Source organism: Homo sapiens, chromosome 12 (assembly GCF_000001405.40).
Source record: "Homo sapiens chromosome 12, GRCh38.p14 Primary Assembly".
Lineage (NCBI taxonomy): Eukaryota > Metazoa > Chordata > Mammalia > Primates > Hominidae > Homo > Homo sapiens.
In genome coordinates this window covers 30,907,334-31,020,105 of record NC_000012.12, presented here as the reverse complement: position 1 = coordinate 31,020,105, position 112,772 = coordinate 30,907,334, and the positions used below count along the sequence as shown (strand labels likewise).

The following is a 112,772-nucleotide window of genomic DNA, read 5'->3' as shown; positions in this document are numbered from 1 at the left end:
CTAGACGAGCTCCTCTGTGAGTGCTCCCAGGCACCTGGCTGCCCTCCGCGGTGCCTATCGAAACACGCATCGCACTCGCATCATCTGGTTATGTGTCTGTTTCCCTGGCTTGTTGAAGGCACGGGGCAAGCACTCAATAACTGTGGTGACAGGGACGTTGCTGTGTCTCCTCATCCTGGACCTGAGGAAAGGAAAGGTTTCCCTGGAGCACACAGAAAATCCCAGTGGCATCCCCGCCCCATCTCCTCTATCAGTGGAGCATCAGCTCTGCGATCACTGAAGTCTTTCAGGCTCTCACTTCCTCTGATTCCACCTCATAGCCAGTAAATGTCCACACCAAGGAGGATATGAAAGTACGAAACATAGCCCTGGTCCTTCCATCGAGGAAGTCAAGGAATGCATGCAGGACGACAACTAGCACTTGCACTGCACTTCTTATGCCCCAGGTGAAATGCACATAAAATTGACCATTTTAAAGTGAACAATCAGTGGCATTTAGTACATTCACAATGTTGTCCCACCACTCCCTCTCTGTAGTTCCAAAACATTTTCATCATCCCAAAATGAAAACTTGTACCCATGAAGTAGCCACTTCCCATTCTCCCCTCCACTCGGCCCCTGGAAAACACCAATCTGCTTTCTGTTTCCATAGATTTACCTAGTCTGGATATTTCATATAAATTGAATTACATAATATGTGACCTGTGTCTGGCTTCTTTCACTTCACATAATGCTTTTGAGGTTTAACCACATGGTGCCATGCATCAGTTCTGCATTCCTTTTCCTGGCTTAGTAATATTCCATTGTTTGTACATACCACAGTTTGTTTATCCATTCATCCATCTATGGACACAGGCATCATTTTAAGCACTTGAAATATATTAACTCACTGAATCCTCACCACAGAGACAGATGCAGTTATTGTCCCTAAATTATTATAGAGTAGAAACTGAGGCACAAATAACGTGCCTAGGATCACACAGCTATTAAGCAGAATAAGGACTCCAGTCCAGGCAGTCTAGTACCAAAGGCCTTCCTTGTAATCGCTGTGCTTTACCACCTCTCAGAGAACAACCACAGGGACTAAGCAGTCTAGTGAAGCTTCAAATGCTGTACGTTTCAGAGAATGGGGAGGTCCCTGGCTGTCACAGAAGCTTCCTGGAGAAGTAGGATCATGTAAGTTCTAACTCAGGGCAGGTCAGGGTGATGTGAGTGACCAACTCACTCGGAACACAGACATTCATGGGTGTTCAGTAAAACCGGTTCTAGAACCAGTGATGACTTCAGCCCAAGGATCCCACAAGGGAAAGTGCTTGTCTTTGCCTGCACAGCACAGAGCATTCTGGGCAGAGTTCTGGACCCAAGCTTCTTTCAAATACCTTATAAACAGCAACAGAAGCTGGCTGTATCTTCTGTCTGGCTGCATCTGTCTAACAGTTTAGAGAGTGAGACATTTCCTTCCTCTTTAATCCAACTATCCTTGGAAGACTTCCCAAAAAGCAATGCACCTTGGAGAAGTTTAATGCCGTTGAGGAAAGTGGTTTCCAGGAGAGAGGGGAGTCTGTTCCATGAACTGTGATACAAGGGAACATCTTAAACTCTTAAACTAAGTCCTCAGTCTCCTAGGAAATCATTACGATTTTCTTCCTATAGATCAGGGCTCAGGACACCCTACTGCATGCTCTTCACCCCTCCACCAGAGTTCCTAAAGTCCATGCTCACGGATCCTGGGAATCAAGGAGGTTGGAGGATGCAGGCAAGCCTCATCAAGACTGCCTGGGACCAACCCTGCAGTCCTCCTTCCCTAGGCCCACTCAGCCCAGCTGGCCAGCAAAGGCAGGCAGGGCCTCCTTGTCCACACATGAGAATGACCTGCAGCTTTTCTTTGTCTAGGCTGAGGTCAAGGATTCCCATTGCAGCTCTAGGGTGAGGGTAAAAGTTTTTGCAATTCAGTTCCTAGGAAATCTTTAAAATTAGGTCTGAGATGAGTCTGTCAGTAGTAGATTAGGTAGAGAACTTTTATACAGTTGAGGGTGAACCGTCTGGAGGGTGAACTGTCTGGTCCGGTTCTAGAACTGGGAGTAGTACCTTGGTGCCTAGCAACACATCTTTGAGAACACGCAACCAGGCTTGGTATGTGATAGAGTGTGTGTGTGTGTGTGTGTGTGTGTGTGTGAGAAAGAGAGTGTGTGAATGTGTGTGTGTATGAGTGTGTGCAAGTTGTGAGTGTGTGTGAGTATAGTGTGTGAGCATGTGTGGGTGTGTGTGAGTGTGTGTGTGGGAGCATGTGTGCGTGTCAGTGTGTGTGTGAGTGTGAGTGTGTGAGAGTGTGTGTGTGAGTGTGTGTCTTTGGATACACAGACATCCTGGAGCATATGCATATTTCCTTTCTCATTCAAATAAACCCTACAGATAACAAAGTGCTTTAACATCCGGTCTCTGCAGCCTTCCACAGGAGGCAAGGCAAGCACTATTAAGCCCGCTATAAACAGGTCAGCTGAAGCACCCCCTCAGTGACTTGCCCAGGGTCACAGGAAGAATGAGTGGCAGAGCCCCGAGCCTGTGTGCTCCCTTCTGTGCCGGGCTGCTTCTCCTGGGCATGGCTGTGCCTTGTGCATGGGACATTTCTCCTCTGATGTGCCCTGGGTGCCTTAAGCAACTTAGATATTGCTCAGGTAGGGTGAGGGGAAAATGTATTTTCAGGTTGTATTAGTCAAACCAAAATAGTGTAGACTAGATGACTTTAAAAACATACATTTATTTTTCACAGTACTGGAGGTTTGGAAGTCCAAGTTCAAGGTGTCAGTTAGATTGGTTCCTGGTGAGGGCTCTCCTCCTGGTTTGCACGCAGCCACATTCTCTTTGTGTCCTCACTTGGTGGGTAGAGAGAGACACTGTTCTCTTTTCTTACCAGATCCATCATGAGGGCCCCACCCCATGGCCTCATATAACCCTAATTACCTACCAAAGGCCCATCTCCAAATACCATTACATTGGTGGTTAGGGCTTCAACATAGGAATTTGGGGAGGACACAAACATTCCGTGTACAGCATGGGTGGAAACCCATCTCTTCCTCACCACCTGTGGGGACCACACACTGCAGCCATCAAGACAGTGGGCATGTTCTCCTTACAACTCGATCCGACTCCCCTAGAAGAGCGGACAGGGAAGGAGGGCAAAGCTGGGAGAGTTGAAGAATATTACGAAGAGAATAGGGTAGCCAGATTTAGCAAATAAAAATATAAAATGCCTAGTTAATTCTGAATTTCAGATAAGAAGAAATAATTTTTTAGCATAAGTATGCCCTTAACTAAACATGGCACAGGACATGCTTATGCTAAAGAAATTATGTATTATCTAATAATAAATTAATATTTTCTCCAATGCATATTAACTGTGCATCCTGCATTTATCTGGTAACCCTAAAAGAGAAGGCTCAGACACTCTTGAGGCAAGCCAATGGATTCCAGGAGGGACTATTGCTGGGCTTCTGGGCCCATGCTCCCTTTATAACACTTAACGGTTTTTAGCCTCTTTCCACCCTCCTTCCCTCTCTTCCTCCCTGGCTCCCTTCCTTCCTTCATTCCTTTCTTCTCTTCTCTCCTCTCCTCTCCTTTCCTCTCCTCTCCTTTCCTTTCCTTTTCTTTTCTTTCTACCAGCTTTTCCTAGCTCTTTATTGTGGTAAAATAAACCTAAGCTAAAATTTACCGTGGAAACCATTTTGAAGCACACAGTTCAGTGGTGTTAGCACATCACACTGCTGTGCAGCTGTCGCCACCAGCCATTTCCAGGACTTTTCCATCATCCCAACCTCAAACTCCACCCATGAAACACAAGCTGCCCAACTCCCGCCTTGCGTCCCCATCCCTGGCGGCCACTGCTTCTGCTGCTATGAATCTGACTGTTCCAGGCACCTCACATAAGTGGACTCATACAATATCTGTCCTTTTGCGTCTGACTTCTCTATTTAATTTTTTTAAATAAAACTTTTTTAGAGACGTGGTCTCGTTATGTTGCCCAGGCTGGTCACGAACTCCTGGCCTCTGGTTATCCTCCTGCCTCACCATGCCTGGCTTTTTAATTTAATTTTTAAAGGCAGGTAGGAACTAAGTGGGCCACAGAGGAGCTGCCTGCAGAGGTGAAGACAGTGTTGGTTGTGCTGAGAGAAGCAGGAAAGCAGGTCAGGGTGTAGGGCTGGAAGGCAGGGGCAGTTCTGGAAGGCAGGGGCCCCGGTTCTGGGAAGCCTCGCCCAGCTCTTCCGCAGCTGCCAACCCTCCCGGAGTAACGAGTGCCTGTCAAACAAATAATGGGGGTTGATATTGGGACATGGCTGCTGGCTTTATATTAATAATTGTAGTAATAAAGTTGATCGCAGGTAGGATGGAGGAGGCACCTGCCTGGTGAGGTGAGACTATGGTCAGATTCACGGAGGCATCTGCCTGGTGAGATGAGACAATGGTCGGATTCACTGAGGCTCCTGCGTGTCCCGGATTTCCTGCTGGGGGAGGATGTGCTGCTCAGCGGTTCCCACACCTGCTTCTATGGGAGAAGCAAGAAGAAGTCAGAAGGGTGGGCGAAGAAGTCAGAAGCTTCTGTTATTGGTTCGGGGAGATGCTGTGTCGGGGGCACCAATTATACGGGGAACAAACCGGTTGCCAACTCCTGACCCTTGGAGTTGACCCCACACCGCTTAAACCTCTGCGCTGGTTCCCCAGGGGCCCACAGTGAGGTCTGTAACTCAGGGAGAGGCGCTGGAGCGGGGTGTGGGAGAGCGGTGTGCAGGACGGGCTCCATGCACTTGGAAATTATAAACTGCCTTATGAGACAGGGGTACGGTGTGTGTGCATTTTCCTGGGAGACTCCATAGTTTTTACCACATTGTGTAAAGCAACGCTGTGCAGTAGAAATATTACGCCATACACAATACATATGTACAGTTTTAGTTGTCAAAGAAACTGAAAGAAGATCTTGATGAACATGGATGGCACAGATGTGAGGAAAGCACCATTATTAAAGAATATGCGTTTATGTAATGCATTAAAAGGTAACAAAATGGATAAGCAGGTAACACAATAGCAAAGACCGAGAGTGAATTGCAGTCATCCACTGGGGAACTGAGGAGTCAGGGTTTCTCATTACAAAACTCCCTGATGGAAGACTATTATTTATCAACTATTTATTGTCTTTCCACTAAACAAGAAGTGATTGTCATCTTTTCAGATGAGCGCCACAGGCTTTGCAAAAGATAATTGCCAATTAACCTTTGTGCCTGGATTTTCTAATTTCTAAAAATATTACTACATGACTCCAAAGTTTGTTATAAAGACAAACAATTGACATGATGTATACTAAAGTAACAAAAATGTTGACCACACAGGAGGGGCTGGTTACTGTCAGACTCCCTTGTTCTGTCAGTATCAAGAAAACATCTGTCCTTTAAGGTTTACATAAAGACAAAGTATCATGATGAGGTATCTTAAAATTGGTAGTACTAACAAAAATTTTGAACTCCCAGTTGTGCAATTTTAATGTGTGAAAACAATAAAACATACTGATAAATAACAAAAGCCCTATAGTCAGACAACATAGGTTCAAGTTTCGGCTTGATCTCAACTAGGGTTTCAATGTTGAAAAAAAATGCCATGTGGTCTTTCCAACTTCATTTCCTTATGTAACATTGGAGATATTAATAAATTCACTGTGATTAAGAGTTAAATGGAAGAGTTATTGAGAAGGTGTTAGAATGGTTCTAACATACATGGGTATTATGAGCCAATATTTGTAGTACCATTGTAGCATAAGGAAATACCATCTGCTGAGAGAGGCACAATAATGATTATCTTCATGATAATAGTTTAAGAGCTACCAGATACAGAATGAAGGGGCTGTAAAATGATAATGTTACGATTGATTTTGATGCTTATGCCAGAATCCATTCTAGGATAGCTCCTGCCTGAAAAGAACTGGGACTCATTTCTTTGGAATCACAGGACACTGAGTGTGGCAAAAAGAAAAGAAAAATATGGAAATCACGTAAGTGATTTTAAAAGTAAAAAGTAACAGAAGAAATTAGTGATATATTTTATTTAATCCAATATATCCAAAATATGGTCATTTTAGCATGTAATCAATATAGATTTTAATGAGATAGTCTATGTTCTTTTTTCCTAAGTCTGAAATTCGGTGTGTATTTACACTGACAGCACATCTCAATTTAGACTAGCCACATTTCCAATGCTGAGTGGCTGCATGTACCTGGCGGCTACCATACTGGACAGCACAGGTCTAAGGATTTCATTCCTGGTTCAAGACCAGACTCCTAGCCTTGGTTTTGGGTGTTTTTCACAAACTGGCCTCTCTTTATCATTCTTTTTCCTGGTACTTCCTCAAGGATGACTGTGTTCCCACCACTCAAGACCACCTGCCGTTTCACTACATACCTTTGTTCAAGCTGTTTCTTTTACCTGGGATGCTCCCTCGTTTTGTTTTGTTTTGTTTTGTTTTGTTTTGTTTTTTGAGACAGGATCTTACTCTGTTGCCCAGGCTGGAGTACACTGGCATGATCATGGCTCACTGCAGCCTGGATCGACCTCCTGGGGCTCAGATGATCCTCTCACCTCATCCCTCCTGAGTAGCTGAGACTACAGACCTGTGCCACCATGCCCAGCTAATTAAAAAAAATTTTTTTTTTTTTGGTAGAGATAGGAGTCTGTGTTGACCAGGCTGGTCTTGATTCTTCCACCATGGCCTCCCAAACTTCTGGGATTATAGGTGTGAGCCACTGCTCCCTACCTGGACTGCTGTCTCTGCACCTTCTCCCTGGGCCTGGTAGAGAGGCACACATTCTGCTAAGAGGCTTTTCCTGACTTCCCTAACCCTAGAAGGGATTTGTCCCTCCTTATCATTGTACTCATGGCTGGATTAAAGTTTAATTGTTTTTGTGGCTATTTCCCTGGCTGTAGTGTAGTGTCTTATTCATCTTTGTTGTGATCATGGTCTGCACAGAAGAGAGGATCAGTAGATGTTTGCAGACAGAATGAATAAACCACCCATCAGTCTCTTAATGCTTGAATGGGCTTGCTACTCCCTTGCTTAGATTTGTGTCTGTACAATCCTCTCACGTGGATAGTACAGTAAACACACACAGACACCCTCAGATGTGGTAACTAACAAGAAATTCATGTTAAGATGTGCACAGAAAATATCTTGTATCTTTATCCTCCGCCTCATCTTACAGATGGGAAAACTGAGGCACAGAACTAAGTTAGAATGACCAGCAAATTTCCATCAGTATAAATACAAAGAAGGGGAAAGGAGAATATTCTGAAAACGGGTGTGGTGGTCTCACACGATCGGGTTCCTCGGATGGTGGAGGATCAGTTGGCCGTGCCTTGGTTATCTGACAGGATAGAAGAGAAGTGGGAGGTGAGGAGTAGCTCCTGGGTCCTCATGAGTATTCGAGGCAGGTTCAGGTCTGAGAAGCCAAGGATATCCTTCCTGGAAGCCTGAGTTAGGAGGAGGAACTCACTGCTGGAGAAAAAGTTGAAGAGGAAGGAGGACGGACATCTCAGATCATGGGAAGTGCTGGCCTGAGCAGGCAAGGAGAGAACCATCGGGGTAGAAGAAGGGGCTGAGGAAGCCGGCAGGGGGAGCAGAGGAGTAGGTGCCAGCATGGTGAAGAGGTGCAGTGCATTATGTATGATACACATGCATCATGCACCATGTGTGTTGACTGTTGTGTGAAATGTATTTATTGGTTTCCAAGGGGCAGGGGAGAGGCTGGAGGGAGGGCAGCAGCTGTCCCACCACCAGGAGAGCTGCTCTGGCGCCAGCCTCCCCATCCTGGGGGTTCCCTGCTACAAGTCTTCAGCTCTGCTTTGTCCCCCAGAGGCCAAAATAGCGGTGCACAGCCAGGAGAGACAATGAGGAGCAAGGCACGTGGCTGGGCTGGAGGGCTGATGGTGCAGGGACAGTCAGCCTTGGGCCATCAGGCCTGGCTCTGTCTGTCCCGCCAGCTTCGGGCTTTTTATAAAGAGGCTGTGTTAGGTGAGCCTGGAGTGAGCTGTGCATGGACCTCATCTGACTGTGGCATGCCAACCCTTTGCAGAGGTGGTCTAAGGAGACGGGGACCCCGGACTGACCTGGGCTTGAATCTCCCCAGCAGCTGACTGGCCCTACCCACAGCCCACATCAAGTAATGGGAGAAGCTGACCAGGGCAACTGAAAAAGGAGCCCAACCCAGCTCTGTTAAACTTTTCTCTAGCACTTTCTTCCTTCTCAAGCCTTTGCCGCCATACACCTGAGATTGTCCCTGTGCCACCCCAAAGGTTTGTGGCCTTTGTAAGCTGGTATAGGGAGGACAGCATGGGGGCCTGTGTTAGTTTCATGGAATCACCAATGGGTTTTCCTTTTTTTTTTGGTGGCACAGGGGTCCTGTGCCCATACTGTGGGCAGTGTGACAGAGTCCCTGAGGGCAAGGCCATAGGCCTGGTGGCTGGCATGCGCTGTGATGGGAGGTGTCTGGTTCCCCGCAGGAGGCGAGTGGGTTGTAAGTAGCTGATGCCGGGCTGCAGTGAGAGTTGCCTCTAGTGTAATTTTTGATTTTGGGAGTGCCTTGGCTGGGGCTGGGAGGGATGGAAGTGGTTAAATGTGGCCTCATTGGCTGATTGGCATTTCTTGAGTTGGATACTAATTCCTTCAGGAGGTCAGAGAAGCTCCCCAGCGGCACCCCTGATCTTGACTTTGGAGGCCAGGTTAAATCTTTCAGGGGGACTACATAAGTCATGAGTATTCTGCATTGCCTAAAAGACAGCCTCCTGAGTAGCTGGGATGACAGGCATGCATCACCACACCTGGCTAATTTTTGTATTTTCAGTAGAGATGGGGTTTCACCATGTTGGCCAGGTTGGTCTCAAACTCCTGACCTCAGGTGATCTGCCCTCCTCGTCCTCCCAAAGTGCTGGCATTACAGGCATGAGCCACAATGCACCTGGCCTGGTTGTTTCTGTTGAATAAGCAAGAGCAAGAACAAATTTATTCCTCAGATCTTATATGAAAATGTACAGTAAGTGTTTCTTTTTGCTGTTGTCAATCTGTTTCTGTTCTGTTCATTGAACTTTGTTCTTAGCTCCTCTTGCCAGCTCACAATTTAACATAGGTGCTCTCCTAACCCCTCTGTTCGATCTTTATAATACAACATCATTTCCCACCTCCAGGTCTTGGTGGTGGGAGTGCTTATCTTTCTCATGAAGGGTTGGAGGAGTGGAGGGAGGGCCTGTTGGGATCTACTTTGATTTTATTTATTTTTTTGAGACAGGGTCTCACTCTGCCACCCAGGCTGGAGTGCATTGGCATAATCATGGCTCATTGCAGCCTTGACCTCCCAGGCTTAAGGGATCCTTCCACCTCAGCCTCTCATGTAGCTGGGACTGCAGGCACGTGTCACCACACCCAGTAAATTAAAAATTTTTTTCTTTTTAGAGATGGGGTCTCACTATGTTGCCCAGGCTGGTTTCAAACACCTGAACTCAAGTGATCCTCCTGCCTCAGCCTCCCTAAGTTGAGCTTACAGGTGTGAGTCACCATGCCCAGCCTGAGATCTGCTTTAAAGTTGCCCACCCTGAGCCTACCCCAGCCTACACTTGACCAAGGGCCTCACATGACTCTGTTCACTCCACATATGGGAAGTGCCTGAACTCAGAAGTAATGATTCTGATTTATATCCAGGTTGGAGTATAATTAGTAGTTGTGATTTAATGTCAATGTGGCCTGAAACTTTGCCATCTTCTCCGTCTCTGTTTATGTGTATTTAAATGGTCAGCTCCCAAGGTAGGGTGGTGACATGGCATCAGAATTTGACCCCGGGGTCCCTGAGCAAGTCACACCTCTGAGCCTTGGGTTCCTGCACCAGGGGATCATGATGTCATCTCACAAGGGTGTGAGGGGCAAATAACAGCACTTCTCAGGCCCAGCTCACATAGCACTTGGTAGACATCATTTCTTTCCTGCACTCTTCCCTGAGAGAAGTGGGGCCACTCTTACGGAGGCAGAAGTGCCTGGTTCCAGCTCCTAGCTCTGCGGGCAAGTCACTTAGCCTCAGAGGCCTCAGCCTGCTCATCTGTAAAATAAACTAATAACAGTTGTCTTACCTATCTCATACAGCTAGAAGGAGGACTAAATAGAAGAGCAGTCATAGGCTCTTAGGGCTGGAAAGGGCTTTGGATATTATTAGTTTCAACTTTTTGTTTTATAGATGGAAAAACCAAGGCTTAGAGGAGTGAATGATGCCCAGGATGACGCGGCCCGTTAGCAGCATGTGGTCAGGGTGCCGTGATGTTTGGCCTTATGACACTGCTTCGTCTAAAGGCCTACTTGTTTGTTAACTCATAAGCATATGCAGAGAGGCTCACCTTTCTCTGTGTGGCGGTGGACGGACAGATGGCCCCTCTCCTGCCATCTGCTCTGGCTTGTACAAGCCGGGCTGAAGGAGGTCATGTATCATCGCACCAAGGTGGGGTGGCACTTCTGTTGCCGGGCTGAAAACGTGTCTTGCTTGCTGCTTCCCTCCTTCATGGCTCACACAGCCCATATCTGGCTGTTTATGAACGAGATTCCCTCTGTGCCCAGCATCATGCTTGATGCTAGGACACTGCACAGAGAAGTCTGAACAGAGGCTCCTGCCCTCATGCAGCCATTTGTAGCCAGAACAGGCACCCGGCAAAAGGTCAGTGCTCACAGGGTGGGAGAATGCTCTAAGGCTGATGAGGGGTACAGACAGTTGCAGCCACTGCAGAGCAATAGGGGGTCGGCAGGCCTGGAGGAGGAGGTGGGGCTTCAGCTGGCCTTGAAGGCCCTGGATTGGATTGAGAACAGGGCAGAGAAGACAAGGAAGGCTTTTTGGGTAGGAAGATGTGCTGTGAGCAGGGTCTGGAGGCAGAGGTGTGGAAGGCGCATTTGCGAGAACCAAGGTTCATGCTGAAGAGCGGGGAGGCTCCAGGGGAAGAGCATTTTGATTTGCAGGGAGGTTTTATAGTGTTAGTCATTGGGCAGGCAGTGTCTGAGTGATTTAGCTCGTCTAACACAGCGATTGGGGTCATTATTTTGGCTCAGAGCATTGCTGAAAGCCTGGCTTACCTGTCACTGTGACCCTTGGCTTACCCACCTCAAGGATGTAATGGGGCCAGAGGGAGGCAGGTGACCTTCCGAGTCTCTCCTTCTCTTAGAAGCCTGGGTCGAATGGCGCACAGGGAACTCAGGGAAATGGGTGGGAACCCAGTCTTGCTTTAGATTCGCATTGGCCCCTTCTGTGTTGCAGAATGACTTCTCATCTCAGTCACTATCTTAATTTATTGACGAAAACTTGTTTTATGGTCCAGAGCACAGATGGCAGCAGCTCCCTGCCAAAAGAAAGCGTGCCTGCAAATCGGAAAAGCGGGCTGCCTCCCAGGAGGATGGTGGAGGGAGTAGAGCCTGTCTAGCCAGATGCTGCTGCTGGTCCTGGGTGGATGGGCTCCGGGAGGCCAGCAGAGTGGCCCCCTGATGTGCAGGCTGGGGCTGGAGCAGCTGGGGCAGTGGCAGGACCTCCTCACCTCTCTCCACTACCAGCTCCTGACTCATGGCTGCCCTGCTTCAGCCTGGTCTCTTTAGCCTAGCGCATTTAGCCTGGGGCTGCAGGCACCATCCACAGCAGCACAGCACCAATGAGGAAGGACAGGGAAGAGGGCTCTGGGTTCTGGGAGCAGGCATGGCTGTACCACAAGGAGCTCTGTGACTGTGGACATGTTTCTCTGGGGAAACTGTGGACAGGAAGCTTTCAGCAGAGGAACCTGAATTGTTCCATGCATACCTTCAAATATTTAAAGGCCTGTTTTACTTGTTCTTGGTAGATTTCTTGAGCAAAACTAGGACTGATGTGTGTTAGCCACAGGGAAGTAGATTCTTCAGGTAATAAGAAAGAATTCTTGAGTAAAGTTATGCAAAAAAAAAAAAAAAAAGAAAAAAGAAATGGAATAAGTTGTTGGAGGGTGAACACTCAGACCCTGGGAGACCCTGTGTGGCCACCTGCCTCTCTGTGGTTCCAGGGAGCTGCGGCCCTTCTGCCTACTGGGTAGCTTTGACCAAGATGCCTCTGCCCCTTCATGTCTCTCCATGTGGAAGTGGAAGCACCATCCAGTTCTCCCTCCTCCCTGGCCCCCGCCTCTATGGCTGTGAGAATGAAGGAGCTGTGGGGTCCCTGGGGGCAAGGGGCACTGAAAGTCAAAGCAGGGGCACTCCTGGAACTGACATGTTGTCCCTGCTCCCCGAGACGAAGTTCTTGGCAGGTTCATTACTAGCAGGCATGTCAGGCTGTGAAATTAAAGCCTTAAACAAAAAAGTCTTCCCATTCACTAATTTATTAAATGTTATTAAATGTTGGGCCTGGCCCTGGCCCACAGAAAGCATCGGGGAGTGCTGAGCCCTAGCATTTGAAAATCTCCTGGAAGCAAAGAGGGGATGAGGGTGGCAGAGGGGCCAAGGGGTCGGGGTGGGGGCCACCAGTGACACCCAACCCCAGGAGACTGGTTGTCTCCACAGAGAGGCATGAGGCAGTGGTGACCAAAATAGCCAGGGGATATGATGGGCTGTGATGGGGGCTGGGGCAGGTAGGGCAGACGACCTATCCCAGGTCAGTGAGGAGCCAAGGGTGACTGAAAGGGGAGTAATTTGGGGGCCCTGGGGTTTCTGGGAGTGGGGAAAATAGGGTGCACAGAGGGCTTTCTCTGTGGGTTTGTGGGTCTGGGTGTGGCCCTGTACCCGGGCTGTGGTCTGCTCAGGAACCCCCACCTGTCCCCATCACTCATTTATTCATTCCTCAAGCAAATATTTATCTGGTATTCCAGGCATATTCTAGACCTTACAGTGGGGAAAAAAAATGGGTAAGATATGAACCCAGGTCTTGGAAATGCTCGTGTTTTTAGAGAGGGTGGACAGCGAGTCTACACAGAAGCCTAGGAGGGTTCCTAATGTTCTGCTGTGGTCCCAGCCCCAGCACAAGAGGTCACCCCTGGGGAGGGGCCCCCCCTACACCGATGGGAGACTGGTGGCAGCTATGAACGGCTATGGGCAGTGGCTGTCCATGGGTCCTAAGCAGCGTGCAAGTGCGGGTAGAAGCTCAGGAGGGAGGGTAGCTTCAAGGGGAAATCGTGGGCCCCACCCCCAGAGAAATGGGATGTCTGCATGAAATATACCTATGGCAGAAACATATATTAAAACTACAACTCAATATGGTTCAAACAAAACAAGAAAAAAATGCCATAGGGATACTGGGCTAATTACAAGAATTAATAAATGAGGAGTCTGAAGTGCGGGCTCACTATACAGCCATAGCCTGACTGGCCTCAGTTTACCTGCTGTGCATGTGTTGAATGGGCCAGTGGTGATGAGGGAGACCTGAGATGCCCATTGGCTCAGGGCTCCTCCCTATGCCAGGGGCCTGCACCTTCTCCCTCCTGCAAAATCAGGGCAGGGCCCAGACAGGATCATCCTAGGAGGACAACCCAAAGGAATTGCCAAGGGTGAGGCCCCAGTCTGGGGATTTAACCACAAGTACAACAGACCCAAATCCTGGCCCTTGAGGAGGCCATAAGCAAATGCGAGGATGGGAGTTCATCTTCTCAAATTTCGATGTGGGTTTATTTGGAGCCCTGAATTAAAGTTAGTTTGAAATGCCCTCAACTGGGAAAGCAGGCAGGGGAGGCTTGATACTCAGGCTGGCCCCTAGGCCTGCCCCTGCTTGGAGAAGGGCACTGATCAGGCCTGGACCACACTGGGGTGGTTGGCGACTTCTGGTTGGTTGGTGCTGACATTGGCTGGGGCCTGATCCCCTGAGTCACCCTGCCTCGCCCTAGATTCTCCTGCCATAGACTAGATGATAGCTTGGCCATGGCCACTGAGACAACTCTGTGGTTTTGAAAGGGAATTTTCCTGAATGCCACCAGCTAAGCTCTCTGGCTCTGAGCTTTGGCTGTGCTACCACAGGCCTTGCCTCCTTCCTGTACTGGGCGTCCTCCTGCCCTGTTCCTCCCTCTCCCTTCCTGCCACACCCGGCTGACCTCTGCTCACCATTTTCTCCATTCCATGGACATTTTCCCACCACACCAGTGGCTACTCCCACTTGCACTAGGAGCGCTGTGACACCCCAACTTGTGGGGCAGAGGTCAGGCCCAGAGTGCTGAAGTGCTGAAGCTCCTGTAGAAGGTCCTTCCATGTGTCTTTCAGATCCTGGGCTTGGCCTTCTCCATAACCATCACCCAGCACATCCACTGGACTGGTAAGAAGTAGGACGTGTGTGTGGGCTGGCCGGAGTGTCCCCACAAGCCCCTCCCCACTCCCCGCTCCTCTACTGGATGCTCTGTGGAGGCAGAGGATTTGAGCTTTGTGTTGCCAGCCTGCATTCTCCAGATATGACCCCTGCGCCCACCCACCCCTGCCTCAGCCTCAGCCTTCTCAGTGGTGGAGGGGCGGGGAGGAGTTGTCGGCACAGGGAGACCTGGGGCACGGGGCACCTGGATGCCTGCGTCTGTGTCTGCATATTTGCCAGAGATGATGGGGTGGGCTGGGGTGTGCTCTGGAGGAACCCCCACCACCGATGGGTGTCTGTCTCCTGCCCTTCCTCACACTGACATTTTGTTCCCCCCATGGGGTAGGCAGCACAGTGCTTCCGCCTGTGGAGAGACTACCCTTGCGGAGGCTGCTGCTGTCCGTGGCCACTGTGGGGGAGTTGGCAGGGTGGGGTCTGCCTGCTATTGGGCGAGATCCCTTGAGCACCTCGCCAGGCTTTTTATACCTTACAGTGTAACTTCTTAACTTTATTTTACTGTGATTAATTGTTCAGGAATACTACCTCTGAGGTAAGTTAAGCGTTGGCTGTCTGATTGATAACTTTTTACTGTGTTGATTTCTTTAATGGCTTAATTTCTTTTTTCCCTAAGTGTGGGGGACCTGTGGGAATACAGGACCCCCATTCAGTCTCAGTCAGGACAAATCACTATGCAACCCCCACAAGGCTCTCAGATGAGACTCACCAGCCTTCGCTCAGAATGCGTGGAGAGGACACAGGGGTCCTGCCAGTCCTGGCATCTGCAGACAGGAGCCTGGGAGAGGCAGGTGGAGAGAGGAGTGGGAAGGAGGCTAGAGGCAACTCATCACAGGGTGATGGTGTTTGCTAACAGAGCTCAGATGCCAGAGCAGTGGGGGTCCCCTGGGGGCTGGTGAAGTGCTTTGCCAGAAATGCAGCAGAGCTGGCAGGTCCCTGTGCTTTTCACTGAGGAGCAGTTGTTGGGTTTTTCCTTCTTCCTTCCTCCTGCCCTCCACTGCATGGGAGGCCGCCCCTTCCACCACATGCGGGCCTTCTCGAGACAGGCTCTGCACACCCCAGTTCCTTTCACAGACATTCCTGCTAGAAACTCTCAAATTTCTCTCTAGTGTGGATGCTACTCACTTTCTCCCCTTGCTTCTGGGTTGGGAAGCCATCCTTAAGTTTTGCTACTCAGACAGCGACAGAGGACCCCATTGGGCAAGTGGAAGTGGCGCCCCTGATTGTTCCTGCCAGCTTCACCCAGCCACAGGTTGCCTTGCTGAGAGGGAGGGAAAGATGTCCAGTTTGGTCCTATGATCTCTATCTCCTTCCCAGGGTTCATCGACATCAGCAGTGGGTGGGTGGCAATCACATCCTCTGTGATCTCAAAGAGAAGAAATACAGAAAGCCCAAGAGAGATCAGACTGGCCCTAGACTACCATAGCCCCAGGAAGAAAGAGCTGGAGTCATGGCATGCACACAACCGGACGTGTGAGATGAACAGGCAGGGTCAGGTATTCAATGGCAGGATGCACCCCTCAGAACTGAGGCTGGTCTAGTGTAATGTTTTGCAGTTATGAAAAAGTCAAGAATCTATGGGACTCAGCATGCAAAGGTTATCCACTAGCCAGGATCCAGTGCATGTCGCTGGCTGGGGCATTGGTGGGTGGCAGCCCTTCTTCCTACAGTTGGCTCCATACCCTGGTTTCCCAGCCAGACGAGGTCTCTTCTCCAGCCTCCACCTGCCTGTCTGCTCCCAGGGCTGAGTCATGGCCACCCAGCTCCTAGTCACTCCTCTCTTCATCTTTAAGTAACATATAAATTGGGACCAGGAGGATATAACTTTTGATGTGTTCAGGATTCATATTTTTGGCAGGTGGGAGTGGGGAGTAGGCTGGTCTTAGGGTGCTGGATGGGGTAAAGACAGCTTCTCTGAGACAGGAGCCATGGTGCTGATGGAATATGAGAGAGGCACACATTTGAGCAAAACCGCCCTTCCCTAGTCCTCTGGCCGGTCTTGCTGGTAAGGAGTCCTCCCCGGGAACCCCAAAGTGCAGATTCCAGAGCAAACACACTCCTGTAGACAGATGCTCACCAAACAAGTGCTCAAGTCACCCAGTGGGACCTGGAGCATCATGTGTTTCTGATGTGGGTGGAGTGGGTAGGTTTGTTTATGTAATTTTTAGTTTTTGTTAATATCAACAGCAACAGTCCAGTGCATTGGGAGATGTGTGGCCTCCCTGAAAGTCTTGTTTCTGGAGTGCTTTAGGGGCATCCTCTGGCCCTGGAGCCTTTGCTGCAGTGTCTGCTCCCCCAGCCACCCCCCAGCTCATCTGTCCGTTTGCAGAGCCTTGTTCACAGGTCCTCAAACTGCCTTCTTGGCTCACCCAGTGCTTGGCAGTTTCATCATTTGGCCAAGTCTACATTAGGTGGAAGTCTCCATGCATAGAGTAGATGTTCCTCCAAGCCCCTTGCCTGTCCTGCAGAACGGTCCCCACACCTCCCAGAGGGCCACATCCTGTGATGCCAGTGAAGGTGGCTAAGTGTCTCTCCTCTGTGTCTCCTGACTATGATCTCATTGGGGCAGAATTCCCCTGAGTGAATTCCCTCACTGTCTGCTTCCCTTGCCAACATCAGAGTTAGTTCAATCAGGTCTGATGCAAACAATTTACAAACTTGTCTCAGAAAGTCCCTTTGAGTTTGTAGATGATTACAGTAGGATGTCTGATGTGGACTCAGCCTTTCTTTGCAGCCATCTCACAGAAGGGGTGAGCAGGCAGGGGGTGAGAACTGCCTCCGGGCGGCTGGCAGTGGGTGTCAGGGTGCAAATCTCCTCCCCACAGCCCGCAGCTGGAGCGGTGTCACCCTCTCTCCTTCCAACATGGGCCTGCATCTTGGGCTCTCTGGGGAGGTTGCTGCCCTGCCCTAGAACCTCTTGTAGATGTTCTATTTTGACTTGAAACTAGATGGCCATCCCTCCAGGTTTTGGTGGCCAAAGAGCAGTTCAGGTGGATGGAAGTGACTGTCCCTTCCTCTCTGGCCCCTATATAGGTGGAGGTGCTAACTAGCAGGGACATGGCACAGGATGGGAGCTGGGTGCCAGGTGCCTGGGGTCCATTCTTTGTCCCGCAGACCCTCAGAGTCTGGCCTGCCCCTCTGCTGCAGTGAGGCAGTAGTCCAGGATGGGTCCCTGCTCCAAACGGGCACTCTGAGGAGGCGGGGTCTGAGAGGCATCCCACTGCCCTACTGCAGTAGAAGTCTCGCAGTGGCCTTGGTTGGGTCCTGGTGTATGGGGTTTCCTTGGCTGTCACAGTCACAGTGACACATGGTAGATGAGAGCAGCTGAGAATTCCCCTTGTCCTGGGTCATTGCTAAACCCTATGTCCCCGGAGAGGAGGCAGGCATAAAGAACGAGTGTGCATGTGGGTCTGACAGCAGTTGGAAGTGGGCATCTTGAAACCCCTCTGTGTGTGGAGCTCTACCTCCTGTCCTCAAGGGGGTGGCCAGGTCCACGTGAAATTGTCCCAAGGCATCAGCCTCCAGGGCCCCATCCTGCAGCCGCCATGTCCCAAAGCCTGCAGAGACCACTCTGTGTCTGAAGGGACCCTCTGACACAGGTCCCACTGGAGCAAGGTCCCTGAGAGCCTCCCCAGGAGATTTACCGAGACAGACTCAGTGGCTGCAGGATGTGGACTGGTTAGAGGGGCAGGTGACCCCCATCATCTGTGGAAGACCAGCCAAGTCATGGGAATTTTGGTGGAAGCCACCCTGTCTCTGCTTGTTCTTGCTTTGGCTCCTGCCACCAGGTCTGTGGACCCACCTGTGTGCTTGTGGCTCACAGGGCAGTGGAAAACATCGGCCTCTCTCTTAGCACTGGGCCCCAGTCACACAAGCGGAGCCGTGGAAGACAGGCTGCCCTGGCTGTATATGAGAGGGTCATCTTCCTTCCCTGGGGACATCTGGTGACTGTGCTAGAGCCTTCTGGGATGGATCTGGGCTCTTCAGTCCATGGGAGTGGCTGGGATGACTCTGGGAGCCCCCTCACTGTTGTGTGATGTGGTGGGGGAACTGCCTCCCCACTGGTGCTCAGCAAAGCACAATTGAGAAAGGGTGGCTTACGAGCTGTGGCAGAACCCTGCCAGCCCTTCAAGTGGCTAACACTGGTGCCGGCACACACAAATGTCTATTGGCTCAGACTTACTGAATACTCAAGTAACTCATGCCAAGCACCTAGACAACAGTCAAGGAAGATGCAGACACAGTACCTGTGCTTGCAGGGCCAATCATCCAGTAGGGGCCCCAGAAGAGTGAACATGATTGCAGGTCAATGCTGATGATTATATTCACAGGATGCTGGCTGGCTGTGTGGGAGAGGCAGTGACCCAACCTGGGGAGAAGGAGGCCCTCCAGGGGAGGTGATGTTGATGCTAAGAGCTGAAGACAGGATGTGTTAGTTAACCTGGCAAGGAGTGGAAGGAGATGTGTCCTGTGGATGGACATGGTCCACAGAGTTGAAGCACAGAGGGTGAAGCGGGACTATCTGGAGACACTGCCAGATCACAACCTTGAAAACCTGGTCAAGGAGCTTCATTGAAGTTTAGGCTGAGAGCAATGGGAGCCATGGAGAGGTTTTCAGCCCAAATGTGATGGGCTCAGATCTGGCCTTTAGAAAGCTGGCCGCAGCTACAGTGTGAAGAGTGGTCAGAGGGACAGGGGAGGCTGCAGGAAGATCAGGCACAGGCGCTGCAGTGATTTAGGTGAGAGATGATAGAGCCACAGGGAAGGGCAGTGGGGTGGAGACAAAGCCAGCAGATCTGAGAGATGCACAGCCTTTGTGGTTAACTAGATTTATTGGTGGGAGAGGCAGCATTTTTGCTATTCATCCAGCATAAACAGGAAGATGACTTATTGTTTGTACCAAATGGATGGATGAATGGATTTTCTGGGCTCAGTGCTCCTGTGCAGGAGAGGGCAGAGACCAGCATGGTGTAATTAAACGTCTTCTTTTGTGTGTATTGAGCTTCATAGCTTGCAAAACATTATCGAGGTTCCTCCAGACAAAAACTATCTTATCAGCCGTCACCACCCTTGAACTTTCACCGTTAGACATGAACTGTGGTGCGGATGGAAAGGGCACTGGTTTGGGAGTTGGAGAACCTGGGTTAAATTCCCACTCTGCCTTTGGTGTCCATGTGAACCTTGGGCAGTCATTGAACTTGTCTTGGTTTTGTCATCTGCAAAATGAGAATAATGCCTATTTTACAGAGTGGCTGTGGGGATTAAATAAAAGCATGCGTATAGAGGCGTCCAGCTTGTTCCTAGACCAGGATAGGAGCTTGGCAAGAAATCGGTCAGACATGAGTCCCTAAAAAATTAAAATCAGGTCCCCAAGGAAGAGCATCCTCCAGGCTGAAAGCCGGGGATACAGGAGAGTGGTGTGGGAAGGGGGTGGTCAGGGAAGGGGAGTTGGTGTATCGAGGTGGATGAGCTGCTGCCTGCAGGAGCTCAGAGAACAAGCTTCCCCATGCCTCAGTTTGCTCTGGGTTAGCTCAGCAGCAGCACTCAATATTCCACAGAAGCAAGGGGGAAGCCAGATTAAATAAATGTCATTTTGGACTCAAAGATATTGGCACTGGGATGGTCTCTTCTTAAAGCATTCATCAATTGAGAGGCTATGGATTTAGCCATCTTGCTTTTGCTGAGTTTAATGACAGCCATGAGACAGCCTATTGTCTCCTCAAGCTAACAGAAAGAGTAACAACACTCCACAGGGCACATTTGAGCCAAGCTCTGCTGATTGATGCTGCTATTCGGGACTTCCCCTTTGTGGCTCCAGAGACTATCAGATAGCCGAGAGCCAGCGGGGACAGACCTGGACACTGCCTAGTTTCCCTTGGCCCTGTGAGAGGAGAGAGGTGAACTGGTAGAGGAAGGCTGCACAGTGGCCTGTGGTTAGTACCTGTTGCTTAGAAATTTTTCTTCTGGTTACCGAGTTCTGGAACTTACCCATGTCCAACATCCAGAGCAGGGCCAGTCCAACCAGTGGGCAAATTTCTGGAATCCCAAGACAGATGGTACCCTATTTATGGTGGTTCAAATTATGATTTTTCAACTTTATGATGGTGTGAAAGCCATATACATTCAGTAGAAACCGTACTTTCAGTACCCATACAAAAACCATTTCTGTTTTTCACTTTCAAACTAGTATTAAATAAATTACATGAGACATTCAACACTTTGTTATAAAATAGGCTTTGTGTTAGATGACTTTGCTGAAACGTAGGCTAATGTAATTGTTCTGAGCACGTTTAAGGTAGGCCAGGCTAAGCTATGATGTTTGGTAGGTTAGGTGTATTTAACATGAATTTTTGACTTTTCTTTCTTGATATTTTCTTTTATTTCTTTTCTTTCCTCTTTTTCTTTCTTTCTTTCTTTTTCTTTTTTTTATTTTCTTTTGGTTGACAGGGTCTTGCTCTGTCATCCAGACTGGAGTACAGTGGTGCAACCACGGCTCACTGCAGCCTTGAACTCCTGGGCTCAAGCAATCCTCCTACCTCAGCCTCCATAGCAGTCGGGACCACAGGTATGTGCCACCATGCCCGGCCAATTTTGTTTATTTTTTTGTAGAGGCGGGGTCTCCCTATGTTGCCCAGGCTAGAACTCCTGGACTCAAGCAATCCTCCCACCTCAGCTTCCCAAAGTGTTGGGATTACAGACGTGAGCCAACACGCCTAACTTAGTTACAATATTTTAAACTTACGATGTATTTATCAAGATGTAGCCCCATCATATGTTGAGGAGCATCTGTATATTCTCAATATATTTCTTTTCTCTGGCGAGACCCCAGTTCCTAAAATGACCCAACCTTCTTATTTACCAACGGGCAACTTGGGGAGAGGATGTTGAATTTGACCTCTGGCCCCTAACTCAGGGTTCTCTAAAGTAGAATTTGGGCTTCGTGAACTACAGTGTGTTTTAAAAGTCCAGCGGAAGTTGCTCCTCATCCCCATCACGGGAACATTAATGTTCTTGCCTCTGGCTGGCTTTATTATGTCCTTACTGCAGTGACGTTGTTATGTCCTTACTGCAGTGACGTTCCTTGCTGATGGAAAGGGCTGGATTCCCACTTCACTCTTTCCCTCTTGTCCTCTGGCCTGATGCAAAGGCCCCCACCAGGTGCCCGGCAGGATCCTCCCCTTTCTGCTCAAGCCACTGCCAGACAGGGTTTCAGCTAGAGACTGAAGCCAGAGGGAAAAGGAAATAGGGGCTTGTCATGCATTTGCTTTTAAGAAGAAAATGGCTCTTTGCCCCATGTCCTCTCCTTCCCATGGGTGGCCTCTCTCTCTTCAGCCATGGAGAGGCAGTGGGAACCAGCGTCCCCACCCAGAGGCAGCAATGACAACTTGGTCTTTGGGGCTGACATGAGGCATCAGCACTTGCTGGGAAGTAGTGGCAGCTGGCAGGCCAGCCAGCAGCCACCAAAGGCACAGCTTCAGCAATGGCATCATGCTGCCTGCCTGGCTGACAAGGCTCTTGTTGGCTGTTGGGGCTGTGTAGGCAGCAGTTGTAAGCCAGTAACAGCACTGCCTATTTGCAGCAGGAAAGGGCCTGGAGGGCACCTGTCCCTTCTTGGTACATTCGTGTTGGATGATTTGCACACACACACACGCACACACTCATAGTGATGGTGGAGGGGAGCAGGCAACTCACTCCAGTGGGACAGATGACTGTGAGCATGCCCTAGGCTGGCTCCATTCCCTTGCCCAACATCTAAACAGTCAGAAGGCCGCTGCTATGACCTTTCAGTGGACAACTGGACCTTGACCAAAGAGGCCCTGCAGACACAGGAGAGCGACTGGAGCTCCCCTGCAAAGTGGGTCCCTGCCTGGGGACCTCCCCGGGTGGATCAATGTGCTTACACCGCAAGTGGCAGGGCCCTATTGGGTTCACAGCAGCTGTGTGGGTCAGCTCTCAGCCACCCCCCTGACCACCCCCAGCCCTCTGTCTGGGGATCCCCCTGAGCCCAGACTACCTGAGTACTCTTCAGGCTCCTCACTGCCTGATATGGTTTGGTTCTGTGTCCCCCAAATCTCATGTCAAATTGTAATTCTCAATGTTGGGGGAGGGGCCTGGTGGGAGGTGATTGGATCATGGGGGCGGACTTCCCCCTTGTTGTTCTCGTGAAGGTGAGTTCTCATGAGATCTGGTTATTTAAAAGTGTGTGGCACCTATCCCCTCACTCTCTCTCTCCTGCCGCCATGTGAAGAAGTTGCCTGCTTCCCCTTCGCCTTTGCCTTCTGCCATGATTATAAGTTTCCTGAGGCCTCCCAGCCATGCTTCCTGTTAAGCCTGTGAAACTGTGAGTCAATTAAACCTCTTCTCTTTATAAATTACCCACTCTCAGGTAGTTCTTTTTAGCAGTGTGAATACAAATGAATACACCACCTCTCAAGCAAGTTTTCTAGACAGAACAGTGAATGAAATAATATGACCGTTTTATATTATAGAAGACAAAAACATGTACTTCCTTTTAGCTCTGGACTGGGCAACTACTGGTCCCCTCAGCAAAGATTTATCTTTCTGCATTTGCAATGAAAACATGTCCAACTCCAGGTTTGGGGATGAGGACAAATCAGCTGGTCCACGGTGGAGAAACCCTGTCACAGTAGAGTGAGTTGGTCTGGGGGTGAGGCTTGCAGTAGGAGTGTGTGTCTCAACAGACAGAGCCCCCTTGCTCCTGACTTTTCGCCACACTCTGCATCTGCTGCAGCCAAGCAGAGGGTGGCGCCTGCAGTGGTAAGAGCTCACTGCAGGTTCATGAACAGATGCTGGTTGTGTGTCATGGTAAATGGTAGGAAAACATGGACTGACTGAAGGGAGGAAGCCTGAAGAGGAATACAATTTAAGTACATGTGTTTGAGCCTGGCTGTCCTTTGCAGCCAGGAGCTAATGACACTTGTGAGCAGGAGAAGTCAGTTCAAACACATCAGTGATGAGGGCTGACAAAAAAAGGGTAAGCAGGACCCTATCCAATGTGGCCAATGGTTTACTCATAGGGGAGCCGTGGCTAACACAGCAGCTTCACGATGTAGCCGTGGGTCATGGTACATTTAATGAACTGATGGCCTGGGGGTTCCTTGCAGAGGAGAAAAAAATTCAACAGAAGGTAGTCCTAGATACAATTCCTTTATTATCATTATCATGCCCCCTAGCACATGAAGCTGGGCTTCCACCTAGATCAGCTAAGGACAGGGGTATGTTTACAATGAGAACAATTTCTCTATGCGCATTAGGTTAAGACCTCTTCTCTGTTTCTAGAATACTGTGATGACTCACATCCATGGGCCAGCTGCTTCCAGGAATCCATCTGGCCTCAACAACATTGGGCTGCCTGGAATAACGGCTGGCACTTGCACAGGGCAGGGTATGGGGAGCAGGCCTCAGGTTTATAAGCAGGACTGGGCACTGCTGAAATAGGGGAAGGGGGCAGCCAACATGTAGCAGGTTCTCCCAAGGCATGTAGAAGTTGGTGGGAAAATGGGGCTGGGGTGTGTAACTTGTCCCCTTCCAGGAAGGGACCCAGGCACCTGGTCTCCTGGCCAAGATCACAGGCGATCCAAGAGTCCTCCAGGGAAGAACAAGAACTGCACAGACGCACAGCAGAGAGGCTTTCCTGGCTGGCCATGAGCTGACCATGGTGACACGCTTCACTCCTAGCCCCCAATGGTGGAGCGAGTCGGGAATCTCGGCTGCTGCAGGTGGAGCTCAGCTGGACAGCCTGAGGTACTCATGGACCCTGAGCGTTGTGACATGTAAAGGAGGGTGGCTGCATCTTCCTTTGGTGTTTGGTCTAAAGCAGTGGTTCTCAAAGTGTGGTTCCAGGGCCAGCAGCTGCAGCTCCTGGGAACTTGTCAGAAATGCAAATGATTGGTCTTGCCCACTCCTGATGAGAAATTCTGGGGGGTGGGGCCAGCAATCTGTTTGTAAAAGCCCTTCCAGGTGATTCTGATACTCACCGAAGTTTGAGAACGACTGGTTTAGACGCTTGGTCACTATACCCTCAGTGGATGTGAGCCCGGCCCAGCATGGCCAGTATATCAAGAATGTTTTCCAGGTGGGTGACAGGGTGGGTGGTGATGACAGTGACTGTCCCAACTCACTTCTCCAGCCTCAAAACCCTGAAGAGGGCCCAAGTAGCAGATTCTGAAACAAAGCTGGCTCCAAGGCAAGAGGGCCCCGAGGCACATCACAATGATCTACCATATTCCCCCCACACCCCACAGGGCCGTGCTGGGCCCTTCTGGATGTAAACACCTCTGGCCATGCACAGCACAAGCTCCCTGACAGAAATCACACAGGGTCCACCCCAGAGCCCCAGCAATAGCAGGTGCCCCATGCAGGGGGCTAGAAAGAAGGCAGAAAAGGGCCTCACCTGAAGGGGAGGTGGTCAACACAACCCCAGGGTGCCCCTCCCTGCCCAGGGTTGCTCTGGGAGTGGGTGTGACCTGAGGGGTGACCTCCATGTGGACATGAGATTCTGCACCCTGCATGAAGGCCCTGAGGGCTGAGGGACAGTCCCTGCTCTTGCTTTGGGGTCAGTGTTTGTACCTGGGGTGACGGGCTGGGTGGTCGTCACGGGCCTTAGCCCTTTGGGCTCTTGGCCACTGCCTGAGCCCCTGCACCCAGAGGGTCCAGCTGTCAGCCTGAAATAAGCCAGGCTTCTGCACCCCCGGCCCATGTGCCATGGGTGCTGCTTTGTGACAGTGCCCCCTGAGTGACACTCTGTTCCTTAATGACAGCCTGATGGCTCCTTATGGAGATGGAGAACTGGGGGACACTGAGGGGAGGGGTTCCCGGCCCAGTTTTCTTCCTTCTCCCCAGCTGGGGGTGGCAAGACAACAGCCATGACCACTGACAAGCAAGTCTTAACTTTGCCCAGCCTTAATTTCCTTTTATAAAATGGGGGAAATAACACCCTCTTGCTGGGGTAACTGCGAGATAAGTATTTATGGTGACAGATTCTAAGTGCACAGCAGGACCTTGGTAAACACAAAAAAATCCCTGGACACACTCCCCACTTACTCTGCCTGAGGGGCTCCTGGAGATGGGGCTAGGGTGCCGGGGAAGCAGGAGGGAGAAAGACAAGAACGGTCACAAATATTCCAACCCGTCAGCCAAGGCCACGTTTCATTCTTGCCTGCTGTCCTGACACAGGTCACCCAGGGGACTCGGGGACGCGCCCTTCTCTTGGTGTCTGCCCCTGCGAGCTCAGGGAAGGGCAGCATGGAGTGTGCAGGGCAAGAACGTGCCCGTGCCAGCTGGGTGGGATCCCAGCACCTGATGCTGCTTTCCTAGGGCCCTGGTGTGCAGGGGCCTTTTGCCTGCACGGGACTGAAGGTGACATTCCACAGGCGTGTCCTCTCTCTCCAAGGAACTCAAGGCTGTAGCAGCCTCCAAACAGGGGCCCGGGAGGAATTGACCTGGGTATGGATCTGTACCCTCGTCAGCAGGAGGGGCACACCCCGCTGGGGACCACATCGTTGGCTCTGGACTCCAACCATTGTACACTCCCAGGCAGAACCTGCCGTATCCTGGGCCTCTGTTTCCTCTAACCCTGTCTCATCTCCCAGGCTGTTGGCATGGACAAGGAGGTCAGATTTCCAAGCCCTGGGTTGTTCTACCACTGTCTGCCGCTTGGACAAGCCATCTTTCAAGAGGCAGTCTGGCTGGACGACACACAGGGCAGGAATTGCAGCTAATCCTGCCCCAGTCAGGCTGGACCAACCATCCCATGGGGCTGGGGCAGATGGGGCAGGCTGTCCTGGGCCTGCCTTCAATGATAAGGCTGTGCACAGGGCACCTGCCTGTCACCTGTCTTTCATCCCCACCAGGGCAGACAGGTAAGGCCCCAGCACCCCCTGCCCACTGCCGCCTCCCCCTGGCACCTCGGCAGGAAGAACATGGCTCTAGCCCAGTACCCTCTTTCTCTCTCTCACCACTCTCCCTCTGTCGTAAGAGTTGTCAGTTGTGATCTCATCCTTCAGAGAACTTGGGAGTCATAGTCAGTTTTTGATTATCTGCATGAATCCCAGGAGGTTGGAGGGCAGCAATGCTAATCACGCACTATACCATTTCTCTCGGCCTCTGTGCAGTCTGGGATATCTGGTCTTCGTTTTAATGAATTTGCATTGGCAACCCCAGGGCCTTTTAGGCAGGGGAGATAAACCAGCCTAGGCTCCAAGAAGCCACTGGAGAACACCCAGAGAAGAGGAGGCAACCGGCCCCGAGGCTGGGCTTCCCTCTGTCCATGTGGGTACTTCCTGTGCTGAGGATGCAGTTTCTGGACAGTTCAGGGCTCTGTTGGGGTCAGCACTGGGTGGCCTTGAGGCCACTCCTATGTATGGGAGAGAGAGCACGCCTGCCCCAGGACTGGCCTAGGTCAGCAATGTGCTCATCACAGTGCAATCTGGATCAAGCAGGGAGGTGAGCTGGGACCTCGCTCAGCCTTGGCCTTAGCACAAGGTGCCCCCCTTCATGGGGGGAAGTAAGAGGGTCCCGCTCTGGGGAGAAGTGCAGGAGCTGGGGAGGGTGGAAGCCAGGTGTGGGGTTCTTGTGTAGTGAATGGGCTGCCCCTTTGTAATAGCCATTTGGGGGGGTCCCTATGGGTGTTGTACAAAAAGCTGCCAGCATGGATACTCTGTATTTTCTAGGATTTTCTTTCTGTTCTCCCTTATTACTGGGGAAAGTTCTTCCTGAAAATTCCGCAAATTCCCTGCTGAACTTAGTGATGCAAGAGAGAACCCAAGGAAAAAGCTCTGTCCACTCTAGGACAGGTGGGAAGGGAAGCAGAGCTGGACCCCCTGGAAGCAGTGTGGTGGTGGCTACGGGGTCAAGGAGAGGGCCCCAGGAAAAGTGAGGTTCAGGCAGATGCCCCTCTATTCAGAGCTGCCCCTTCTCAGCAGCTCCGACTTTGCAGGGTTGCGAGTTGGTCCACTCCAGGAGATGTTTGACACCCATCAACATTAGGTGCTGAAGATGGTCTGAAACCTGGTGTTCCTGAGAATCAGGCCCCGGAACAGGAGATTCCCGAGGGGCGTATCACTAGAGGCCAGGGCTTGGGGCCATGGTCTCCCAGGGAGGTTTCTCCCAGGAAGGCAGCTAGGCAGGTGCAGGGCTCTGCTCCTAGTGCAGCATGTGCTGGTATGGCCACCTTACCCCCTGCTTCCTGCCAGGGCGGCTCTACCCAGCCTGTGGCTGCCCTACCCAGGCCTCCCCACTCCTAGGCCCTTCAGGAAGGAATGAGGCCAGCAGGACATGGCTTTCCAGGTGAGGCAGTGTGGAGAGTGGGCAGGTCAAAGGGCAAGGTCTTCTGGGGGAAATGCCAGCCCTCCCTGCCCCACCCCATGCTTTTTCCAGAAACAGCAAGGTCAGGGCTTCTGGGCATGGGTGGGGGAATCCCGTGCTGAATGCAGGAGTGCCGGGGTTCCTGGGTTTTCTGCCGATTGTTCCAGGTTCAGGAGCTGGGAGGGAGCAGAGAACCCAACCGCCACCCTCCCGTAGTCCACGGGTGCCCCCGTTCCTGGTGAGGGGCTCTGGTTGTCTCCTGAAAGGATCATTTCCCTGCCCAGGATCTGGCCATGGGGGCTCAGAAATGGAGGAGAGGGGGCCGAGGGTCTCTGCCTGGGTGGGCACAGAAGCTATGGTCTCAGGCACTCGGTGGATTCGCAGGAGCTAGGCACAAAGGAGGGGGCATCTATGGCCCTAGTGGAGCTGGTGCTAACTCTGCAGGCCTTGCAGATGGCATGTGGCCACATGTTGTCTTGAGGGGCAGTTGGAAGAGGAGGTGGTTGGCCATTAGTAAAAATGCCGCTGGAGCCTCTGGTGCAAGCAGCAGGTGAGAACCATCCCGCAGATCTGCCAGGTGGAGAGAGCAGAGGAGCAAAGAGAAATCAGAACTCCTGGAAGCTGCCGGCCCTCAGGGCCCTGGAGCAGTGCTGCTCACTCGAATACCCTGGGGCCTGGGCAAAGGGCAGATTCCTGCTCAAAACTGCTCAAAATGTCAGGGTGGGACCTGAGGTTCTGCATTTCTGACAAGCTCCCAGGTGATGGTGGTGTGCCTGGGGGAACCACATTCTGCCATCTACTATCCAAGAGCAGGGCTTTGCACACTTTAATGGGCATGAATCATCTGGGGACCTCCTTATTACAATTCTTCAGGCCTAGTGGCGGCCTGAGAGTCTGCATTCCTAGCAAGCTCCCAGTTGATGCTGCTGGTCTGTGGTCCTAGATCTTCTCCAGAGATGGCCTGATTTAATTAGGCCCTAAGAGTAATGTTTCCACTCCCTCATCAGAGCTGTCTGAAGTGGACTGTCTCTCTAGGAAAGAGTCTGCCTGTGTTTTGCTGTCCTTAGACTCTAGAGCAAAACTCAGGTCCATCTTCGATGCTCTGGCTGGTGTACAGGAGCCATGGGGGAAACTGAGACTCTGGGAAGAGCCTCCTGAGCTGTCACCCTGTCAGTCAGCATAGAATAAGAGCTGGTGAGCTCACCCTGTCAATCAGTGTAGAATGCAGCACCAAGCTCAGGCCCCAGGCGTCCTGTCTGCCAGCCCTTCTGTCGGTATCCACAGCTGAACAAGGGGCTGGAGCATCTGGTCCAAAGCAGACACAGGCCTGGGAGGATCACCCTGCACACCGCCTTCTCACTTCTCCCACTTCCAGAATGCAGAGGAGCTTTATTCTCCCTCCTTGCTCTTCATGGGCCCTCCTCTGCCTTCTTCCTCCTCTTCCTCTCCTCCCTCCCACCCAAGGATGCATTGAGGGTAATGTGATTATGATCCTGATAATGATGATGACATGTTGTTGGATCTTGGCTCTCTGCACACAGGAGGGGGCACTGGGCTAAAGCAGCCCCATGACTGTCCCGTGATACCTGGGGTGAAGGTGGCTCTCCTAAGTATTGAAACAGTGTCCTGACTTTCCTAGCAGCTGCTGCTGCCCTGACCTTGCCGGTGCAAACCTGGATGCAGGTGGAGCTCTATCCAGTGGGAGGAGAGCAGGCTGGTGGAGATGCGTGTGTCCTGTACTGTCTCTGACAGCTAGCTGGGGGAGGTAGTGTGGAAGGGGCCCATCCTCTTCCCCTCCTTCCTCCTCTCCATCCCTCCCAACCTGGAGGACAGCGTGGAGTGTGAACACTGCTTTCAGCCTGCAGACTTGGTGTTAATCCACCTGGGGCCTCAGGCTGAAAGGCGGCTTAGGAGGTTATCTCATCTCCCGCTAGCTTTACGCAGGCGGCCGTCATGCCGTTCCACCCATGCAGGTTTCCCTACCTCATGGTTTGATGATTTTCCTGTGGGATTTTCTGGATCTTATCTGTGCTAAGAGGGAGGCCAGAAGGGAGCTGTTTGACCGGCACAGGTTTGTGCTGGAAACCATGTCTGCATCGCCTGCAATGTACGTCTCCTGCTGGGGGAGGACTGGAGGGGCCACACTCCCCAGCAGACAGGCTCCTGCGTGAGCTGGGTGTTCCCAGCGAGCCTCCCAGGACAGGCACAGTAAGGGGCAGAGGTGTGTGGGCCAGACCCTCATCACTGCGTCCACATGCACACACACACACTTGCACACACACACACACGTGAACACCACGCTGAAGCATGTGGAGGGTACAGGATGCCACCCAGTCTGGTTCCTGAATAGGCATTGCCATCTCCCTCCTGACAGAGGACACTGAGAAACCAGCACGGATGGCTCCAGCAGCCAACAGGGGGCACACAGAGACAACACAAGGCCAGCTAACCGCAGGTGCTGGAGGTGGCAGATGGGGTTGGGCCCGGCTTGGAGGCCCAGCCACATGGTGCCTGGTGCTATCTTCTGGCAGCTGCCTGTGTGTGACACTTGGCCACACATGGGACATTTTTAACAGGGAGGCCGTCCTGCCTTCAGCTTCCTCTGAGGCTTCTGAGTCAGCACCTGGCTGTCAGCAGAGAGCATGAAGGAAGGGCCACAGAGCTTCTGAGAAGTCATTCCAAAATGATTGGTTTCCCTTTTAATGACCTGCAGATCCCAGTCTTGACTGTCTTGTGTTTTCCATGTTCTGAGACATGTTACCATCTTGCAAGCTGAGCATGTTGGAGGTGGGCTAGGTTCTACTTGAGGCTGCACCAGTGGCCTGTGTGATCTTGGGTAAAGTTACCTCCCTCTCTGAGCCTCAAATCCCCCTCTGCCAATAGGAAAACATCCGGTCTGTACACTGGTCTAGGGTCTTCCTTGGCAAGATTCTTTAAAAACTAGAATAACAAGAACCAACAGCACAGCACCCAGTCCTTCCAACACCCCAATCCTTTGAGAGGCCAGGCAGGATAAAGACCCCCGCTCCCCACCTGCAAGCCAGGGCTTTGCACACGCTATTCCCTCACCCTGGCTCTTTCCCCTCTGTCATTGCCTATCGGGCTCCTTCAGGACTTAATGAGATATCACTTCCTCCAGGAAGCCTTCCCTGACCTCCCGTGACTGGTTAGGGCCACTGATGTTTGCTTCTTAAACCCAAGGACTCCTGCTAACACAGCACCTAGCACTGCACTGTGACTGCCATACACTTACCTGTCCCCTTCCTTCAAGTAAAATCTCCCTGGGAGAAGGGACGGCACTCTGCCTGCAATGTGGCCCTGGCACTGGGCACAGCACCTGGCACACAGCAGCTCTGTTCCAAAGTAAACACAGCCTCCTCTGCCGGCCCCCTGGGCGGAGGCTCCCAGGACGCTGATGTGAGGAGGGCTGCAGGAAAAGGGCTGGGCTACTGTGACATTTTTAGTGAAATGTTCCCCAGCCAGAATATTCTAGAAATTAGCTTCTAAAGTTACCTCAAAGTGGAGTGCCTCCAGATTCCACCCACAAGAGGGGAAGCTGGTGCAGAGGAAGCAGGCCTGTGAGCTGGAGGCCTGGCCAGCTCTGCCACAGCGGCTGTGTCACCTTCAGCAGGTGACTTTCTGGTGAGGCTTGATGTCTTCAGATGTGCATGAATAAGATGAGCCCGGGGACTCTGAACCCCGAATGTATGTTTGACCCAGCTGGGAGGCTTAAAAATACCCGTGCACAGACCTCAGCCCACTCCAGACAATCCAAGCCAGTCTGTGGAGGGGGTGCCAGAGCAATGTGTGTGTGGTTTTTTTTTTGTTTTGTTTTTTAGATGGAGTCTTGCTTTGTCGCCCAGGGTTGAAGTGTAGTGGCACAATCTTGGCTCACTGTAACCTCCACCTCCCGGGTTCAAGCAATTCTCCTGCCTCAGCCTCCCGAGTAGCTGGGATTACAGGCGCGTACCACCACGCCCAGCTAATTTTTTGTATTTTTAGTACAGACAGGGTTTCACCTTGTTAGCCAGGCTGGACTCAATCTCCTGACCTTGTGATCCCCCTGCCTCCGCCTCCCAAGTGCTGGGATTACAGGCGTGAGCCACTGCACCTGGCCACAATGGTATTTAAACAACTCTACTCTAGCATGCAGCCAGGGCCGGTGGCTCTGGTCCAGGTAGTCTGTAAGGCCTTTCCAGGTGGAAGAGTCTGATCGGGTGGTACCTCAGCACTGTGATGATCCTGTCCAGGTCTGAAACTGCCTCTGGTGTGCTGTTCCATGACTGAGGTGGGTGAGAAGCCTGGGGGGCCCCTGCTGAGGGGATAGGTGCACTCCCGGAATGCAGAACTTCAGCATGGAGGGGCCTCTGCCGATCAAGTGCAGGGGATTCTCCCTTCAGCATCCCTGCCGGCCCCCAGCCTCTGCCCCAGCCTGCAGCCGCAGGGAGTTTAGTACTCTGCAAGGGCCACTGTTTAGCAATTCAAATTGTTAAAAAGTTCTTGAATGTGTCTCCTGAAAATAATTCCACCTACTGTTCCCCTTCTGTCCTCTGGAACCTCCCAGGAACAGTCCCTCCTTTCCCCACATGACTGCCTTGGGCATTTCAAGACCACGAGGGTGCTGCATCTGCTCCCCATCTCCTGACCTCTCTCACATCTGACTTCTGGGCCCCACACTCCCCTTGCCACTCCCTCTGCATCTGGCCGCATAGTGGCATCACTAGAGAGCTTCACGAATACACTGATGCCCAGGTGCCAGCCCCAGACCATTTTGTTTCATTTTGCTGCGGGGAGCCCAGGCCTGGGGTATTTTTTTTTTCTTTGAGACGGAGTCTCACTCTGTCGCCCTGGAGTGCAGTGGCATGATCTAGGCTCACTGCAACCTCCGCCTCCTGGGTTCAAGCGTTTCTCCCGCCTTAGCCTTCTGAGTAGCTGGGATTACAGGCGCGCGCCTCCATGCCCAGCTAATTTTTGTATTTTTAGTAGAGACGGGGTTTCACCATGTTGGCCAGAATGGTCTTGATCTCTTAAGTTCATGATCCACCTGACTCGGCCTCCCAAAGTGCTGGGATTACAGGCCTGGGGTAGTTTTAAAGCTTGTCAGGTGATCCCACTGTGCAGCCAAGGTTGAGGACCACTGCCCTGGGGCTCTGCGGAGGTCTGGTCCCACCTGGAGGGTGGCCTGAGCTGGCACCTCCCACACCCTGACTCTCTCCATGATTTCTACCAGTGCAGTTCCAGGCCACATCTTTGTGGGCAGCACCCTATCATGTAACTCAGGCAGATGCCCTCTCTCTGTTACAGGCTTAAGTGCAAAACAAAACAAAGCTCAAGTGCAAGGACTTTAACTCTATTAAAGGTTTTACCCTTCGTTTCAGCACATCTTCATATCCAACGAGCTCTTTTTTCAATGCTGGCTTTATCATACAACAGACCAGAAATGCTAGGTAAATAGTTTAGCATGCTTCCTGGGTCTTCGTTGAGATCACCAAGAAAAATGAAGAGACAGGTCTGAGGCTGAAGGCCACGGCCCGCTCCTGGAGACTTTTCGCTAAGCTGATGTGAACTCTCATCTCTCTCTCACAGCGTGGCCATCCAGCCTGCCCTGATTTCTCCTGAGCATACAAGTGCCTGGTCCACACGTCCACAAGGTAACAAGGAATGCATTGCCAAATACCTGGCTGAAATCAAGGTGTGCTCCCTTCATTAAATATTCTGCTTAGTTTTCAGTGTTCACAAACCATCTGCTTTAACACTCCAGGTGTTGCAGGACATCAGTCTCAAGGTCACTGGTTCCTGCGATGGGAACCTTACTGAAAAATCATAGAACACCAGATCCAGAAGGTTCCATAGAAATGGGCTAGACCCACAGCTTTCAAGCTGTATTGGAAACCCTTAGTGTAGCTCAGGGCCACCAAGGGCAGTGAGGGGAGGCCGTCATGCTAGGCTTGTCCCTGCCTGAAACAGCTCCACCTCCTATGGTTTATGTACTGGGCTCCTACGTGATATTTCCATTGAAAAGAGGATGCTGCTACTTAAAAAAGGCTCACAAATATCCAATCTGTCCATTTTACAGGTAAGGACACTAAGGGCTCAGAGACGGAATGAGATTTCCCTGAGGTAACACAGCAAGAGGTGGGGCTATGTTTAGAAATCAGGCCCTGTAACTCCCAAGCAAGATTTCTTGCAGTAGCTGGGGGCTGGGGAACATTATGACACCATGTTGGACTGATATTTCCTGAGCCTTGGGGGTCTTGGAAGTGCCAGGCTGGGTATGTAGGGGAGATAAATGCCTGGTGTCTGCTCTCTAGGAGGTAAACTATGACCCTGGGGAAGAGACTGGTATGAGCCCTTTCTCAAAGCTTAGGACCCACCTGGGACTTGAGCAGTGTAGTGCCCAGCGTCAGCTGGCAGAGGGAGCCCTAACCCGAGGCTTGGCCGCTCCTGGGCTGGCTCAGTGGGCCACAGCAGAGAAAACTGGGCAAGAGGTTGAGAGCCACCAAAAGCCATTCCATAGCAACGGCGAAGGAACAGACTGCATGGTGGGGGTTTTGAGTGGGCAGGAGGAGTGGCAGGCCTGCAGGTGCACTGCTCAACAACCTGACCTCTTCAATATCAGACTTATGCAGCTGTGCGGTTTACCTTGACCGTCGGCTCTGGGCATCCGCAGTCCTGCTCCCTGCCCTCAGCCTCACTGCCCTCGTCTGCAGCTTCTACAGGCTCTCAAGGCCAGAGAGGTGAAGAAGAAATGGACAGAGTGGCCCAGGCCTGGTCTGTGTCCATACAGAGCAGGCCCCCTCAACACCTGGAGTAACAGGTTTCTGGAGAGTTCAACTGCTCTGTGCTGCTGAGCGTACCTTCTCCTGTTCCCACTGACTACTCCTCTGGGGTTCAGCACACAGGACAGAAGGCCTGCCCTGGGGAAGTGCAATAGAGGGGCAATGCTCATGCCACCTGGGCTCCCTGGCCCTGCAGCTGAGTGAGAATGATGGGGAGCAGGCTGGTCTGGCCAAGGAACAGCTAGAGCTTTTTTTTTGAGAGACAACGTACTAATGCAGAAATCATAAAAATGATGGGTATCATTTATTGAACACCTGCTATCTGCTCAGCCATGAGCCAAGTGACTTACATGGATATTGCTAATTCCCACCACCAGGCAAGCAGATAAGGTATAACTAGCCCCATTTTACAAATGAGTAACTGAGACTCAGAGATGAAAGAACTGGCCCTAGGTCCACAGCTGTAGATGGCAGAACCAAGATGGGGGTCCCTCCAGAGGCGACGGACCCTCCTCCCAGTGTGTTAGGCTGCAGCTAGACCTTCCAGGCCCACAGATGATGTGGGTAGGTGGCACCATGGTTTCCAAGGACCCTGCACTGGAAGTATCTCCAAGCCAGCCAAGGCCACTGTCCCCTGCTTCTCTTTCCCACAGATCTGTGTGTCATGGTAGGGAGTTCGGGAAAGCAAAGAACCAAAGCCAGGAGACCTGGGTGCTGGTTCAGGGTGTGAGGCCCTGGGTAAGTCACCTCTCTGGGTCTCAACTTTCTGATCTGTAAAATGTGGAGAACAGCTGGGTGCCATGGCTCATGCCTATAATTCCAGCACTTTGGGAGACTGGGGTGGGCAGATCACCTGAGGTCAAGAGTTCGAGACCAGCCTGGACAACATGGTGAAACCTCAGCCTCTACTAAAAATACAAAACTAGGCGGCGTGGTGGTGGGCACCTGTAATCCCAGCTACTTGGGAGGCTGAGGCAGGAGAATTGCTTGAACCTGGGAGGCGGAGGTTGCAGTGAGCTGAGGTGGCACCACTGCACTCCAGCCTGGGCAACAGAGTGAGACTGTCGCGCAAAAAAAAAAAAAAAAAAAAAAAAGCAAAAAGCGAAGAACACTACTCCTTGTCTGGCCTGGGTCTCAGGTTGTTGTGTGGACCCAATGAGAGGAAGCATCAGAAATCCTCTGAAGTCTACAGAAAACTGGAGAAAGACAGCTTCCAATTCTGGAGGCCTTCCTATGTGCCAGGTACTTCGTAAGTGGGTTGCAGGCATCGCCTCATTCTTAGACCTTAAGAGCTGGGGAAATGGTCCACATTTTGCAGATGAAGAAGTCAATGGACAGGGAAGTTAGGTAGCTCAAGGTTACCTAGGAGCAAAGCCAGGACTGGAACTGGGCCTTCTGAGGCCAAAGCCTCTGCTCCTCCCCTTCTCTAGATGGTGCTTAGCCCTGGAGTGGGAAGGGCTGTGCAGGACAGCAAGACTCCTAGAAGGACAGCCCACACTCAGCTCCTGCTGAGCGGAAGCAGGCGTGTTCGTGAGCTGGGGACTGCAGGGGCCCTTGCCGCTGAGGAGGCCTTCCTGGCTCCCCTCCTTCGGACCCTTGACTAGAGTAACCCAAGAGTGTCACCCTGACTTCCTGGGTGGCAGCTAGGGGAGAGGGTACAGGGAGAAATGGGAGCTAAAGGCATTGCTCATCCTCAGGGAGACAGCTGGATGAGGGCACACACACACACAGTCACTGCCCTGGACACCAAAATCCATGGATGCTCAATTCCTGATATAAAATGGTGCAATATTTGCATATAACCTATGCACATTCTCCCCTATATAATACCTTAACTCATCTCTAGACTACTTATACTACCTCATACAGTGTAAATGCTACGTAAACAGTCGATATATCGCATTACCCAGGGAATGATGACAAGGTTGTTCAGTACAGATGCAATCATCCATTTTTTGGAATATTTTTCATCTACAGTTGGTTGAATTCACGGATGCAGAACCCACGGACATGGAGGACTGACTATACACACACACAAACACACATGCACACACAAAGGAATGAATGCAGATACGTGCACACTCACACACACATGCACAAGCACCCCTAAACACATATACGTGCATACAACCCCAACCACATGGACCCAGAAGCATGCAGACACACGTACCACAGATGGCTTGCACGCTCACCCCCACGTGCACACACATGGGGTGCATGCACATACCTGAGCCCACACTCACACTCCGCCCAGGTCCCTGTTCCTGACAAGTTCATGTTGTCCCCAGCTATTTTCCTTCATGTTCTCTGGGGGAGAGACTGACCGTGGGATTCAGCCTTGGTTGCAGAGGGAAGGGGAGAGAAGAAGAGAGCAGGGTAGGGTGCGGGTGTGCAAAGGGTCAGTTATTTCAGCCCAGGTGGTTACTGAAGACCTGTGTCAATGGGAGAGGGGTTCAGAGCCCTTCCACCCCCACCAGTCCCCGCACTGCAACTCACCTGCAGGCAGGCCACCCCGATGCCCACTGCCCCCATAAGCAGCAGGTGGTCGGCCAGGAACTGCTCCAGCTTGGTGAGGCAGCCTCCCTGTAAGAGAAGGGCAGGTGATGCGGCCATGGCCCAGGAGCAGGCATGGGTGGGGACGGAGGGCGGGCTGTCACTGCAGCAGAGGCTGAGGACTGGCCAGAGGACTCACAGGCTGGACCCAACCTTGAATTGCTCACAGGCTACTTGAGTGGCCCCAGGGGCATGCCATGGTGTCCTATACTCTCCGGTATGAGCTGCTTGTCCCAGGGCTTTGTAGAGACTCTGGAAAGCCCCAGACACTGTGGGCTCGTGGCCAAGGAGCACATGTGTCCTGCTTTTCCCACACCCACCTGCCTGACCCAGCCTTTCTGGGGCTCCTGAACGGCCAGGCCAGGGCCCTCTCCTCACCCCCAACTTGAGCTTGGGTGCTCACCTCCACCTTATAGATGTTGGAGGGGTGGGCCCGCTGGCCGCAGCGCACCACCACTGTCTTGCAGCAGCTGTCGGGCACCTGGCGGCCCTCGGCCTCCCGCAACAGGATGTACGTGCTGTGCTGCCAGTCGGCTGAGCTGTTGCTTCCACAGCACTTGAACTGGAGGCAGAGGCAGAGGCAGAGGCTGGAGGTGAGAGGCCTGCGTAGGGTCCCAGGCTGCAGGACACATTATTCAAATACTAACCCAACCCCTATTTGTCTACCCGAACCATGGTTAGTTAGTATTTGTATAATGTGTTTTCCCTTCCCATGCTTTGAGCAGAGAGCTGGTCACGCCAGGGCCCTTCTCAGACTCATTGCTGAATGGCCTGCAGGATACCTGCTTGCCAGCTTTTTAGCCACCCAAGTCCTTTAAGGAGATTATGCTGGGTGTCTTGGGGGCAGGACGGGTCTGCGAGGTGGGTCCCCAGAGAGTGAGGCTGTGTACCACTGGGTGGCAGAGCCCAGGGTGGACAAAACCACAAGGCAGGGGAGTTTCCTGGTCACCCAGGGGTCAGGACGTGGGGACAGAGATCTAGCCTGGTCAGAGGCTCCCAGGCCCCCATTCAGGCTTTGAAGTCTCAGAGCCCCAGACCCGCCCATGGCACTGGGAGACCAGTGTCAACCAGAGGGGCTGTCATGAGTGCTAAGACCTGGGGTCATCTGTACCACCCCAGGGCAGGGAAGCACCAGCCCAGATATAAAATGATTCCAAGACAGTGGACATGGGTTGCTTCTTGCCTTTCCCAGTTGCGGCACTGAGATTCAAAGTTCCTACACAGGAGAGAGAACAGGGCTGCTGTGAGGCTGTCGCTGGTGTATGTCTGGAGGTGGGTGGGGTGGAGGTATGTTTAGTTCAGCTAACAAGAGTTTGCTAGGCAGCTACTATGTGCCTGGAGCGAAGAAACTTGAGTAAGGCATGGGGCCTACCCTTGGGTAGCTTAGCATCCACTGTCGCGTGGTAGAAGATGACAGAAGCTTGTGTGTGGCACAGAGGAGGAAGGGGTTAATGCTCTGTCCAGGGCCAGGAACAATCCACAGGGATGAACAGGGGCCCCCGGAGTCGAGGAGAGCATGACAGCACACAGAGCAGGGACTGGCACAGCGCGCAGAAGGAGTCACGCGGGAACTGCACATTCCACGTGACTCTGCTGGTCTGTGCTGGTGCCACCTGATGGCTGTGTCATTTGTAAAATGCAGACAACAAAAGTACCTCCATGCCATGCTGTTGTAAGGACTGAAAGAGGTGATTCATATAAAGCACTTAGAAGAGAGCCCGGCGCCATCAGTGGTGAAGGAGAGACACCTGCTTCCACCATCACGCTTGTGTGAATACAGCTTTGTGTGTCTCTGTCATTTACATCCACGTGCTGCTGCTGGAGGGCCGGGTGCTGGCCCTGGCTCTGCAGCCACTGCTTTCTCAGGGCTGTCTCCTGCCTGAGATGTGGCCTGGGGTTCTAAGTGTTTCTGGCCTGTGTGAGGGCCGTGTCCACATGCACAGACACCCTGCAGGTCTTCGTCAGTGACACAGCCTTCGCTGTCAGTTGTGCCTTTCCTCATCTGCCCCTGGCCCTGACCTGCCACTCCCACCCTCTTCACTTAAGCAAACCCCGCCTCTGCCCCATGGAACCCTCCCAACCTGCGCTGCTCTCTCTTCTGAGGGTGGCCCAGCCTTGCACTGCATGCACATCGCCTGCTGTGTGTCCAGCTTCCCCGAGGGCAGGGATCCTGTCCTGTTCCTCTTTGTCTAGCACATTTCCTCACAGGTGAGGCCCAGTGAGTGGAGTGCACACTTAGTTTTGCACAGGGCTGGCCAGCAGTGTGTGCTGCCTCCTCCTGGTCCTGAGCTAAGCCCATGGGGTGCGAGTGTGTCTGTGGGTGTGCACTTGTGTGTACATGCGTGTCCCGGGCCACTATTTCAGAGAAGAGACGACTCCCTGAAGCACCCACTGGGAGCTGGGCCTGAGTCTTGGAGAGATGGGGAGGGGCCTTCCAGTTGATCCATGACGCCGCTGGGGCTCACAGCTCCCCACATCTACTACCTCTACTTGCCTGACGTTCCGGAGCCAAGACCAAGCCAGGTCCAGGGGGTGGGGGTGGGGAGTGGGGTGGCAGAGAGAAAGGGGACCAGAGTGGGCAGGTGGCACTGCCTTGAATTTTCTGACACGGACACATCCGGATCCTAGAGCAGTGCTGTCCAGGAGAACGTTCTGCAATGAAGGCAGCATCCTACATCTGTGCTGTCTGATCAGAGCTCACTAGACACACGGGCTAATGAGCACTAGAAATGTGGTTGGTGTAACTGAGGAACTGAATGTTGTATTTAATTGAGCTGAAAATAGCCACATGTGGGTGGTGACTACCGTATTGAACAGGACAGCTCTGAGGTCCATTTGCCCATCCCTTATGTCTGGTCAGGCCAGTGGGTGTCCCTGGAGGGATTTGCTGCATGTCTTCTTAGGAGAAAACCTTTCTGTCCCCCAGCATTCTGTCTGATGGCTCACACTGGAGGGTTCTTGCGGCAGCTTAACTGAAATACCTCCGCTGGTTACAGCTCACTCTTACGGAGTCACAGCAGCCAGCTCCCCGGGGAAGGAGGAAGGCAGCCCCACGGATATAAGCAGCCTGGAGAGGAGCTTCCTGGCCCAGATCCTGGCAGGAGATGGAGTTCTCCTGGCACAGCCGGCTTCCTGGCCACAGAGGCCCCAGAACGGGAAGGCAGCAGGGGTGGGGCCTGGAGGAGGTGGTCGGGGAAGGAGAGGAACCAGGCTTCAACAGGTAGTTTTCATGGCAGTGGGGACATCTAGAGATGTGGCCAGGTTTAATGCTCATGTGCCCTAAAGAGGCTTCATTTTAAGGATGTGACATTTGAAGCTCAGAGAGGGTAAGTAACTTGCCTAGGGTCACCCAGAAAGGAAAGAACAGTCGGGATTTGAATCCTTGTGGGCTTGGCCTTCAAGGCCATATGGGGCATGGCTTACATCCTGCTGGAGTCGGTCCACTGAGGCGGTGATCTGCGTGGCTCCGGGCTGCCCGTAGTTCTCAGCCAGAGTCCGGTTCAAGTGCTGCTTCAGTTCATCACTCAGCTGAGGAGGGTAGGAGCGAAGTCCCCATCAGCGGGACCAGCCCCACCCCTGCCCTGGCACCGGGCCCACTTCCAACTCCCCCCAGCTAATTCTAGAACACTGCGGACTGTGGATGGTGTGATGCGGAGGTTTCTCAACAGCGTAAGGGACCATCAGCCAGAGACAGTGTAGAAGATGGCTATGGAGAGGAAGACACAAAAACTGAGCCCCAACTTAGGGCAGAGGTGTGATGGGCAGAGCTGAGAGAGGCTGGGGAGATGGCTCAGGTAAAGGGTCACATCCAGAAGCTGGTGGGAGGCGGTGGTGAGGCCAGACACAGGGTGCTTTGAAATGTCTGTTGATCTTAACTGTGATCATGAGGTGATATTGAAAATACTTATAATTGTTACCCTGTGGGCATCATAGCAGCACTGGCTTGAAACAACCAGCAGGGTCGCACTGTCTCTACCAGCCAAACATCACCATGGTCATGACCTCGAATCCCCGATTCAGAGGGCTCAAGGGTGGGAGTGGATAGGACTGACTCTAGGACTCACTCCATCCTTGCTTAATCCAGGCAGGCAAGGCCCGATCCTGTTTCGGGGTCTGGCATGTGACCCTGGCCCAGGCCTTTCTTCTTGGATGTCTCTGACAGATGGATTCATCCTCTAGACCATTCTTGGAAGGGGAGAGGGATGACGCAATGTCCCTTGGGAAGCCCCCGTCCCCAGCTCCCATGTGGAAGACATCAGCATCCACAGATGCAGCACAGAATTGCTGGAGCCAGGACCAGCAGCTGGGATGCAGATATGTAGGGGGATTGCCGGGGCCTGGGAAACAGGACCGCCCTTGTGCCTTCCTCAGCTTCCCTCATCACAATGCAAACCTCCCTACCCACATTGCTTCTTCAGGACACTGACAGAGGATGCAGGAGGAGGAAACGTCACTTACCCTCTGGTAATACACATGGGCCAGGACTCCCGCCACCAGCTCAACCAGGAAGATGACGAGCAACAGGCAGAAATACTAGCAGCAAAGAGAGAGGACGGTCACCACTGGGATCGGGTTGCTGCTATGACAAATGTTTCCCCACAGTGGTGGGGGTGGTAGAGATACCTGCTGGGACCCCTATCATCCATGCCATCTTCCTCCTGGATGTACCAGCCTCACTGGCTGCTGGCACCAAGTTCCCCACTTACTCCTTCCCTCTTTGGTCTGCTGACAATTCAGTACGGCATGTACCCATCCAATATGTATTAAATACATGCCATATGCCAGATGCCAGGTAGCGTAAGTAAGACAACTATTGCTCTCAAAGTTATTGATGGTGGGAAGACAGATGAGTGACTGCAATGCTGTGTTACAAATGCAACTACAGGGTAAGCTCTAGAAATGGTGGGAGGCTCCTGGTAGGGTGGGCAGTCAGAGAAGGCTTCCTGGAGGTGGTGACGCCTAAGTAACATCTTTAAGGACTGAATAGGCATTTGCTAAGTGAAGGAGGGAGGCACATTCCAGGAAGAGGGGAGAACAAGTGAAAAGCCTGGAGCCTGCAGGAAGCATGGGGCATTTGTGTTCAGGGAGTGGAGAGTGCCCTTGTAGTTGGAATGCAGGGACCAGCGTGGACTGTGACAACCAAGGCTCAGGAAAAAGCAAATCAGAGGTCCAGGGGAAGGTGATTCCTGTGTTGTCTTTCAGCCCTGATGCCCATTTCCTGTTCTACATGGCCCTGCAGGGGTTCTCATTACTGCTTCTCCCACCTCACAGCCCTGTTGCTGCTGCTGGCTTCCCAGCCGTGCATTCAGTGTGACCTGTAGAAGGACATGGGCCCTGCTTCCTTCTCACTCCCACCTGGCTTGCACAGTCAGGAGGGCTCCTGAGACCCTGCTCGACCAACTCTGCTTGCAGGAGCCAACAGGCCTAGAAGGCATGTTGGGACTCCCTCTCTCCCCACCCTGGAGGAGCACGGAGAGGGGGATGAAGCTGGCTACAGGCAGCCACGGAGCTCACAGACAGGGACAAGGAGAGAGAATAGAGAAGAGAGGAGAGAGGGGGAGCACTACTGATGGAAATTGGCCCCACTGTGGGGAAGCTCAGCCAGACTCATGAGCACCTGCCACCCAGGCTGCCCCCGGGCACTGCCCGCCCACCTGGCCACAGCAGGGCAGCTACCCGTGGTCACTGGGATGGCTGGATTCTAGGGAAGGCCCAGCCTGTGGGTGAGACTGAGACTCTAGGGCTCACCCAGCAGGGAAAGGAGTGTGGGCAGGGGGGATACGGTGGCGGGTGGCGGCGGAGCGGGGGCGGTGCCCAGGATAGACAGAGCATTTCAGAGGCAATGCTAATCCATGGGCCCATGGGCCTTGCCCAACCATCTCCTGCACGACTCAGCAGGGAGCCTGGCATGGGCAGGGATTAAGGAATACGGGAGAGGGGCCATTTCTTTTCACAGGAAAAGAACTGTGGTCCAAGAGCAAGGTTTCCTTTCAAATGAAGTGCATTACCCACCTCCTCATTGCAATTTTACTGTGTCCTATAGGCTCCCAGCATCAGGGACACAGAGTTTCCAGTCTCAGAATAACAGTGTCAGGCCTAGCCCCATCATTTGTGGGGCCTGAGGCCAAGAGCACAAATGCAAGGTCCCTGCCCCTTCCTTTCCTACCCCAGGCTCTTCGCTGCATCAGGAAAAACCTCCAGCTCTGTGTGCCCCTCCCCCAGGGTCAGATGCCCCTTGCGGGATGGGAGGTGTGTGGAGAGGGCTGGGTGTGGTGCAGGCTAGGGGCACATATGCCAGGGGTCTAGTCAGCCTCAGGACATGCTTGCAGATGCTGCCTGCAGGCACAGGTTGTCTGGACAGAGGATTCACTCTCCTGGGTCCCTGGGAGGAGGTCAGGAAGTGGCGGGAGGGAGTTGCAGATTCCACAAGGGGATGTTCCCTCTGCCCTACGGACTTTCCACTCCCTGGGGAGGAGTGTGGTTGAAGGGGGCCTCAGGACAGGGGCCTGGGTCTGCGTGTGGTACTGAGTGGTATGCAGGGTAAGCTGAGGCAGGAGGCTGAAGAGAGCGTCTGTGGATGGTCCTCCTGCTTGAGGAGCCTCTGAGAAGCAGGGCCCAAACACTGAGGAAAGCTGGGGGAAATGTCAGTGGACTTGGGTTGGGTCCAGGCTCCACCACATGCTGGCTCTAGCTGGATGGCTGCTAGTGCTTAGGTGCAAATTAGAAAAACGTGGCTCAGCAAGAGTTGCATGGGCTGGATTTCAGCCTTCTTTGGTCCCCTCGTGTAGGACGCAAAGTTTAGGGACAAGGAGGACCCAACGAGGGGGAAATGTACTTTCCAGTGATCTAACCCGCCTCCTGCCCTCCCAGAGCTCCAGGTCCCACAGCATGAGGGGTACGGTCCCTGTCAGCCAGAGGCAGGCGTAGCCAGCCCATGCCAGAGTGTGATCCCCCTGGGAGAAGCCCGGCCCATCAGACAGAGCATGGCTACACATTCACCCTCACCCCACCCAGGGTGAGGCATCCTTGTTTCTGAGTCTCCTTGACTCAGGGGCTCTCCCCTGCCATGCGCTGCTGGGCCCTGCGGCTCCTTTCTGACATGCGTGCCCTTCCTGCCTGCTCCAAACTTCCCTCCACCATCCTCAGCTACGGTGCTGAGGCCGGATCCCTCCTGCTGCACAGGACCTGAAGGCATTGATGCCAGTGGCTCCCAGAGACCTCTGGGGCATGGGAGGAAGAGGTGATGGAGTGCCCCTGACAGGAGCACCCAGGCTGCTGGCAGCTAGGAGAGCCACATCCTGGCATCTCTCCACCTTCCTTCTCTCCACCACCACTGTGAGCTGTGAGTCAGGCCCGTAGGATACTCCTGGATAGCTGGCAGTGTCACGCCACTTCTCGGGGGAAGCCACTGCCCCAGTTACTATTGAAGACGGGGTGGGGAACAGGGAGGATGGGGAGGTAGAGATACTGAACCTCACCCATTGGTTTAGTGGCTGGCTAAATTAGTACATGCTACCCCTGCACAGGCTGGTTCAGAGGCATCAAACAGGCTATCTGACCTGCGGAGTGGTCAGGAGGAGGGGAGAGAGCTTGGCAGTGGCGGTGGTGTGTGGGGATAGCCTTCTCGAGCTCCAGTGTGTTAAGATGCCTGGAAGGGGAGTGAGGGCCTGGCCTGGGGCTTCAAGGGGACTGAGGCCGGGTGCTGGTGGGCACAGGTGCTGGCTCCAGGCAGCAGCTTCCACAGCAGGGAGGCTGCGGGTGTGTGACTCACCTGGACAGGTGTGTGACAGGCCCAGGAGGCAGGCAAAGGGTCCCTCATCAAGATGCTGGGACTTCAGCCGGGTGAGGTCATGGGCTCTGACAGACCTGTCACCTCTGCCCCTCCACCCTGCACCTTACCCAGCCTTTCCTGACTCCCTGGGTCCGGCGCGATCATCTCAGGGCCCCTGCGGCACACGCTGGCTCTGTGTGCAAAGCTGAAAAGTGTTCCTGGTGTTGCTGCACACAGTTCTCTTCACACAGGCCAAGCGTCCAGCCTTTGGGCCTTTGCCCTGCCTGTCCCCCTGCCTGGAATGCTGGTGCCTACCTGTCCTTCCACACCCAGCTCGGCTCAGTCTTGGCTCCACCAGGCTATCCTTGGGCAGGAGCAACTGCCACTCCCCACCGTCTGAATGCCTGCAGCGCGTCATCTGCTGTCTCCTGACACCTGCACTCTCTGCTTTGCCCTTCTCTCCTCAGCTGGACTGGGCTTCACCTCTGTGTCCCTCCCCTTCGCCTGCCGTGCGGTTCCTCAGTGTAGGTCATCACCGGATGAGTGACACAACTTTACCCATTGCTCCGTAGCACTGCTCTTGCTTCAGGTGTTACCACTCTGTCCCCTAGCATGACTGTGAGCTTCGGAGAAACAGGGACCACATCTGAGGTTGCTTCTGGCTCCTCCACAGTGCCTGGTATGGTGCTGGGTCTAGACATAACGCTTAGCAGACATCCCCTGATAAAGACGCAGGAGTGCACTTTCTAATAAAGTACACCTATGAGACAGCAGAAACTGGCTGGAGCATAACCAGCCCCATGCTGCGGGCAGTAGCTTAATCTTTTTCTGATCTGAGAGTAGCATAGCACAGTTACCTTAGTTAAATTTACACCAGTGGTTCTCAACCTGGCACAATTTTGCAACCAGTGGGTATTTGGCAAAAGGAGTATCTAGAGGGTCGAGGCCCGGATGCTAAGCATCCCACTGGGTGCAGGGCAGTCTCCCGCAGTGAAGAATTATCTGGCACAAAATGCCAGCAGTGCCGAGGTTGCAAAACCCTGGGTCACACATTTACCTTCAGGTTCTCAGGCTGATGCTGGGACTTGATTTGCGTATGTGTCCCTATGCACTGTGGGAGCCACAAAAATAAGATCCAAGGAATGTTACCTAGCTCCCGAAGAGCTGGAAACAGAACATGGACAGAAGCATGTGCAGCACTGTACCTGCCTGGGAGGGCACCTCTGCGGCAGAAGGCTACTTGCCTTGACAAAAGGAAGGATCAGGGAAGCCTATATTGCTTCAGCTCACATCCCCATGGGACCCCGGGGCTGGAATTCCATGAGGGAATTCCATGAGGCCAGGTACAACCCAAGAGCTCTCAGTGTTTCCTTGGGGATCACCTGTTTTCTGAAGCAGCTGTGGTTTCCTCCAGTTGCCTCAGTGAGCTGGGGAGGGGTGTGACGCCATAAGGTTTGTGTTAGGGTTGACTCTAGGAAGCATCAAGAAGGTTCTGGAAACACCTTTTGCCTTAAGTTGGGTTTGGTATTGCTTTTTGAATTATTATACAAAAGTCAGTAATAAGAAATTCTCAGCCCATATTTCCATGTAGTTAGAATTCACAGGACCTCATGGTGTCCTGCTTTTCCTAGCTCACTGTGCCAGAGAGGGCCCCCGCTCCACCAATAGAGCCCAGAATTCTCTGCAGGGAGCCTCCAGAATCACTGGCCCATGGCTTAGGAGGCAGTACCCCAATTCAGGGCAGGCTGGCCTTGCTTCTCAAAACTTAGTAGAGGAGGAGAGGGCAGGCAGGTTTTCTGTAGTGGGAGCAATAGACAGGCATCCCTTCCAGCAAAAGAAAAAAAAATAACCCTTTCTTGGCAGAGGCAGTGCCTTACTCATCTGCACAGCCCTGGAGCACCAAGCCTAGCCTAGCACATGGTACCCACATGTAACAGTAACAGCCCACGTGTACAAGCTTTCCCAGGTGCCAGCCCCCCTTGCAAGCACATTGCATGGTCTCTCCTGTCCACGCTTGGAGATGAGTACTAGCATTGCTCATCACATTGCCACATGGGCACGAGCATCAGCCTCGCTTTATAGATGAGGACAGGAGCTTGGAGACGCTAAGTAGCTTGCTGAAGGTCACATAGCAAGTACGTGGTGAGCGAGGAACAGAACCCAGGAGTTCCAGCTGCAGAACCTGTGCTCTGACCTGCTGCATGGTACTGTCCCCACTAAATGGGGGAGGGATGGACGGATGAGCTCACTGGGCTCACTTAGGGTGGATTCAGCATTTTAGGGCAGGTATGGTTCAGGTGAACACAGGGGTGTCAGTGCTCCTCCGCAAAGGACAGAGTGTCAGGAGAGGTGAGGAATGAGTAGGTGAAGATGGAGAGAATAGAAGGAAGCCCAGGGAAGCCCTCCCTGGGCGCATAAGCATCCGTCACTGCCCTGTGTTCAGTCCCCTGCCAGCTGTCCTGGGCACCAGTGGGGCAGGCAAGAGATAATCTAGGTGGCCCTCCCCCCACCTCCCCCCTGCGCAGCCGGCTTTCCTCTTTGCCAAGAATGGCACGAGAGCAACTTTCACCTGCTCCTCCCTGCTACTCCACCCCTTGGCTCATCCTGGGTTCATGGCCATGGATTCTAATGCCTGTTTCTGCCCCCTCTGCCCTTCACTTTATTCAACCCAGCCTGCTCTTACCTCAGAAGCTAGGTAAGGCACTGTTGTACAAGCCTGAGAAACACTCCTGTGTGTGCACACAGAACCGTGCACAACGAAGCCTCCAGCCTCTGTGCCTTTTGCTCTCGCTGTTCCTCCTGCCTGGAATTCCCTACCCCAACCCCATTTGTGTTCTACTTATTGGCTGCTCAGCCACCAACACTCTCAGCTCAGGCACAGCCTCCATGAAGCCCTCCCTGAGCCAGAAGTTTCTGAGCCATGGTCTCACTGTTAGCATCCTTGTTTCTGAGCTTCCCTGACTCTGGGGCCTCCCTGCTTGTCTCGCTCCCTGGGACTGTGTACACGCTGATCCCTGCTTGCCCTCCTGGCTCTGATCTTTACCTGGTTCTGCCTTCATGGTCCCTGTGCCCTTGGTGTGACCTGAACCTATCCCACTGACCTCCAGCTCCACTCTGGTTTCTGTGACTGGTCTGCCCCTGCAGGTCCAGGGCTGCCGGTCCTTCCAAAATCGATCCCCTGTGGTCTGACGGAAACAGGTAACGAGAATTCCAAAGAAAGCTCCTGTAGCATCTGCCCCAGAGTCCTCCATAAAAACTATCCCATTTCAAAATATGCCAAGCTGGAGCAGTGTGTTAAGCATAGAATGGGATCCAAATATTCATCTTTCCCCATGTAGCAAAGCGATTTTATTTCCTATTAATTCTTTAATGGAACAGTTTAAACTAGAAGCAAAACTGGATATTTTCTAAAACTATAGATCCAAAGTGAAGCTAGAACAGCATAGTACTCTCTGAACCAAACCAATTTTTTTTTTTTTACACGAGGCCTTGCAGGAAATATGCAGAAATATTTCACTGTGACATTAAGGTGAGTAATTAGATATTGAGTCCTTTTTATTTCTTTTTTTTTTTGAGATAGGGTCTTGCTTTGCCACCCTGGCTGGAGTACAGTGGTACAATCATGGCTCACTGCAGCCTCGAACTCCTGGGCTCAAGCGATCCTCCCACCTCAGCCTCCTAAGTAGCTGGGACTACAGGTGCATACCACCATGCCTGGCTAATTAAATTTATTTATTTATTTATTTGTAGAGATAGGGTCTCACCATATCGCTCAGGCTGGTCACAAACTCCTGGTCTCAAGCAATCCTCCCAGCCTGGCCTCCCAAAGTGCTGGGATTATAGGCATGAGCCACCATGTCCTGCCAGAAATTGAGGGTTGGACTTAACATCGCTTGCGGGCAAGCTGAGCCCCAGATAGAGATTTTGGGGCACATTCACTGGTGCATAAGAGACAGGGCAGCTCAGCATCAGCTGGTGCCATCTTTGAGGTAAGTTTGAAGAACTTTATAAAACTGGAATTTCAAAATTTCTCCATTGGATTGATTCTGCCACAAAGAAGGGAGCTTCACTGAAGCATTCCTCTTCTGTATCTCCAGCCATTCTGAATAATTAGAGATAGGGTTTGTGAAGCTTCCTGCCAAGCCATATCTAGTCAAGGCAGTCCAGGCAGGTTGGGATGAGAGGCAGGTACTAGCCTATTCTCAGAACAGGGCATCAACAGCCAAAGAAAACCCAAGACCCTGCCAAGGTTAAGTTGCAGGGAGGAGAGCCCAGCCCGAGGCTCCCAGCTGGCTCTGTGTGTGAGAGGATTACAGAGGAAGCCGGAGGGAGGGTCAGGGAGCTCAGAACCACCCGCCAAACAGGAAAAGTGAAGCCAGCTGTTTCAGTGGCAACAGCCTAGGGGGAATTATTTTCTGGCAATTAACCATTAACTGCAGTGGGCTCAGAGGTGCAGCTGCCCGGCCCATTTGTGCAGAAAAGAGAGGATGTGGATTTGGGAGCCTTCAGCCATTCCTGTAACCAAGTGTCACTGTTAGAAGGATGGAGGTAACCTCTACCCCTCCTGGCCCCAGCCCAGGGCTCAGCGCCTGGGTTGTCCAGCTGCAACCACGCCAAAGGTTGGGATTCAGCCATTTCACCTGGAAGTGGCTTTACAGTGAGGGCTCAAGAATGTGCTCTGGCCAATGTCTGATACTGACTTGTGGTTCTGGGAGCAGAAAAGGGGGCCAGGGCTAGGGTGCAGAGAGCCGGTGGACAGAGAGAGGGCATGCTGGAAGAGGCAGGGAGGGAAAAAAACTGGGTCTTGGGGAGGCAGCAAGTCTTCTAGAGGCACATCAAGAAAATGTGGCTGAGGCCCTTCAATGTCCCAGCCCAAATGTTGGGGGTCTAAGGAGATCACACTGTGTGTGTTCCAGTGGGCGGTGAGGGTCATGGAAGGAGAACACAGTTTCAGAACTCCAAGCCAAAGACAGGCATTTACTAGGATTCAAGCTGGGACTACTGAGAGCCCAGTCTGAACAGGCTGAGTGAGAGCAGCCCCCAGACTGGGCATTAGGGCCTGGCCAGCTGGCTGGGGCAATGAGGGCCAGACCCCCAACAGGGAGACACGGCACAGGGAACTCAGAGGATGATGGTGTTCAGCGGATTCTGGCATGAGGAAAGTGACCAATTGCTACTTCCTCCCAGTGCCCTGGAATTACCCAGACTTTCCCATTGGCTGTCTTCTTGCAGGCTGTGGGAGAGATAGTACAGCCTGAAGGCACCTGTGCAAGGGGCAAGGGTAGGACAAAGAACAGAGGGGAGGACAAAGAACAAGAAGGAGACACCAGGCTCCAGGGAACAGGGCAGCCTGGAAGTTAGGGAAAGCCCAGAGAGGTCAGAGCCTCTGACCAAATCCAATACAAATTTAAACTGCCCGCATGGTCCTTTGCCTTTTAATACAGGCGCCTCATGTTCCTCACTAGACTCTAAGCCTAGAACTGGGTCAGAGTCCCTTTTTCCCTCCTCCCCTTCTCACCCTGCCTTGTGCCCAGCAGAGCAGGACATGCCAGGAATGTGCTGGAAATGCTTGTTGATGTTGATGAATTAGGCAGTCCCATCAATGCAATATGGAACATCCACTGCAGAAAATCGGAGGGAGGTGGTGGTGGAAGCTAATTGGCCATAGAACCACCCCATCAAGACAATGCTGCTGGATTGTGGTGATCAGGTACACCCGCTGCATCCCGAGAAGGATGGATGTCAACACAAACCCTATGAGTCTCTTGAGCGGTCAGCTCTTCAGGATGTTTGCATCCTGCTTCCCAAGGAGCCTTCAGGGTTCTGAGGTCCCCTGGTCCATTCCCCTGCCTGCACTGCATAAGCCACGCTGGATGAGGAAAGGACTCATGCTGGAGAGGGGTCGGGGTTCCCCAAGTCCTGGCTATAGAATGGTGGGGGCAGCTGACTCAAAGGTTAAAGAGCCACCAAACAGATGAGGCAAGGCCCACCTTGGAGCTGGGTGGCTGATGGAGCAACATAACAGAATGTGTAGGTAAGAAACGAGCCAGGGAGGACACAGTCCAGTTTCCAGGCATGGGGACTCAGGCTCTCCTCACCCTGAACTTCCCACCAGCGCCAGCTACTTCAGAGGATGTGGCCCAGCTCAGGCTGCAGGGCCCTGGGAGCCATGGCCCTCAGAATAACTCTTATTTATTTAGGTTCCTTCTTAAGGGAGCTTGGTCATGGTGACGGCAATAGTGATGTGAATGTTCATTAGAGCCACATTTTTACCATCTTTTTATAATGTGGTGACTTGCTTCCCAGGACCTGAAAATACTTCTTCGTTATCCTCACACATCATCCTGTATAAAATGGCAACACAAGGAGGCAGGCAGAAGCTGAGTGACTTACCCGAGGTCCCAGAGCAAGCTAGGCAAGGTACTCGAAAACCAGCTTTTGAACCCGAGCCCATATATTTTCACCTTTGATTGTGGACTTTAGTGCCCTGGTTGACCACGTCTTGGCCTGTTGGATGGAGGTGTGGCAATTCTGGATCCCCTTGTTTTAGAAATTGGTTTTTAGAACTTCTTACTTTTTTATCCATCCCCTAAATAGAAAAGAACTCCCAATAAAGACCCAGTTTAGTCTGAATCATCCACCATGATCTTCATTTGGCTTAAAATATAGAAGTTTTCAGAGCCCCCATTCACAACTCTAAAAATATCCCTTTCTTTTGATCTAGGTGGCCTCTGTTCTGGTCATTGACCATAGGCTCAGATGGCCTGAATTATCTCTCTCATGCAGGCTTTGCTAAAAAAGATCTGGTGTGAATAATTTAAGCCCCATTCCTGTTCCTGCCTGGCAGATTTCCAATGCCAAGCTGATCATCATTTCAGCACCAGCAGAGATGTGCTATTTCTGTCCCCGACGGCCACGTCCTTCTTGGGAAAGTGACTTTGAGGAGCTGCAGATGAGCTAGGAGGAAGGGCTGTGCCAGGACAGACATCGTGCCTGTGTGGAAGCTGGATGGTCCCCCTCTGGGTCATTCTTTGGGAACTCCTCCCCTGCTACTCCCGATCCAAGGTAGTTGCACATCATTCAGATGCCTGGTCTTTCATCTTTCCCTCTCCTCCTCAGGGACCACTTGGTCTAGTGATAGACTCACTGCCCTTCTCCTTTGGAGCTTCCCTCACCTGTCAGCTGATTCAAGATTTCAAATGGAAGTTAAACATGGAGGGGACAAAATGAAATGAAACAAGGAAGGAACTGCTAAGAGCCATACAGCACTTTTACACTGCCTTAACCACACCACTTGACTCTAAATGGGAGCCTGGGTTTTAAAATTCCTACCTGTGTTAGCCCAAGAAAGGTTGTACAGGCACCTTCTTGGTTTAAACAATCAAGTGCTCGATGCTTCACGGGCTGTTGGGCCAGGATGTGGATTACTCAGGATCCCCAGCTTTACCTCCTGCTCTGTCCTTGGGCCAGTTGTCATTGGTTCTTTCACAGAGGGGCAGATAAAGCAAAGAAAGCAGATTCTAGGCCATGGAGTTTGCTGTTTGCTAGCGCCCTGGCAGAGATGCCTGTCTCCACAGTCCTGCGTTGGTGGCTGAGTGCATGTGTGCGTGCATATGCATGTGTGTGCATGCATATGCATGTGTGTGCACGAATGTGTGTGCGTGCATGCACACTTTTTTCTGACCTCAGTTTCAAGCTGTTGCCTCCTTGATGTGTCTGTTTAGTGACTTGGACCAGAGAGATCACCAGTTCTGTGTGGGATGGGAGTGAACGCAGGCAAGTCTCTACAGAAGAGGGTAAAGTGGAGCTGAGAAGAAGCAGGGAATCTTGCACCAGCCTGTGCAACAGCTGCTGTGCCCCTCTCTGCCTCAAGCCCCAGAGGGATAAGGCTCACTGCCTGTTGACTCCCCGAAGTGCAGAAGGGTAGGGCAAGAGGTGCCCAGCAAGGCTTTGGGCAAGCACAAGGCCCTGACCTTCACTGACTCTCCACATCTCTCCCACATGCTCTGGGCACAGGGCTTGGTTCCCTCTGGGCAGGCCATCCAGACTAAGTGACAGCCAGGTTGAGACACAGAGGCTGAAGACATTCATTCTTCATGGATCAGCCTGGATGTCTGGACAGATCTCATGAACAGATGGTGTAAGAGGAAGTGTGGAATGGGAGGCTGTGATCAGTGGCTTGGAGAGCACAGCGTGGTCAGGTGCTAAAGCTTAGGCTTCCCTTCTGGCCTTTGAGATGGCCAAGGGGAAGCGCTCCTATGATTACACTATTCTCCAAAAAATCCAATAATTCTGAGTGTCTCCCACTAATGCCTGGGTGACCCACACACTCACCCACCCAGTGTCTTTCAGCCTGTAACCTTTGGATGGAGCACTGGACTCTGTGACCCTCAAGGTCCCTTCTAAGCTGAATATACTCTGACCCAGGTGTGCTGTTCTTTCCTTACTATAATGGGAGCAACGAGGCACTGAGATGCCTGAGGCTTCTAGGGTCCCCTCACTACACCCCTGTCTCTTGCCCTAGGGTTCCGGGCTAGGTGCTGGAGGGGACCCTCCCTTGTTACCAGCCAGATCTCCAAAAGCCACTGCTCCATGAAGACCTCTCCAGAGATGGAGGGCAGGGTGTGCCCTGCACACATCCTCCCCCTTGGCCTCTGGTCCCTCTGCCTCCCATCAGGCTTGTCCTCCTCCCCAGGGAAGCAGACTCTTAGAGGTGATTCCAACAGACAGCAACGCACAGTCCAGCTCCAGCCATTACTTGCTCCACATCTCAGCCCAGTTTCTTCATCTGGAAAATGGGGGTGAATATGACCTCTTGGGTTGCAGAAGAGTGTGGTGGGTCAGAGCGTGGGCTTGGAGGCAGACTGCATGCCACTCACCAGCAGTGTGTATCATGCATTTTAAAACTTCGCATTTTTCTTCTGCCTCCACATCCCTACATGCAGACTGTGCGCACCTGCTGGGGTGACCAGGTGCACCAGTGTGATAGGGCTGGCTCTGCTACAAGTTCCCCTTGCTACCCTCCCCTGACTGTGACCTAGTGACATTCAAATGCACCAACGGAATCCCCTCCTGCCTTTTCTTATGGCTCTACCCTGACCCCCAAGGAAAGGGTCTCACCCACTCTCTGTTCCCTGCCTGCTTGGGGGAGCCCTAGTCTTTGGCTCTCCGCCCGTGTGACCCCCACCTCCTGTTGTTGTGTGCAGTGAATCTGTCTAGGACAGGGTGTCTGATCTTTTGGCTTCCCTGGGCCACACATAAAACACAGTAACGACAGCTGATCAGCTAAAAAAAAAAAAAATCACAAAAAAAATCTCATAATGTTTTGAGAAAGTTTACGGATTTGTGTTGGGCCGCATTCAAAGCTGTCCTGGGCTGCATGCGGCCCGTGGGCTACGGGCTGGTCAAGCTTGGTCTAGGACCTGTGAGTCTGGTAAACTCTCTTGTCCTGTGCCTCTCCTGTGCCCCCTCTTGTGGCCACACCTGACTGACCATCACCTAAAAGAACACAACTGCAAGGTGACTCTGGGCAAATTGCTTCACCTGCCTCTGCTCTCCGTTTCTTCCCCGTCCATACACAGAGTAAGAGTTGCTGCTCTTTGGGGCAGGGCGAGGACTGAGTGAGTTGATGTGCATGAATGTCAAGTGCAGCGCTTGCTCGGCACAGAGTTCAGACTACCGGGACTTTGCAGGTTGCTGTAGTGAGGATAGAGGGAGGTGGCTCTAGTGAATAGTGGCCATTTGTGTTCTAATTGGGCTCTGGGAGGAATGCAGGGCCTGTTTCCCAGTGCTGCAGGGGACCACTGGCCTTCAGTGGCTCCACAGAAGCAGGACAGATGGCTCTGGGTCAGAGGAAGGCGCTCGGTGGGGGCTTCTGTATTCTTTCTTGGGCTGTCCAGAGGTGAGTCCTGTCCTCTCTAAACAAGATGACCCGACGGAAGGAAGGAGGCAGGTGAGAGCACGTGGCTTGGCAGCCTGCTCATGGGCAGACCTCCAGGCGTGAGGGCCAGAGGCTCAGCCTGAAGCCTGAGGCTAGGCTGAAGGCCCTGCTTGCTAACAGGTGCAGAGCCGGACAGGACACAAACAGGCTTGCCGACACTGCAGAGGAGAGGGGTTCTTTCTCTGGGCCCAACTGCACTGATCCCCATAAGCCTCATGGCTGGTCAGTGCCACACAGAGGGAACATCCCCGGGCTGCGCTACATGCCTGGTTTTATTCAGTCACGTCACGTGCCTTCATCCAGCTATGTTGGTCAGACCTGGGATGTGCTACGTGGCTCTCAAGGACCTCAGTTGACCGACCTGCATCACCCTGCTGGAAATCCTCATGGTAGGCCCCATGTGGGGGTGGGTGGTGGCATGGTTGGCTCTCAGCACACCTGTCCCACCTGCTGAAAAAGAGCTCAAAACCCAAACTCTGGGGGCCTTCACTTTAGGAGACGTAGGAGATAAGCAACCAATTTTAACACACGAGCCTAATTTAGATTCTAACTCAAATGTAAACACAACAACAACAGTTTATGGGTCAACTGGGAAGATGTGAAACTGCTTGGTTATTTCATGATATTAAGGAATGACTGTTAATTGTTTTAAAGTGTGATAATGGTAATGTTATCATGTTTTCTAGAAGAGGGTCCTTAAGTTTAGAGATACACACTGAAACTCTAACAGATGACATGCTGTCTGGGACTGTTTCAGAATCACCCTGGGGTTAGGAAGTGGGCAGGGTGCAGGTGAGAGAGTGGACGGAACCAAGATCGGCTATGAGATGGTAATTGTTGAACTCTGGGTGAAGGGAAGATGGAGCTTCATGAAAAACACTCTTTATTTTTGCATATCTTTGAAAATTGCCATAAAAAAACCTAGAAAGAGGAAGAGGAAGAGGAGGAGGAAGAGGGAGAGGGAGAGGAGAAGGGGAAGTAGGAGGAAAAAGAGAATAAGAAGGAAACGGGATAAGGAGGAGGGGAAGGGTACAGAATAGGAGAAGGAGAAGGAGAGGACCAGGAAGAATAGGAGAAGAAGAAATAGAAGGAGGAAGAGGAAGAGGAAGAAGGGGAGTGAGAGGAGACAGAGATGGAGATACGGAGAAGGAGCTGCCACTGCAGCTACTGAGACGCCTGCTTGCTTGGGTCCTAAGAACCTGGAGACCGTGGCAAACCCCAGACCCAGGAGCAGCCACCCCTTCTCGGGCACTCCCACAGCCTCAGCCCCTCCCACTCCAGGGCTGGGGCCCCTCTCACTTGCTGGAAACCTGACTGGGTGGTGCAGGGCTCCCCATCCCTGCAGAGCACAGGGCGGGCACTGACCGTGGAGAGGCAGCCCTTCCGCTCCCAGAGGATGGCACCGAAGCCCAGGAAGCCGGTCACCATGACAAGTACGCCCGCAAAGATGAGGATGTAGGCGGAGGCGGCAAAGGTGCTGGAGGCCAGGACGCTGAGGTAGCCACTCTTCTCCACCAGGGTCCAGATGCCCACAGCCAGGACGGCTGCTCCCCCGACCTGCAGGAGACCACCGGGTTAGAGCAGGGGGTGGCGGGGGCCTCGGCAGCTGCTATCCGTTCAGTGCCCACAGGGTGCCAGGCACTTCTCTTGCACTGGCTCATTCAGTCCTCCAAAGGAGGCGAGAATGGTATGGTTACCCAATTTTACAGATGAGGAAATCGAGGCTGAGAGAGGTTAGGAGACTTGTCCAAGGTAAGCAACCTGCAGAGCCAGGTTTTGAATCCAGGTCCGACTGTGAATTCGGTGCTTTTTACCCTGGTGGCCTATTGCGTATGAGGCCAGGGGAGAGGACTGCAGTTTCAGGGATGATCAACGTATCTGAGTCCCTTTGCTTCTCCAACTTTTCACCTCCCCAACTCCTGCCACCCCTGGCTCCTATCCCTTCAGAGCACTTCTTCCCTCTGTCCGCACTTCCCTGGTGGGGCTCGTTCGAGCACCGCCCCTTGTTTAATCCTTATGTTTGCCCATTGGGGAAGCACAGCTGGGCTTTTTATCCCTACTCTACGAGGAAGAAACTGAGACCCACGGAGGAAAGGTAAATTGTCCAAGGTCCTGCCTGTAGTTGGGGGCAGGGTTAGGGGCAGAGACAGGAGGAGAACTCAGAGCCCAGGGCCTGCCCACTCAGTCACACTGCCTCCATGATTGAAGAGTCAGGGTTCTTGACAGGCTGGAGCCGCCTGGGACTGCAGGAGGAGAAACTTTTTTGCTAATTGTCTGATTCCCCTTTGGTCCTGAGAAGAGGGGAGGGATAGGACCCTCCTGATTTGCAGATAGGGGGATGCCTCCTTAGAAACTGGAGTACTTGGGAAATATAGCAGGGATGGCTCGGCTTGGCTGGTTCTATTTGCAATGAAGCCAAGTAACTCTTTCTGTGACTGTTGGACCCAGAAGGGCATAATGTGTGTGTATGCACACATGCACAGCATCTTCAGGGTGCCAGATGGGGAGTATGTGGGTGTTTGCCCAGGATTTGGGGACAGGACCCCTGGGACCTCTGACCGTCTCTGCCATCTGCTCCTGGGAATGTGGACTTCTGCCCGCTAGTCTCCCTGCCCCCATTTAAGGATGGGTCTCTTTTCTCTAATGGGTGTGGGATGCTTCCTCAAGGAGTCCTGGGCGTGGTCAAAGCTAGAGAAGTGCCCTGGGCTCTGTCCATGCCCCCTGAGCCTTGTCACTGAAAGGAGCTCCCCATCTGCCCCAGGAAGACTCCATATAACCTACCCTGTCATTTCCCAGTTCTCTGTTCTGGGCAGTCACAGACATCCGTTGAGCAAACGAACATGTATTTACCATTTTCTCTTCTGAGCTTTGCAACAGCTCTGTGAGCATGGGGCAGGGTGGCAGGGCACATATTCTGCATTTTGCAGATGAGGAAATTGAGGCTTGAAGAGAATAAGACTGTGCCCAAGATTACACCATGAGTTTTAGAATTGAGATTCAACCCCATGTCTCCTGAGAGCAAATCCAGGACTCTGTCCCCAGATCCCACAGACTGGGCTGGGCCTGCTCCTCTACTCTGTGTTTTTAATAGATACTATTTCTTCAAAGTGCCATTTAATCTCCATTGGCACCTCCACCAGGTGGAAGAGCCAGGTGGAAGGACACCATCTGGGCTACAGCAAACAGAATGGGAGTGGCTATCACGCAGATTTCTTCAATTCCGTGATGCACACATTTTTCTCTCACATTTTAACATCTCTAAAATTGGGATGTATCTTATGACTGATGGTATTTTATAATTGTACTTGGCAGTAGTTTTTCTTAGTGGTACAAAAAACAATAGTGTGTCTTACCACTGATGATATCTTAGATTCAATGAAATCCTAGAATAGGTTTTAAAATTATCTGTGGGTATAGGTTATCTGCGGCTCACACAACCTCCATGACCAGTGAGGGATTTCCTGAGTTTAGGTCAATAAAATTGTGTAATGTGAGGGTTTGCAGCCAAATATCCTGCACGGAATTCTTTTTGCCCCCTTCAGCATGCCTGGAAGGCTTGGGTGAGGGTCCCAACTTTGCATAACTAGCGGTGTGACCTAAACATAGTCCCTTAACCTCTCCGGACCTCAGCTTCTTCATCTCTTAAATCAGGGAGTTGTATTAGACCAGTGGTTCCCAACCTGTAACTACTGGGAACCCCTTTGATTACTTTTCCCCAGGATCTAATGTTTTGAGAGCCTCCACCCCGTCCCAGTCCTTAGGCTTAGCTGTAAGGAATGAGAGGGTTTCATTCCTTTGGAAGACCTGCTTGGGACATGGTCATCTCTTTAGAAAACAAGCTTTTCTCTGGACAGGAAAATTAACACTGCTCACTGTTGGATGGGTCACCAGAGGGGGTCACGGGAGGGCAGAAGTCAGCAGCCTGGGTTCTAGTTCTGACTGTGTCCCTGACTAACCACATGATTGTGGGACAGATATGCAGCCCCTCTAAGCCTCAGTTTCTTCATCTGTAAACTGGGGGCACTGGATGGGACCATATCTGAGGTCCCTTCCATATGGTTAAACTGTCCCTGCTGGTACCAGAAGTCAAGCTTCTGTCAAAGAACCTCCGGCAAGATGGTTCTGAATTAATGGCTCATGGCTGTCACTCAAGCCGCCTGGAAACTGCCTAAGTCAGCAGAAAGCAGCAGAAGAGGCAGGAAGAGGGACTTGATGGAGTGGGGAGAGATCTGACCCCAGTGAACTATTCAACAACCATTGGCATACAGTTGATTCAACAGTATTTGGCTCTTTACAGAATCTAGCGTGGTTTTCCATGAGGGTAATAACTACATTTTTCTTTTTTTTTTTTTTCCTCGCTCTGTCGCCTAGTCTGGAGTACAGTGGTGCGATCTTGGCTCACTGCAACCTCCACCTCCCAGGTTCAAGCAATTCTCCCACCTTAGCCTTCTGAGTAGCTGGGATTACAGGTGTGCACCACCACGCCTGGCTAATTTTTGTATCCTTAGTAGAAAGGGGGTTTCATCAAGTTGGTCAGGCTGGTCTTGAACTCTTGACCTCAGGTGATCCACCTGCCTCGGCCTCCCAAAGTGCTGGGATTACAGGTGTGAGCCAGCGCGCCTGGGCAATAACTACATTTTTCAAAGCCATAGCCTGTGGCCGACTAGCCAGCAAGCCCTGCAGAGGGTGAAGCCAGGCGACAAGGATGCAAGCTGGCCAGGAGGGGCGGAGCAGGTCACCCCTGTTGTGTAATTTTAGGAACTTTATGTTCATAGGAAAGAAACATGATGGGGTGAAGCATTAACCTGAGTGGCTGCACATGCCTGAGGGGCCGAGAGAAATAAGGCAGCAGACCTGGAGGAAAGCAGGCAGAGGGTATAAAAGTAAATGTAGGCGTTTTTCTTTGTCTCGCTACCATAGGGCTTCTGCAATGAAGGAAGGAAAGGGATGGGGCAGGAGCCAGGAACACTTGAATCCCAATAAGGAAGGATCCTCTGCGGAGGGGAGTTCTCCACCCTCAGTGAGGAGGAGCCCATGGCTCAGGATGCGGGAAATGCACAGGGTGATGGGAAGTGTACAGGGTGATAGTAGACTTTGTGTTTACTGGCCACCTGCTACATGCCAAGCCCCACACTGGACTGAAAAGTCTCTGGGTTGGACAGGAGCTCACCCATGGGAACCACACTCATCATCTGTGCTCCTCCTCCCTGCTCAGTCTCATACATGGCGCCGCGCCATCACCCACCCACCCACCCACCCACAGACACCACAGGGTCACTGTAGGCTCCTCCTTCTCTCAATGACAACCATGTGCCAATTCCCCTCTGCCCTCAAACCTGTCTCCATCTCCCCGCCACACTGTCCACCTCGGTTCCCCACCTCAGTTGGCTCCCGGCTCCTGGCTCCTGTTCCGCCCACAGGCTGATCCCCCAAGGCACCCCCGGCTGAGAAGTCCCCACCAGCTCCCATGCCCCAGGCACCAAGCCCAAAAACTCTTTTGCATGGCCTCGGTGCTCTTACTGTCTGGCCTTAACCTGACTTTTTGGCATCATCTTCTGGTACTTTCTTCCCCCCACACCTCGGTTTTTTTTTTTTTTTTTTTTGAGACAGAGTCTCACTCGGTCGCGCAGCCTGGAGCACAGTGGCGTGATCTCGGCTCACTGCAACCTCCGCCTCCCAGGTTCAAGCGATTCTCCTGCCTCAGTCTCCTGAGTAGCTAGGATTACAGGCACGCGCCACCACGCCTGGCTAATTTTTGTATTTTTTTTCCTGGGTTTTAATCACTTTGAACTAAGTAGTTGCTTCTTCTTGAAAACAGTGTGGTTACCTAGTAACTCAGGCACTATTAGCAGAGTGGTAAACAGCGTGAACTCCAGGGCGTGGCGCGGTGTCCGAGTCCAAGCCTTCTGTTTACTGGCTGTGTGGATTTGGATAAGCAACACAGCCTCTGTGGGCCTCAGGGAGGCTCTCTCTTTTTCCTGCCCACCTTTCACGCATTGTTCTCTCTGCCCTTTCTCTTCCGTTGAACTCCTACACACCCTCTAAGGCCCATTTTGAGATTTTGAGTGTGGCACCTGCTCTGTCCTGGGCAGGTGAGTTCATCCCTCTCCTGCATGCCTGTGGTGCTGCTCACCTCACAGCAGCCCTTGACACTTGGGGCAGGGAAAGTCCCCTCACTCCCCTCAGAACGCGGCCCAGCACACGGCCTGGTACCCGGGAGCCGCCCCAGTGAGTGTGAGACTCAGTGGATGAGGCTCTGTAGAGGGCTGTGGAAATGGCATCTGCTCCCCTACCTGCCTCTGTCTGCCGAGCTTCTGGGGCAACAGCTAGTGTTTCTCTTTCCTGCTTTATGGCTGTTTTGATTTTTAAAGGGGCAGTCCACAAAGTCCCAGTAGTCCCAGAGAGGAATAGGCTTTTTCTCTGGGTCATTAAGAAGAGGCTCCTGGAAAGGCTGGGGTTGCGCCCTCGGTATCTTAAGGTCAGACTGATGCTTGGTTACTCTCATACTTTCTTTCAACCAATACCCACTGTGCACCTGCTACAATGATGCCACGCTCTTGGGCCATCAAGGGACCCATGCCTGACACTGCCACTGCCCCTGCCCCTGCCCCAGGATCACTTGTAGGACACTGGGTTGAAAGACCTGACTTAGTAACCACCAGAGTGACTTCTGCTATGACGGAGAAGTGAATGGGTCTAGTTTGGGGAGCAAACACAGCATGGGGGCTCAGGGAGAGGACTGGGAGACCAGGTCTGAACAAGACTCAGTTTCTTTTACAGAATGGCTTCCCATTCCCACATCAGAAGAGTCAGCTGAACCTTAGACTGCAGCCCCGAGAGAGCACAGCTGAGCCCTATACCCACATGCAGGCAGGGTGGACGGCACCCCAGTCCCACGCCCAAAATGCCGAGCTCTCCAGGAGGGCACATGAAAGCGTGCATCAGGTGCTGCTGCTCACCCTCCTCATGAATGACCTTCTCTGAGTGCCAGGCATGCATTTCTCCCCAGCTCTGCCCATGCTCCTGCTGCCTTGGTTTATGGAATCTTCAAGGATAGGCTTGTTATGCTAAGGGCTATTTCCCACTTTGAGGCATCCTTGTTTTTGGCTTTCTGGCTTTAAAGAGCCCTTGATAAAATAAATCAGAACACTACCTCCTCTGCTGTCTTCCCCAGTCCCATCTACCCCTATAACAAGAGCAAAATCTCATGAGTCTTACTGAGGGGTGGAGCTGGGAGGGAACATGAGATCACCTGTTCATCTTCCAAACCCAGCTCAGAGCCCAGAGGAAACCTTCCTTGGAGCTGTCCCTGCCCCCCTCTCCCAGCAAATCATTCTGTCCTCTGTACCAACTCCAGGTCTTGCACGTTTCCATAGTTACACTCATACTCTATTTATTTTATTGGTTACCTTGTGTGCCTCCTCTTTTAGCCTCTTGATTAAACTTCGTTCATCTTAATATCCCTAGCAGAGGGCTACACATGTAAGGAAGGAAGGAAGGAAGGAGGGAGGGAGGGAGGGAAGGAAGGAAGGAAGGAAGGAAGGAGGGAGGGAGGGAGGGAAGGAGGGAAGGAAGGAAGGAGGGAAGGAAGGAGGGAGGGAGGGAGGGAAGGAAGGAAGGAAGGAAGGAAGGAGGGAGGGAGGGAGGGAAGGAGGGAAGGAAGGAAGGAAGGAAGGAGGGAGGGAGGGAGGGAGGCAGGACAGGAGGATGGAAGGAAGCAAGGGAGGAAGGGAGGGAGGGAGGGAGGGAGGGATTGATTGATTTCAACCCCTTTTATATTCTGGATGGAGAAACCAAGGCCTAGAGAGAAGTGGCTTTTCCATAGTCACACAAGAAAGCCAAAGGAAGCATGGAGAGCGGAAATTAGGAATCCTAATGCTCAGTTTAGTGCCCATTTAACCAATTGGGCTGCTGACCCACAATGAAGCTGCTTGGCCGGGAAGCAAGTCATTGGTGTCTGGGCTACAGCAGGCCTAGAGTCCTGAGCTACAGCAGAGCAGCTAGAAGGGGTTATCCCAGGCTTCATCCTGACTTGTCTCACCTGCCACGGCACTGTGCAGACCAAATGCATATCCCCCTCGACTGTGACCCTGTCTCCCAGCAGATCCTGGCAGCACAGAGGGGCAGAAGACCATGGTGTGGGGGGGGGGGGGGTCCCAGGCCATTCAGCAACTCAAAAAGGGGTGCAGCAGAAAAGCCATCACCTGTTCTTTCTTAGATGGCAAGCCTGGAAGGTGGGCAGCAGCCACGTTCAGTGGGATGTTGATGTACGAAGAGAAGGGCTTTGAGACTCGGCAGAAGGTGCTTCCCTCCCACGGCCTCCCTGACTCCTGAAGTGATGCTCTCAAGTCATCGCACTCCCCTGCTGGGGTTCAAGTCCTCCATCTTCTCTGCCACCTGTCTTAGCCCCATGTATCCCCGGTCCCCGGGGAAATACCAAGGCCTCAGCTAATGCTCAAGGGCAGGACACAGCTTCTGGAGCAGAGGCAGCCTCTCCAGGCAAGGGAGCAGCTGCTTCCTCAGTGCTCCCCATAGCCTGACAGAGTGCCTGGGGGGCTAGAAACGTTTTGATTATTAACACAGCCAAGCAGCTGAATAAAATAATAAGTTAGAGAACACCATTGCAGGGGCGATGGGCACCGTAGGGAGCCATGGAAGAAAATGGTAGGGGAAAGAAACATCTCCTGGGTGGCCACAGAGGAAACCCTGGACCACATTTTCTTTTACGGTCCCAAAGGAGGCATGAAAGTGTCAGCGTTTTTGGTTCCTTCCCTGCTTTGTAGGATCATCCAATCGACATCAGCTTAACTGAAATTCTAGGTGGCAGGGGCCAGGGGGAGGTGGGAGTGAGGGACAGGGTGATGGGGAAGGATTGCCACCTGAAGTCTGCCCTCGTTCAGGTGGAGGTGAAGATGGCTCTGAATTTTTCAAACTTTGGAATGTGACCCATTAGGGTTGTGATATAAGTTTAGTGGGTTGTAAGCTGCACTAAAAACGAAAAGAAGGAAAGAATCAAAATAGAAAAAAATATCTGAGTGCATCACACACCATAAGCGTAAAGCTTACTTTGGTGAACAATGTTCCACGTAACTATTCTTTATGCTTCAGTGTATATCTTACATGGGACAAGATCCCAAAAGTCTTAAAGCCAGCGCTATTGGAGACTGAAGCTGAACCTTGGTCTCTTGTTTACAATGAAGAGCTCTACCATCCACCATCCACATGTCCCAGATGCCTTTTTAGGTTAAGGACCCAATCTTGACAATTTCACCTTATAAATCCCTTCACTCTCTGCAAATATTTAGATCCCCATTGACACTCCCACAATGTAAGTCACCACCGTCTCCTGCCCTGATCAAAGCAAAGTCTAGAGGGAATGTCAACAGAGGCTGTTCCTGGGGTGGCCAGTGGTTTGGGTTGGACTGGGTCCCCCAAAAGATATGTCGAAATCCTTACCCTTGGTACCTGTGAATGTGGCCTTATTTGGAAATATGATATTCACAGATGTAATCAAGTTAAGATGAGGTCATTAGGGTGGGCCCTAATCTAATATGACTGGTGTCCTTGTAAGAAGAAAACATCATGTGAAGACAGAGACACACACGGACAACAGTGTGTGATGACAGAGGCCTTGGAGACTATAGTGATGCAGCCACAAGCCAAGGAGTGCCAAGAATCAGCAGCCACAACCAGAAGCTGGGGTGAGGCGAGGAAAGATTCTATCCAAGTCTCATAGGGAGCTTGGCCCTGTGACACCTTGATTTTTGACTTTTAGCCTCCAGAACTGTGAGAGAATAAATTTTTGTTGTTTGAAGCCATCCAGTTTATGGCATTTTGAAATGAACTTAATGAGATAAGAACAATTTTTATTTTACGATACTTTTTAATATTTTAGAGGTTATCTGTAGTGGATACATAAGACTTTTATAATCAGGAAATAAATAGTTACTCTTAAAAAGAAATGCTTACTTAGCAAGAATCCTAATCATCCTATTGGATTTGTCTCTCAGAATGGAAACCATCTCTACCACACAGTTTACTATCCATATCAACACAGCTTTATTATTGCACCATCTTCATCATCACAACTTCACTATTGCAGGAAACTCTTGCCCAGGAAGATAAAAGTGACAAATTATTTTATTATTCCTTTCAGGAACTTTGCAAACAACATTTAAACAAATAGCAGATCGCACAACTTTTTAACAGATAGCATCTAATGACTGGTTTATTCTCCAAGACTCTTCAAAACTCTTGCCTTGCCATGTCTACCCATCCTAAACTCTCACATCATGGTCTTTCCCAATCTTAAGCAAGCCCCTGCAAGAAAGACCCTGAAAACTCAGACATGTCCCCCACTTCTGCATTTGCCTTTCTGAGATGCTTCTAAGACTCTGTCAAGTGTCTTCTCCCTCACCATGGTAGCAGGAAGCCCAGCTATGCCTTATCATGGGTTGATTTGGTGGTATTTTCAGGCATTTGACATCTAATATATTCAAAATACTGCATTTACTGAATGCAACCCCAACAGGCTAGAAATTATCATTGAATTGCAGCTGGGGAAGCAGATTCCTTGAAGTTAGGTAAGTTGCCCAAGGCTCCACCATTAGTAGTCAGCAGAGCATGGGTACAGCTGCCTGCAAAGCCTGCACTCTTGTCACTCTTCTACCTTCTCAAATTTAGTGAGACTGTAATAACAAATATATATATTCCAGTGTCTATTTTTGGGAACTGATGGTATTCTGCTCCCAATTACCCAGATGATTGCTTCAAGTGGACAGACTACACTCCTCTGGAAGACCTCACCCAGGCAGGCTCCTGAGGAGAGTTGCCATAGAGATTATTTTCATCACAGGCAGCAGTAGTTGGAGCCTCCAGGACTTCTGTTTCTCTGCCCTGGGCCTGGAGAATGTTAACCATGAAAGGTGAATGGATTTCAGTGGAAAACAAGTTATTATTTCAGGCAGTCACATTTTCCAAAAGGCGCTGGTGCAACAAGTTAGTGGGGAAGAAAGAACCGGACCCTTTGTACAGCAGGGCTAGAACACAAAGCCTATTGTTATGTTTGTGCCTCTATTCAGATGCCATGTGGTACAAACTCCATGCCAACCTGCAGACCCAATTCTTTTCTTCTTTCTCAGTAGCAAATGTACATATTTGCTTTAAAGTGGGAAGAATTCACCCATGGTTGATCGTTGATCTTTGATTTGGAAGATATCAACCTCAAAGTGGTGACACAAAAAAACAAAAGGTGGCTTGACTCATTCAGTGCTCGGGGAAGAGGATGTGTGTGCAGAATTCACTCACCCAGAAGAAGAAGTTGAAGACAAAGAGTAAATACTTCAAGTAGATGATCAGCCAGTCGTCCTGCTCAGTCTTATAGTGGGCCATGGCTTCTGGGCCTGCAGAGAAGACACATATGCTGGGCCGGGGAATCACCGAGAACCACCTTGTCCTTCCCAGAGCCAGAGCATCTTGGCAAGGCTCCCTTCAAAGGGCTCATTAACCTATCTGCCGGGGGCTTTGAGGCTCTGCATGTGCAGCATGGAGCAAAGATGTGGGAATTGCTAAGGAGACCAAATAGAGGTGAATTGGGGCAGAATCTTCCAGACCTTTAGATGTCAGTTTTGTCCTCTTGACAAAGGTCTAACCTACAAGTCTCCCACAGAATTTGCGCTGGTCTTACTGTGTTCTTAATCTCTTTTCCTGTCTCACCAGGGTTGCAGGACACAAGTTTACCTGTCCTACACGCACACACACACTCAGCATCACTACTTTGCATAGGAAACTTGCACTCTGCATCATTTGAACAGGACTCTGCATCCACAGGTGTGGCCTGAGCCCCAGAGCAGAGCACCTGTGTTGGAAAGGGCCCCAGTGATCACCCAGTCCACCCCACCTGGCCGCTGCAGCTTGACTTTTCAGATGAGGAAGCAGGCCCAGACAGGCCTGGTGGTTTGGCAGGAAGAAGCACAAGAGCCTCTGGAGTCTGACTCTCTGGGTTCACACCCTGATCTGTCACAAGATGTGTGATACTTTGGGCAAGTTACATGACCTCCCATCCCTCAGCATTCTCATCTGTAAATGGGGATAATAATGACACATATATCATAGGGTTGTTTTGAAGATTAAATGAAATAATCTATGTGAAGTGTTTAACATAGTCCTTGGCATGTAATAAGTGTTCAATGTTAGCTATTATTACATGTCAAAGAACTGGGGCTAGAGCCTAAGACTCTAGTCCTAAAACTCCCGTCTTTACCCCAGCACCATGCTGTCCCTCGCTCTGATGCCCACTGATGGACTCTCTGGGAAGTATGACATCAATGGTGGTGATACAGGCAGAGAGGGCCTACTGTGCCTGGTAATCCTGTTTGCTTCTCAGTCTGAACCTCAGAAAGTCTGAAGCCTTTGTAGTTTCCTCTTCTCCTCGAGCTGCATGTGCCCCTGGGCACCTGCACACCCACACTCACAGAGTAGTTGCTCTTTAAGAAATTACCCCCATTTTGGGAACCTCTTTTTATTTCAGAACCATAAGCAATGAGGCATGGCTTATGCTTATTCAGGCAGACGATCAGCCAGTCGTCCTGTTCAGTCTTATAATGGACCATGGCTGCTGGGCCTGCAGAGAAGACACACATGCCGGGCCAGGGGAATTTAGCATTTCCATCTCTTCCTCCATTATTTCCAACCCCCAACTGGACCATCCTTTCATCCTATTCTTGCCTCCTGGGCTGGTGCGTGACCACGCCCCAATTATTTCCTCTGAGCCACTGTTCTGCCTCTTATTTCAAGCTCATGGGCTCACTGAGACAGGAAGAAAGGAAGAGGGAAAAGACAATGTGGCTGACTTATTTGTGATTTCTATTTGCAGACGTTGAAGAAGGTAATTTAAGACTGCTAGTCTTCTCGTTAAGAAAACACAAAACTCATTTTTCTCCAATTCAGTTTTCGAGGTAGGGTGGTGGAATAAATATAAAAGGAGAAAAAAAGGAAGCCTGTAAGAAATGTCCGTGGATGGGGTCGGCCAGGGGATCTAATGGGAGCGATTTCACGGCCATTATGCAGTCAGTCCTGACAAGAGACCAGGTGCAGCGTCTCCTGGGCCACCGCAGGCCCTTAGCAAGTGGCAGAGTTTGTGGGGCCTGGCCACTCCTGTCTGCAGTCTCCCTCCCCTCCCAGGCAGGGCCACTGGACTTCTGCCCCAGAGCTTTCTCTCTACTTGCAGCAAAGAGGCCTGATTCACTCACTCAAACCACAGAGTCAGGGCCCTGCCCTCTAAAGGAAAATTGTATTTTTTAAAAAGAACTTCAGGCAGAAGACAAGGCTTAAGGAAAAGAAACCATTCTAATGGTAAAATTTCAGTCATTAGTGGTGGGGAAAATAGAACCACAAAATGTCAGGGTCAGGGGAAACCTTTGGGCTCACTTAATTCAATCTTCTGCAGAAAGAATGAGGAATTTTACATATTTAAGATGCATATTTAAAAATGACTTTTCTAAGGTCACATGGCTAATCTGTAGTTGAGTTTCCTATTCTCCACCATTCAGTGCTCCTTTCCCCTAACACCATATTTGGGGCCCAGGGTGGCAGAGGCTCCAAAGAAGTGTCAGTACCAGCCTGCAGCCAGATGACTGGATCTGAAAGCTAGCTTTGCCATTTTACTGGCTGTGTGACCTTGGGCAAGTTATTTAACCTCCCTGTGTAGCTAGTATTTATGGAACACTTACTATGTGCCAGGTACAGAACTAAGTGCTTTACACTCATTATTTCGGTCCATCTTCCCAATACCCCTATGAAATAGGGTTATTTCCATTTCATAATATAATCGAGGTTTAGACAGGTTAAATAATTCATCCAAAGTCACATAGCAAGTACATGACAAAGCCAGAGCTGAATAAAGAATCTCTGCCTCTGGGCTCAAGCTTTTACCCACTGTGCAATACTCACAGGACCAGATCTACCAGGGCAAAGGAGGAAGGGGAGCGACCAGAGACTGCTGGTTCCCCTAATATTTGTTAGAATATTTGTTAGAATAGAACTTCTCAATTTTAGTTAGATACTTAGTCACCTGGAACAGACAACATTTCCCAGCCTCCTGTCCTGCTAGGTATAGCCAGGATTCACTGCTGGCCAGGAAATGGTATATAAGAAGTGGTATAGGCAACTTCTTACAAGGATCATTTTTTGATATATGTTTCACACACATTTGAAAAGAATGAGAATCCTGTCATTATAGGGTACAGAATTCTGTATGTGTCAGTTAGATCAAATTCGTTAATTGTACTTTTCACGTCTTCTATATCCTTACTGACATGTTCTATTGGCTATTGAAAAAGGTATATTACAGACTCCCACTATGATTGTGAATTTATTTATCCCTCACTTAATACTGTTAATTTTTGCTTCATATATTTTGTAGATATTTTATAGGTTGTAAAGAAATTTGGAGTTGTGATATCATTCTGGTAGATCAAATTCTTAATCATTAATAAATGCCATTCTTTATCTCTAATAATCAGAGGTATCCTCAATGTGTGTGTGTAGGGGATGTCTCTCTTCTCCCTTTCTTTCTGTTGGTGGGAATGCTGATGTTATGGCTGGAGCTCAAGCAGCCATCCTGGGCCATGAGCTGGAAACCATGGGTTGAAAAGGGCAGGTCAATAAGTTCAAGGAGTCTGGGTCTCAGATGATTTTAGAGCTGCCATACCATCCCTGAGCTGCTTACCTGCAAACTGAGTGTACATGAGAGAAAGACAAACTTGTAGTTTCTTTCAGCTACATGTTTGAATATGCTATTGCTCACAGCTAACATCACCCTGGTACAGCAGAGGAAGCAGTGGGTACTAAGGGGTGTGAGAGCATCCCATGCTGAGGCACAGCAGGTCTCACACAGCAAGACCAGAGACAATGCCGTGCAGTGGTGGCCAAGCAATTCTGACTGTACAACTGCCCCCGCTAATTTATTGATAAATATTATTCACGTACTATTGTCAATCTATGTTGCAGATATTCAAAGTTTAATTCTGCATTGTTTAAAGGAAAAAATAATTAGGGATACAGATTCTAGTAAGTCCTCTCTGCACCCCAGTGTACTGTCTGTCTCCACTTTGGAGGCCACTGGTACAGAGTATGAGTGGAGGGAGTGAGAGCTGAAGGGTATGTAGGGGGTCAAGTCAAGAGCGACCTTACATGCCAAGCTCAGGGACTAGGATTCACATCCTGAAGGTGATGCCAACCCCAGGATGGTGATGCTTAAGTCCAAGAAAGAGAAGGGGGTGGGGGGAATGGAGAGTAGGGGACAGATGCCTGAACAGCATAGAGAGGAGGTCCCATCAGGCAGGCAGTGTGTGTAAGAGGCAGGGGAGGAAAGATTCTAAGGAGGAGCCCTGCTGTCTAAAAAGAGAGCCACTGGAGGAAGAAGCAACTAGGCAGCAAAATGATGTGCGAGGGGGAGGGTAGAAGGAGAACCAGGGGAGTGCAGGGTCCTGGAAGCCAGGGAAGACAGGGTGGCCCACAGTGCCACATGCTGTCAAGAGGTGTCAGTCAAATGAGGACTAGCAAGCGCTCACTTTCATCTGTGGAGGACAGGTGGAGGGTTAGGGGTGCCCCATGAGGTGGGAGGAAATGAGACCTGGAGGTGGATATTTTCAAATGACAAGGCCAGGAGGGAAGCAGCTAGGAGGCCTGGGAAAGGAAGCTGATATGGTTTGGCTGTGTCCCCACTCAAATCTCAACTTGAATTGTATCTCCCAGAATTCCCATGTGCTGTGGGAGGGACCCAGGGGGAGGTAATTGAATCATGGGGGCCAGTCTTTCACATACTATTCTCACGTACTATTCTCATGATAGTGAATAAGTCTCACGAGATCTGATGGGTTTATCATGAGTTTCGGCTTTTGCATCTTTCTCATTTTCTCTTGCTGCCACCATGTAAGAAGTGCCTTTTGCCTCCCACCATGATTCTGAGGCCTCCCCAGCCATGTGGAACTGTAAGTCCAATTAAACCTCTTTTTCCTCCCAGTCTCGGGTACATCTTTATCAGCAGTGTGAAAATGGACTAATATAGTAAATTAGTACCAGTAGAGTGGGATGTTGCTGAAAAGATACCAGAAAATGTGAAAGCAACTTTGGAACTGGGTAACAGGCAGAGGTTGGAACAGTTTGGAGAGCTCAGAAGACAGGAAAATGTGGGAAAGTTTGGAACTTCCTAGAGATTTGTTGAATGGCTTTGACAAAAATGTTGATGGTGATATGAACAATAAGGTCCAGGCTGAGGTGGTCTCAGATGGAGATGAGGAACTTGTTGGGAACTGGAGCAAAGGTGACTCTTGTATGTTTTACCAAAGAGACTGCCAGCATTTTGTCCGTGCCCTAGAGATTTGTGAAACCTTGAACTTGAGAGAGATGATTTAGGGTATCTGGTGGAAGAAATTTCTAAGCAGCAAAGCATTCAAGAGATGACTTGGGTGCTATTAAAAGCATTCAGTTTCATAAGGGAAGCAGAGCATGAGAGTTTGGGAAATTCGCAGCCTGACAATGCAGTAGAAAACTTCATTTTCTGAGGAGAAATCCAAGCCAGCTGCAGAAATTTGCATAAGTAATGAGGAGCCAAATGTTAATCCCCAAGACAATGGGGAAAATATCTCCAGGGCATGTCAGAGGTCTTCATGGCAGCCCCTCCCATCACAGGCCCAGAAGTCAAGAAGGAAAAAGTGGTTTTGTGGGACGAGTCCAGGGTCCCTCTGCTGTGTGCAGCCTAGGGACTTGGTGCCCTGTGTTCCAGCTGCTCCAGCTGTAACTAAAAGGGGCCAACATAAAGCTCGGGCTGTGGCTTCAGAGGGTGGAAGCCCCAAGCCTTGGCAGCTTCCACGTGGTGTTGGGCCTGTGGGTGCACAGAAGTCAAGAACTGAGGTTTGGGAACCTCTGCCTAGATTTCAGAAGACACATGGAAACACCTGGATGCCCAGGCAAAAGTTTGCTGCAGGGGCGGCGCCCTCATGGAGAACCTCTGCTAGGGCAGTGTGGAAGGGAAATGTGGGGTTAGAGCCCCCACACAGAGTTCCTACTGGGGCACTGCCTAGTGGAGCTGTGAGAAGGGGGCCACTGTCCTCCAGACCCCAGAATGGTAGATCCACCAACAGCTTGCACCATGCGCCTGGAAAAGCTGCAGACACTCGATGCCAGCCTGTGAAAGCAGCTGTACCCTGCAAAGCCATAGGAGCAGAGCTGCCTAAGACCATGGGAACCCACCTCTTACATCAACATGACCTGGATGTGAGAGCTGGAGTCAAAGGAGATCATTTTGGAGCTTTGAAATTTGACTGCCCTGCTGGATTTTGGACTTGCATGGGCCCTGTAACCCCTTTGTTTTGGCCAATTTCTCCCATTTGGAATGGCTGTATTTACCCAATACCTGTACCACCATTGTACCTAGGAAGTAACTAGCTCACTTTTGATTTTACAGGCTCATAGGCGGAAGGGACTTGCCTTGTCTCAGATGAGACTTTGGACTCTGGACCTTTGGGTTAATGCTGAAATAAGACTTTGGGGGATGGATGGGAAGGCATGATTGGTTTCGAAATGTGAGGACATGAGATTTGGAGGGGCTAGGGGCAGAATGATAAGGTTTGGCTGTGTCCTCACCCAAATGTCAACTTGAATTATATCTCCCAGAATTCCCATATGTTGTGGGAGGGACCCCCGGGGAGGTAACTGAATCATGGGACCAGTCTTTCACATACTATTCTCGTGACAGTGAATAAGTCTCATGAGATCTGATGGGTTTATCGGGGTTTCTGTTCTTGCTTCTCTCTCATTTTCTTTTGCCACCACCATGTAGGAAGTGCCTTTTGCCTCCTGCCATGATTCTGAGGCCTCCTCAGCCATGTGGAACTGTAAGTCCAATTAAACCTCTTTTTCTTCCCAGTCTCAGGTATGTCATTATCAGCAGCATGAAAACGGACTAATACAGAAGCACTTTTGTGTTGTAAGGAAGGGAGGCTGGAGCATGCCTGGTGCACTGTGAAAGGCTCCAAAACCCACTTAGCTCTGCTGCCTCAAGGGAAAGGGGACAGGGCTGAAGGAGGAGCTACTATTTCTAGCAACCACTTCCAGCCCTCCTCCTGGCTGTCCTAATGGACTCCCCTGTCTAGGACCTTGTTGTACCCCACAATTTTTCTTTGCCTAGAGAGTGACACATGAGATGGGCATGGTAATGGCTGCAGTAGACCCTGGACAGAAGCAAACATATGCCACTTGATGTGGGCTTATCTGCCCCTGCCAGTGAACGGAGGGACCTGGGCTTTGGATAATCCCCTGAAATTGTTTTCACTGAGCTCTGGGGAGTGTCTTCTGATTTCTGGGAAGCAGACGGGCCTTCCTAAGTAGGTTATTTCTGTTCACAGGAATTGGGCTTCTTGAACCAATGGGAGGAGGTGTCCCTAAGGGGCAAAAGCCAGACAGTAGGGGGCAGGCAAGGCAGAGACTCCCACCTGGGGGTGGTAATCAACACTGGACACAGAATCACGGACAGCCCCAGGGACAGCCCCAAAGGAGAGGGACTGTACCCCCAGACCCCCCACCTCCGTGAAGCTGGTCTTTTCTTTGGCCTCTGAAAGGCCCTGCTGCATCCTTGCTCTGGGCTTTCATTCACGCTGTGATCTGAATCAGAAACACCTGCTCCTCTCTGCCTGTCTGAATGCTCCAGGGCTCAGAGGAATCCCATCCTCTCTGAAGGTGGCTGTCCCCACCTTCCCAGATCCCCAGAGCAGCACCCGGTGCCCAGGAACCACAGCAAGTGATCTGGGTCCTTTTCAGTACCATATTTACTTAGCAGGCTGATGGAGTTTGATTGGGTAACCCTCCGAGCCTGTTGGCTTGAGCTGGGGCAGCTGAACCACACAGTGCAGTCAGGACCCTTTCTCTGGGTCTGCTCTTTGCTGCCTGTGCTTGGTAAGGCATGTTACTGTCTTCTCGGGGTGTTTGTTTTCCCAGCTATCAGTAGAGTGGTTCTCCTGAGCAAGTCTCAGAATTATCTGGAGGGTTTGTTAAAACACAAATTGCTGGGTCTACCCCCAAAGTTTCTGATTCATTAGGTTTAGGGTGAGACACTGGAGAATTTGCTCTCAGAAGGGTGACTAATGATCCCCATTTGCCCAGGACAGGGGGATTTCTTGGAATATGGTAGTGCTGTTCAGTGTTAAACCAGGATGGCTGGCCACTGCTCCCAGATGCTGCTTGTCTCGGAACCACACTTTGAATCAATTTTCTTCAAGGCCCCTTTCAGTTCTGAAAGTTCAGGACCCTGCAGTGTAAGTATCCTTCACATCTGAAACAAACTAACTGAGCGGGGCGGAGCACAAGGCTGGCCCTGTCCTCTCATGCAAACTCACACTTAGGACACAGTTCCTGTTGAAATGTCAAGGATTTCCCAGATATCCTGGTAATGGGCCTCAGCGGGCCTTCTTCCAGGCTGAGGTTCTGACTGCAGAACAAAGCTGGGATTCAGGGGGAGCCAGCAGGCCCTGGGGGCCATTAATGTCATAGACAGGACCCACACCATACGACATCTCAGAAAAGCAACCGCAAATGCCTTGATGGTGAGGTGATGGATTTTGGCGACTTTCTTCAGGGCCGGATGTGTAATGTCATGGGCTGTGAGACTTGGGGATCATTGTGTCTTCGGCTGCATCCCCTCTTCCCTAAGTGAATGAGGCTCAAGCACCGAGAAGACAAGGGACATGTAGAAAGGGCCCAGCTGGCTGGCCAGATGTGCTGGGAGTCCTAGTGAACAGGGCAAGGCTCCATCCAGGGCCAGCGACCAGGAGCAGAGGGACCACAACTGTTGGCTGAGGGGCAGAGCTGAGTCCTTTAATGGTGATGGGTGGCAGAGAGTTGGGGAGTGCTTGGGAGCTGATTTTTATAAATCAGACATAAATACAAGGCATTTTCAGGCCCTGGGCCAGCTGCATCCTTTACACACTCAAACATGTATGGAGTCCCCAGCAGGTGCCAGGCCTGGTACTTAGAACCACTGGACTTACTCCTTCAGGAGCTGACAGAAGCCATGGAGGATGGGCCATAGGCATATAAACAACTTCCAGACACTGGGGAGCGCTTTCAAGATGCTGGCCTGTGTTGATAATGGGAACACAGAGGGAGGGGTGTTCATTCTGCCAGACAGGGGTGGTGGGGGCAGGGGGATGGCAAAAGGAAGGGGCATTTAATCTGGTCCTTGAGGACAGGCAGGGTTTCTGAGGGCAGAAAAGGAGGAGGGGCTGCCCAGTCAGATGGGGCAGTGTGAGCAAAGGCCTGGGGGAATGGCTGGGCAGCATGGGCCAGTGCAACAGGAAGCACTGGGAAGTCAGGTTCGGGTTAGGGCCTGGAACAGTCTGGTTGGCCTCACTTAGTTGTGACTTTCCTCCCTTTCTCCACATCCTCTACTCTTAGGATCCTATCAGCTTTTTAGCAAAAGCTCCCATTAGCAAAAGCTCAGGTTGGGGGACTCTGACTCTCTATTCCCTAAGAGGGGAGCACCCCATACTCAGGGAGCACCCCATACTCAGGGGAGGGCTTCTGGGGAACTTGGTGCTTCTAAAATAAAAACAAAGCTGGCATATTTCACTTTAAATAATGTCTTCCAGGTTCAACCATATTGTCACAAGCAACAGGATTTCCTTCTTTTAAAAGACCAAACAGTCTTCCATTGTGTATATATACACATTCTCTTTATCCATTCATCTGTTGATGGACACTTAGGTTGATTCCATATCTTGGCTATTGTGAACAGTGCTGACATGGACATGGGAGTGCAGATATCTCTTTCACATACTGATTTCACTTCCTTTGGATATAGACACAGAAATGGCTTATGTTAAGCGAAATAAGCCAGGCACAGGAAGACAAATAACATATGATCTTACTCACATGTGAAATCTAAAATTGTTGATCCCATAGAAATAGAATGGTGGTTCCTAGGGGCTGGGGGATTGTGAGGGGGATTAGGGAGATGATGGTCAAAGGGTACAGAATTTTTAGACAAGAGGAATAAGTTCAAGAGATCCATTGTACAACATGATAACTATAGTTAATAATATATTGTATTCCTGAAAAATACTAAGAGAGTGAATGTTACATGCTCTCACCACAAAATGATAATTATATGAAGTACTACCTTTGTTATTTAGACTTAGTCATTCCACAATGTATATATGCTTCAAAAATCATGTTGTACATGGTAAATACATACAGTTTTATCTGTCATTTAAAAAAAAAAGAAAACTCTCCACAAAACTAGTGTGTTTGCTATGGGGGTAAGCTAGACTCCACTCCCCACCCCTGCAGTTAAATAAGTGCCAGTTTCTACCTCTGAGTTCTTGGCCAACAAGAGGTCATGCCTGCTTGATGGCCAAAGACAGCTGGAAAGGAAAAAACAGTCTAAATGGTTTAATTTATAACTTAATTTAGGCCTCTAATGAAACTTGGTTACAGCCCCTGCATGGTGGATTTCCACACCCCATGCCAACAGCCTTGTCCTTCTGTGCCCGTTTCCCTCTTAGTTAATTTTCACTTTCCTGCTCCATTCCCGATGAGTGGACACTGTGACTGTCCATCTTCCTGAAGCAGTCATAGAAGTGAGACTTCCTCAGACTCTTGGAATGGGGCAGCTGGAAGGAGCCAAAAGGATCCCGAGCTCAGCTCCTTTGTGTGAGAATCAAGCAAGCTTGGTGGAGCTTGGGGTGGGGGAACAGGAGGTCACACTGTGGCCAAAGTCACACTGCAGATTAGTAGCAGGGCAGGATCTGGTTTCCTGTCTCCCAGGCCAGTGTTCTTTCCACAGCTACCAACAAGATTTTGATTGGCGGATACAGTAATTATAAACATAAACATTTACTAAATGCTAACTACATGCTAGGCAGCAAACCAAGTGATGCATGTGCATTAATTAATTTAATCCTAAAAATAATCCCATGATGGAATCATCATCCCTTTTTATAGAGGAGAAAACTGAGGCACAGAACAGTAAGTGGATACCCAGACACATGAGAGCAGATGTTTGAGACCCAGTAAGTGAGACCCAGACACGCAGAGCAGACGTTTGACTTTTCCTTGTGCAGATCTAGTTTGGGTTTCTTGTAGCTTCTTTTAGCTTGGTGGTCTCTGGCGGAAGCTAAGAATGAGGGGATCTGCCCTGGGCAGAGACCCCAGTCGGGGCTGTGGGAGGCAGCAGGGCCAGTGTTCTCCGACCCTTAAGGGAACCTGAGTCAGCAGTGCCATGACGGCCGTCACTGCAAAGAAACCAACTGCTTGGAGAACCCTCTGGAGGGAATCACACCTTCTCCCTGGTCCTCTGTCTCCTTGACTGAGGCCAAGAGATCCAGTGGCTGCCAGTGGCACAGTGAGGCACAGGCTGGGCTGGGGTTTCTGAGCAACTGCTGGCCTTTTCTATCACCATGTTCATTGTGTGCAGGTAAATGAATTCAGGCAACTCTTTTGGACCAAACTTAGGGTCAGATTGCTAACTACAGAGTCACATGGATGGTGCAGTAGAACTCGAATTAAAACCCTAGCACTAAGAATTCTTTGTCTCTATGCCCTGAGAGACATGTTTTCCTAAGTACATGACTTTTGTACATGACTTTTTTTTTTTTTTTAACTTCATTTGCAAGTAACAAATTGCATTCCATGTCTTAGTCAGGACTCTGCTCCTATCATCAGGCAAGTGGTTTGGCTTGTCCTTATTCTCCAGATGCAGACATACACACAGAGTCCCTGGATGGTTTGCTACCTGTGTTTCTTTTTCTTTTTTGGTTATATTCCAATGCCACATGCATGCTATGTTTTTCCTAGATCATTTTTTCTTTTTTAAAAGCTGCAGTCTGACCTATGAAATGAGAACTTCAGTGCTTGTGACAAAAATCAGTGATGAAGCAAACAGAAAATAGCCAGTAGTTGGCAGGTTTGAAGATCTGGGTGTGAGTACTAGCTGCCACCTACAGCAGTTTGACCCTGGACAAATCCTGTGACCTCCAGAGCCTCCCTTCCTCCTCTGTAAGATGGAGATGATGCTGGGCTGGCTTTGTCTCCCTTGCATGGTGGCTGTGAGGACCAAATGGGATGGAGGATTTGTAAGAACAGTATGCACTTCAATTTTATGGCGTCAGTGCCAGACAAGGGTAAAGGAATGATTAGACCCAACTCTCTAAGAGCTTCCCGATGAAGGACAATGGGAAAAGATTGGGTAACCCTAAAAATACATCATCCAGAGCCCGAATCTGACGGCTGGGATGCAGTCTCAGCACCCCTGCCCCTCAGCCCACCGGCCTGCTAGTGCACTGTATTCCGATGGTTGTGAGGGAAGGCCCTGTTCCCAAGTGGCCATGAAAAATCTACCTGGAGAAAACCAAGACCTCAGTTTAACAAAGCAAACTGGCTCAGACAGGAAAGTCATTTAAAAGAAGTGGGAAGAAGGCAATGGCTACAGTGATAAGTGCCGTAGAGTGAGAGAAGCCCTTCATCTCTGTTTTCAACAAGATGGAAGCAAGGCGCAGCAAAAGGAGAACCCTTGGTGGGGTTGGAAGAGGTGCCCCCAGGCGGGACTGCAGCTGGGGTGCCCCATGGGTGGGGTTCCAGGAGGCAGCACCAGCAGGGCCTCTGCCATCCCAGCAGGGCTAGTGAGGTCATCAAGTCCAGAAGGTGACAGCTGTCTTGGTGCTTGGGTCACCTCTACACATTCCTTCCCTTCTCAATAGGCCCCCAAACACTATTGTAACTTAAGGGGGGCTAGGCCTACACCCAGGGACCTGGGCTCTAGTCCCAGTTCTGTTTCTAACTTGCTCCTTGCCTTTGGGCCTCAGTTCTTCTCACCTATAAAACTGGAGTGACTACCCTCCTTACTGGGTTGGGTAAAAATGTGGCCTGATTCCAAGACTTACTGCTGGCACAGTAGTTTCGGACCATTTCTGCATCGCCCAAGGCTCTGTGTATTTTGTGTGCCTAGGAATAACCGTGGCTAGTGTTTATCATGTACCATGCATCAGGCATGGTACTAAGAGCAGTTGTCCCACAGTATATGCGGGGGATTGGTTCCAAGATCCCCAAGTATAGCAAAATCCATGCATACGCAAGGTTGGCAGTCGGTCCCGCAGAACCCTTGCATGTGAAAAGTCGGCCCTCTGTATATATGGGTTTTGCATCCTGCAAATACTGTATTTTTGATCTGTATTTGGTTGAAAAATATGCACGTATAGGTGGACATACACAGTTTAAACACATGCTGTTCAAGGATCAACTGTACCTTGTAACAGCGGTCCCCAACCTTTTTGGCACCAGGGACTGGTTTCGTGGAAGACAATTTTTCCACGGATGGTGGAGGTAGGGGGAGGATGGTTTTGGGATGAAACTGTTCCACCTCTGATCATCAGGCATTAAATTCTCACAAGGAGTGTGCAACTGAGATCTCTCACATGTGAATTCATAATAGGGTTCGTGCTCCTATGAGAATCTAATGCCACCACTTATCTGACAGGTGGCGGAGCTCAGGCGGTAATGCTCGTTCACCTGCCACTCACCTCTTGCTGTGAGGCTGGTTCCTACTGGGGCATGATCTGGGGGTCAGGGACCCCTGCCTTGTAAGCATTATCTCTTTTAATCCTCACAACCCCATGAGGTAGGCATGCGCATTGTCCGCATGTTACAGAAGAGGAAAGGGAGACAGAGGTTAACTCTGGTTTACACCTGCACATAATTATGTGGACATAATTATGAGCAGTGCTTCTATTCACTTAAAAAACATCCCAGGTTGGCTCTTTACCACCATGTTATGCTGCTTGTCAACAATATTCAATACTCCTCAAGCCTCTAAACCTGTCGGATTCCCTCCACACTCTATGTATTTCTCCATCCCACTTCCTGCTCTTACATCCCAGGGTCAACAATCCCCATTAATGAAGTCTGAGGCATGCCCCTTAGCTATATTATCTGATAAAATATGAGTTGAGTTCTGGGCCCTGAACACCCAACAGAGTACCTGATGTATGGGTGTCGGATGCTGAATGAATGAATGAATGAAGGAAGGAATGCATTAAGGAGCCATGTGAACACTCATGAACTCTTTGAGAATCACATAAATATTTCTCATCCCACTCAGGCTCTCACCTGGTTCCCCAAGGAACCTAAGTCAAAGGTATTGGAAAGGAGAGAAGTGAAACTCAGGCCATTGCTTCTATGGCATGCACCTGTGGGAACGTGCAGGATGCATTTCTGTGTAGATGGCTTTAGTGCAGGCACCAGCCAGTTCTCCCAACAGGGCCCTTTGGGAGTCTTTCACAAGCCAGCCCAGGGATTTCCCGTCTTTTTCTCCCTGAGTTTTCTCTGCACTCTCCACAATGTCTTCTCTTTTCTCTCGTTTTCCAATTTCAGCCTCAGATGAGAGATACAGACCTATGTCCATTGTACATCAAAGTAAAAAATCCTTTTGAAAATAATCCAAACAAGGCACCAATGTGAACAGGACAGTTCCATTGATGGGAAACACCTGAGGTTGTAATCGGGCCCTTCCTTAGAGGAGTGAGACCTCAGAAGAAACCCACAGCAGAAGGGGGCAGCTCTGACAGGGATTGAAAATGAATATGCAGTCTCCTCACTTCTCCTAACCCTTCGCCCTCTTTTTCTTGCCTTTGCTCCAGCCCTTAAAAACAGACCCACAGCAGAGCCCGGGAAAGCCCAGAGCCCCTAAAACCCACCACTAGTGTGATCTCAGTGTTGGCAAACACAAGTGGCTCCCTTCTCCTGCTGCAGAACTCAGAATCAAAAGTGGCAGAACTGTTAGAGATGGAGTGCGTGCATGTGGTTGAATTTGAAGGTAGATCATTACATAAACAAATGCCAGATCTGAGGAAGGCGCGTCATCCTGTCTCTGTTTCAGAAACTGTGATTTCCTAGTTATGAAGACAGGTGTTTTATGGCCTTGAGAAACCACCTCTGGCCACTGGCACCTCTCCCAGACTCTGGTCAGTAGTAAAAAACCCAGCCCCCTGCAGCTTCAGCACAGTGGTCGGGCCCTCAACTGGCCCAGTTTTCTTACTTGTCTCAATAACTCAGTGAGGCAGGTGCCACTCCTTCTGGATTTTTTTTTTTTTTTTGATGGAGTCTTGCTCTGTCGCCCAGGCTGGAGTGCAGTGATGCAATCTTGGCTCAATAGAACCTTCACCTCCCAGGTTCAAGCAATTCTTCTGCCTCAGCCTCATGAGTAGCTGGGACTACAGGCATGCACCACCATGCCCACCACACCTGGCTAATTTTTGTATTTTTAGTAGAGACAGGGTTCACCATGTTGGCCAGGCTGGTCTCGAACTCCTGGTGTCAAGTGATCCACCCACCTCAGCCTCCCAAAGTGCTGGGATTATAGGAGTGAGCCACCACAACCAGCCCGCTTCTGTTTTATAAACAAGGAGGCTGAGGCTCCTTTGGCAGACCTGGGAATCAAGCCCAGGTGTTGCTGATGCCAAAGTCAAAGTCTCTCAGGGTTGGGCTTTTAGTAGGCTTTGAGGAGGGAAGATAAGTTGTCCCTATCCAGAATTGATTTCTCTGTCTAGGCTTGGTCCTTGGAGCACTGAGATGCTTCCCGAGAAGCTGCTCAGAGCAAGGATGGAAGCTTCAGGGGTGACCCATTCAGGGTGAGCTCAGGATCTGTAAGGCAAAGAGCAGCAGCAGCAGAAGGTCCAAGACCCCAGGGTGCTGGGGTTCCCCTGAGGGTGGGACATGGTTGAGACCCATGAGAATGGCTGCCCCTGGAATTGTGCAAGGCACAGTCTGTGCAGGTGTGCACAGCTGCCCTGCAAGTGCCCAGCTGCTCATTGGACAAGCAGCTTATCTTCTAGCTCTCATTTCTAGTAAACCAGCACCCCTTCTAACTACCCATCCTTCCCTGCCCAGCCTGGGTGCCTTCCTTCTGATGGGGTCAGCTGGGGAAATCCTGATGTTTATTGGAAGTTACCAACCAGGGACTTGGCAGCACAGTATATAGTGGGTGAGCAGTTGAGGCAGGTGTCCAAGGGCTGGGCTGCTCATGTCCATTGAGGGTGGACAGACATTTGGGGGGCTGGTTCATCCAATAAAAGACCCCCATTGATCTCTTTAAACAGACAAGCCTTAGTGATCTGTAGGTAGATATCTTTTCTTCCTTCTAGAGGATGGGATGTGGCATTAAACTTCCTTCAGTTTGATTCCTAAGGGAGCCAAGACTACTAATGGTCTCCCAGAAGATTTTCTCCCCTTCTTCCATTAAAATGGAGTCATAGCTGGGTATGTGGCCACCTAACAAGTGACTGCATTCCCCAACCCTTCTAGCAGCTAGCTCTGGCCATATAGTATTCTTGACAATGGATGAGTGGAAGTAGTACTCCACCCCTGGACCTTAAAATACTGCTCATGCACATTGCCACAATCTTTCCCTTTCCAGTCTTTCCCTTGCCATGGATGTGTCTGAAATCAGCTTCAACCATGCAGACAAGGACAGCACCTCAGAGCGGTGGTTCTCAAAATCAAGGGTACATTAGAATCACCTGGAGGGCTTTCAAAACTACAGTGCTCCCCTATTAGAGATTCTGAGTAAGTCTGGGGTCATGCCTGAGACTCTGCATTTCTAACACGTTTCCAGGTGAGGCTGATGCTGTTGGTCTGGGGACCACACTTTGAGACCACGCACTGCCCTTGGGGATGGTAGACAAAAAGGGCAGGAACCTGGCTCCCTGTATGACTGTGTGGAGCAGAACAGCTTGCCTAGCCTGAACTGTTACATGAAAGAAAAAGAAGCTTCTTTGTTCTTTAAGCCACAGTCCTGTTGGGTTTCTGACACAGCAGTTCAGCCTTTGTTTTAACTAACTCCTATCCCTGGGGGTCAGAGTCTTTGTACAAATGTCCCTGCCCCACTGCCCCCTGCCGCCCCCCCAAAAGTACGCTTTAGCTCCACTTCTAGAAGCAACAAATTAGTCCTGTGTAAGACTAGTATAGTGAGCCAGGATACAATCTCAGCTGTTAAGATGCAACAGTTCAACCTAATGACCATGCATACTGTTTCTCAAGTCACATTTTCCTAGATCCTGTTTCCCTCTTAAGTTATTGCCAGATCTTTCTTCCTCTGAAGCTTCACTTCTTCATCCATTCATCCTGCACCCCACCACTGTCTGACCTCCTCCACCGCCCACTTAACCCAAAGTCACTTCCAATTGCCAGAGCCAAAGGTGGCTTTTCCTATCTCCTCCTGCTTCATCTCTGCTGAATTTGAAAAGTTGGTCACATCTTCTTTTGAAGCCTTCTCTCCCCACTGCTGGTTTCATGTTACCACTCTCATTGTATTCTTCTCCAAGTTTCCAATTTGCCTTGATCTGAACATCATGACCAAATCTCCAAAACTGTCCTTTCTTCCTTGGCCTCATCGACTCGTCCTCTTCCTGGTTTACACCTTTAAGGATGGCATTCCTTCCAGGGTGAGGTGGGGAACATTCTGTGCTTTGCCTCTTGTCTCCTCTTTGCTACCCCCATTTATGCCCAACTCCATCCACCTCCAACAAGCTGATGACTCTCAAAGCCTGCTGGGCTCCAGGCTCATGCCCATGACCACAGGCTCCCTAATATCCAGCACGCCCAAAACTAAGTCAGTATCTTCCCACTGCAACCCATCCATCTTGTATTTCTAATCTCAGTAAGTGACGCTCCATCCACCTATGCAGTGCTCACTCCTTTTTCTCAGCTTTATCACTTTCCCACCCCAACACTAAGCCATCCCCTTCTGCAGCTCTCCTCAATGAACATCTTGCGAACCCACCATTCCACTCTTCTCCCTGCTGCTGCCCTGCCTGAGGCTGCCCTCCTCATTTATCATTGTAGGGGTGTGTTTGGTGGTTCATGTATCTGTTTTCTCCCTTAAAATTAACCAGTTAATTATTAATTCATTGAACATCTGAGGCCTCACTACGTGGCACACAATGTGCTAGGTGCTAGAGATTCCCAAAGAAAAAGAATGAAGAAAAGAGAATGAATGAAGCTGTCCCTGACCTCAAAGAGCTCACAGCTGGGAAGACAGACACATTAATATCACTGTAGCACAACGTATGCAGCTCAGGAAGAAAAATGTGTGAAGGAGTACTGAAGAGGGAGCTGTGGGCAAGGGTTTTGAAGGAAGAGCAGGAATTAAGCAAAGAAGGTGACAGAGAAGGTATGTGCCAGGCTCAAGATTTCAGGATTTTATTTTGTAAGCAATAGGGAACCACTGGATTTTCTGATCCAGGGAATGAGACTTAGAGTCACCCACCACTTATGAGGTTAAATTAAAGAAACCCAAATGGTTCAGCAGGTTATAAACCAGAGCTGGCATTAGGGAATAAGCATCCATTTAGATGAGTTCTAAAAATACACTCAGGAGCCTGGTTCTCTGCAGGGATAATTGGGCATGTGTTAATCGATTTCCTGTGATTCTGCAAGACCATGGCAGAGACCATGTCACCTAGGACAGTCAAGGGCTGTCCAGCCTGGCCTATGGTCAGTCCATGGCAGCTGACCCAGGCTGCCTAACTGCACCAATGGACCCAGCTAGGGGAGCGGAGGAGGCTGCCGGTGACCCTAAGCCCATGCAGGAAAATCACTGCCTCTCAGCACTAAGAGCACAGGGTTTTAATTTTCACACAATGGGTCACAAAAATACTTTTCCAAAAGAACAACGCTATATAATAGCACTTTAGGAGGCCGAGGTGGGTGGATCACCTGAGGTCAGGACTTCAAGACCAGCCTGGCCAACATGGTGAAACCCCGTCTCTACTAAAAATACAAAAACTAGCCGGGCATGTTGGTGGGTGCCTGTAATCCCAGCTACTCAGGAGGCTGAGGCAGGAGAATTGCTCGAACCAAGTAGGTGGAGGATGCAGTAAGCTGAGGTCACGCCATTGCACTCCAGCCTGGGCGACAAGAGTGAAACTCCATCTCCAAAAAAAAAAAAAAAAAAAAAAAAAACCCACAAAGCATTGGCTAACATACTCACTGCTCCCTTGAAGCCCAGCTTAATTATAGTGAAGGGTACAGTCTACACTTTTTCCCACACTCAGAGAATGATTTCTGTGATAATTTCCCCAGTCTTCTTGACTGAATGGATGTATGATTTCTGTGGAGAAGAGCCACTCTTTCTTCACCCCATGGAGACATCTTGCATGAGGCCCTGTCTGGGTGGGAGCTGTTTGCTCACCTCTCCGCAGGGAAGACCGGTGCTTGGCACAAGGGGAATTTGGCTGGGGAGAGTGTGTGTTCTTGGATCACAGGAGAGGGGCAGGGGCTGAGGAAGTCCTTGCTTCCCATGATGACCAAAGAAAGGGGAATTGCCAAAGTGATGCAAGGGACATCTGCTGACAGCTGTGTTGTGTTTATAAAGGCAATGGCACACAGATGGGGGTGGGGACAGGCAGAGGCCTAGGTTTCAGGGGGCAGAGTTCTTAGATTCAGGAGGTCCCTCTCTACTTGCCAGCATCTCAGGAAAGTCACTGACCCTCTCTGTGACTCAGTGTCTTTATCTGTATACTGAGAAAGTTATTGTAATAGCAGATTCTTTCAAATAAATTTTTATGTAGAGCAGGGGTGTCTAATGTTTTGGCTTCCCTGGGCCTCATTGGAAGAAGAATTGTCTTGGGCCACACATAAAATACCCTAACACTAATGACAGCTAACGAGCTAAAAGAAAAAAATTGCAAAAAAAAAAAAAAATCTCATAATATTTTAAGTTTCCGAATTTGTGTTGGGCCGCATTCAAAGCTGTCCTGGACCACATGCAGGCCAGAGGTTTGACAAACTTGATGTAAAACCTCAGTATATAAGGCAGATAGAGCAGGACCTCTTTTGTTGAAGGGGTGTGTTAAGCCTCCCCAGCCATGTGGAACTGTAAGTCCAATTAAACCTCTTTTCCTTCCCAGTCTCAGGTATGTCTTTATCAGCAGCGTGAGAATGGACTAAGACGCCAGAGAAGCTGAGCCTGGATGGACTTTTTGGAGCCTGTATCCAGGCCCTGGGATCTGAGTCCATGTGACCACAACAAGGCAGACATGGCTGCCAATTCCAGCAGGTGCAGAGCAGGAGTCCTCTCTGGTTGGCTGTGCTCTGCCCCTCAGGCATGGGGCCAAGACAGAAACATCTGAAGTGGGTCTTCCCGGTCACCCCTGTCCACCTGGGCCTGGCCCACCCAACAGCTGGGGGTTAGTGCCTTGCAGAAATTTGAGAAGGCTAGAGAGTTGGGTAATCATGACTCTGAAAGCCAGCATCCACAGTCCCCCAGAGAGCCGGGCCAAAGTGGATGACACCTCCAGGTTCTGGGGACTCCCAGGTTTGGATTTAGGACTGAGACTGGAGCTAGAGGCCCATAGGCATCTCTACTTATGGGGGCCCCGGTGTGTGTTCACTGCTGTGTGTAGGTGTGAAGGGAAGGGGTATAGAACATGGCTCCTCATGGCTGTCTAGAGGACATGGGAAGCATTCTAGGCCTCAAATCAACAATGATCCCAACTCAATCTGAACCAAGAGCTCACCATCAGGCTTGACACAGGAGACCCAGAGTCTAAGACATAGGGGCCTCAACAACACTGCTGTCCCTTCCACTGGACAGGGTCCCCAGAGCAGCCCCTCCTAGGTCCACAGCTGCAGCCACTAGAGCTGCAGCCACTAGAGCTGCAACCACTGTTTGCTTGACCTGACAATTTCTGAGAGCTGGATGGGCAATGACTCTGGTTGGATGCTGCAGAGGACACCCATGAGCTTCAGGGAGAGGTCTTCAGTGGAGCGGCTCCTGCACCATCCTGGGCAGAGGTAGGGGGTGGCTTTCCTCCCCTTCCCCATCCCCAGTGCTGAGAGGAAGGAGCTGGAAGGGGGAACATAAATGTGAGCCTGGTTCTCTGATGTTTGGTTTAGGGGTTGGGCTGTCACATACATGGAGGGAAGATTAATGTCTTACTGGCTGCAGGACCTTGGGCAGGTCACCTAACCTATCTGAGCCAGTGTCCTGGTTTGGGGGTTGGCTGTCACATACATGGAGGGAAGATTAATGTCACTCTTACTGGCTGGGGGACCTTGTGCAGGTCACCTAACCTACCTGAGCCAGTGTCCTCCTCTGCCCAGTTAAATTAGAGGACAAGGATCACCCAGAGAGTGACTGTGATGCCCCAGCCTGTGCCTGAATTCAGTCAGTGTTGGTTGGATGTGCAGCTGCCTCTCCCCACTAGAGCAGCAGCTGCAGCCCAGCAAGGGGATGGTGGCAGTTTGTCATCCTGCGGCTCTGGCAGGGGTCAGTCAGGCTGGAGGAGAGTCTAGCCTATGGGGTGGAAAGAGGGGCTCTCCCACAAAAGCCTTCATTGTGGACCACGTCATTTCATGCTTAAGGACATTTACAACCTGCCCACTGGGAATCAGAAAGGCAGCGTCATTCCCTTCCAGGCATCAGGAATTGAATTTAAAAAGCCAAATGACTTAAAATCTCATCTCCTTTCCCAGATAGGAGGATTTGAACAATTTCTCATTTGCTTTCAAAATAGTCCCTATCTTGTCTCCGAAACAGGATACCATGGCGTAGCAGTAAGCCTAAAAGACAGTTCCTTCCATGGAGTTGTAACTTGGGGGCCCCTGAAATTGTATAAAGCATTTTTACCATCTATGTGCTGCGGTTCCATAGGTTTTAGTAGATCTCCAAAGGAGTTTGTGACTCCCTCACACAAACAGGGTATGAATCACTGATGTCCAACCCTTCCTTCTTTTTTGGGTAGGCACAGACAAGTCCTGAATTATCAACTCTCGAGAGAAGGACCATATGCCCAGCACAGTCGCAGAGACCTAGTGAGCCCCAGGGATGCTACTAGAGGAATAAAAACAGTTGAGTTAGCGACGTTGAGTGCATTGATGAGTAGTTGAGAGCAGCAATGACACTGCTCTGGTAAGAACAAAATACACGTGCATATATGCACTATGAAATCGGAATTGTGTAGTTTGGTGATTCTACACACGTTAAATGCTCAGAGTCTTTTAAACTGGCATTGCACAATATAAGGATGAACAGTAAAATTCATACTAATAATTTAAAATTTTAATTTTTCTTTACTTAGAATATCATTAAATAGTAAATAAAAATACCACATGACAAGTTGAGAGAAAGACCATGGAAAAAAGGAAAGGGCTTATATTTATAAAGGTATAAAGATAACTTTAATGGTATCTTTTCCTGCATTTTGAGCTAGGGTTCCATGTTTTCATTTTGCACTGGGTCCCACAAATTACCTATCTGGCTCTGGTTGAGTCTCCCTGAGGCACAGTCTCGGTGATGACTCATGAGCTCCTTCCTGAAATGTCCATTCAATGAACATTTATTGAATTCCTACTGTTTGCCAAGCTTTGCACTCGTTGCTAGGGATAAAAAGTCAATAAACAATTGTATTCTCAAGTAGGATAGGATGAGGACTCTTTTTTTTTTTTTTTTTTTTGATACAGCGTCTCACTCTGTCGCCCAGGCTGGAGTGCAGTGGTGCGATCTCGGCTCACTGCAACCTCCATCTCCCAGATTCAAACGATTTTTCTGCCTCAGCTTCCCGAGTAGCTGGGATTACAGGCACCTACCACCACACGCAGCTAATTTTTGTATTTTTAATAGAGACGGGGTTTCACCATGTTGGCCAGGCTGGTCTTGAACTCCTGACCTCAGGTGATCTGCCTGCCTCGACCTCCCAAAGTGCTGGGATTACAGGCATGAGCCACCGCGCCCAGCCAGGTACTCTAATTCTAAAAGCACAGTATAGGACCGTGGTTTCCAACTATCAAAACCCTAGTGCTTATCTATAAAAGGCAGCTCTGGGAGAGAAATCTCTACCGCATTTCAAGAACGCTCATAGAAACCTGAATTTCTACCTGACCAAAAGGCTTCAGTCAAGCTACCACACCAGCTATGTGATTAAATGTTTGCTAACTGTGCCAGACCTCAGACAAACCAGACAACACCAGTCTGCTTCTGTCCTTTGTCCTTTTTTCTTCTGAGCTTTTTAAACACACTAGAATCTGCTAGCAAGTGACCTCAACTGATATGTATCAAGCAGAAAGGAATCAAACTATCAGTTATAGGGTCTTTGATTATTAATCTTTTTAAGATAGAGAAACACATTCTCATTTATATTGAAGTTTGGCTGACAAAACCCTTTCAAAACACGAAGTACATATTAAAAAAAAAATGAATGCCTAAGCCAGGATAGGGCTGAGAACCACTGGGGGGTTTATCCCACACTACCATCAAGGAGGGTCCCCTACTCCCTTTCAACACAGACCAGGGGACCACCAGAGCAATTCTCATTTCCTGAACCTCTGTAACATCCTCAATTCTTGGTATTTTACAGCAAAAATCCTTAAGCCTCTAAGCAGGGCCATGTGCTTGTATGTGTGCAGGGCAGTGAGAGAGGGAGGGTGAGGCTGCCAGGATGCAGCCACTTCCCCCTCCATAGTTGTGAGTGGAAGTCGCATGGCCAGTTGGAAAAGCATCCCAGGGAGAAAGGGAGTGCTTGACTGGCCTGGGGCCTACCCAGCCCGACGCCACAGACCCCCTGACTACTACAGGGGAGACCAGCATTAGACAAGGTCCCACAGTAGTCACCACTCTTCAAGCCCCCTCCTTGCCATAAGACCTTTTTCAAATTCCTTCACTGTGGTCATCAGATACCTGGGCGCTCCGTACCCCTCTTCTGAGTTCAGCTTAGGCAGGCATCCATGCACCCTGCTACGAGTTGAGGTCATTTCCTCGATTTACAGATGAGGAAATTGAAGCTTAGCAAGGTCACATAACACACGGAAGGTCACACGGAGAGGAAGGGGCAGAGCCAGGATCTGTGCCTGAACCATCTGGCCCTAGAGCTGGGCTCTCCGGCCACCCTTGCTGCTGGCTGCCTCTGCCTGCCCTCTCTGCACACCTTTCCTTCTCGCAGCTCCAGCTGGGGCTTGGGTGAGTGCCACTTAGTCTGCACTCAGCTGTTTTCTCATCCCTTCCTGGGAATGAGTTTAATGTCCTCAACAATGAGTGCTCAGAGGTCGGGGGCTGGGTCCTTAATGCATGTCTCATAGCCTGGAGGTTCAAAGCTCACAGCAGGCACTTGGAAAACATACATGTACAGTGTATATTTGCTGCCCCCTTCCCAACTCCCTCTACCCTGTGGAGTGCCATCTTGTGAGTATAAACCTATGAGCCCAGAAACCCACCAGAGTCAGCAAGAGCAGGGCATCTACACGAAGCAAGGGCAGTATCAATGGAATGAACAGAGGGTCCAGTTCTCTACTCCCGACCCTTCTCTCCACAGTCTCCGTCCTCAACAACCCACCTAAACCAACCAAACAGAACACCACCACCTCCTCTATCATGGGCACGGTCATTAATGCTCCCCCTATGGGGCTTAGAAAAGGGTGGTAAATCTAGATTCTGAGCCCCAAACCTGGACATGGTGTTGGACACAGCAGCTGTGCTGCCACTTCCAAGTATATTTCTAGGAAAAGGCAGCACAAGAGACTATTTTACGTGGAGGAGAGCTTGGAAACCCCAGGAAACATGGCTGCTGTAAATACAGATCAGGGTCATCACATGTAAATATAGCCAGGTTTCATCACGTGGCTGTCGTCTACGCTCAGTAATCACTCAGAGACCAGAGTTCCTCAGCACTGCCAACTACTCAAGAAAAACATTGCTGAGTGGACATCTACTGGGGGTGAGGCACATCTGGGCAAGTATGCCTGGGAACACCCCCAATAGAGGACGATAACAGACAGAGTCACCCTAGATAGGTAGCTCTCAAATATCTGCGCACAGCTTGTCCACCTTGCAGATGTTTCGTGTCCTCCGTCTGGTGCCTGTCTCAGATATAGATGGGTTCGAGTTCTCACATAGCCCTTGTTGCTGTGTTGTAAGCAAAATCATTTCCATATTAACTCTGACCAAAATTCAAGAAATTAAACCAGTAGCATAAAAATAGCCATAGGATGAATTCCATGGCCAAGCAGAAATGGTTTGTGGAATAACCACTTTGTATGTCTGAATCCTGCCTATAATCCTCGTTGAGGGTCAAGTGCGGATTTCTTCCAGTTGCGGTACTATTATTTCTACTTGGAGTTGAAAAGACCCCTCTAAGTCTTCTGGTGCAACGGTTTTCTAGTTTTATTTTAGTGAGAGAGGCTTTTCTTCAAAGGAGATCCTATCTGAAAGCTGACATGTAACTTAGATTGACCCCGAGCTGCTGGTGTGAGGGACCTGGCGCCCTGCCAGTGGAGCCTGCTCTTCCCTTCCAGAGCTCCTGGGAGGACAATTTGAAAAACACATATGCACATCCCCTTACTAATTTATTCACTCACTCACTCATTCACAAACAATAATATCTCTTGAGCACCTACTGTGTTGCAGGTGGAGCCAGCAGGCAACGGCACAAAGGCAGTCCCGCTTTTGGTGAGCTCACATTGTAGTAGGATGTGGCAAAGCTAAGTTCAGACAGGTCGCAAGTGCTAGGAAGGAACAATGATGTGATCATGGCTGGGAGGTGGCTACTTTAGATGGGGGATCAGGAAAGGCCTCTCTGAGGAAGCAAAACACAGTTGAAAACAGAATGATAATCTGGAAAGATGCCCTGATTTGGACCAAAGAAGAAGCAGACCCAGAGAGGTGATGTGACCTTCCCCAGGCAGGGAGCTGAGCCGGGACCTGACCTGGGTTGCCGGCATCTCCCATCCAAGGATCTTTCCTTTTACAAACACTACTAAACAGCTATCACATACAAAGAAGTCTCAGTGACAGGTGACATCCGAGGGTGGACAAACCACCCAACTACATCCTGGAATTCGGTGCCGTCTGTGCATGACTTTTGATGCCTCCCTCCTTCTTCAGCCCAGTCCAGCGTTGGCCCTGGGTCTGAAGGCACTGTAACCCAAGAGATAGAACTTGGTGGTGGACACCCCAGGCCTGTGACCTTGGCTGGGAAAGCTTCTTCATCTCCTATCTCCCTGGCTACAAACTGTGAAGGGTGCTCCTTACTGCTTCATTTGGCGGCATAAAAAGAAAAGCAAGTTGGTGGTTATAAATGTCCTGGGCTCATCTGAAGAAAGGCTCTCTGGAAAGTCAAGGTGCTCTAGGCAGACTTAAAGACATCAACGCCAGTTTTCCTCTTGTTCTGCAGCACTCACACAAGAACTATGGGGAATCACACAGGCCTGTACATATTTTACACACGAGTCCAAAGGTGGGTATAAAATTCCTGCTATGCTGAATATAGTGGGAAACAGCACACAAATGCCTCCCTCTGCTACCCACAAACCAAACAGCTCTGGGCCACCTAAGCCCTCGCCAGACCACCAACTTGGCCCCTGTAGGCCAGTAGTGCCCCTTACCCTAGGAGTCTTAACTATCATCAAAGCATTTCCAGGCATTAATTGGAGCCTCCAGTCCCTTGGGAGACAGATGGGGCCAGTGGTTATTAGTCCCATTTTGCACAAAAAGCAACTGAGCCCCAGATGACCTATCTGTCCAGGGAACAATGCTACTGACACAGTGACAACCATTAAGTTCTGATTCAAACCTGTCTCCAGCCTCTAACTGCTGCTTTCCACTGCAATCCAGCTGCCCACAAATTGAACACAGACTATCCACTTTGGCCTAATACCACCCTCATTCTCTTCTTCACGCTCCCCCACACACACCCTATGCCCCAGAGTGCACTTATGAGTTTTTCCAGAAGCTGCCTCTTCTCCTCACCCCCCACCCCCACGCTCACCTCACAATACTTGCCACGAACTGGAGACCTCTGGAACACTTATTCCTCCTGCACACAGCAGCTTAGACTCAAGTTAAGATGCTGTCCCGCCAAGCCCAACTGGGCTGCCTCCCTTTCATACTTTCCACCAATTCACACATGTGCACACTGCACATATGGCTGGTGAAAAGGATACACCCCAGAACCTTCCATGCCTTCTTTCCACACGGAGCCGGCCAACTGCACATGCAGGGATGGGCACGAAAACACAGGTGACAGGGCCTACACAGCCATGTTGTCACAAATACACAGACGTGCCCAGAACATGAGGACATCCCTGCACAGGCAGACAGGCCCTCTGAAAGCAATGTGCACCAGATACAGCATTTTGGTGTAGCCATGAGAGGCAGCTACTCGAATTCAGGGTGGACAAAGAATGACATTTTCAAGAGGAACAGACATGCCCCGGGCACGCTGGACGGCACGAGGCCCTCAGAGGCCCAGAGCTCTCTCCCAAGGCACAAGTGCAGAAAGGCAGACTCATGCGCATAGTTATGGACACCGTGTTGCGTGTCCCATGCAGACACCAATACCTGCTCACATGCCCCGCGAGTGTCCCAGGCATTCCTGCCTCCTCCACTCCTCATCCCCAGCCGGCTTCCCTCTGCCCGCCCGGGGGAAGCTCGGGACAGTCTAGCTCGGGACTGCCGGCGGGGCGGGCAGCGGAGGTGGAGGCGCCTCTCCTGGACCCCCAGCCCCCTCCCGCGGCGCCCCCACTCCTCGGGCGCGCTTCTGCACTTACCCTGCCAGGGGCTCCGGAAGCGGCGAAGGGAGCTGCGCCTAGAGAGACTGAGAGCGGCGGCTCCCGGGGCCGCCCAGCCGCCCACCGCCCGCAGCCAGCGCTCCTCCCTCCCAGCCCGGGAAGGTCAGCGTGTGGGCAGCCCGGCCCGCGCCCCTGCGCCCACTGAGGCTTCCTGCCGGCCCTCTAGTCCCCGCCTGCCCAGCGCTCGGCCGCGACGCCCCGGCGCCGGCTCTCCCAGCCCAGCCGGCAGGACGCGCCCGGGAGCCCCGCACGCGAGCTGCCGGCTCTTTGTTTGGGGGTTTGCCTCTCTGCGATTCAGAGCACGCGGAGGGAATTAAGTCAGAGTCCGAGGCAGCTGTGCGGTTGCCGGGGGGATCCCTAAGGGGGGCGGGGCAAAAGGACGGACTAGTAGGGCGGTGGAGCGGCTTTCAAACTCCCCGCGCTCCGCAGCTCCCCGCTTAGGTCTCCCTGCCCTTTACGTTTGTCGGCCCCTGGGAGAGGTTGGCCTTTGGGGGTTTCCAGGGACCCTAGGGACAAGCCTGTCTGATAAGAGAGAGGTTCTCCATCCCCCTTCCTCACCAGCCCCCATCACTGCCGTGTCCCTCTTAGAGTCCTGTGGAGCATCAGCTTTACATTTCCTGGGCCCCGGGGAGAATCAAGGTCTCTCTAATCTGAAGCAAAAAGGAATAACAGAGAGTAGAGCCCATCTGTTCCTGCTGAGTCCCTGTGAAGGTGCAAAGCTGGCCCTAACGGGACTGGCCCTAACAGTGGGGCATGGATTATCTATTTCCCAAAGTAACAAGGGCCTTGTGCTTATCCAACCGTGTTCTTTTGAAACTTAGCTGCAGTGAGGAAGATTACCCATTTACCAGGTTGCTAGATCAGGGAAGCCACTGGAGGCAGGGGACGCTGACAAAGCCACTGTACCGGGAGCACCAACGTTCTAAATACCCCAGCTGGCTGCTGAGAAGGGCTTCGCGGGGGGCCACACAGGAAGGAGATGATTCCAATAGTCCCGTGAGATGAGGACCTTAACTGGGGGATGAATGCGGAAGCTGCAGCAAAGGAGAGTCTACAGACTGTGTGGTGTAGGAGGAGCACACTGGGGCTGTAACATTGTGGAAGTCTGGAGGAGAACCTGGAGTGATGTGACTGAGTTTAGTGTGGAGCAAGTTGGATTGGAGAAGCAGGCCACCTTCTTCCAGGGGCAGATATCCAGCAAATGCAATTGGAAGGGTGATTCTGGAGTTCATAGGAGAGACTGAGGCAAGGGATGTCAATTTTGGAATCATCTGGAAAGAAGTTGGGCCGACACAAGAGGTGGAGGGAGAGGGTAGAAAAGGTACAGAGAACAGGGCTGAAGACAGAATCTAGGTCTACCGAGAAGGAGCCCATGAAAGGAACGGAAACTATCAGGAGAAACCATAAGGGAAGGTCAGGACTGTGCGGGGTGTCAGGACTCAGGAGAAGAGGGAGGTTCAATGGGGGCCGGGGCCCGGGCTGCAGGGACACCACGGAGGAGGGCGCCCAAGAAAATAGGTTTAGATTTAGAAAGAAGGAGATCTCTGGGCTAGTTCAAGATAACTATTTGAGTGGTGGCTTATATAAACCAGGTTGCCACTCCTTGGGGCGGGGCATCTGTATCTCGGATCCAATTGGTTGATGGGGAGATACAAAGGTTCACCTCTTTGCTTCCATTACGGAGGGCCCTGAAGGGCCACCCCAGCTCCATAGCTTCCCAAGGGATCCGCCGAGGCCTCTGTGGAAAGCAGCACAGTTAAAGTTCATTCTCTGCCGAATCCTGTTTCCCTCACTCTCTCAAGGTGTTGTTCCCAAGAGCACGTCCCAGGAGACCTCCCACATACCATCTCCATCTCTGTGCAGAGTCTGTTTCCTAGAAATCCAACCGGAGGTACAGGGACACTGAGAAAGGGCGCAGGAAACAAAACTTGGCCTCTAACGGAGCAGTTTAAACAGACAGGGATGGTTAGAAAGACTCAGAGAAGGTGGTGTGAAGGAAAGAGCCTGGGGAATGGGGAGCGAAGAGGAAGCTTATTCGTAGTAGAAGATGGATTTTCAAAAGCCGGATGGAAGAGAGAAGAGTGGAGTAGGCCCGAGGAGGGGAGAATGCTGGAAGAGGGTAAGGGTGAGGGGAGGTCAGTATTCACCAAAGTTAATAACATTAAAACAGCAATGAGGAAAGAGAGGGTTGGAAAACGGCCTGGAGTGACTTTCTAGCAGTAGGAGAGGGTGAGTGATGAATGAAGCTCTGGGCTAGGGTAGTCCCTCTCCAGCAGTATCCCCAGTAACATTAAACGTTTACAGTGGAGAACCAATGGAAATATAATATGTAATTAAAAATTTTCCGTGAGCCACGTTTAAAAAAAAAAATCAATATAAAGAAACAGGTGAAAGTAATTGTAATGATATATTTTATTTAACACAGTATATCTAAAATATCATTTCAGCGTGTGTCAATATGAAAAATCAACGATAAGATATTTTACATTTTTTCCTACTAAGTCTTCCAACTCTGGTTATATTTTATGTGTATTGCACATCTACATGCAAACACTACATTTTCATTGGAAATATTCAGTGTGTATTTAGATTTCATAACGTTTTGGTTGAGGAAATAGATTTACAAGCCTACGTTGTTATATACATACTTAGCTTTCCAACAATAAAATCAAATGATCAGTTTTTAAATTTGTTTATATTAATTAAAATTAAATGAAATAATCCAGCCCTTCAGTTGCATGTGGCACATCTCAAGTGCTCAGTAGCCACATGTGGCTAGTGGCTACCATATCAGACCACATAGGCCTAGAATTCTAATTCCTAGACTTTTTGATTTTGGCTTTCTTTTGTCCTTACCTTTTATGAAGGAATTGGCCTCTTCTACCAGCACTGCACCATTAACAAGATCCTAACCTATTCCATGTTATTTCACAAAACATACTTGAAGAAGGTGAGGGGGAAGAATGAGAATCCACCATCTATGAAAATGGAGATGGGAATTCAGCTTGGACTAGAAAAGGTATGAGGAAGATGAGATAGGAGTTGGAAATATTCCATTTTGATTCTTATTCTGTGGTTGTATGAGGAGGGAGGTTTCTCTGCCAGGTTGGGTACTCCAGAGATTGAATGGACGGTGCTGTGAGAATGAACAGGACAACTCCTGTTTGTACAGGCTCCCATTTTAGCAGCTTTCCATGAGCATGGAGCATTGGTTGAGTCACGAACACTAGGATGTGGTTAAGTATTTGGAAAAAAAAATGGAAGGGGCTAAGTGAAATCCTCCAAAGGAGAGTTTTAATCCCAGATCTGGAGACCTGTGCCCCTGCTATGGTTTGGATATGGTTTGTTTGTCCCCTCCAAGTCTCATGTTGAAATTTACTCCCCAGTGTTGGAGGTGGGGCCTGGTGGGAGGTGTTCAAGTCAGGGGGTGGATCCCTCATAAATGGCTTGGTGCCATTCTTGCAAGAGTGAGTTCTTGCTGTTAGTTCCTGTGAGAACTGATTGTTGAAAAGAGCCTGGCACCTCCTCCACACTCTCTGCCACCTCTCCCAACTTGTGATCTGTATATGCGGCTCCCCTTCACCATCCCCCATGAGTAGAAGCTTCCTGAGGCCCTTGTCAGAAGCAGATGTTATCACCATGCTTCCTATACAGCCTGTAGAACCATGAGCCAAATGAACTCCTTTTCTTTATAAACTACCCAGCCTCAGATATTCCTTTTATAGCAACACAAATTGACTAAGACAGCCCCATATTCAGGCCTGTAGCTCATCTTCTGTCCCGGCGGGGTGCTGGCAGCTTCTGCTTTTAGGCCATGCTCTGGCACCATTTCCCTGCCTTTATATCTGATAGGGAGATCTGTCAATGGATGCAGTAGTAATGGAGTTTGTAGAGACTCCTTTAGAAATTTAGGGAAAAATCCCCAAAAAACCCAACTTAGACTTCCTTGTTTGTTATCTGAAATGACCTACATCTATTGCTACTTGGTGATATAGTGTAGCTCTTGTGAGACCCTGCTCCATGCCAGCACAGGGCCTGATAGCCTCTCTACCCAACAACAGTGTCCATATCCATTCCTAGAAATGGAGTCACAGAAAATACCATTTTTTGTTTTGTGGATGGCTTAACGGTAATTTTTTGTTTTGTGGTTAACTTAACGGTAACACACACACACACACACACACACACACACACACACACACACACGACAGTGAGGAGAATGTTCTGTTATTGTTGGCATCCCCCGGATATATGGCACGTTAACTTGGCATTCAGGTTGTACAGTAAACCCTCATAGGTCAGGAACTGTAAAACTTGCTTTTCTCCATCCTCCGAGCATAAGCTTGTCTTTCTTTTTCTTTTTTTTTTCTTTTTTTGAGACGGAGTCTCGCTCTGTTGCCCAGGCTGGAGTGCAGTGGCACGATCCCGGTTCACTGCAAGCTCCGCCTCCCGGGTTCACGCCATTCTCCTGCCTCAGCCTCCCGAGTAGTTGGGACCACAGGCACCTGCCACCACGGCTGGCTAATTCTTTGTATTTTTAGTAAAGATGGAATTTCACCGTGTTAGCCAGGATGGTCTCGATCTCCTGACCTCGTGATCCGCCCGCCTCGGCCTCCCAAAGTGCTGGGATTACAGGCATGAGCCACCGCGCTGGGCCAAGCTTGTCTTTCAAAACAATTTCTAGTCACTACCTAGGAGGATTGCAAGGAAATGAAGCTACTTCTGCCTCCTTGACATCCATGCTTGGTTAAGCTGCTGTCCTGATATGGCCCTAATGAGTACTCTTTGTATAAACTCGTGACTGAGCCATTCTGAGGAAGATCAGTTAGGTTCTTGGAGATATTAATGGAAAACATTCCCTTCAGGATACCCATCAGAGACAGCTAATCTGACTCAGCCTCCATCTTTAAAATGGGGAGAAACTCCTCCTAAGATTCTTTCTACTCTCTTAGAAAGTGGAAACTAGCCTTGGTTTTTTAATCCATGTGAAAAATAGAGCTAAAAAGCCTTTTGTTAGCATCTGTCTTTCTTCTGGAAGGACTAGGGAATGACCAGATGTTAAATATTGATCAGTTAGGCTTAGCTTTAATTCAGCCTACATTTGGCTATGAACTTGATGACTGACCCTTCTGATTTTTGCAATAGTATCTGCTGCTTAATAGGTAAAGAAATGACTGCGGAATTGAACCTCACAGTCTCAGGTATAATTCCCATGAGAAAGATGTTACAAGCAGGAATTTTTCAACTGTTTTCAGGCATACTTCCAATCACACCAAGAACATTAGTTGCACTAATTAGTGCTTGAAATATTGATCTTCATTAGCAGTGTCAAAAGCATTGCTCAAATGTCCGTGCTCTCTTGGCATTCTACATGAAGGAACTTACAGTTTGGTTCTTTCCCAGGAGAAAATTAGTGAGAGCAAAACAGAAAAACATATCTAGTATACAGGAAACATAAGTAGAGAGAGCTGAGCAAATATATAAATAACATACAAAATGATAATTATTTACAAATGGAATTTTTTTTTTTTTTTTTTTTTTTGCTACAGGTAGCACACTGCTAATCCTCTCTCATCTTCTCCAGGAAGCTTTCTAAAGCCTGCTTCTGTAAGGTTCTCTGGACCCAAAGTCACATACTGGGAAGGAAGAGAAGCCTTTGGATAAACATCATGAATTTTCCTGGAGCAACTGTTCTATTTAAGATTTTATATAATATTTTTTGGAAAGAAGGGAATAGGTTTTAAAAAATATTTTCAAAAGTGTAACATCCATCTATGCTCATTTTAGACAATTTGATCAGTATAAAATATTAAATAAGAACGTTAAAAACCACTTGGACTCTTACCTATCATAAATAACCACTGTATTACTGGATTTTGGTGAATATCTTTTAATTGTGTGTGTTTGTGAGTATGTGTTTGTAATCAGATTTTTTTAAATTTGAGGCTATATTCTAGTCAGCTTTTTATGTCAATGGATTTAAGAATATGTTACATCACTTTAAATGTAATGTATGGATATACCACAATTTATTTAACTAATACCCTATTAATGAATATTTAAGATGTTTTCTTTTCTTTTTTTTTTGAGATAAAGTCTCACTCTGTTGCCCAGGCTGGAGTGCAGTGGCGTGATCTGGGCTCACTGCAACCTCCACCTCCTGAGTTCAAGTTGATTCTCCTGCTCAGCCTCCCGAGTAGCTGGGATTACAGACACGCACCACCATGCCCAGCTAATTTTTGTATTTTTAGTAGAGACAGGGTTTCACCATGTTGGCCAGGCTGAGCTTGAACTCCTGACCTCAGAAGATCCGCCCACCTAGGCCTCCCAAAGTGCTGGGATTACAGGCGTGAGCCACGCTTCCAGCCAGGATGTTTTCAATGAAAAAAGATTTTTGATGATGTTGTTATGAAACATTCTTTAATATATATACTTGCCTACTTATTCAATTATTTCTTTATGGCAAATTCCTACAAAATGAGTCACAGAAAGTATTTATTTTGGTAGCTGAACACACACACACGCTCGTATAGATATATTCACACATACACATACACACATGTATACATACGTATGTATGTGTATATATAGACCTATTCACATGTACACACATATATACATACATATGTATGTGTACATATATATATATAAAGTCAAAAATGTTTTAAACTTAAATATGGTTGTTACTTCTTGAGAAGAGACTGGGATTGGGGATGCAGTCAGAGGAATTTGACCAAACCTATAATCTTTTAGTTTTTTCACAGGGAGAAAATATATGTATAACTTAAAATTAGTTAAAATTAAGGGTAACAATAACCAAAAATGGACAAGATAAAGTAGTTATCAAGTGGCAATCACACATCATTGCAAATAAAATGATCTGCTTCCTTTTGCTGAAAATACTTAACGGTAACTACTGGAAGAATAGAAATACGATATGTAAATGTTAAACTGCTGAAAGAAAAAAACAAAGGGAACCAGGACACCTAAAACCTTGATTAATCCAACAAAAGTAAGAAATGAAAAAATTAAAAGAAACAACAAGAAAGCGCATAACTAAAAAGTACAAGCATGTGGACAAATATGTCCAAATATGCCAATATTTGGAATTAATATGATTTGGTTAATGTGTCTATTAAAAGATGGCAACTCTCTGGATAACAAAACCAAATGCAGTTATATGTTACTTAAAAGGGACACACATGAAAAAATGACACAAAGTTTCAAAATAAAGGAGTGGAAAAGATGTATTAACTAAGGAAATGCTGGCACCAAGAAGTAGATATGCCAATATTAATATAAGATAAAATGAATCCAAAGCCCAAAGAATTCATGGTCACAGAAGACTATTTATTTATTTCTTTATTTAGAGATGGGGTCTTGCTCTGTCACCCAGGCTGGAGTGCAGTGGCATGATCTTGGCTCACTGCAATCTCCATCTCCCAGGTTCAAGCAATTCTCCTGCCTCAGCCTCCCAAGTAGCTGGGATTACAGGTGTATGCCACCATGCCCAGCTAATTTTGTATTTTTAGTAGAGACGGGGTTTCTCCATGTTGGCCAGGCTGGCCTCGAACTCCTGACCTCAAGTGATCTGCCCGCCTTGGCCTCCCAAAGTGCTGGGACTACAGGCGTGAGCCACCGTGCCTGGCCAAAGAAGACTTTTTTTTATTTTGTTCGTGTCCACCCATGAACCTTTGTGCATAGCTCCAAAATGTATAAAGCAAAGATGATAGGACAAGTAGACAAAAAATAACCCAAGGATTGAGAGGTGCACTTTCCAATATAGTAGCCACTAGCCACACAGTATAGCCAGTAGTCACTAGGTTATTTAATACTTCAAATATGGCTAATCCACGTTGAAATGTGCTATAAAGTGTAAAACATACATTGGATTTCAAAGACTTGGTATGAAAAAATAAAGTAAAATAGCTCGAATATTTTAAATATTGATTATATTTTGAAAAGATCATACTTTAGATATGAGTTAAATAAAATCTATTAAAATTATGAGAACTTATGAACACAAAGAAGGAAACAACGACACTGGGGTCTTCTTGAGGGTGGAGGTTGGGAGGAGGGAGAGGAGCAGAAAAGATAAATATTGGGTAGTGAGCTTAATTCCTGGGTGATGAAATGATCTGTATGACAAACCTCTGTGACATGAGTTTATATATGTAACACACCTTCACATGTACCCTCAAACCTACAATAAAAGTTAAAAAAGATTGCAACCTAAAATAAATGGATAAATAAAATCTGTTAAAATTAATCTCATCAGTTTATTTTTGCTTATTTTAAAGTGGTGACTAGAAAATTTAAAATAACATACGTGTTTCTCATTGTATTTTTATTGGACAGCACTGAAGAGGATTTAAATGAACACAAATAACAAATATGGTATAATAATTATAGAAAAGAAACATTTTGACTTATCAGATTTTATGTTCTTTTCAGTCATGCAATATTTATAAATTGATCAATCACCTGACCATAGGAAGATCTCAAAAACATGTGAAAACTAGTTTTGGCAGAGGCTGTGATATCCAAACACAATGCTTTTCCCAACTCAAATGGAAATCATTATTGCCTATACCAATTTCTGTTGCCCTTCCCAGTGATTATGGGGAGGTGTCTATGCAGGTGGGGTCTGCAGATAGCATGACCCTGATGGCAGGGATTCTCTATCCCTCTCAGGAGTCCATGGCACCAGAGGTCCTACTCTGCCTGTTGGCCCCAGCTCACAAGATTTATTGAGTCAGAACTCCCCTTTCAGAGCGCAGTGACAACAGCTTGAACCTAGGAGGAAATGCTTTATCTACAAATTTGCTCCATGTAAATGGAGGCCTGAAGGGGACAGGCCTGACTGGCTCAGCTGTTCTGAAGTATTCACCTGATGACATTGAGATCCCAGGCTCTCTTCCCCACATGGATCTCATCACTCTTAACTTGGGGTGCTCTGGAACTGTTCTTGCCTTGTGTAGTCCCTCCTACTCATTTTGGCTTGGTGGTTTTTTTTTTTCTTACCTTCTCTTGTTTTTGTTTTTAATCAATTCAGTCCTATCTTTCTAAAAAAATCATACTTCAATATTTCTAGTCTGCAGGTAGCATTCTTCCTTGATTTCCAGCCACATTATAAATCTATTTTTTTCAAAATATAATTTCTGTTATTTCATGGTACTTTGTGTAGGTGAAGATGTAGAAGATGGTACGCACTCTGACCTCCTCCTGATCCATCATGATATAAGTTTTTGTATATTTATCTCATAACCAGTCACCTTACTAAAGACACTTTTCATATTAAAGTAAACACTATGTATCATTACAAAGAATTCATGCAAAATATTTTTCAGTGACATAAGAACTCAAGTAAATTATGTTCTTGTGTCATAGAACACAAGGTTGTGGAGGGTTGCTATACTGCAGATTCTTCTTGTTACTAGGGATACTTTGAGGACAAAATTTCGGAAGCTTGATTTAAAAAAAGGATTTTGACTGCCTTGAATTAGCATCTCAATCACTCTTTCTCTCTCCCTCTCCCTCTCTTTCTCTCTATCTCCCCACCACCCAACCCTTTCTTTCTTCCTTTTTCCTGGTTGCCCGCAACTACAGACAAAACCTACTTTATGGTCATGCAATCTGTGCAGTTACACAAAGCCCCACACTTTGATGGGCCTAGCACATCATTAAATGCTCTACTCTTGCTATCTTGAAATTCTCAATAATTTTTGAAAAAGAGTCTTCACGTTTTCATTTTGTACTAGTCCTTGGTATTTCTGCAAAACACCTAGCTAGTGTTATACATTTTCTACCCAAGTTAAAAGAGTATAGCTTGTGGCATTTTGCTGAGCCCAAAGCAAAAATACATCATGTGTATCTTGGGAAAATTCTTACCTTTACTTTAGGATTGGTGACAGTGGTGGGAGGTTTGAATTTGGGGGAAGGATTAGGACCAGAGCCACATCCATTAGGACTCTTTTGTGAGCTGGCTTCACCTTCACCTCTTGATGCTCTTATTCATGCTTTCCTCTCCAGTCCATATCACAGCTTGCAGCTCAGTACACACAATTTGTCCTTTCTTCCACACATTTGCCCAAGTGCTTTCCATTGCTCTCAGTGCCCTTTCCCACCCTGTCTGCTTGGTGAATTCCTATTTAATCTTCACATTTTGCTTTAGTTATCACCTCCTTTAGGAAGCCCTCCCTGGCCTCTCTAGGCAGAGTTAAGTGACTTGTTTTTATCTCAAATCTCTAAGAAGAACTTAATATGGAACAGAATTTTTTTAATATACTTCTTTTCCACTAGAACCACTAGAGTGATGATTCCCAACTTCTGTTGTGTGTGTGTGCATACATCACAGCATTAAAATACTAAAACACACTAAACAAGTCAGGAATCATTACAATGCAATTACTACTGCAGTATAAATGATTTTCAAAGCAACTATAAAAGCACCCAACTATTGCCAGACTATCATTTGGTCTCCCTTTAATACTGGTTTTCTGTTCTGTTACATTTTTTTATGTTCCAATAAACACCAGTTTGGCCAGATTTTACATTTCTCACCTCACATCATAGCCAGCTTACCCCATGCTCCATTGTGATATGACGTTTTGGGGTCTGTGCTCCATTTGACAGGCATTGCTAGCATGTATATCCCATTAGAATGAAAATATATGTTAGATGTTAATTGAAATTTGGCAACCCACCATGAACACCAGGATCAGTTACACAGATTGTTGACTGCACCAGGGTGCTCAGTTGAGGGGAAAAAGGGGGACCAATGGTCAGTTTAATGTGCTCACCTGGCTGTGTGCACCCTGGACTGCACCTGTCCCAAAGGCAGGCCTTTTTAAAATTTGTACAAAAGGTATCATTGGGACTAATGGTGGGGGCTCTGGCTTGGGCATTCCTGGGTGCCACAGCAGGTTCTTTGGGAACTGCTAGAGAGCAAGGGCTGGATTCTATTCATCTTTACTTCCCTAGCACTTAGTATAGTGCTGGACAATAACAGAACTGAAAACATGTAGAATAAATTATAAAACCATCAAGACTCTCTGCTAATGGTGTGCAACATGATTTTGGCCTAGTCTATAGCCTTGTTAACATAAATTTTCCAATCTGGTCTGCTGGTGCAGATTTAAGTGGCTCTTAAATGTGGTGTCCAATACACTATGTGATATGGTAAAAGTTATAGCTATCACCCCAACCCCTAATCCCCAGCCTCCAAGAATCATGCATAGCCCTGGATCCCTTGCATCTGTGCTGAAGTCCAGAAAAATCCCTGGGGGTAGTTAAACTCTCAATTAGCCTTCATCAAGTGTGCTGTCGTGGAAAGAAAGGCCGGAGTCTGCTGACCAATGCACTTCCTTCTTATCAGACAGGAATTCCTGCGATCTCTCTCCCTGCCGCATTTCCTACATAGCACATATGTGATGAGCGCGGTTTTAGAAATTAGCACTTAATGAGAACTTGAAAATTCTAGCACTGGGAGATGGCTTAGAGGTCACCTAGTCTGATCTCACAATCAGGAGATTGATCCCCAGAGAGGAAGGTGATGTCACATGGTCAGGTGTTGGCAGAATAGCCTTTGGAGCCTCCGCCTCCCTCCTGTGGTCCTGTGTGTGCCTTACTCCTTCCTTTCATTCAGGTCTGCAGCAGTTTCTCTTCCCACCTACCCTGAACTGCCCTCTGGCCATTCCCTAGTCCTACTCTAAGAGGTGGCAGAGCCGAACCCAGGAGGGTGGGGAGAGGAAATGGCAGCAAGGTCTATCTGCTCCCCAGTCGGCAGGCCTCTGTCTGGAGATATCACATTGACACTGCTGGATTTGTGCTAATGAAGAGTCAGAAAATCAGCCAGACTCTCATGGGGTACAGGCTGAGAGTGGAGGCCAGCAACTGAGGCAGTGGGTGACCCACTCACATCGGGCTGAGTGTTGCGTACAGTGCCCGGAAGTCAAACCCACACACTCTCTTCAATCACAGAGTTCCCATCACGTTCCTCATTTTGTCTCAAGCACCTGCTTTTGAAGCCTTGGGGGAGGGACCAGCACACAGGCTTTGCAAATGTGTCTTCTTGGAAGCCTGTGTGTGGGGTCTGGCCCCACCCTCCCACCCCAGGCTCAGGGCCTGCAGTGGCTCCGGAGAGTTAGGGACTTGGCTACCCCAATGACTCCCACCCTCTGACCTCAGAGACCTCCCAATCCAATTGCCTCACAGGTCGGATGAGGAAATGGAAGTCCTGAGAGAGAGCAAGAGTGAGAGAGAGCAAGAGCGAGCGAGAGTGAGAGTGAGAGAGAGGCTAATGGCTGCAACAAGAAAAGGCAGTAGACTCAGGCCTCTTGACTTCTTGACTCTTTCCAGCACAGCAGGCTCCTGTTGGTTCTTGAGTCCTCAGATGGACTCCCCCAGTTGGTCAGCAAGCCAGACTGGGGACCACCACCACCAAGTCTCCTTGTGGATTTTCATTCCTCCATTTAATAAATGTTTCAAGGGCACTTACCATGGGCCTGGCACTGCTGTCAGCACTGGAAGTGCAGCAAAGAACAACATAGATAATGCCCCAGCTCTCACTGAGCTTAAAGTCTAGTGGAGCACACAGATAATGAGTGAATGAACATAGAGAAACAAGGACATATCAGATAGGGATGAGTTCTGCGGAGAGAAGAGACACAGAGATGTCATGGAGAGTGACTGAGGAGTGTAGAATCAGAGTCAGGGAAGAGCTCTCCTGGGGATGAGATCTGAGTGATGAGAAGAAAACAGACAGTTGATATGGTTTGGCTTTGTGTCCCCATCCAAATCTCATCTCAAATTGTAATCCTCACGTGTAAAGGAGGGACCTGCTGGGAAGTGATTGGATCATGGGGGCGGTTTCCCCCATGATGTTCTTGTTCTAGTGAGTTCTCATGAGATCTGATGGTTTAAGTGTGTGATGGTTCACCCCCATCTCACTCTTTTTCTTCTGCTGCTATGTAAGATGTGCCTTGCTTCTTCTTTGTCTTCTATCATGACTGTAAGTTTCCTGAGGCCTCCCCAGGCATGTGGAACTGTGAGTCAATTAAACCTTTTTTCTTGATAAATTACCCAGTCTCAGGTAGTTCTTTTATAGCAGTGTGAAAACAGACTAATACACCAATGAAGATTGGTCAAAAGTAGGAAGCCAGGGTAGGAGACCAAGTTCAGGCAGAAGGCACACATACCCTTAGTCAGGTATGAATTTGGCTAACGGAGGACTGGAGTTTGGAGTTCAGCGAGCAAAGGAGAAAGGGGAAGTAAGAAACATGTAAGAGATACAGGCGAAGAAGGGCAGATCCTATGGGGCCCGAGGGCCAGGGAGAGGGGTTTTGTTTTTGTTCTCAATACAATGAGAGGTCACTGGAGGATTTGAAGCAGACAAATCCCATGCTCTCACTTAAATTTTGAAAAGATCATTCTGGATGTCATGGGAAGAACAGAAAGGGGCAAGAGTAAAAACAGGCAGATAAGCTGTCAAACCTGGATTTTCACAAGGCTGCTCCTGCAAGGCTGTGTAGGCTGCACACTGCCCAACTCCAGGGGTGCCTTGCACCTGAACAGCAGTAGGAACAGTACCCTCTGAGGCTGTGTGTAGTGGGCCGGGGGATTTTTGGTCCCTTATGAGGCTCAAAGATACCTTCTACCCTATGTTCTCATGTCAAAGGAGCAAAATAAAAATCCCTTTAATATCATTTTCTACACAAAAGTAAGACAGACTACAAACCATTATGTGCCAGACTTGATCATTATACCATGAAGTAAATATGAGAAATAATAAGATCAAAAATAATCTTTTAATTAACTCATGTCTATTGGAAAATATATTAATCTTATTTATTTATTTATTTATTTTGTAGAAACAGGGTCTTGCCATGTTGCCCAGGCTGGTCTCAAACTCCTGAGCTCAAGTGATCCTCCTGCCTTAGGCTCCCGAAGTGCTGAGGTTGCAGGCATGAACCACAATACCCAGACTAATCTTTTATTATCTGCCTCAGCACTAAAAAAAATCACAGATGATCAAAAAAGTATTTTTATAATAAATTACATTTGTTTTAAACTTGTACCTAATGGTGAGTACTCACAGACACAAGTTGCAGCTATTCAATGGTCATGTATTTTGGTTCATATCAATGTCCAAGATGAATCAGGAATGTTAAAAAAAAACCACTTTCTCATTACATATTTGTTGGGTATTTACTATATGCCAGGCACTGCTGGATCTTGGGCAAATGGACAGCCAATGTCTTTCCTGCCTTTATGGACTCTAGAGTCTAGTGGCCTGGACAGACATAAACAAGAAAAGACATACAAAGAAATAGGCAGTCAAAAATTGTAGTAAGTGCTATAATGGAAAAGAACAGAGGAAATAATGAAGTAGAAGGCTCATTTAGATCATGAGGGTCAGGGTAGGCCTACCTGATGAAGTCTCAAAAACGGCCAAGGACCATGGCTATTTGCACACTTCCACTGCTTCCCCACTTCATTCCCTTCTCCTGTTGCTCTTCGAACAAATACTTGCCCAGGGACTCACTGTCTTACCTCAGCATCCCTCCCTCCCAACCCATCCCCTCCAAGCTCAGCCCTACTCTCTGTGACCCTGAGAAGTCTGAGAGCTGGTATCTCTAATCAAGGACAAAACAGGAGCCAGTACAGCCCTGGGCCCCAGAGAGAGGGCAGCATGAAGCCCTTGGTCTGGTCCTCACACAGGCTCTCACTCCTGTTATGACCTTGGGCATCGCCTCCTCTTTGCAGAATTCTCAGTATCTCCCATCTATTGAGTAGAAGGAAGCACACAGTCCCTGGAGTTCCTAGATGAGCCCCCAGGGATTGACTCTGCTGCCCGGATGTCTTTGGAGAGTCTCAAGGAGGCTGGCAGAGCCCCAGGCCTGCCTGGGAGCAGATGGACAGAGAAAACCCTAGAGTGCCTCCACTTTCTATCATCACTATGACAACCCTTCCATGGGATCCTAATGTTGGGGTGATGCCTGACTTTTCTGGCCTAAAACTGAGAGTTAAACAGAAAGCAATCCTTCGGGGGGCAAGGAGATGTGCAAGGAAGGGTATGGCACCAGAACGACCTCAGTTTGTCTTAGCTCCTCACTTACCAGTTGGATGACCTTGAACATATTCCTGATTTCTCTGAGATGCAGTTTTGGCAAATAGAAATGCTTATCCCCCGTCACAGATTTGAAGTGAGAATGGCTTATAGATGCCAGCTTGCAAATGTTTCCCACTGAGACCAAGCAGGGGCTGCAGGGCTGTGGCTGCTGCAGAACTGAAGTGAGAGATAGCCTCAGCTTGGTGGATGGAAACCAAAATACCCTCACGTGTGAGAAAAGCAAAACAGTTTGTTTATTTATTTTGTGCCAGAATCTTCTGGTGCATGAGCCTACGGAAACGGCTCTGCAGAATTGGAAAGGATAGAAGTGTGTTTATCACTTTCTTGGGTAAACTTCATTTGCATTCCTACAGAGTGTTGATCGTACTGTTCCAAGAAATGAAGTTGTTTGGTGGGCTGGCTTCCCTCATCTCCAAAAGAAATCGTGTGTGTGTGTGTGTGTGTGTGTGTGTGTTTGTGTGTGTGTGTCTGTGTGTGTAGTAGGTACAGGATTTCTCTCTCTTGAGCATCTGCTACATGCCAGATACTTGTACTAGGTACTTTAAATACTGTGGCAGACACAATAGGTGGGCTCACTCAGTACCCAAGCAAGCACCTACTTCCTCCCTTGCCTTCCTCTTTTAGAGAGCCTGGAAATCTAAACACTCAACTTCCCAGAACTCTGTAGGTGGCCATGTGACATAGTTCTGCCCAATAATATGTAAGTGAAAGTTGGTAGAGAGGGCATCTCTTTCTAACTAAAAGAAAAAAAAAGTCAAGAAAAGAAAACCCTTTGTCTTCTTCCCACTTCTCTCTCCCTCCTGCCTGTAATGTGGATGTGATTCTTGGAGATGCAGCAGCTATGTTGCAACCATGAGGCAAGGCATGAGGTTTTGAGGATGCAGGAAGTCATCCACAGACTAAGGATGGAGGAGATAAATGCTAGAAAGAGTCTTAGCCCCTGATATTGTCTTCATTGGATACATAAGCAATATTATAAGACACAGCAGTATTTAAGTATCATTAGGAAAGATAAAATGCTATTAATTAAACTACAACTTGACATGTTTTTAAGACACAACCAGATTCCCAAGATGTTCAAATGTGAAAAAAAGTGGGTTTTAGAATCAATGAGAATTGCACAGGTATCTGAGCCCTGGAATATCTAACTTTGGACTTCTTATGTGAGAACAACAAACTCCTAATTTGTTTAGGTGTAGTTGTTGGGCTTTCTGTTACTTGCAGCAGAACACATTCCTAACACTGACTCCTCACAATCATTTCCTGAGGTGGGTATTAACATTTGAATTCTACCAATGAGGAAACTGAGGCACAGGACAATAGGCTTGCCCTAGCATATAATCACATAGCTGAGCCCACAGTGAGAACCTCCAACTTGAGTGTTCTTGGCCCCACACCTCATCTGCTCCATGGCTTTTCCTGTCTTGCATGTGACCTTCACAGTATGGCGATGAAGGGTGATGAGCAGCCACACCACTGCCCCATTCACCTGCTCAGGAAGACACTCCCCACAACTCACTGGGACATGAGATTGGCTCCTGGGAGCTGGGAGCCAGGACTTCAGAATTCAACAACCATTCTGGTATGAGGTTTCTTAGTCATTTGGGCAGTTTGCTTTCTTGATCCTGTTTTCTGCTTTCCTTCTCTCTGTACCCTTCCCCATCCCCCATTGAAGAAAAACACAGGAAATGAGAAAGATCAATTTACATGTGGAAGATGTGCATATTCATACTCTTCCTATAATCCTATAGACTTCCAGTTTGGGGCGCTGGAGAGGCCACAGATGAGTTAGGAATCCCTGGTCAAGAGCCTCTTGCCAAATTAGTCAGTCAATTTTCTTTTGCCCCTGGCCTTTGAGGACAGCCCTTTGGAGACCGAGGCATGAGGGCTTAGGACTCCTGATCAAAGGCCACAGACAGAGACAGTGTTTGTGTCTATAATTTAAGGAAATGTTCCCTTCAAACTCAGAGTTTTATTTCTTGCAGCAGAAGGAGGAGATGAAATTGTTAAAAGGTTGTTAGCGTTCAGTAAGAAAGAATGAGCTTTTCCAGATCTCTGTGTTTGGTAGAATAAATTGAGAGCAGTAGGGGCGTATTCGATGGGATATTAGTCAAGTTAATACATGAGAACATTACTTTTTTTAGTATGTGGTTTACAGAATCACTTGAAATGCCTAAGGAGAACACTGGGAAGAGAATTGTTCCTTTGAGACATGTAAAATGGGCCCTGTGCAAAACCAGGGTGAGCAGGGTGCAGCAGCTCTCCAAGGGGCTGGGAGTGTAGTGGGATTTTTTAAGGAATTAGAGAGACCGATGGGGTTGAGGAGGATATTTATTATTTAGGTGTACTGGCCAGTCAGAGGAGAGGCTGTGGCTTTGCTTAACATAGGACCCAGTGTGCTAGCATTTCTCTCAGGGCTGGACTGGGAGAATTGGGGTTGAATGGGGGGGTGCTGGCTTTGTGCCATTTCCTCTGTCTCCCATCAGATGCAGAAGCAAAGTGGAAAAGTCCTGTGGGTTTTTTTCTGCTCTGGTACGAGGAAACACATGCAAATGATCTTTTTATGAGAAAACCCATTGAGAACAGTTTCCCACCCACTGTCAAGGTCCACAGAGTCCAGCCTCCTGGCTGGAGAACTGACCTTTAAAACTCTTGTTTACATCTAACCACATCTTCAACTCCAGTCTGGCCTGGCATCCAAAACCAGAAAGTTCCCGTAAAAAAATGTTATTATGGCTCTGTGTACCTCACAGGAAGCCCTTAGATTGCAAACATATGTCCAAACTGCTGACTTGGAGTAAATGGATCAAATTACTCAGTGTGAGCAGGAGATTCTGATTTCTGTACCAGGCAGACTTGCTATCTGAATGTGTGCCAGGTTGAATGGAATCTCTGGCTTCAGATGGATTTGGGTTGAAAGAAGATTCTTTTGTAGATCAGCTCATATGGTGATTTCTTTCTTTTCTTCTTTCTGCAAATGTAATATCAATGAACATTTATCTTGACCCCATGTGGGGCTGTTGGCTTCTTCCCTCTTGTTCACCCGCAGGGCCGTTTTTGTCTTTGTTTCTAAGTCCATGCCACACAGCTCTGGGCTTCATGGCTCCACAGACTAGTGGATTGTGGTGTGGAGTTTTCTTTCAGTTAAACTTATAATTTTGAAACAATTGTAGACTCACATGCAGTTGTAAGAAATAATACAGAGAGATTTCACATACCCTTTACCCAGTTTCCCTCAATGGTAATGTCTTATAAAACTATAGTACAGTACCACAACCAGTATATGGACATTGACGCATTCAAGATAGAGAATATTTCCATCACTCTTGCCCTTTTATAGCCACACCCACTTCCCTTCTTCCTACAAGCCCCCTTCTTTACCCTTGGCAACCACAAATCTGTTTTCCATTTTTATAATTTTGTCATTTCGAGAAAGCCATATAAATGGAATCATGCAGTATGTAACCTTTTGTGATTAACTTTATTTGTTTCACTCAGCATAATTCTCTGGAGATTCAAGAAGTTGTTGCATATATCAACAGTATTTCAGTGTATGGCTGTACCATAGATTGTTTAACCATTCACTCATTGAAGGACATCAGGTCTGTCTCCAGTTTTTGGCTTTTATGCATATAGGTGCTATGAACAATTGTGTGCAGGCTTTTTTGGTTTGTTTGTCTGTTTGCTTGAGACAGGGTTTTGCTCTGTCACCTAAGCTTAAGTGCAGTGGCAACATCATGGTTCACTGCAGCCTCGACCTCCTGGGCTCAAGTGATCCTCCCACCTCAGCCTCCTGAGTAGCCGGGACTACTGGCATGCACCACAACAGTTGGTTAATTTAAGAAAAAATTTTTTTTGGTAGAGATGGGGATCTCACTATGTTGTCCAGGCTGGCCTTGAATCCTGAGCTCAAACAATCCTCCCACCTCAGTCTCCCAAAGTGCTGGAATTACAGGTGTGAGCCACCATGCCTGGGCCCATGTACAGGTTTTTGTGTAAACATAAGTTTTCATTTCTCTGGGATAAGTGTCCAGGAGTACAATTGATGGGTCATATGGTAGCTGCACATTTAATTTTTAGACAGTGGCTATACCATTTCAATTTTCATTAGCAATGCATGAGAGATCCAGTTTCTCTGTGTCCTCAGCTGCATTCATTGGCACTACCTTTCATTTTAGTCACTCTGATAAGTGTGTACGACATCTTAATGGTTTAAATTTACATTCCCCTAATCGCTAGTGATGTTGAATGTCTTTTTGTGTTCTTATTTGCCATCTGTATAGCCTTTTTGGTGAAACATTTGTTCATA

At 49.5% G+C, this 112,772-nt stretch overlaps 1 protein-coding gene and 2 long non-coding RNA genes across 10 annotated transcripts, besides 10 other annotated features; 2 read left to right on the top strand and 1 right to left on the bottom strand.

Annotated features, from left to right (window-relative positions):
* Window positions 1-3,603: 3,603 nt before the first annotated feature.
* Window positions 3,604-93,358, bottom strand: TSPAN11 (tetraspanin 11). Of its 6 annotated transcripts, XR_001748709.2 has the most exons (11): window positions 93,310-93,358; window positions 66,031-66,125; window positions 56,089-56,280; window positions 41,471-41,545; window positions 40,436-40,540; window positions 37,416-37,574; window positions 36,956-37,042; window positions 15,064-15,132; window positions 10,411-11,397; window positions 7,350-7,400; window positions 3,604-4,540 (listed from the first exon to the last, which is right to left on the bottom strand). XR_001748709.2 is itself a non-coding variant. In XM_011520679.3 (9 exons), exons 2-8 carry the CDS (start codon window positions 66,112-66,114, stop codon window positions 15,514-15,516), a joined length of 909 nt encoding a protein of 302 aa, XP_011518981.1. In that variant the 5' UTR covers window positions 66,115-66,125; window positions 93,310-93,358; the 3' UTR covers window positions 15,073-15,132; window positions 15,480-15,513. The 6 variants fall into 6 exon arrangements, 4 of the variants coding, with proteins under 4 accessions (XP_011518981.1, NP_001357231.1, NP_001073978.1 ...); XR_001748710.2 differs by lacking the exon at window positions 7,350-7,400; XM_011520679.3 differs by lacking the exons at window positions 3,604-4,540; window positions 7,350-7,400; window positions 10,411-11,397 and adding an exon at window positions 15,480-15,720 and having other exon boundaries at window positions 15,073-15,132.
* Window positions 7,339-7,540: a silencer, noted in NCBI's record as "fragment chr12:31165500-31165701 (GRCh37/hg19 assembly coordinates)". NCBI's record gives its function as "represses an EF-1alpha promoter that drives an FKBP-Casp9 reporter gene in an ReSE screen in HepG2 liver carcinoma cells {active_cell/tissue: HepG2}" and the evidence as "EXISTENCE:reporter gene assay evidence [ECO:0000049][PMID:32094911]".
* Window positions 14,134-41,798, top strand: TSPAN11-AS1 (TSPAN11 antisense RNA 1). Of its 3 annotated transcripts, XR_007063261.1 has the most exons (3): window positions 14,134-14,309; window positions 20,802-20,919; window positions 41,431-41,798. It is a non-coding gene; the product is annotated as a TSPAN11 antisense RNA 1 (long non-coding RNA). The 3 variants fall into 3 exon arrangements; XR_007063263.1 differs by lacking the exons at window positions 14,134-14,309; window positions 20,802-20,919 and adding an exon at window positions 28,249-33,331; XR_007063262.1 differs by lacking the exons at window positions 14,134-14,309; window positions 20,802-20,919 and adding an exon at window positions 28,249-33,372.
* Window positions 31,501-32,000: an enhancer, noted in NCBI's record as "H3K4me1 hESC enhancer chr12:31141041-31141540 (GRCh37/hg19 assembly coordinates)". NCBI's record gives its function as "activates a minimal SCP1, AML or CMV promoter by ChIP-STARR-seq in naive H9 embryonic stem cells {active_cell/tissue: H9 hESC(naive)}" and the evidence as "EXISTENCE:reporter gene assay evidence [ECO:0000049][PMID:30033119]".
* Window positions 32,001-32,502: an enhancer, noted in NCBI's record as "H3K4me1 hESC enhancer chr12:31140539-31141040 (GRCh37/hg19 assembly coordinates)". NCBI's record gives its function as "activates a minimal SCP1, AML or CMV promoter by ChIP-STARR-seq in naive H9 embryonic stem cells {active_cell/tissue: H9 hESC(naive)}" and the evidence as "EXISTENCE:reporter gene assay evidence [ECO:0000049][PMID:30033119]".
* Window positions 33,962-34,011: an enhancer, noted in NCBI's record as "active region_6161". NCBI's record gives its function as "activates an Ori minimal core promoter by ATAC-STARR-seq in GM12878 lymphoblastoid cells {active_cell/tissue: GM12878}" and the evidence as "EXISTENCE:reporter gene assay evidence [ECO:0000049][PMID:35858748]".
* Window positions 38,533-39,032: an enhancer, noted in NCBI's record as "H3K4me1 hESC enhancer chr12:31134009-31134508 (GRCh37/hg19 assembly coordinates)". NCBI's record gives its function as "activates a minimal SCP1, AML or CMV promoter by ChIP-STARR-seq in naive H9 embryonic stem cells {active_cell/tissue: H9 hESC(naive)}" and the evidence as "EXISTENCE:reporter gene assay evidence [ECO:0000049][PMID:30033119]".
* Window positions 39,033-39,534: an enhancer, noted in NCBI's record as "H3K4me1 hESC enhancer chr12:31133507-31134008 (GRCh37/hg19 assembly coordinates)". NCBI's record gives its function as "activates a minimal SCP1, AML or CMV promoter by ChIP-STARR-seq in naive H9 embryonic stem cells {active_cell/tissue: H9 hESC(naive)}" and the evidence as "EXISTENCE:reporter gene assay evidence [ECO:0000049][PMID:30033119]".
* Window positions 41,629-42,463: an enhancer, noted in NCBI's record as "H3K27ac-H3K4me1 hESC enhancer chr12:31130578-31131412 (GRCh37/hg19 assembly coordinates)". NCBI's record gives its function as "activates a minimal SCP1, AML or CMV promoter by ChIP-STARR-seq in naive H9 embryonic stem cells {active_cell/tissue: H9 hESC(naive)}" and the evidence as "EXISTENCE:reporter gene assay evidence [ECO:0000049][PMID:30033119]".
* Window positions 54,775-55,275: an enhancer, noted in NCBI's record as "H3K4me1 hESC enhancer chr12:31117766-31118266 (GRCh37/hg19 assembly coordinates)". NCBI's record gives its function as "activates a minimal SCP1, AML or CMV promoter by ChIP-STARR-seq in naive H9 embryonic stem cells {active_cell/tissue: H9 hESC(naive)}" and the evidence as "EXISTENCE:reporter gene assay evidence [ECO:0000049][PMID:30033119]".
* Window positions 93,359-93,416: 58 nt separating the features above from the next.
* LOC124902911 (uncharacterized) lies at window positions 93,417-101,599 on the top strand. Its single transcript, XR_007063264.1, has 2 exons — window positions 93,417-96,349; window positions 98,880-101,599. It is a non-coding gene; the product is annotated as an uncharacterized LOC124902911 (long non-coding RNA).
* Window positions 97,974-98,143: an enhancer, noted in NCBI's record as "experimental_28199 CRE fragment used in MPRA reporter constructs". NCBI's record gives its function as "activates a minimal promoter by MPRAs in K562 erythroleukemia cells, with activity observed for the introgressed 12:31074982 variant allele {active_cell/tissue: K562}" and the evidence as "EXISTENCE:reporter gene assay evidence [ECO:0000049][PMID:34662402]".
* Window positions 109,927-110,427: an enhancer, noted in NCBI's record as "H3K4me1 hESC enhancer chr12:31062613-31063113 (GRCh37/hg19 assembly coordinates)". NCBI's record gives its function as "activates a minimal SCP1, AML or CMV promoter by ChIP-STARR-seq in primed H9 embryonic stem cells {active_cell/tissue: H9 hESC(primed)}" and the evidence as "EXISTENCE:reporter gene assay evidence [ECO:0000049][PMID:30033119]".

Coding starts and splice junctions, on each gene's coding strand:
- TSPAN11 (XM_011520679.3), bottom strand. CDS start 66,114: ATGGCCCACTATAAGACTGAGCAGGACGACTGGCTGATCATCTACTTG. Junction 56,281..66,030: donor TCTTCAACTTCTTCTTCTGG/GTGAGTGAATTC, acceptor GGTCTCCTGCAG/GTCGGGGGAGCAGCCGTCCT. Junction 37,575..40,435: donor TGGACCGACTCCAGCAGGAT/GTAAGCCATGCC, acceptor CTCTGCCTCCAG/TTCAAGTGCTGTGGAAGCAA.